The sequence below is a fragment of the Sinohyriopsis cumingii genome, chromosome 12, assembly GCF_028554795.1.
Source record: "Sinohyriopsis cumingii isolate HCF-2022 chromosome 12, ASM2855479v2, whole genome shotgun sequence".
NCBI classification, from domain to species: Eukaryota; Metazoa; Mollusca; class Bivalvia; order Unionida; family Unionidae; genus Sinohyriopsis; species Sinohyriopsis cumingii.
Window position 1 is genome coordinate 32,505,993 of NC_142972.1, and position 144,179 is coordinate 32,650,171.

At 39.2% G+C, this 144,179-nt stretch overlaps 3 protein-coding genes across 3 annotated transcripts; 1 reads left to right on the forward strand and 2 right to left on the reverse strand.

Annotated features, from left to right (window-relative positions):
* Positions 1-9,990: 9,990 nt before the first annotated feature.
* LOC149786208 (polyunsaturated fatty acid 5-lipoxygenase-like) lies at positions 9,991-47,866 on the reverse strand. Its single transcript, XM_089976578.1, has 11 exons — positions 47,757-47,866; positions 43,632-43,751; positions 42,712-42,865; positions 39,143-39,543; positions 38,154-38,339; positions 19,384-19,868; positions 18,743-19,003; positions 17,787-17,903; positions 17,131-17,501; positions 14,956-15,966; positions 9,991-14,282 (listed from the first exon to the last, which is right to left on the reverse strand). The coding sequence occupies exons 3-11, from the start codon at positions 42,796-42,798 to the stop codon at positions 14,103-14,105; spliced, it is 3,099 nt and encodes a 1,032-aa protein (XP_089832704.1). The 5' UTR covers positions 42,799-42,865; positions 43,632-43,751; positions 47,757-47,866; the 3' UTR covers positions 9,991-14,102.
* A 1,026-nt stretch (positions 47,867-48,892) lies between these two features.
* Positions 48,893-96,402, forward strand: LOC149786209 (uncharacterized). Its single transcript, XM_089976579.1, has 5 exons — positions 48,893-49,155; positions 49,669-50,358; positions 50,787-51,105; positions 70,965-71,036; positions 95,585-96,402. The coding sequence occupies exons 2-5, from the start codon at positions 49,687-49,689 to the stop codon at positions 96,178-96,180; spliced, it is 1,659 nt and encodes a 552-aa protein (XP_089832705.1). The 5' UTR covers positions 48,893-49,155; positions 49,669-49,686; the 3' UTR covers positions 96,181-96,402.
* Positions 96,403-110,802: 14,400 nt separating this feature from the next.
* On the reverse strand, positions 110,803-136,951 carry LOC149786210 (polyunsaturated fatty acid 5-lipoxygenase-like). The gene is made up of 10 exons (XM_089976580.1): positions 136,772-136,951; positions 123,707-123,824; positions 120,910-121,307; positions 120,057-120,242; positions 117,489-117,982; positions 116,461-116,721; positions 115,199-115,315; positions 114,262-114,632; positions 113,070-114,071; positions 110,803-112,764 (listed from the first exon to the last, which is right to left on the reverse strand). Exons 2-10 carry the CDS (start codon positions 123,791-123,793, stop codon positions 112,585-112,587), a joined length of 3,096 nt encoding a protein of 1,031 aa, XP_089832706.1. The 5' UTR covers positions 123,794-123,824; positions 136,772-136,951; the 3' UTR covers positions 110,803-112,584.
* Positions 136,952-144,179: the final 7,228 nt, after the last annotated feature.

The following is a 144,179-nucleotide window of genomic DNA, read 5'->3' on the forward strand; positions in this document are numbered from 1 at the left end:
TCGTGTTTATTTACCCTAACTGCCATATCAATACGCTATTCATCTCAACTCGTTTGTGTCGCCGACGATGAAAGTGTTGAAAATCAATATAAACAGGTACGCAACTACCGTTATTTTTCAGATCAGTCGAGTAGGTCACAGTGTGCCAACTTTGTGATTATAGGCACAGGAGATCAAAATGGCTTTCAAATAATAAGCCGAGAGTAAATTTCAGGAGTTTAATCCCATAAGACTTTACCTTATAAACTGATTCTTAGCCAGACTTAAGTAAAGTAAGAATAGTATCTGGATTATTAAAACATATTCTAGCTACCAGTCTAACTACTACCTTTTGCAGCGCTGATATCTACCAACCTAAACATTAATTTGGATATGTAATAATTGCAGTAATGTATTCTTGGTAAATGACCACCTGTATCACCTGTCTTACACAGCTAGTAAAAACCGAAAAATTAAAAGAAAAAAGACAACAAACACACACAAACCTCCATTAAGCAACCTCATGAGAGACACACCACATTAATACATTATTTCCTATGAACTGAGAGAGAGAGAGAGAGAGAGAGAGAGAGAGAGAGAGAGAGAGAGAGTTAATAAATATCCTGCAAAATCTGTAACCAATGTACGGTATGGACCTTTTATTTCGGGGGAGCGGGGTAGTGGTAGTCAAAGTCAGTCTTTTAGAAATTAATGATCCTATTAAATTATAAAAACTTCCCTAAAATCAATCATCGCACTATGCATGAAGATGTTTGGCTCATTGTGTACTTGAACCTCGGCTGATTTATGCAAAGATATGTACAATGCAAACATATTTGGTGCGGAGACAATACGGCTAACGCTTTGTGGGCCGGGAACAATTCAGATAGTTAAATAGCGTGTGAACAATAATTTAAATTTTTCAATCGCTTAATTTAGATTTTTTTAAAATTACACAATACGAAAACTCATTGTCCCACATAAGCTGCAACACTGAATATTAATACAATGAAGACCTATCTGAAGGAAAAAAATCAATTATGCAAACTATATGGAATAGGACTTTGCGCCAGTTCTTAGTTTAGATAGTGTAATAATTCTGGCGGACATTCAAATGCTTGGGGGACCCCGAGTGGCCGAGTGGTCTAAAGCGCTCTCCGTTACGGATCACTGCCATCTCACCTCTGTCTGCGCCGGTTCGAGGCTCGGATTCAGCCAATGTGTGGTATGTGAGAAAGCTTGCCAGTAGCTTCTCGTGGGTAGGTGGTTCTTTCCGGGGGTTTCCCTTGGTTCTCCCTCCACCATTGATACTGGCCGCCATGTATAGCCTATCGTGTGCTGAAAACTGGCGTTAAACTCACAACAACAACAACAAATGCTTGGAATTTTAAATGTGACATTAACTGGAGTACAGCGATTAACTAAAGTCTCCTGCCTTAAGAAGACGTCGAAGTGTCCGTGGAAATCGGGCCTTAAAAACAAGGGCAACATCTACATCTCTTTCGATTAATCGACTAATAGATAGATAGATAGATAGATAGATAGATAGATAGATAGATAGATGGATGGGATAGATAGATAGATAGATAGATAGATAGATAGATAGATAGAGATAGATAGATAGATAGATAGATAGACACAATTTCGAGATTTATTGTACAGAGACTTTTCTAGATGTCTTAGTGAATGAAAGAAAGTTATGTATGTAAGCTATACATTAATGTGAAGACTATACTGTATGACAATTATATCCATGCATGATATTACCAACAGAAATATTTAGTCGTATAAATAAATATTCCGTTAGTATTATCAAGCATTCTCTAGTAGAATCCAGGGATAACACTTTCCGTTCTGTTTGGAGTGTGTTTGTAATCCTCTGTAGTTATTTATATACGCTTTGATTTCTGTCTTAGGAATGTATGTGTACAGATGAGAATTAATTACTAGGTCGACATTTGGGTGTGTTTGCTACACATGGAAACCTATACCGCCGATTCGGTTAACATCGTTTTTGGTGATGTGGTGATGTGTGCATGGTCGTGATGATATAGGAGTCGGTACTTACAGGCAAGGCAATGGGTGCTGTTTACTCATTAGGATTTTAATTAAAGTATATATATATATATATATATATATATATATATATATATATATATATATATATATATATATATATATATATATATATATATATATATATTAAAATGATTTTCAATCTGAATTTTTGTTATACAACAGTTGGATTTAGCCCGGATATCTTACACAACATATCATCTGGCCACCGCACTGGCTGTTACACATGACAAGTGATAATAGGAACATAAATAATTTTTATATTTGCAATAGTCAACATTTATTTCTGACAAATAAAATAGTTTTGTAAATAAGGTTAATAATTTTTCATTATCTCATCATAACAAATGTATCTTCACTGTTAATTTCCTCACATTCCATACTAATCGAAATTAACGAAGTACGGGTACAGTGAAAACTACTGTGGTGCATACTACAGGAAAAATACCATGATAAACTGATAATACTGTGCGCTCTCTCTCTCTCTCTCTCAATTCTATTTTCGATTTTGGTCAATATACCAGGTACATTCTTTTCACAAAATACCCCTGATACAATTGCAACTGTAGTGGAATTTAACGGTCTTTCAGATAGGATAATTCCCATTTCAGATAAGAAAAAGAGCATTTAAAATTAATCTGAGAACGATTTTCATATGAATCGTATTCCTTTCTTTGACTACTCTATTGTAATAAAAAATAAATCAACAAAATGTTGTTCCAGATTGAACCAGATGTCATAAAGGACAAAAAAGATACATGGAGTGGATGCAAAATTATTTATTTACAGTTTTTCAAGCTAACCTCTACTTATATTAGTTACATTTGTTATAAATCTTCTCAGCGTGGCTGAATGATATACCCATTGAAGTATTTCAATACGACATAGCAAAAACCATGGGTATTCAGAACCCTTTTGTGGAAACTTTTACGTCCATTTCTGTTAAAATCTCATGAGAAAACGAAACGTTAAACAACCGTACATTTCCCACACCTCCTATACGTGATAGGTTCCCAAGCAATAAAAAAAACTTTGTGCTGATTATTTGAAATCCTAATGTCATTTCACTGGGCTTAAGAAAGCGGGTAAATAAAACACATTCACTGTTTATTCAATTCTCGTGTTGTTGACATTTCACCTAGTGAATGTAAATAGAGGCGATTAACGAACTCAAACATTCACCCAAGATATACTAAGTACACTATGCAGCCATATGTAAACTACATACGTTCCATAACACCATGCCATACCTTGAGATAAATAGTGATGTTTAAAATAATTGGATTTTTATCTGTTTAAGATAATTATATTACAAAAGAAAATTGGTTCATATAAATAGTTAATAGTCTTCGATTAAAACTTTTCATACATCTTTCGTACTGCGATGATGAATGTTGTTTATATAGACATAGGTAAATTTGGTATTCAAAGGGTTTGAACGAGTTCTAAAATTGAATCTGTATTTACAATTTCGTTCTCCATATTTACATTGTCAATATTTAACTGGTACTGAGTACCATAAATTATGCTAATGAAGTTGAAAACTTCCTTTCAGTTTGTACATTACTTATTGAACTCGTTAACCTTGAAAAGTTCACTTCGTGAGGTAAGTGCACATACATACATACATACATACATACATACATACATACATACATACATACATACATGCATGCATTCATACATACATTTAAACAATGGATCTAATTCATTGCAACGAATGTTGGCAATATATACATCACTAATTTATGATACTGCACTTATGACATTTTAATTTACATGTATAAACTTCTTGCTTCTTCCTTTCTTACCTACTCAGTTTGTAAAGTGAAAATCACCGTGCAACTGAAGCAGTCTTCAAAGAGATGTACATCAGGGGTTAGGCTCAGAGACGTCCTCTGAAACTCAAATCAACCGCCATAATTCAAATATAAATAAGAAATATGTATGTTCTTTAAGCTTCCTCTAAGATATACTCATTCTTATTTTCATAACAAAACTACACATAGAGAAAATCCTAGGGATAACTTTTCTTAACATTTTTAACCCTGTACAAATGAAATGTTTTTATTTGCTTCTGTCATCGACAGACCGCACATCACTCGAAGTTTGTAGTGGCGAAACTTAAAAGACATTTCTCCGTATGTCAATAATTACGACGTACTTTTTGTTATTGTTACGTATATCGGACTTAATTTATATTTAATTTAATTTTATTGTTTGTCAGCGTTAATTTTTTAATTCTATTACATGCTATTATAATATAATCTTGCTTATGTGATTTGGAAATTTGTTCAGAAAATCTGTTTGACCTGACTCTAATAGTAAACACCTAAGGCTGACCTAGTTCCTGACCTTAATTCGAAATTAGTAACAGCCACGTGAACAAGTTCTTTTTTATAATTTATTTTTATCGTGGGAATAATAAGAGTGAGATCGATGCTGTATTGGATACGTGAACCTAGACTTATAAATAGTTTTAATGAAGTAAACAACTTTTAAAAAATTATTCTAAGAGTAAAATGATTGGTTTTTGTCAGGGCCATGTTGAGAGTACGTGATGTAAACATGATCACGTGGCCTTCATACGGGTACCTATTCTGCGTCTCAAAATGACAGTATAACTTTTGTTTTAGAGAAATAGTCTCAGTCTGGGCTTAAAACACTTATGTCATGTCGTTTTCTTCCATTGTAGCCAGCTTTCGAGTTATATGTCAATTTTTCTTCAGATTATTTGGATTCTAAATGATTAATTCGTTTCTCTGGAAATATTTGAGTGCTCATACATAATTCTTGAACAATGACATTCCTTAACAATATTATTCGGATTTCCAACACTGGAGTGTTATTTATTGTGTTTCTTACAAGGAACTGAAAACAGCAACACTGTATAGGATACAGCATACGTTATCGCCTTCCATCTTGGATTTTTCGTCCGGACTAGAACTTGAATTCATTAGAACATTTCATTATTAGGACTTTTAAAATTTTATTCGTGGATTGTTCTTGGGATATGTTTGGATTTGATTCTTAAAATCGTAAGTTTTTATTTTTTCAATTTTACAGTGTTTTTTCCAGAGAAATAAATTTGTTGTTAAATTTTTTAACGGGAATAACCCACAGTCCACCTTGAAAACGCGAAACCACAAGAGCAACGGAAATATGAGCACTCAAATATTTCCAGGAAAAAGAATTAATCTTTTAGAATCCAAATAATTTGAATACAAATTAAAAGGTAACTCCAAACTGGTCACAACAAAAGGAACACTTTTACGTCCCGGTGTTTAGAAGCCCGACTGAGAAATATCTCTCTAAACATCACTATTAAATCTAATTACTGCGCAATTTAGGAAAACCTAGAATTGCGAAATAGAGGCTGTTTACATATAAAATCACGTATGACCTTGATAAAAACAAAAATCATTTTACTATTAGAATAAAATAAAAATAGAAGGTTGTTGACTTGTCTCAGTGATTTCTGAATCAAGGTCGGGAACTAATTTAAAAAAAAAAAACTGTTTCGATTATTAGGTGTTTATGAAAAGAGTTAGGTCAAACTTAATTTTCTGAAAAATATCGAATTCCTAGTAAACAAAATTACATTACTTTGACATATAATGAAATTAATTTTTTTAAAAACTTACAAACAATTAAATTAAATCAACTATAAATTAAATCAAATATACATAACATCAGCAATTCTGTCTCTCTGGATTTTTGTTCTGAGGTATGCTTTATCTGGATTACTTGGAAAACTATTGTTTCGGGTTTCGGATGACTCGACGGTAGATCAGAGTTGCTCAATGATTTTGCCTACTGGAGGCCAGTCTGGATGAAAATTCAGGACGAACGGACCTCTTAAATATTTTCCCTTACTTTTTACAATAAAATGTCGTCCCAATTTTCTATTTTAGTATTTCCTGTGGCATCGACCACAATAAGCTTGTCATCATGCTGCTAGGAAAGAAAATGAGACAATTCTTTAGATGGTTTTTAGAATGCTTCTTCCTCAGAGAAGACCCATTCCACTCTTCGTGTCTGATTAAAGGGGATATTTGGAATGCAATGCTTTGGGTACCAGCTGGATTGGAACATGTTTTGGTGTTTGTTGGTTTGGAGTATACTTTTGTGTGGAGTTTGTTTTAATTGAATGATTTGTATTATTGTGTCAAAAACACAAACCGCTCCGGTGGCCTAGCGGTTACAGCATCCGCCTTAGTTCGAACTCCGGTCGAGTCATACCAAAGACTTATACAAATTGTACTAGCTCATCGCTTCCGCCTTGGACCCGCATGCTGCTTTGGGTCCCGCACATCTTACGTCAGGGCCTGTGCCTAACATGCTCGCCAAGGCTCGCAAAAGCTGGACATTATTCAACTAGTTTCATAAATTTAATACTAAACCATCAACTATTTGATACATCACACACACACACACACACACACACACACACACACACACACATTTATTTTAAGACAGGCCGTTTGATATTTCACTGAAGGTAAATGGTATTATTTTTTACACTGGTCGTCAAATAGACAGGGAAAAAAATTATAATCAAGATATTTTAAGTTATTCTAAAATATACGTAGTCGAGTGATAATATGGCTGCCTCGAGTTAAAAACCATTTGAGTTCAAATCCAACAAGATGCAGTTCTATCATGACCTGTTAATCATACGGTTCCATCATTTAAATCCGGATTTAACCGCTCTGGTGGCCTAGTGGTTAGAGTGTCCGCTTTGGATACGGGAGGTCGTGGGATTTTGATCCCCGGCCGAGTCATACCAAAGACTTAAACAAATTGTACTAGCAGCTGCCTCGCTAGGCACTCAGCATTAAGAGGCTAGTGTTAGGATTGGTCGGCCTACTGTCAGAATAATGTGACTCGGTGGAAGAGAATGCTACATGTCTGCGGCATGATGCCCCACTGCTAAACATCACTATAGACTGCCACACTGCAGACATCGTAGCGATATGACTGACAATTTTTTTAAAGCTACGTTAAAAATCCAGAACACACACACACACACGCACGCACGCACACACGCGCGCGCGCGGATTGTTTATCTCTTAATATTACAGTGAACTTGATTGAATGATGGAAATCGTTGTGTTACTAATGAAGTCTCTATGCTTTTTCCGTGCTGCCATTTCATTTCAATGTCGTCAGTGAAAACATAGCCACTTGGGTGAAATGTTGGGCACTGAGATTAAAATATATCTTCTTGTTTGCCCGTGAAAAGATTTGCAGGGGTGGGGTGGTGGGCAGATGTATTTCCATACATGTGCCATTAATTGCATTCGACGGAATCTGAACTTCTATTATTTTAGTGTCAGTTCAATAGTTTTACCAGAGTGCAAGTTAGTTGTTTCTACTAGGGTCTTGTTTTACAGGCATTCTCGCACTGGTGCACATCCATTGAGTCACAGAGAGTACTAGATGGTAAATGTTAATTTTTGAACCAGGAAACCGGTGGTTAATTGAGTAAAAGATGGGAGTAGTGAGATATGGGGTTTCATTGGTCGGGATCACAACTGATTTTTGGAGTTTAATTTGAGTTTTGCGGCCCGTGGAGTTTTAAAAAAAAATATTAACCTGAGTTTTTGCCCGTTGTCGGCGAAACTTTTCTGTTGCGGCTTTTCCTTCTAACCTTCTAATACATTTATTTATATTCGATGTTGTTTGATAATAAGATCGTTATATATATATATATATATATATATATATATATATATATATATATATATATATATATATATATATATATATATATATATAGAGAGAGAGAGAGAGAGAGAGAGAGAGAGAGAGAGAGAGAGTCATGGTTAACTAGCTATAACTAGATGTTGATTGTTTAAATACAATATTGTTAACTGTTTAGTTCCTTGGACGTTGGGCAGTATGAGATCATGTGGTACCGGCGAGTTGGATGATCTCTCATTATGGACTTTTCACCTATTTTCGATAATGCACCTCTTCATAGCCATTTTCTCGAACTTGTATATGGTCCATGGAGTCAAATTATGCTTAAACTTGTATGTGGTCCATGGAGTCAAATTATATTCGAACTTGTATGTGGTCCATGGAGTTAAATTATACTCAAACTTGTATGTGGTCCATGGAGTTAAATTATACTCAAACTTGTATGTGGTCCATGGAGTTAAATTATACTCAAACTTGTATGTGGTCCATGGAGTTAAATTATACTCAAACTTGTATGTGGTCCATGGAGTTAAATTATACTCAAATTTGTATGTGGTCAATGGAGTAGAATTATACTAAACTACAAGTTCACTAATCACATGTGTATTAAATGTGTAAGAAAGTTTAGCTATTACCGTATAGATCATTATATCACACCCTGCTTGTTAGAGTTCGTTTTGTACATTCAATACAGGTTCTTGCGAAAATTAGGCCTATATGCCTGCATTACCTTATTTAATCCCAAATATATTTTCTATGGCTGCTTCATAGAAACATAGTGGCACATTAAATATGAAATATCAGTGTGCCGTGTTTTGCGATGAACAAACATTTATTCATTGCGTCAAGTTCTTAAGGACGCCATTTTTCTTTGTGATCTATGACCCATGCTGTCAGTGTTCAAATATAATGAGTGTGTAATTCATATACATTTGCACTCAGATTAAGTCATTGAACTCACTGCCATCAGCATTATGTGCAAAATGCTGACTCTTTACAAAAACGTTTTGATTCATTGAGTTATACAATTATAGGACGTCACTATTTTGTGCCTCGTTGCACCCCCACCCCCAAGCAACCCCATTTCGTGTATTACCGTTATACCCGTCATGCATCTGCCACAAATTATCCTGCTACTGAAAACTGTATAGTCATGTTAGGATACAAAAGTTTGTCTCACCATGAAAAATATATTTAACATCATATTCAGATTGTTAATAGAACTATCCATTGCGTTATTTTCTTTGTTTCATACCTTATACACCACCAAACTTTCAGATGACAAACAAGAAGAAAAAAACAACAACTCAAGTTATTTTCTTTTTAATGTTCAAAAGTATAATCAACATTGTAAATATCTGAACAGTGATGGACTTAACAAAAGTTGTCCGTTCCTTTTATTATCACGTCAGTTGAAATAACAAGGTGTGTTCCCCGCTGCGTTCATTATATTTATGTGTTACGTTTACTATGCCGCCGAGTGTTATTTTCAAATTGAATTTCATGCATTGAGATGATGTAGGTTCCAATAGTTTTTTCCAATAAGACTGCAGATGATTTGCAATAAAATGCACAAACAGGTCTTTAAGATGCTAGGTTCGCTGACGGTGGATCACATTCACGTCAAGTGTCGATTTTCAATCTGCGAGGAAACAATATCTGACTTTATAAACTGATGTTTTATACCAAACTTTCTGATTCTATTGTTTTTAATTTTTTAAAAAACTTTTAACCTTATTTTGTCTCAAGAGATTGTCTTCCTAAAGATCTTATGAATTTGCAGCTCGATAATTTTTTAATCATTTTGGACCGGCACTTTACAGCCAGGAATGCATTTTTTATATTTATACGCACTGAGATGTACTATTTTTGGCTGTATAGATGTCTCTCTCTCTCTCTCTCTCTCTCTCTCTCTCTCTCTCTCTCTCACACACACACACACACACACCTTTCACTTTGCTTCCTTTTGAAGTGCAAGTTGGTATCGAGTAAAGTGATTTATGTGATCTGATTTCGTAGGAATGTTCGTGTTTTCTGTTTCTTGGTATTTCCAGCCATTTTTAATATAAAAACTCCAGGAAGAAGAAGACGATGATTATGATGCTGCTGATGGTGTTGGTGGTGGTGGTGATTAAGATGTACTCATTCTTTTCTCCACCTCACCTTATGCTTGTTTGAATACGAGAAGCAAAAATAAGGGGTTAAACTGAATGTATTCTACGATCACAGTTTCAACTTCTAATACATTTTATTTCAAACAACGGCCACATGATTAAATTACAGATCTTTTAAGATTTTGTCAGTTTTGTACATGCTATATAAAAATACAAAAACAAAAAGGAAACAAAAATTAATGAAGAAAAAAATGATTTTATCCTCCTTCTCAGCATTCTTGTGATAATGGGTGTTGTATTACATTGCTCCAACTTTCTAACCCTGTTTATGTGGAACTGTGAAAGTACTACTTGCTAGAAGTAGTACACACAGAAGAAAGGTACTTAATACGGGAAATCATGTTATAAATTGGTCCTCATGCAGAGGGGTGTGTCAACAAGGCTACGTCACAGTAGTGAAAAAGTCACCAAAACTTGTTTTTAACAGCACGAAATCAGCCTTCAATTAGTTGTCATTCGTCGAGAACTAAAATTACGCGAAACAAAGTAGCTTTCATATTTTTAAAAGGACAACAAAAACAGAAATCAAGTAGTAGAGTGAAAACCACGTTATCTTAGGGAGAGCGATGTCATCAATATTTTAAAATGAGTCATCAATATTTTAAAGTGAGTCATCAATATAATAAAGACTTTAAAGTGAGTCATCAATATATAAAGAAATTAATGCTGTTGTTGTTTTTGTAAGGTTTAACGCCATTTTTCAGCACACGGCTATACATGGCGACCTGTATTAATGGTAGAGGAAGAACCCGGGAAAACCCCGGAAAGAACCACCGACCCACGAGAAGCTACTGGCAAGCTTTCTCACATACCCACATTAGCTGAATCCGAGACTCGAACCCACGCAGACAGAGGTGAGATGGCAGTGATCCGTAACGGAGAGCGCTTTAGACCACTCGGCCACTCTGGGTCCACGATATAAATGATGATGCATGCAGATGGGATTTCTCGATTAATCTGTTCCACATTAACTGGCGTGTAAGAAATTAAAGTGAGTCATCAATATAATAAAGACTCTAATGTGAGTCATCATTAAAATAAAAACTTTAAAGTGAATCATCACTATAATAAAGACTTTAAAGTGAGTCATCAATATAACAAAGACTTTAAAGTGAGTCATCAATAAATTTAAAGTGAGTCATCAATATAATAAGACTTTAAAGTAAGTCATCAATATAATAAAGACTTTAAAGTGAGTCATCAATAAATTTACAGTGAGTCATCAATATAATAAAGACTTTAAAGTAAGTCATCAATATAATAAAGACTTCAAAGTGAGTCATCAATAAATTTAAAGTGAGTCATCAATATAATAAAGACTTTAAAGTAAGTCATCAATATAACAAAGATTTTAAAGTGAGTCATCAATAAATTTAAAGTGAGTCATCAATATAATAAAGACTTTAAAGTAAGTCATCAATATAACAAAGACTTTAAAGTGAGTCATCAATAAATTTAAAGTGAGTCATCAATATAATAAAGACTTTAAAGTAAGTCATCAATATAATAAAGACTTTAAAGTGAGTCATCAATATGACACATTTTCTATGCAAGTATTTGAATTTTTGAAAACATTAGTCGAGCATAAAAAATGCCACGACCATTGTTGTTAAATTTCAAGCATGAAAATACATACAGCTACAGAAATATAGCAGGGACATAAGAAAAGACCGATGGAAATTAAAACTGAAGCTTATATCCAGAATAAGTGCAACTGTCAAATTTTTATTTATTTTTCGCAGATGTGTTATAATATTAAGTGAAAATTCTATATGGATAATGAATACTGATATGCAGGTTAGAGAACGTTTAATTTGTACTCCGCCGAGATTCAAAACTGGATCCCCGGTTTACAGTGCCCATGGACGTGAATGAGAATATTCTTTCTCCATATATAATTTTACTTTATATTATCACCCATCCTCCTGCAGGATCCTGGAATAACGCTTTCCACTCAATCTGCCATTTATGCAACTCTCTCTCTACATATATAATAACCTCAATGTTCCTTTAATTATTTCAGATGCATCCAGAATGACTATGCACTACTACGACGAATCTTTATTACTGGGTCACCATGCGAGTGTATCTGTAACGCACGAATGCGTGTTTCAGCGTTCCCTCTTTATAGGGGAAATGTTCGCTTAGTCGAGAGAGGAAGTGGTCCGATACGTTCAGACAAGGCGATGTGTGCCCTAACCCGTAGGCTCGAGACATAATTTCAGTAAATGACGTATTAAGAATTGTCTAACTTATGATAATATTTTTTCTTTAAATATAATTTCTCTTGATACTATCATGCATTCTTCTTTTTCTGGTGTATACATAAAAGCATGTTACTCGGGTCTCTCACCTTTATCTGCTTTATGAAAGATGTACTTTTTATATCTAGATAGATAGGGGCCCAGAGTGGCAGAGTGGTTTAAAGCGCTCACCGTTCCGGATCACTGCCATCTCACCTCTGTCTGCGTGGGTTCGAGTCCAAGGCTCGGCTAGCGTGGGTACGTGGGATAGCCTGCCAGTAGCTTCTCGTGGGTCGGTGGTTTTTCCCTGGGTTTTCCAGGGTTCTTCCTCCACCAGTTATACTGGCCGCCATGTATAGTCTATCTTGTGCTGAAAAATGGCGTTAAACCCTAAAACAACAACAACATATCTATCTAGATATGTTTGGCTCGCTTTCTACCTATATATTTATACATCCGTCGGTCCATTCAGCTATCAGCAATCGTGATTTGGTGGAGGCTATTCACTCTCTTAGATTTCCTTTTTTCCTTCAGTCACAACCGCTTTGAGTGTATCCCCTTTTGCACTTGTAAAACGTTCGAGTATTTAGTTTTTGAAATAATGTACCTCTTTGAATGTCTCAGGCTCAAGGCAATCCTATATCACTTAAAAATGTATATTTAGTACTGATTTTCTTGTGTACTCATTTCTTGAACATATATCCCGAGGGATCATTACATATCAAGGTATGGTCAAAATCTCCTGTAATTGTTACATCAAACATAACAGAATGAACGTTTAAAGCCAAATTTAAAAGAAAATGTGCAGATGGTGAAAATCGTAGACTCTCTTATTAAATTCATAAAGAAGAAACTATATTGGTGAGTCAATGTTTTCATGATGACATAAATTGTGATGAAACATTGGTTTTCCGCTACAGAAAGCCAGCGCTGACGATTTACTTTCAGATCGCAAATCGCTAGAGGTTGCCAGGATCCCCATAATCTTCAAAATTGTATGCTTTTTTTATCTTCATCATTTATGAAGAGAATAGCCGCATCACGTTACGACCAGACTGTCCCAGAATTCATTGCGCTATTTCAAGATATTCAAAAACACTTCTCACAGATCGTACTCTTTCAGAATATATCACTGGCATAAGACTTTTTGGACCTCTGTGTCATCTAAACTTTAATGCATAGTCTCGACAAATGAGTACAGAGATTGCAATCACATTACAAAACAAAGGTACAAGATTGCAATCACATCAAAACAGTAGGGTAAAAGAACCAAACTGTGTATTCGGACAACTTCATCAAATATGCTGGAACGCCTGCCACATATTACTTTGTAACACCATCAACAGTTTGATCCGATATTGCAGGTAAAAAATGTTTTAAAAAGATACTAACTTATTCACCCGACGTATTTGGCAATTGCATCACTGTACTGCAAATGGAATCAAAATAAAGTGTGACGCAGTTTAAAAAGTGTACGGTTAAATTTAAATGGTTGTGGCAGTGGTATTAACTCAACAAGGGAGGTAACTCACTGTAAGCTGTCTGTTGTATAAAAAGTGCATCGTATCGTCGATGAAATAATGTATTGATCACGCCATTTCGAAGTGCGCAGTAATTTAAATGCTAATCGCAAATTAACATCTTATATTTGGTCAAAATTATGTTATCTCATTGGTATTTGATAAGTTGAACACTATTTTCCCTCCACATGTTCAGGACCTACGAATTTAACATTCTTGTAAGGAAGAGTGTTATCCACGAAGTGGGTATTCTTATAGAAACAAGACGGAAATTTAAACATGTTTGACATCAGATTAGAGAATACATATTTCTCCCGAAGAATCACCCGGAAAGATAAAAGACTGATGCGGTATTTAACCTTGCTAAAGGAAGTAAACCTGTGAGTGAGAGCCATATTTCCTCTTTACACTGATACGGAGTTGGGAATGTTTTCCGGAAGCAGATATGTGTATGGAATCTCGAGATTCATGTTCCGACATTTGATCTCATCCGAAATTCTCTTCAAGTCTGTCTTGAACCATTTTTGTGCCTCTCTTACTTCCGGTTCCACAAAGTGCGCATCTGGGAAGTCACCGAGGAAAGTCTGAAGAAACAGAAGGTATATCCATTATGCATTTATAAATGTACATAATATGCGCGATTAGATTATTACATCATTGTATCATCATCACCTTAGCAACTCGGTGTCAACAAATGCAATCTGTGACCTTGTTTAAAGCTTGTAAGACTGTGTTTAGATAAATGACTGATGTGCTAATTTTCTAATGCTTAAATAACGTTATATACGGTTTGGATCTTGTCTAAGGCTAACTAAAAACGACGAATTCAAACGCTCAAGGGGTCATCAATGACAATGGACGAATAGGCACAGATAGATATAAAAAAAACCCAGCAAAATCAAGCATGAAGAATGAAATCTGAACATGCGAGTCAGACAAAAGGTATCTACTTGAAAAATCAACTTTTCCTGTAAAATATGGTGGGTGTAACAGGTCTTCAAAGTATCGTGGCTGATTTTAGGGCCAAGAGATCAGGAGATGGAAGGTAGATGCTCAAGGTGAATTACTCAGACTAAAGCATGATAATTATAAAACTTAGGTCACTTAATTTATAAAATATTTGATAGGTAATGATCATTTAATCGCATGATATGCTTACGACCTTCTGTTGACAAACTGTTCGAACCATTAAGAAACTACTTTATAACCATTTTTACCAAATGATCAGTGAGATTCTAAATGAATTTTGATTTTTACCTCCTCTTTGGAATAACTGCTGAGGTAATAGGCAAAAGCAATTGCTAGGGCTTGGTCAGCCTTTGTTGGCAGCGTCTTCATTATGGTTTCCATAGTTGTCACCCCCTTCGTGGTTGGAGGTGGTTGCCTCATGGAGCCGGGATAATTTGGTCCGAACGCATAATAATCTATCTGCCCAAAGTTAACAGCCGCATGGAAACATGAAGCATTGAATATAATCATTGTCAAAATTTCATTCAGTTGAGAGAGGTTTTCAATGTTGCCAGGTACGCCGTTGTCCTTTCCGTTCCACTGTGGCAGAGCTTTCTCACGATTCTCTTTCATCCAGTACTGAAGTTCTTCGTCCGCTCTCACATCGTCATCAGCTGAATAGTAGATATTCATCACTCTGGACACAAATTCCAAGATGCTCTTCCATAACATTAAGGAGTCGTCCCTGTACCAGTATCTTGGTAACAGATCTGGATCTTCAACGCCTCTTTTGGCAAGATCTTTTGGAATATTCATGTCATCCCAGTGAAAGCACCTGTAGGCGCTTCTTATGAAATCCAACTCGTTTCCGGACACTGCTAGGAGCTTTTGGAATATAGAATCCTCTCCTTGAAGCAAAACTTCGATTCCTGTTGTATTGACGGCTATGGTGTAATTCAGATGTGGTATTAAGAGTTTGAATACAGGATGAACAGGCGGAAGATTCCTCATAGTTGATATAGCTAGGGCTTCAGTAACAAAATGAGCCCGAAATAAATGTGAAGACAAACTATGCATGTGCGTATCCGCTGATTTGACCCACATTTTGGCAAATAGCCAGTCGATTTTACGGTCACTTGAAGTCCAGATTGGGTTGTCCTTCCCAGGGTTCTGTTCAAGTTGTATTGCAATGGGAACCAGTCGCCCGTTATTTTTTACATAGAGCATACAAAGTGGATTTGCAAGGTACCTTGGATTACTGTCGGAACGTCTTGGAACACCTTCCATGACGCTATAGTCAAGGATATACACATGACCGGCCTGTTGATGAAATAAAAAAGACCTAAGATAAATATATACTCAGGAGACGGGGAGGGGGTTTGTCTTTGAAAATTAGTTTTTATTGTCCTTTGGTTTTCTCGTCAAATTTGTTTTAAGATATTGACTTCCTCATCAGATTAAAGTTCGCAACCTTGATGCAAAAATAAAGAGTATATAATTAAATGATGAGTATAGTATAAAATGATGAGTATAGTATAAAATGATGAGCGTAGTATAAAATGAGTATAGTATAAAATTATGAGTATAGTATAAAATGATGAGTATAGTACAAAATGATCAGTATAGTACAAAATGATCAGTATAGAATAAAACAATGAGTCGGACTATAAATTGTTTCGAATTGTGTGACTGTCTTCACATGATTACACAAAATCACAATTTCGATGATCAAATACATATAATCATCTCTAGCTGACAATGTATAACCTCATTATTAAATAGAGGTTCATAATGTGTAACCTTATTATTAAACAGAGGTTGATAATGCATCACATTATTAAACAGGTTGATAATGCATAACATTATTAAACAGAGGTTGCTAATGCATAACCTTATTATTAAATAGAGGTTGACAATGCATAAAATTATTAAACAGAGGTTGGTAATGCATAACATTATTAAATAGAGGTTGATAATGCATAACCTTATTATTAAATAGAAGTTGATAATTCATAATCTTATTATTAAACAGAGATAAAATCAGGAAATTTACACAGCCACAGGCAAAGTAGATCTGCAGCCATAAGGTTTTAGTATGAGAATGATGTCATAGATAAACTGATAAGGAATAGTACCAGCACTACCCACAAAGACAACAAGTCATGTAGACGCGTACATCTAATGGAGTCAATATAAAGCCTATATGATTCAGATTTAATAGATTAATACCGTCTCGTTCGATAACCGTATGTACTCGCTTATATGTCGAGTCAACTGCAAACAACAGGATCTATGTTTTTGGTTCTATTGATTATTCCGAACAAACTGCACAGACCCAAATCTGCCGGCGTATTATGCGCCGGCAGATCTGGGTTTGTGCAGTTTGCAGTTGGAGTCGTCTTATAATTGAGTATATACGATACTTTTCACAGGACAATATTCAGAAGATCTTAAGTTCTTAGCGAAGCAAAGAATTTCTCTTACCTCCATTTCTTCCTGTAACGTCTTCCCTCTATCTAGAGAATCCTTCAGCATTTCATCAGTAACTGGGAACGCCTCTAGAGGATGTGAACATCTCCTGAGCAACAAAGGATGAAATCCTGCCAACATTTCTCTTCCAAACTCCTCATCCCTTTTCCAGTTCTTATGGTCCGTGATTGCTCGGGCAAGGTCTGAACTTTCCAGAACCTTTGTCATAGCGAGAAAATCCCTAAAACTGTCAAAAGGGTCAAACATTGTCATGAATCTGTGGAGTTTCAACTTCACAGCTGTCTCTACCAGTATTATCTTCTTCTCCCATTCTCTCTGTTTGGGGAATTGCAGGTCTCGTGGTAAGTCTTTGTACTTCAAATATCCTGTACAGCGGAAAAGACAAACTGATCATTAAAGGGAGTTTTCATCAATCAGAATTATTTGACAAGACGAATTTAAAGATTGAAAGTTTCCTAAAATTGTATTTAGTAAAACTGATGCACAGGATTCTGTATATCTGCCTGGTATTTAATAACAAAGCATTTTTTGTACACACCCATCATGTATACTCGTTTACTCATGATTAATTTATAATCGTTAAGTTAAGCAACACACATAGCCTGTAGTCATGCATCAAATAAAACGTAGATAAAAACTTTGAACTTTACCGACTCTGCTGGGTAGTCCATCTTGCAAGCACCATGGGACCATTTTTCTTTTCTCAGCAAGCAGTTTTCTTCTCGTAAGCAAAAGATCTGGGTCGGTCTCCTTGTGGGCCAAAGTGACTGACAAGCAACACAGAAATGGTGTAGATAAATATAAAATATATTTATTTATAACATATATATATTCCTTTTAATGACAGAAATAGTTATCATAAATATTGAACAGAAAATGAAGTCGTGCGGCAGACAACATTTATATGCATCTATTATTCTAAGCATGGAATTAAATACACTTAAGGACAAGTAAACTTACCATGCAAATTCCGACCAGCTTCTGAGAACTGTAAGACTAAGTTCTATAACTCGTGAAGTTCTCAACAAATCTATTCAATGTCGATTTCGTACTTGATTTAGATCCCTCATTTACAGTGTATTCATGTAATTTACTCACGTCTTGCATATACTAAGGTTGTTGTTGTTGTCGATGTAGGGTTTACCGCCATTGTTCAGCACACGATAGGCTATACATGGCGGCCAGTATTAATGGTGGAGGAAGAACCCGGGAAAACCCCGGAAAGAACCACCGACCCACGAGAAGCTACTGCCAAGCTTTCTCACATACCCACATTGGCTGAATCTGAGACTCGAACCCACGCAGACAGAGGTGAGATGGCAATGATCCGTAACGGAGAGCGCTTTAGACCACTCGGTCACTCGGGGACCCCATATAATAAGGTAAAGAAATAACAAAATAAAACTTTTCCAGTGGAATAATATGTATCGAACAAGTTCTTATTGTTGCTGGACAAAAGCGATTCCTGTTGTTTAGAAACCACGGTTCCTGCAACACTATTTGTACCTTGAAAACGGCGATATGGTATATTGTCATCCAGCGAAAAATGTATTTGTTTTGCTGTCAGCCGAAGCAGGCGCGAAATTAAACCTGAATTTGGCATTACCTTGTCCTTTAAGGAGCGTGATTTCCGTCGTTATCCAGCTAAAGCAAGGAAAGTCAAACACTTTTCGGCTCTCTAGGTCAAAAATAACCATACTCCTCATGTACCATTCAGTGAATATTGTTCCTCCGTGGAGATAAATCTTTACCAGTTTGATTTCACCAACTGCAGGAGCTTGAATGTAGAAAGACCCTTTGCTCGCTGTCTTGAAATCGGTGTGAATGTTTCTGTCCAGAATCAGCTTTGGTGTCCGCCCATCTGTCCCTTTAGTAGTAACAATTCAAATATAACATTTAGTGACTTCTGCAGATGACAGTAGAATTTGACTGACCGTACTAACATTTCTCTGAACTAAGATAAAGACATTACTGCCTGTCGTAATTTTGATACCGAACAGTTTGGGGTTTATTTTTAATCTAATAATAGAAAAGGTGGATGAAATGAATTAACTCTAGCTTCCTGGATATTAACAAAATTGACCTTAGAGAAGGCAAGAATATATGATATGTTTTAAGAGTACAGAGTCTATGAAATTTGCACAGGAAAGCATATTAATGTTCTCCAAGCAAAGCCGTACAGTAAGTACGGTACCTCGTTCAATTAATATTTCTAAAGAAGGGTACTTTCCGAAAACTTAATTATACCTATTAGGATGACCTCAACTGTTGCATTTGTCCCAGCGAACATTTGATAACCGGTTTCTACAAGAATTAGATATGTCGTCATTTCCGGTTCAGGATTAGTCAACAAAGGGTCATCGGGTAGTTTTGTTCGTGTCGAAGACGTAAGAATTTTCTCCAATGCTAAAACCAAATCGGCGTACGATTCCATTCCATCCATCGTTGCAATCGCAACTCCTTCAGGGAGTGTGGAGAAACTGTAATGAGCTCTCTCTGCGGCATCTTTTGGAATTCTTTGGGTAAGGACTATATTTGCCAGATCTGACCACGGACACTCTTCCTCATCCCATGCGATGCACGGATTTTTCCAGCTATCCTTTACCCCGTCCACGCCAACATTTCGCACTTGGACTTGAAGTTTCATGTAACAAGTAGAGCGGGATACTGACACGAGTTTGTCCGCCAGGTAGTTCCCGGATGGAAGCTCCACATCAGGCCTCCCCACATCCCTACAAAAAATATAGTTTTCTTTAGGATTTTAAAACAAAATTGCCGTTTTATGCACGAAGAAGACTGAAAAATCGTCATATGCGATGGTCAGTATTCAAACTTAAACGTATGTCATATTTTAATGTGAATGACGAACTGCTTAAAAGGGCCCGTAAGTAGTAAGGTGGGATACATTAGCGTCAATGGGAATTAGCATTACAGAGACCCCTGGGACAGATTAGCGTCAAGGGAAATTTAACACGGAGAAAAATCGTGGGTCAGATTAGCGACAAGGGAAATTAACATGGAGAAAAATCGCGGGACGGTTTAGCGTCAAAGGAATTTAAACAGGGTGGGACTTTATAGCGTCAAGGGGAATTGAATATGGGATTTTTTTTTTTAAATTTTTTTAAAAAGGGGTAGGCAATGGAAAGGCTATCTCTTTTCGAGAAATATGGCTGGCCCTGAAAAGGGCCTTTGGGTTTATGTTAATGTATTCATTAACATAAATGGTACCGCATTGGTCTTCTTCTTGTCCTTAGGCTACGTCTCACTGTTGGTCCGTAAATCAGCACTCTTTTCAGGCATCCTTGTCTTTCTACGTAGATCCTACGTATCCACAGGCTGGTGTTTGTCCTGTGGACAACGGTCCACTTGGATCGGACATACATGGGTATGTCCGTCCGGAACATCATGGAAGACACAAGCGTAGAAGACTGCACATCGGTCCACATCTTGACGCGACGAGAACAAGTGAATCAATGCACTGAACTGCGCTTATTTATAGGTAGAGGCAGGATTGAAACGGATTGAGTTCATTCACCAATCCAAACACGCGTTACAAAATTCAGTCAGCCCGCATCCAATCCAAAGAGAGTAGTCTGTGACGTCAGTTGGTCTATATAGATTCGCTAGCGCTTGTGTGCAGTCAATCTATGCGACAGTGATTCAACATGACGGAAACTCAGAAAACGATCCATTGGGGTGCACCAGCAGGGGAGACTGCCCAAGGGAACCCGGACTTACTTTCAGAAGAGGTACATTGGGATTTTGTGGATTTTCTTACCTCGCAAGAATTTGTTCCGGAACCTTCGTTACCTTCTTCATTACCGCAAGTGGAGAATTTTAGACAGAGACAGAAAGAAGAATTGGAGAAATTTATGCAACGACAAAAGGAAGCGGAACAAGCTTTTCTCCTACAGCAACAGCAACAGCAACAAGAAGAGGTAAGAAAAAAACAACAGCAACAACAACAAGAAGAAGTAGCAGCAAAGAAACAAGAGGGTGAAAATCAAATGGCTACGGTACTGTTGGACATTTTAGCGGAGTTAAGAAGTCTGAAACAATCAGACTTCTTTATCACGACCGAAGAGAATACGACCTTCCCGAGCTAAACACGCCAACCCTGTGACTAAGCCTGTCGTACCACCCTTAGTGATTTCAACCCAATCATCAGAAGTAGGCCTTGGCCGTGGCAAAGGCTTAAGGCAGTTAAAGTTGATTGGTTAAACTCACCCCTACACCAAAATAAAAAGGCCCTTTCCAGGGCCACCCACATTTCTCGAAAAGAAATACAATTTCAATTTGCCAATAACTCAAAAATAAACCCCACCCATTTTACCCTTATAGTACGTGTCTGTGTATGAGTGCGTGAGTGTAGCTTCTTATTTTAAAATCAAAACTCAAAGACACTTACCTTATATCATTCATGTATTCTTTTATCCATTTTTTACAATCCAATTCACAATTCACCACAGAACACTTTAATTAAAAGTTCATTGACTTCTTCTTTCTCCTTGTTTAGTCTCTCTGTTTTTTGAATTTCTTCACCGTTTTTTCCTCATTTTCTTCCCTTCTTCTTTTCTTCTCCTGTTTCTTTGCTTCTTTTAAATAGAATTGTCTTCTTTCTTCCTCTTCTTCCTCTGAAGAATCCCTCTCTTCTTTCGAAGAATCCCTCTCTTCTTCCGAAGAATCCCTCTCTTCTTCTGAAGAATCCTTCTTTTCTTCTCACTCCTCTTGTTTCTTTTTTGGGCAATCTGGAGACCAATGTCCTTTTTCTTTACAATAATAACAGGTATCTTGACTTTTGTCTTTTTTAGCCCCTGTTTTTTTTCTTTTTTGACGGTCTGGACACTCTGAAGACCAATGCCCTTTCTTCTGACAGATATAGCAAGTATCCTGACTCTTATCTCGAAAGGAAGGAGAGTAGTCAGTCGGCTGGTCTGAAGAGAATTTTCTAATGACCCCTCGCAAAGCTCTGACGAAACGTTCCATCTGGGTAGTCTCTTCCATCGTTCTCCTCGGTTTGAGAGTGAAATGAATAGTGAAAGGACAAGACACACCCTTTTTATATATGCTGGTTTGCCATGACTATAAATTAGTCTATGGTGTTTGAACTTGAGTCATTTGACGTTTTGCACTCAAGATGAAACGATCCCATTCATTCGAGAAGAAAGAAGAAGAAGAAGAAAGTAAGAGGCAGAAACGTGATCTATCGCCTCGTACCAGGGCTGAAATCTTGGCACAAATTCATGCCAGTGATTTTGAACAGGACATGAGTGAACCAGAATCCGAACCCTCTAAACCAAGTTCACCACCCTTAGTCAACCCTGAAAAGTACTATTCCATTCGAGAGACGGAAAAGCGCTCCTCTAGAAAATTTAGAACCACGGCTTACACCTACACGGTGAAGTTTAAAGATTTCAAGGCCGACGTACCCTTGGAGAAAGCAGAAGGGTTTATCACCGAGATGTGGGATTCTTTGCTCACCGCACTCAAGCGACAATGTCAAGCCAAAGAAGACGATCGCTTGACACTATCCATAGATCACGACGGTTTGAAATCCCCTGTTTGGATCGAGTTTAGCAGACCCGCAGAACTGACCCCTTCCAAAGTCATGGACAAGATACAACAGGTGCAACAATCTAATGACCAGTTTGACATCACCGATGGTAAAGCCACACTGAAAATGGCCCACGTCTCTCCTCCTCAAGGGACTGGACGCAAAAAGATGTTATTGGTGGACGACCTTCGCAACACCAAAAAGAGTCTCGTCCGAATTAACAACCCTCAAGACCAAATGTGTTTAGCCCGTGCCATCGTAGTGGGACGAACCTATGCCAACAAGAACGACACGGTAGAATGGAAAAGAACCTGGAAAACTATTCAACAATCCGACCGAGCCAAACAACGAAATGAAGCAGAACTCCTGTTACAACAAGCCGGACTGTCCAAAGACACACCCTGTGGCATTCCTGAGATGCAAAAATTGCAAGATGCCCTAGCTCCACGCTACACCTTGAAAGTGCACCCTCAAGAAATGCGTGGAACTCTGTTGTTTCGAGGCCAAGATTTTAAGGACGGAAAATACATTCATGTCTATCATCACGATGATCATTTCGATACCATTACCAGTATCACTGGATTCCTGGGATACGGTTATTATTGTGAGAAATGTGACTATGGTTATAACAATCGAGAGCAACACAAGCATTGTGGAATGAAATGCCCAGGATGTTTGGCCTCTCCACCCTGTCTGAGCGAAGGACCAGTGCCTTGTTCGACTTGTTTGCGCACGTTTGTCAGTCCTACCTGTTACCAACAACATTTGAAAACACAAGGTTCACAGAAGAAATGTGCTTGTCAACTCCTGAGATTGTGCCCTACCTGTGGACAAGGCATACTTACCAATAATGCCAAGGCACACGTATGTCGAGGAAAGAAAAAATGTCACATTTGTCACCACATCGTGGACTTGGAACACCAATGCTACGTGCAAAAATACCAACCCCCACCAGAGAAAGAGGACGGTCACAAGAAGAAAGGCAATTTCATCTTTTTCGATTTCGAATGCATGCAAGAGACCGGCATTCACATTCCTAATTTCTGCGTGGCTCATCGAGCGTGCGAGAAGTGCATTCAAGAACCTATCTTCAGTCATTGCCCTCACTGCAGAAAGATTCCTGGAGGACGTGAAAAAATCTTTCGGGGACCAAACACGTTAGCCGATTTTGCCCAATGGGTCTTAGACCCCATCGACAAGACGTGGAGCCAAGAGGACATCGAACGTTACGGAGATTGTCATCGTCATGCCACGGTGATGGCTCACAATTTCTCCGGATACGATGGACAGTCTCTTCTCAGATACTATACGGAACAAGGCACCGAACGTCCTAAAGTGACTTTGAACGGAGCCAAAATCATTTTCATGCAAGTGGGACAAGTACAGTTTAAAGATTCGATGAGTTACTTGGCCATGCCTTTGAGCCGAATGCCTAAAACGTTTGGAATGACAGAAATGGCTAAAGGGTACTTTCCACACTTTTTCAATACGGAAGCCAATCAACATGCCGTTCTACCCCATTTGCCTGAGGCTCACTATTACGACCCCGACAACATGCGTACCGAACAACGAGAAGATTTCTACGCTTGGTACCAGGCTCACGCCTCGGACCCCTTCGACTTTCAGGAAGAAATGTTAAAGTATTGTCGTTCCGACGTGGACATTTTACGACGTTGCTGTGGAAAATTTCAAGAACTGTTCATGGAACACGGAGGGGTCGATCCTTTGAAAGAAGCTTGCACCATTGCCAAAGCGTGTTCCTTAGTGTACCGCCAACGATTCATGCCTGAAAACACCGTGGCTGTCATCAGTCCTCAAACGACCCACTTTGTCAAACGTCAATACTCGGTCAAAGCCCTACGCTGGTTACATTACTTGTGCGACAAGGAAGACAAATGGATTCAGCATGCCCGCAACGGAGGAGGCGAAAAGACCATCGGAACGTATTCGGTCGATGGCTGGGACTTAGAAAACCCCAAGATCGTGTACGAGTTTAACGGTTGCTTATTTCACGGATGTCCCGTCTGCTACCCTGACCGTGACACTAAAAATCAGTTTTTACAACGGACCATGGAAGACCTGTACCAGGACACTTGTCAGCGACGCCTAAAGTTAGAACAGGAAGGATACCAAGTGGTGGAAATGTGGGAACACGAGTACGATCACCGTATGAAAACCGATCCCGAGTTTAAACGCCTCGTGGAAAGTTACCAGTTCATGGACCCGCTGAACCCGAGGGATAGTTTGTACGGAGGAAGGACCAATGCCACCTGTTTGCTGTACCAAGCCGACGAAGAGAAAGGAGAAGAAATCAAATACTTGGACGTGTGTTCGTTGTATCCCTACGTGTGCAAATATTGTCGCTTTCCTGTAGGGCACCCGCAATTGCTGACGGAACACATCGACCTGAAAAACATTCGACAATACGAAGGCTTGATCAAGTGTAAAGTTTTGCCTCCCTCGAACCTATACCATCCCGTCTTACCTCACCATTGTCAAGGCAAACTGATGTTTCCCTTGTGCCGTACTTGTGCCGAAACGTGCAACCAGGACCAACCTTGCCATCACAGCCAGGAAGAACGTGCCTTGACGGGAACCTGGGTCAGCGTGGAATTGTTCAAAGCTCTGGACATGGGATACCAACTGTTAGAAGTGTACGAAATTTGCCACTTTCCCAAGACACAACAGTACCAGAAGGGTGACCCTACTCAGAAAGGCATTTTCGCCGACTACGTGGATGCCTTTTTGAAACTGAAACAAGAAGCCAGCGGCTATCCTTCCTGGTGTCACACTCCCGAAGACCAAATACAATTCAAAGAGAAATACTACGAACAAGAAGGCATCTCTTTAGACCACATCGAAAAAAACGAAGGCAGGCGATCGTTTGCCAAAGTGATGTTAAATTGCTTGTGGGGTAAAATGGCACAACGACCGTGTTTACCCAAGACGGAATATTTGACAGAACCTTCCCGCTACTTCCAGATGATTCACGACAAAACCATATACATGAAACACGTGGACGTCGTTCGAGAGGATTTGATCTTGGTCAATTACGAAGAAGATCTGGACTTTGTACAAGACGACCCTTTTGGAAATGTCATCATTGCGGCTTACGTGACAGCTCATGCTCGCTTAAAATTGTACGAAGCTTTAGAACTGTTAGAAGAACGCGTCCTGTACTTTGACACGGACAGTTGCATTTACATCCATCACCCGATTCAACAACACCCTGACATCGAAGGAGACCGTTTAGGAGCCTGGACAGACGAGCATCCCGACGACAAGATTCTAAGTTTCGTCAGTGGTGGTCCCAAAAATTACGGCTACGAATACCGGGACAAACAAGGAGAAGTGCACACGACGTGCAAAGTGAAAGGACTGACTCTGAATCATCGTACCAGTCGAGTGGTCAACTTTGGGGTATTGAAAGAAGCCTTGCAATCGGGAGAGGATGGAAACTTTAAAGTGACCACTTATCAACCGAACAAGATTGTACGTTTACCCACTCACCACATCGTCAGTCGGCCCCTGGAAAAAATCTATCAAATCGTGTACCAGAAGCGAGTGAGACTTCCCAATCACTTTACGTTGCCGTACGGTCACATCGATATTGGTCAGCATATAAAAAGGGACAACGTCCAAGACCAATAGTTCATTGTTCATTGAAGTAACTTACCATGTCGTTGACGAAGAAGAAACCAGATTGGTTAGGAGTCAAATGTTGGACATCACCGAGACCAGGGTTTTGAGGCTTGGACACAAGAGGTGGCCCAGTATGCACGAGAGTTATTCAAGGAAAAATGTTACTTTTCAACCCGTGTTAGTGACGGTGCCAGAAGAACCCGTCACCCAGGACGGGACTGTCGTGGACAGGCCTGAAAGACCCTTTCGGGAGGACACTTGTGTGACCTTACCCCCTACTATAGAACTGGTTAGAACTTTACCCAAAACATGTGGTTGTTGTACAGACACTTGTTTTTTATTCCACGTTCATGTGCCTTTTATTCTTGTACTTAAGCCTTTGGCTTTTATGTATTTTTGTCTTTCGTATTCATGTTTGAAAAAAACATTCAATAAACGTGTTCTGAAAAAGTATATAAACTCTTGTCTTGTTTGTTTTTTCGTGTCACAAGTGACATTCCTCACACCATGGCTACCTCTACTGTCTCTGCTCCCTCTTCCTCTACTGTCAAAGTCATCGACGAACACTTAGATCGTGCCAGTTGGGAGGCTTTGTATCTTCGCCATCCCTTTAACATGCTCATTGCTGGACCTAGCGGTTCTGGCAAAACCGAATTCGTCAAACGTTTGATCGAACATAAACATCATTTGATCGATCGGCCCCCTCAACGGATCGTGTGGTGTTACAAAGAGTGGCAATCGGCGTACAGCCTCTTGCGAGACAGTCAAGGCGATTCCATCGTGTTTGTGGAAGGCATTCCTAAAGAAGATGACGGCATCGTCTCTGACTCCCGTCAAACCCATTTGGTCATTTTCGACGACATGTTAGGAGAAGACGAAGAAGAAATTAAACTGTGGTTCACGCGCAAAGGACATCACCGTAATGCCAGTGTCGTTTACATCACCCAAAATTTGTTTCAACAAAGTAAAGCCCATCGCACCATCAGTCTCAATGCGCATTACGTGGTCTTGTTTAAAAGCCCTCGAGATAAATCGCAAGTGCAAGTCTTAGCCAAACAGTTAGGAACGCCTTGGTTGACTCAGGCGTACGACGATGCCACTCAAACGCCACACGCCTATTTACTCGTCGATTTGAAACCTACGACTCCCGAGGATTTGCGATTTCGTACCCACTTGTTTCACCACTGGTGCCAAGACGGAGGGCCTGTCCTGTACACGTCTCCGTCCTCGACTTCATTTCACTCCCCATAAAAAAATCTATACAAACCTCAGACCCTTTTTCGTCTGTCTCACACAGTGCGAACATGACGTCCCTTCAGTCGCATCTTCCCGTCAAATTGATTCGTGCCTTGTATGGCATCAGTCGAGAAAAAAATCCACAAACACGAGCTCGTGTCTTAGAAGCTAGTCTCAAAGAAGTCTTACGATGGTTCACGGTGACGGCACGTCAATTACTCCAAGGAATCATTCAGATTCCTCATCAAACCAAACGCTTTTTTGATCGAAACAAAGTCGCTTTGGTCCAACTGGCCGATCCCCGCATCGACACTCAAACCAAAAAACAAATCATTTTGAAACCTGGAGGGAGCGGTACTCTAGGAGGGGTCATCATTCGCTCACTCTTAAAATGGGATCCTAATGCCCCAAAAGTTATACCCAAGACAAAAGTCCAACGAAGCCCCAAGAAGAAAAAGACCAGGTCCCCAAGGAGAACTTCTCCAGTGGCAGGACCCTCCTCTGACCAGACACCACCACCACCCCGGAAAAAGAAAAGTAGCCCCCAGAAAAAGAAAAGTCCACAGTAAACTAGTCGCAAGAGAGGCACTTCGGCCAGGACGCAACCTTACACTCGCAAACCACGACCTGCCACGGCGGTGACTGCGTCTCCGGCAGCTTCACGTTTGTCTACTTCTCCGTTAATGACACCCAGAACTGAAGAGTACTTGGAGACGTTGATCACACCAAGAACTTCTCCGTTGATGACCCCCAAAAGAACTTCCCCAGTGGCAGGACCTTCCAATTTAGTGGCAGTGGCTGCTGCTCACAAAGTACCTTCTCCCAAAATCAAAGTTCAAGAAAGATCGGGCATGTTACAAGGTTTACTGGATTTGTCCAAGCAAGAACTGGCTCGATTTAGTCCGTTACGTACCCCTGCAGGACGTGTCATGCCTGTCCTCAAACTAATACGACGTCAAGACAATCAGTGGCGACGCGTTCCAGTATAAAAAAGGCCTGTGACCAAGTCGGGTATCAGTGTTTTTTGGTGCTCCTGAAGACTCGAAGATGTCACCCTCCAGAAAACCCCAAGGAAAGAAAAGGAAAGGACTGCCACCACGTTTAGCCAAACATGGGGACATGTTATCTGTCCTGTCCAAAGCTTCTCCACCCCTACGAAAAAAACTCATTCAAACGGCCTCCAAAGAGGTCATCGATACCGTGTGCGAATGTTGTTTGAACGTTTTGAAAGGCACGATCCCTTTGTCCAAACACCAGAAACAATGCTTAGGCAAACATCGTCACGTTCTTCGCCAAATGGTTCAAAAGAAAATTACCATTCGTCAAAAAAAGATGTTAGTGCAACGTGGAGGTATTTTACCTCTCCTGTTAGGCCCCATACTGAAAGGAGTCTTGGGAACCATGTTGGGAGGACTGGTGGGAGCAAGATAAAAAGGCCTCGGAAGTTCCAAGATCTCAGAATCGACCCCTGACAACCCCATGGAAGGACGAAAACTAGCTTTAGTACCTTACAAACGATGGATGGAATACCATCGGTGGCAAGAACAACGCACCCCGCATTTACCTCCCAATCCCCATTTGAGCGAGATGTCCCAGTTACAACACGAATTGCAGTCCTTGATGGATCGCCAAGATTTGTCCGAAACAGAAAAATCGCAAAAGTACGGTCAACTCTTGCAACGACTGCAACTCTTTCACCAGAAAGCTTTAGACGAAACAGCTCTACCCACTCTGAAAGATTTTAAGACCTTGATGAAAAGTCCAGCACCATCACCAGTACCAGTACCAGTACCACCAGTACCAGTGACCAAGACAGAAAAAGGAAAAGAAGAAGAAGAAGAAGGGTTTCAAACTCCACCAGAAAAAGTACGCAAGTTAACAACACCACCTACCTCCAGAATTGGATGGATTAAAAAGATGATGGCCACCCCTTCTTCATCACAAGAGAAAAAGAAAGTGAAGACAGAAGTGAAGACAGAAGTGAAACAAGAACCGATATCCCCCGCTCAGACATCCTCCTCCTCTTCAACACCTATTGCCGGTCGCACACGCAAAGCATTGCAATCCAAGAAAATACCCCAAGAGAAAAAGAGTAGCCTCCTCCAAGAGTGGGTGCCTTATTAACACACCAACCAACACAAAAAAATGGAAAAAGTCTTAGCCAGCATTTACTACGATCCCTCCCATCCTGCAGGTTACGCAGGAGTTCAAAAATTGTATCGTGCTGCCAAAACGCAACTGAAAAGTCTCCGTTTACCTCAAGTGCAACGATGGTTACAAGAACAAGCTACCTACACTTTACACAAACCCATTCGACGCAAGTTTGCCAGAAGTCGCACCCGAGTGGAAGGCATCGATCATCAATGGCAGGCCGATTTAGCCGATGTCTCTCATTTGGCCAGCTACAATCGTGGCTACACATATTTGTTTTGTGTCATCGACGTCTTTTCCAAATTTGCTTGGGTCGTACCCTTGACTTCCAAATCGAGAAGCGAGTTAGTGCGAGCCCTGCAACGGGTGTTGAAACAAAGCGGTCGTCACCCTCTTCGATGGCAAACGGACATAGGTACCGAATTTCTGAACCAAGCTTTCCAAAAAGAATTAAAGAAACGTGACATTCATTTTTTTACCACCGAGAATCCCGAAACCAAAGCCAGCATCGTGGAACGTTTTCAACGCACTTTGAAAGAACGCATGTGGAAATATTTTACGCATCACCACACTCTGAAGTACATCGACATCTTACCGCACCTGGTGCAAGCGTACAACCAATCTTACCATCGAAGCATCGGACGTGCCCCGCAAGACGTGACTCCCGACAACGAAGTGTTGGTGTTTGAGCGTCTGTTTGGTACGTCCCCGACGAGGGCTGTCCCCAAGAAAAGTGGAGAGTTGACCGTAGGAGATTGGGTGCGCATTGACAAAACCAAACGCACTTTTGACAAAGGTTACTTACCTAACTGGACGACAGAACTGTTTCGCGTCACTGGACGAGTGCATGGCCGTCATCCTGCCGTCTATAAATTGGAAGACATGAACGGAGAAGTGCTCAAAGGAACGTTTTATTTGCCCGAGTTACAACGTGTCACCAAAAAAGAAGACGACGTGTACGACATCGAAAGCATTCTCGAACGCAGAACCCGTAAAGTGGGCAAACGACGTGTCAAAGAAGTCAAAGTACGTTGGAAAGGATATCCGCCCAGTTTTGATTCTTGGATCGACGCTTCGCAAGTCATCGACTAAAAAAAGAAGTGACCATCATGCCTTTTCACACAGACGCAGCTACGTCGACCACTCCTCCTTCACCCAGTTCTTCTGTACAAGATTTACAAAAACAACCCTTGTGGGTGTGGTGTGGAGAACGTGTGCCTAAAACGCAAATCGTCTTTTTCTGCCAAATCTTCGTGGTGTATTGTGTCATCGGGGCAGCCATCGCCAATTTGAGTTTGCAACAAGGAGACAAACAATTGTGGACCATTTTATTGAGCAGTTGCATCGGTTACCTGCTTCCTAATCCCTCCCTGAAATTCACCTCGAACGGGAACCACGGGAACCTTGTGTCCAGTGCCAGTGCCAGTCACCACTCCAACCACAACCAGAACCCCATTTTGGGCGGAGACACGCCTCTGACGTCCACTAACCCCTCGGACAGCCACAGAACTCTGGAATTATGAGTCACCAAAACCAATTTTACTTAACCTTACCCAGTGACAGTTCCATGGAGGTGTTTCCCAAGAACACGTTGTGCTGTTACACGGCCAAATTACCTCAAGCCATCCCCTTAGATCACGAAGCCCATTGGGAAGTGGCTTTAGTAGAAATGATTCACCCGACCCAAGTCCTCAATGTCCTTCCCAATCAAAATTTTTTTGATGTGGAAGTTCATGACGAACAATTGCAACAGTGGATGGATAGCAATGTCAAATATGACAAGAAAACCCGTACACAAAAGTACACCACCTATCACTTGTTCATTTCCCCAGGCTATTATTTTAGTGGTCAACATTTGGTCAGCACCATAGCCTCCAGGTTTAATGCCGTGTTTCTGAAAGCTTTGGAGCATGTTAACAAAAGTGTCACCATGGAGTACCACAAAACAGCTCGTCGCTTCTTGATGAAATTTGAACGGAGTAAAATCCTGTCCATTTTATTTTGTCCTGAATTGTATGACATGTTGGGCGGAGACATGAACCTGAGAATGAGCATGATGAAGAAAAGCGAATTACCCATCGTTTACGAGAACGAGTCTTTTAGCAAGTTATTTCGTGCCCCGGTAGAACTGAACCAAGGACTGAATTTGATGTTTGTGTACTCCGATGTGGTGGAGTATAACGTGGTGGGACACACCTCCGTACCGTTACTGCGTGTCATTCCTTTCAAAGTGGATTCTGCCACGAACACTGACGAGGAAGGTGGAAACACTTACCAAGTCCACCGCGAATTTGTACATCCTCACTATTTGCCTGTCAGTAAGTCGTATTTGGACACGGTCAACATTGCTATAAAAGGAGATCTGGGACAAAATATTCCATTCACCAAAGGAAAAGTCACGGTGAAACTCCATTTTCGAAAACGGTTTTCTCACGATTCGTAAGTCATGTATCCAGTGTACCGAAGGGTTGCTCGACAGCGAGGACACGGTTTAGGAGACATGTTAAAATCGGCCTTTCGTTCGGTGGCCCCGGTGTTGAAACCGATGGTGACACGCGGATTGCACACCTTGAAAGATGCGGCACTGACGCAAGGCAAAGAATTTCTCCAAAATGTCATCATCGACAAACAAAACCCTAAAGAAGCCTTCATGAGGGCAGGCAAAAATGTCTTGCTGCAAACGGGCAAAGACATTTTAGGCCAACGAGAAACACCTATAAATGCCCTGCACGCTACCGAGTCAGGCATTCAGCAAGGACAAGGCAGAAAGAGACGACGAAGAAAACACCCTTTCACCAGACTTCAAGCGAGAAAGGCCAAGAAAAGAAGAAACGTTCGAGACTTAGACGTTTTCGATTATTGAGAAAAAAGAGACAAAAAAATGATGCACCGAGAATCTTGTGCTTGTTCCAAGACGGAACTGGATCTGTTTGCCATGCCCCCCACGATGATGACGATGCAAGAATCCCAGTGGGTGGAATTTCACCCCGTCTCCTCACTGACCGATTCCGCTCCCATCGAGTTTGAAATCAAAGGACAGCCCGAAGATTACATCGATCTGAATAGCAGTTACTTGTACCTGAAAGTCAAAATTCTAGATAAGACTGGAGGTGCTATAGACGATGAAGCAGTAGCTCCCGTCAACAATTTCATGCATTCCTTGTTCAGTGGAGTGGACTTGTACTTGAATAACAAACTGGTCAGTAGCAGCATGGATACTTACCCTTATCGTGCCTACCTGGAAAATCTCTTGACGTACGGAATAGATGCCAAGAACACTCATCTCAATGCCTGTGTGGTATGGGAAGCTGACGAACCTACCAAGTTTGAAATATTGGAAACTGATGAAAAGAAAGACAACAATGATGGATTTGTAGAACGAAAAAAGATAATCACGGGAGCCGACACAAGTTTAGAACTGATGGATCGTTTGCATTTGGACATGTGGTTGCAAGAAAAGTATTTGCTGAACGGGGTGGATGTCCGCCTGAGACTGAATCGTAGCAGTGCCGTTTTCCATTTGATGGCTGATAGTGACGGTTACAAAACCAAAATCCTAGAAGCCAGACTCTACGTACGCCGTGTGGAAGTGTTACCTAAAGTGGGAAACGACATCAGTCAGACGTTGAGCAGAACGACTGCCAAGTATCCCATACGACGCGTGGAAGTGAAAACCTTCACCATTCCCAAGGGACAGCGATCCATGATCGAAGATCATCTGTTCCAAGGACAGTTACCCAAACGTTTGATCGTTGGTATCGTCGAGAATACAGCCTTCAACGGAGCTGCCGAAAAAAATCCTTTCTACTTTCAACACTTTGGCGTGTCCAAAATCGAAGTCAGTCGCGATGGCAAGACCTTGTGTACCCGACCTTTCGAACCTGACTTTACCAAGAAGAATTACTTGAGATCGTACTTGTCCCTGTACGAAGCCACCGGACAGTTAGGAACCAATACCAGTCACGGTATTACGTACGAGGATTATGCAGGAGGCTACGCTTTGTGGGCTTTCGATTTCACTCCAGACCAAGGCAGCGACGAGGGACATTTCCACCCTATAAAATCCGGCCAGATTCGTGTGGAAATTCAGTTTAAAGACTGAGACCCTGATGAAACGGTGAACGTCATCCTGTATGCAGAATTCGATAATACCATAGAAATCAACAGTTTGAGAGAAGTCATCCTAGATTACTAGAAACCATCGAAGACTGTTATCCCTCTTTACCTAGTGGAGAAACTTTTAGTGTTGCATTGTTGTTAAAAAATGTTAAAGTTGTTGTTTAGTGGTAAGTGATTTTTGAATAAAAAATGTTGTGTTTTGAAAAAAATGCCTTTGTCTTTTGTTTAGCTATAAGAATGTTAGATTGATGCTCTTTCATTTCTTACTATCCCTCTCATGACACTCACTAAACGTTGCGACTCAAAAACCGTGGGGGGGATGTTTTCCTTCACGTCCGCGCTTTGACTTTAAGAACCGTGTTGTTTCCAGTCTAACCATCCATTGTCGACTCATCCTCCTAAGAAGATGTGCTCCAAACTAGCTAAACTCAACGAAGCCTACGTGAATTTGCATAGGGTCAGACACAGTCTGATACCGAAGCCAGAAGAAATAGAGAATGTGAGAATGTTAAAAATCACTGAAGACCTGATAGAAGAGCTCTTCAGAGAAGAAATGAACAGGGAAAAAGAAGAATGGACAGAGAAGTACAGACTTCAGAGACAGCAGCAACAACAACAACAAGAGCAGCAGCAGCAACCTGAAGCTGACAGAGGCTTTGTCGATTGTCGTATCGACACCAAAGAGTTCTTCTTCTCTTTCCGAAGAAGCAGACCTATCGCCAGAAAGTCTATCCTCAGAGGACATCGCATTCTTAGAAACTAAAAAGAATGCCATAGCAAAACAAAAAAAACAGCCCTTTTCAGGGCTACCCAATACTCTAGAAAAGAAATAACAATCGATTTGCCAATGTGTGTAGGTAGAGTAGTGTGAAAATAAACACTAACTCTTTTTTTAAAAAAAATGTGAGGGTATGTGTTTGTGTGTTTGTGTTTGTAAGTGGTTAAGTAAGTTGGTATCGATAGTAGATTAAAATGATGTCTTTTTTTTTTTGGTGTTTGAGGTGTAAATTTGGGGTTAGATTGGATTGCTTTGCGTATGTGGATAGTCTATTGAAGTGATTTATAAAAAATTTTAAAATAGTGATGGGTAGCATAAAAAAGTGAGTGAGTGTTTCTTTTAGGTCCGCGCGTTGTTGTTTTTTTTTTTGGTTATGATCTAGGTAAGATCAATTTTATGTTTTTAGGGGGATGTTTTCCATCACGTCCGCGCTTTCACTATAAATTGAAACTCGTTCGGCAGTCCAGCTACCCTTGTTGATTGATCAACACCAAAAATGAACACGAGACTGGAGAAACTGTTGGAACTTCATGTGCATCTGGAATATGCCAGGCGCATATTAAATGAACTGTCCGCGGAAGCCATTGTGGAGGAGGGAAGGATAAGAGAGGAGGAGGAAAGAAGAAACAAAGAAGAGGAGGAGAGAATATATAAAGAAGAAGAGGAAAGAAGATACAAAGAGGAGGAGAGAAGATACAAAGAAGAGGAGGAGGAGGAAAAGGAGAGAAGAAGAAGAAATTTCAGAATCCCAGAGAGCGAAAATTGGGATTCTGAAGCGACATATCCTGCCTCTGCTCTCTCCCCCAAAAAGGTAAAAAGTAACTGGGGGACAAGATGTGTATGCGGCGCCAGGCCTGGAAGGTGCCACCATTAACCAGGCGTCCATGAAGTTCCAAACAAAAAAACAGCCCTTTTCAGGGCTACCCAATACGCTAGAAAAGAAATAACCATCAATTTGCCAATGTGTAGGTAGAGTAGTGTGAATATAAACACTAACTCTTTTTTAAGATAGTGTGAGGGTATGTGTTTGTGTGTTGGTGCTTGTAAGAGCTAAGGTATGTTTGTGGGAATAGTAGATTATGGGTTTCTTTATTGTTTCTTAGCGTAGGTGAAGAGTATAGTTAGGGTTCTGTAAGCGCTCACGTACGATTGTGTGGATAGTAGATTATGGATTTTGTTTATTGTTTCTTAGCGTATGTGGAGAGTATAGTTAGGGTTTTGTAAGCGCTCACGTACGATTGTGTGGATAGTAGATTATGGATTTGTTTATTGTTCTTAGCGTATGTGGAGAGTATAGTTTGGGTTTTGTAACCGCTCACGTACGATTGTGTGGATAGTAGATTATGGATTTTGTTTATTGTTTCTTAGCGTATGTGTTTGTGTGTTTGTGTTTGTGTGTTTGTGTTTGTACCTGCTCACGTACGATTGTGTGGATAGTAGATTATGGATTTGTTTATTGTTTCTTAGCGTATGTGGAGAGTATAGTTTGGGTTTTGTAAGCGCTCGCGTACGATTGTGAGGATAGTAGATTATGGATTTTGTTTATTGTTTCTTAGCGTATGTGTTTGTGTGTTTGTGTTTGTGTGTTTGTGTTTGTACCCGCTCACGTACGATTGTGTGGATAGTAGATTATGGATTTGTTTATTGTTTCTTAGCGTATGTGGAGAGTATAGTTTGGGTTTTATTATATGAAATGAAAAAGTAGGGGATGTTTTCCTTCACGTCCGCGCGTTGTTTGGTCATTTATCTAGGTAAGATCAATTTTACGTTTTAGGGGGATGTTTTCCTTCACTTACGCGCTTTAAGTATAAGAACCCACAGTATTCGTCGTTCAAACCATTCTGCAAAGAATAAAAAAAGAAGATGGCTTCTAACCAAATGGACAAAATACAAACATTACAAGACGTTTTAGACAACTTAGGAATGATGGAGCAGATGTTGATAAGACTGGTTGAAGACCATTATTCCTATAGTCCCCATCGTGTAAAGATGGAAATTAATAACTTAAAAAAGGTAAAGGACAAGATTAGTGGTGTCATGAAAGAGATAAAGGAGGAGAAGGAGGATGAAGAGGAAAGAATAAGAATAAGCAAATGGAACGAAAAGATTGAAAAAGAAGAAGAAAATGAGAAGAGGAAGAAAGAAGAGGAGGAAGAGAAGAAGAAAGAAGAGCAGGAGAAAAAGAAAGAGAAGAAGAGAAAGAGTGTTGGAGATAAAATAAGAACTTGGTGGAGAAAAAGAAGAAATTAGAAGCAGAAGAAGAAGAAGAAAACCCAAAGGCCCTTTTCAGGGCCAGCCATATTTCTCGAAAAGAGATAGCCTTTCCATTGCCTACCCCTTTTTAAAAAAATTTAAAAAAAAAAAAATCCCATATTCAATTCCCCTTGACGCTATAAAGTCCCACCCTGTTTAAATTCCTTTGACGCTAAACCGTCCCACGATTTTTCTCCATGTTAATTTCCCTTGTCGCTAATCTGACCCACGATTTTTCTCCGTGTTAAATTTCCCTTGACGCTAATCTGTCCCAGGGGTCTCTGTAATGCTAATTCCCATTGACGCTAATGTATCCCACCTTACTACTCCCGTATTACACACCCGCTTCTTGCATAAAATGAAACTGTATTTTGCCAACACTAGTATGAGGCATGGTGTAGTCCTGGCAAGTGCGTGTAGAAATTTCTTCAAAAATATGTAATGTTTGACGAGATTCGTTCTTGATTTAAACATTATAGGACAGGACTCACAGTAAATCACATTTTGTAAAGCGAGGCGAGAATTGTAAAACTTAAGATTACTGTGTTGCAAAAAACAAGAGTAGTGTGTGCTGTCAAACAAACACTTGAAGTCTTTTTTTTATATTCTTCTATTTCTATCAAGTAATTGTTTAAAAAATGGTTGCCTTTCTGGAGCGTCACGAAAGCATCTCTACAACGCATGAGAAACCCTCTTTGCTGACAATAAATTGCTATTGGTATTTGTAAATATACCAAGAAATATTGACCTTTTCCATGGAAACTGAAATTTAGTAAGCTAAAATCCTAGATGTTTCCTGTGCAGAAAACTGTTCTTGGAGGGCAGTGACAGAATGAGGGCCATGGAAGTATAATCAATTTTTCGAGTTTATTTATACTTTGTGCAACATATACATCAACATGAAATGTCTTCGTTTTCATTTTTAATTTTATTGCTGCAACTCTTTAATGGAAAAAAAATGAAGAAACAATTCAGTTGAATAACCTCGAACTATTGCTTATATTGCTACTGGCGATGACACGTCATAGAATCATTGTGATTTCATGAAGTATTATAGCATAATAACAATCACGGGCGTAATGACTTTTTTCTTTATTTTTTCGTATGCCAGTATTTATATGTAAAGTATTTTTCTGTCATGTGATGAAAAATGCTGATGACGTTCAGATAGGGATGACGCATTACGTCGACCCGATTTAACAACCACGCACCTGATACCAGGTTTAAAAAGTATGCCAAAAGTCCGCATCTCACCTAATTGTTAAACATACAAAGAGCACCTACCATGGCTTTGTTTGTTCTTCTAATGTTAGCTTTGCCCTGTCGTGATCTCCCTCCCCAATCAAACGGAAACGGAAAAGATGGCATTCATTTTTGTCGTCTGTAACTGTGTAGGTTATGTAACTATTATAGTCCAGACTGGTCCATGCATCGGGTAATTTCCTTAACCCATCAACAAGAGCGTAGTAACTAAAATAAATGGACGAGAAATCATTTGATACATCTAAGTGAAAACACCAGTTTTTCTCAGATATTAACTTAAAAATCTTGCAGACGAAATGGGAATGGATGTGTAGACTTAAGTTATGATGCGCATTTTTAATTTTAAATCGAACTAGGCAAAGCAGAAATTACAGTGGACGAACTGTTCATATTGGAAATATCGGCAATTATTAAACACCTTTTGTATGAACACTTGTTTTCACCATGTCCATGACGCATATAGTTCATTCATGCGCGCAATTTAGATTAAAATGATTAGTTCAATAAAGAGAAAGAGACCTTGACCTGTCTCGAGTAAATATGATATCACGAAACAGACAACTGAACTTCGTCTTACACAATGTTTTCAGGACATCGAAATTCGAATTAATGGTTGATGTCTTGAACTGTTAAACGCTGTAGGAAGTACGTATGGATAGATGGCTATTTTGATTTAGCGTTAACTTGCATTTTGCTTTTTCCATGTAAACAATCTTGCGAAAAACACAACATAATTAAATATTATCAATTAGAAATGAAATTATGTGGTATCTTTTAAACAATTTTGTATTGAGGCTTTCATGTTATTTAACTTCAACATATGAAGAAAATGGTATTGAGACAAACTGGAAGCGTATAACTTTTCTCTTGCCTTTTCTTTTACAAACTCTAATAAAATCGAAAACAAATACAAATAAATATCAAACATAATGAATTGCAATATCTGGAATGCCTTTAATTTTTTGCTAATAATCCGTACCTATGTGAACATTGGTAGCTTAAAAACTTACTTGAATGGTTCTTTCAGAGCCCATTGCTCCAGTCCTTGCTTTCCGTCCTCCAAGGCATCGGTAAATTCCTTCAGTGTACCGATGTCATGGAATGGGGATACTCTTCCAGTCATGAAACACAAGTCAAAGGGACCATTCGTCTGGACGTCACCAAATTTCAAGAAAGCGCATCGAAAATCTTTAACTCCAGCGTCACTTGACGTCAGGTTGAAGAACCGAACACGGATGTCAAGGATACCACCAGGTTTGAAGATGTTACAATCAGGAATACTTGGCCTATCGATGATGTCAGCATACCCAGAAACCTCCTCTCCCCACGAAATGTTTATGGTGACAGATAACTGCCATTTCACCTGAAACCACTTATTTGCCGCCTTTTCCATAACACCTTTTTCTGCATGCTGTTTATATATATATATATATATATATATATATATATATATATATATATATATATATATATATATATATATATATATATATATATATATATATGCCTTGATAATAAATCGTGGCTCTTTAGAAATATAAGTTATATATGACATTATCTGTTCGTAAATAATTAACTGATAAAACTTTGACCATATCAAGTCTGAGAAATAGAATGATAAACACTAATACAAAACGATCTAACACGTATAACAACAAATTTACTTATGCATACATTAGACGTGTCATTGGGATTGTTGTTTTTTTTTTTTGATATTATGAATTTAACGCCATCTTTCAGCGCAAGATAGGCCCTACATGGCAACCGGTATACCTCGTGGAGGAAGAACCCGAGAAAAATCCGGCAAGAACCACCAACCTTCGGAAAGCTACTGTCAAGCTTTCTCAACGGTGAGTGAGCAATGCTCCAACCCACCCCACTCCACCGAAAATGAACACTGAATATGTAAGCTTTGTTTTCCATTGGATGATTTTAAGACACTGTCAGCAGTACTCTGACTGGCTCATTATACATCATAGTTTAATATTCCACAGCGTAGAACTAGTAGAGTTTGGCTGAATTGGGAGATTACTGACCAATCGGTCTTAGTGACCTTGAACTTTGGTCAACCCATGCGGTCTTAAACTAAACTCAGCATGCAGTAACCAAGTGCAAACCATCAACAAGTTTGGTTCAGATACCTAGTGTAGAAATAATGCCATTGTGTGGACTACAATTTCATTCTTTCAGTCATGGTGACTATGAACTCTGACCTTACGATCCTGAAATTAATTGACTGTATCCGTACTCCCACTGCAAACTATCAGCAACGTTTGATAACTATAAACAGGGAACTCGAGTTACTGCAATGAAACTATTTTTTTTTTCAATCATATTGACCTTGACTTGTGACATTTTGATCCCAATAAGAAAAGCATCTTTCTTACTCCGAGTGCATGCGATCCACAAAGTTAAGCAACTGTAGGTGGTAAAAACCTCGAGTTATTGTATGGCAATGAAATTGGTAACATACAGAATAACGGACGGACATCATTATGAAACTATGCGCTCTGCCTAATGGCATGCGAATAAATTTTTTTTTTTTATAAATGTGTGCACCCGAATCAAGTTAAATAGGAATATATGCGAAATAATTTCCGCCTTTAGAAAGAGATATACAGAATGAATCATACGGTCGCATGGTTGCAATGCTATGAAGATGGATCCGCCAACATTCGCCCACGTGTCCTATTAATGAGCAGGATCTGACGTCAGTGTTTGCTTTATCGACAAAGTTTCATATGTCAGGTCATTGGCCCTATTATACTAAAGCGGCACAAGAAGACGCAGATCACTTTACTCGAGTGGTTTTTTTAAAACAGAAATTTATAAAGGAAACTGACTCACTTCTGATAAGAAACAGAAAGCCTAATTCAGTAAGTTTCGTTTATCAAACCAGATGTGGATGAGCCAGCATATCTTGATATAATTACAATAAAGACCTGCCGTGAGTTCCAAATGAGCAAATAATGTAATAATTAAAAAAGAGAACTGCAGTGAGTCCCAAATGAGTAAATAATCACATAAAATGTTCAAATTTTACTAAAGAAATTTACATTAATACTTCACTGATTCCCCTCCACAATTAGATTAAATTGTATCCTGAGGTACTGTTTTGATTCATTCTAAAAGAATAGGAGAGGGACAGTCATACCCTTCCCTCGCTTGATATTATTAATATTAAATATATGACAAGCTGTACAAATGAGCATGTAATTATTACAAAGTAACTTTATTTTTTCCTTACATAGTAGGCTCGCTTAATTTATAATCAGTAAATCAAATGGTCCCTCCCAAAGACACACACACGCACGCACACATAAACAACATATATACAATGCATTTTAAGTTAATAAGCAATCATTACTATGTGAAAGATATCCCATTCTTTCTTTTTGACGGGTATTTTGCTAAAATTAATAATAATAATAATAATAATAATAATAATAATAAGAAGAAGAAGAAGAAGAAGAAGAAGAAGAAGAAGAAATTGAACTTAGTACAACGCCTAATCTTTAGAAGCTCTAAACGCTTTACAATATCAGATTACACATAGAAACATATACAATGACAAAATTACAAACACAAACAACATGATATTAAAAAACAAAAACATGCTGGCAATAATTAAGGAGGTAAACATTACTAAGTCTAAGTCTATTCATTTAGGCAAAATATGTGAATTTTAAGAGCAGTCTTGAATGAAATCGCTTTGTCTTGTACCTAAAGTCAATGGACAATTCGTTCCACGTAGCTGGGCCCTGGTACGCAAAAGAACGTTGTTCGCATGACTTCGTTTTAACAGTGAAAACACGAGTGTCTGAAGATGAGCACAAGTTTCCAGATGGGGTGTACGCAAGGGTGTGGTCAGATATTAGATTGGGGCCATTCAACCAAATACAGCACAGTGAATATATTTCTGTTTCTTTCTGGATCAGTGAAGGTTAGAGAGCGGGTGGGTGGGTAGGTGTGCTATGTTCTTCGTGTTGTAAGGATAATCTTAGCAGTTGTGTTTCGATCATTTTCTCTTCTGTAGTAGACACTGAGACAATTCTAGATAGAATGAATTACAATAGTCCAGCCAGCATATATGGGTTTTAAATTACAGAAATCTTAAACGTATTATTAAACAGTCTAGACAAAATAGTGTATCGGGGCCCCGAGTGGCCGAGTGGTCTAAAGCGCTCTCCGTTACGGATCACTGCCATCTCACCTCTGTCTGCGTAGGTTCGAGTCTCGGATTCGGCCAATGTGGGTATGTGAGAAAGCTTGCCAGTAGCTTCTCGAGGGTCGGTGGTTCTTTCCGTGGTTTTCCCGGGTTCTTCCTCCACCATTAATACTGGCCGCCAGGTATAGCCTATCGTGTGCTGAAAAATGGCTTTAAACTCTACAACAACAACAACAAAAAAGTGTATCAAAATGTTTAGGGTACTGCGCATGCCCGTCGTTAATAATTTTAACGAATAGCAAAGGAAAAGGAATAAATAAGTGTTAATCATTTAGCACAACTATGCATTTATTTATTTAATAATTTATTTATTAATTAACTTATCTATTTACGTTAAATATCTGTGCATACCTCGACGGTTTCGGTTAAATCCACTTCTTTTCCTGTCTTCTTTTTGAAGAGTTCGTATGCGTGGTTTTTCCATCCTGAATTCGCCATCCTATATTTGATTCAATTCTTGAAGTTCATCGCTATTATATGCGTAAGTCACAACCTTGCCACTACCCTGTACAAATGGAAGACAAATTGCATAGATTTTGCATGCAGCGTGTCGAAGAAACACTCAAAGAATGCCGAAATCGACTTGCTTTCTGATTAAGAATGGGAATGGACGGGGTTGGGGTGTATATTAAATAGACGTTCAAAAGAGTGCATAACTTGTGTATATGTAGTTACTTTCAGGAACACAAGTACATGTATATCATATTTCCCGGACTAAGCTCAAGATTTACTTCCAGTATTTTAAGAAAAACTTCCATAGTCCAATACTGTACATGTATATATGAAATGCATGGTGACTTTCGAGATAATGATTTCCATATAAATAGATTTTTATTTCTGGTCACAGGCAGCATATTCACAGGTTTTCTTCCTTAGGCCGATTTAGGTGAAATTGGTTCACCACCTACCATTTCAGTTATTTTACAGATATTAAATGTAGTGGCAATTAATATATCCGACTAAAATGATATGTTATTCATTCTACTTTCTACTCCCATGCACATGAAAAAGCACTTGATGTTGGTCTAAAAGAAACAAACGTGCGAAATTCAAATCTGTCCACTATTACTGAAGCTACTGGGTATAAATGAAAAATGACGTCAAGACTGATTTAGTAACAGTTAACTAGACCTTTAACCTGCTGACTTATAAATGTGAAGGCTCCTTTCTCTTGCTAATGACGGTCCATATACCTTATGAAAATATGTCCACATAACTTAACCTAACTGCGGCAATACTTTGCATAGGTAACGTCTAATTTAGTGACTGACCTTGACCTTCAACCTTCCAAAACCTAAATCAATAGGCTTCTTGCATTGGTTGCGAGAAAATCGGTTGTGATACGACTTGGAAGTAAATATTCTCTGTTTTCCTCTCTGGTGACGTAGGTACTGAAATTACACAAATGCCAATTTTTGATATTCCCGCCGAGTTTAGACCATGGTGAACTCATAGTTGATACCAGTAATAATATTGTGACAACCTGGAAATATGAACAAACAGGAAGTGATTACCGATTACATAATTTCCCTATATTCAGCTTTCAATAACCTGTAGAAGACGTTGCAACATGAACTAGTACTGAGAAAATAAATTCAGTCTAAAATGATATCGATGTTTGACATGATGACCCCTGTAAGAGGCGACCGTATGAGTAACAGGTCATGACAGAACCCACGGGAAGTATCAAAACCGTCAAATACAGAACATTGGTTTATACGCAGACAGTATGTAATATAATGTATCAAAATAGTGGGAATTTAACTTAATTCAGTTTTGATCAGATTATTTGTTCATGAAATCTCCAGAAGCGATTACCATTTTTTCACGCCTCGAATCCAGATTTGTGTGTATGTGATTCGCATTTTTAACGTAGCTTTAACAATTTTTCAGTCATATCGCTACGATGTCTGCATTGTGGCAGTGTATAGTGATATCTAGCACTGGGGCATTATGCCGCAGATATGTAACATGATGTCCCACCCAGTCACATTATCCTGACACCAGGCCGAACAGTCCTAACACTAACCTCTTAATGCTGAGCGCCAAGCGAGGCAGCTGTTTGTACCATTTTTCGAAGTCTTTGGTATGACTCGGCAGGGGATCAAAATCCCACGACCTCCCGTATCCAAAGCGGACACTCTAACCACTAGGCCACCAGAGCGGTTAAATCCGGATTTAAATGATGGAACCGTATGATTAACAGGTCATGATAGAACTGCATCTTGTTGGATTTGAACTCAAATGCTTTTTAACGCGAGGCAGCCATATTATCACTCGACTACGTATATTTTAGAATAACTTAAAATATCTTGGTTATAATTTTTTTCCGTGTCTATTTGACGACCAGTGTAAAAAATAATACCATTTAACTTCAGTGAAATATCAAACGGCCTGTCTTAAAATAAATGTGTGTGTGTGTGTGTGATGTATCAAATAGTTGATGGTTTAATAAACTAGTTGAATAATGTCCAGCTTTTGCGAGCCTTGGCGAGCATGTTAGGCACAGGCCCTGACCTAAGATGTGCGGGGCCCAAAGCAGCATGCGGGTCCAAGGCGGAAGCGATGAGCGCGAGGCCCCAAGCAACAAAAAAATTGCATTGCGGAGTTGATTTCCTGAAAGCGCGGGGCCCAAAGTGGTTGCCTCGTTCGCCTTGCCCTAGACCGGGCCTGGTTAGGCTCGTGCAATGCAAGCAACTCATAAAATACACACTCACCATACGTACAGCAGAACAACATGCATTTGGACATTGGACATTACTGTACTGAATCTGAAGCAGTCAAATACTAAACGCACACAAATACTAACAAACAGTGGTTTACATATTTGTGTGACGTCACTACATTGCACTATAAATATGTAACGTCACTGTTGTTGTTGTTGATCTAGGGTTTAACGCCATTTTTCAGCACAAGATAGGCTATACATGGCGGCCAGTATAACTGGTGGAGGAAGAACCCTGGAAAACCCAGGGAAGAACCACCGACCCACGAGAAGCTACTGGCAGGCTTTCCCACCTACCCACGCTAGCCGAGCCTTGGACTCGAACCCTCGTTGGCAGAGGTGAGATGGCAGTGATCCGGAACGGTGAGCGCTTTAGTGTAACGTCACTGCATTGCATTATAAATATGTAACGCCATTGCATTGTACTATATATGTGTAACCCTATTGCACTGTAAATATACGTGTAACGTCACTAGAATAAACCGACCATCCATTGCTGCAGAACTGAATTGATGGAATGGTTAGAACTTGAGAAAATGAACTGAAGAAATTTCCTTTCCTATTTTATCCTGAACTTCTGGAGGCGTTGCGCCGAATTATGGATGAATTGTTTACACCAGGGTCGAACAAAAGTATCATTAATATGTTTTCAAGTCCTTCATATTTTCAGTTCTGTTACAAGATTATTATCGGTAATTCAGTTACCTCAAATAGTCCTTAACACTGAGCTGGATACCGGCACGACAGATTCATAAAAAACTTGAATGAATATAGGAATGACAGATTCATACAAAACTTGAATGAATATAGAAATGACAGATTCAGACAACAAATGAATGGATATTATCCTGACAGATTTAGACAACAAAAGAATCGATATAGGCATGACAGATCTAGACGTGAGAAAGCTTGCCAGTAGCTTCTGGTGGGTTGGTGGTTCTTACCAGGGTTTTCCCGGGTTCTTCCTCCACCATTAATACTGGCCGCCATGTATAGCCTATCGTGTGTTGAAAAATGGCGTTAAACCCTACAACAACAACAACAACAACAGACCTAGACAACAAACGAATGGATATTCATGTATGAATGGAAAAGGGCATGACAAATTCAAACAACAACTGACAGATGCAGAAAAAATGGAATGGATATAGTCATGACAGATTTAAACAATTGAAGCCTTCATGAAATTCAGAATTAGATGCCAACAATTCGCATTATTCAGCCTGTTAATTTATGTACTTCTGTTTTCTCTTTGTTTTAAGCCACCCACTGCTAATTAGCGTGTTGCTTGGCAATATTTGAAAGCTAAACTAATTTCCTTTTCTTTTATTCCTTTTTCTCATAAAATACTTCGGGTTGTTTTAATCGTTTGCAAATTTCCAGCACTATTTATTTCCGCATTGGATCTTTTACTCAAGATTGATAGTCCTTACACAGCAATGGAATTACCAATATGCTTGAAATATGACACTATAACTTGATTTTCTTAAATGGCAGTAATGTAGATGTCAGTTTTATACATATAAAATATATATGGACCAGTTGTAATGACTTTGGAACAGAATCATTTGAGTTGTAGGGGTAGGCAGTTTTCTGATTTCAATAATACTGTTGCTTTAAGCGTACCAGGCCATAGGTATCATCATATATTCATATGTGTTCAGAGATGATGGCATCTCCATCATATTCCTACTTGAAAATGACGTAAGTAGCCCTGACGGAGAATTACATCATACTGCATTCAAACGTCACAAGACCATTTCACATCTGTTACAGCGAATATATTGTCTATAAGATGACGTGATTACTTGCGTATGTCTTTTATGTGAATCAATTATTTATTAACTCTGAATATGAAAAATGTACGGCTTGGCAGGAATTCCAAAGTTCAATTCGGAAATTTTGTAGTCGGTCAAAAACCGTCGGACATGAGTACGAGTATAACTAATTCCGTTGACCTGCAATCAACGTTTCCACTTCGATTACATTAGATTTACAAAATGTCAGTTTGACTTGGAGAACAAATCACAAACCAAAATTATGATTGAGATGGTCCCCCATTTTACTGAACAGGTAACAGAATTTATGCCCTTTCCCTATCATCTTCAGCACTAGAGAAATGTTGAGTGTCAGTAAATACCAAATTAGGCGAAGAAAAGTGGATGGATTCATTATCTTTATGAACAGCGACGAATAATCGAATCTTATTCGATACAACGAACGTACAATTGAATAAGAACATTCTGTATTTGTTTGAACTCTAGAGGCAATGCCTGTCCCAAGTTTTGTTAGGTTACTACTTTGACACTAAATAATTTGAGAATCACGCAACATAATTGTATAGGAAAAACAAATATGGGGTACATGCGTTCTGAAGATTTAAACAACGATTGACCTATAACACAAACCTCTCTAATAATTGATCCTAGAAATATGTGCACCCCCACCCCTCGTCGTACTATTTGCAGTATTACAATATGCAGTAAGCACATCGTGCATATACTTAATGCAGCCTTGTCAACGCTTAAATCGACGATCTTAACATTACTCACAAGTATGTATTATATACGTTACTTACCTTCACAGTACAATTTTTAACCCTCAATACCCGAAATTTGCATACCTTCGTATATGTTTATGATATATAAAGTAATCATTTACTTTTACTTACTGCAAAGACTGCTATCTTTCACTGGTTTAGTTTGGAGCATTCTTCCGGGATCCAACAGTAGGATGTATATGTACTGCTCTAAACATGAAGTCAGATCCATCCCACGCTTTGACCCGATTTCACTTGACGAACCAAATATAGACACCTGGCTATTGAAAGCTGTGAAAATGTATATGGCTAGAGTGTTGTGGTAAACATGCGTAGGTAGAATAGGGTTGAATTTAGCAGGTATGAGCCTGTGACTATCTTATTTATAGAGGATCTCAAATGGGCAATGATTTAATATTGAATTTATGAAACGAGTTGAATAATGTCCAGCTTTTGCAAGCCTTGACGAGCTAAAGCTGGACATTATTTAAAAAGAGTTTCATCAATTTCATATTCAGTCATTACCTCTTTGAGATTATTTTTATCACATAGTTTTTATTTCAGTGGACATTATTTATGCACAAAGAAGAACGAATAATTTCGTTCATTCCGACATACGTTGCACATTTTAGTTGTTGTGCGTAAAAAATAGTCACAAACAAAGCTGAACTAGTATTAACGCTTAAAAGTAGATTATATATTTCTTACAGGAAATTTTAGAGTCATGTAATAACTGTGTTAGATATTCGTATTTAAATAATTAAAGTATGCTTGCTCAAGCGTTTCGCGACTTCAATCATGTTATCTGTTTTGGCCCCGAGCCAAAAAAAAAAAAGGTCTGACGTACATGGTTGAAACAAAAACACTCCTACATAAAACTTCAGTGTACAAATAATATAGAAACAGCTTTTATTGTTGATGCGAACAGATCGGATTAATTGTATAAATGCACACATTACTTCTTGACTGGGGAAGAAATTCAAAATCAGATAGGAATACATATGTATTTTGTTTATTATTTTGTATAAAGTGTGTAATTTGTACCATTCTATCTAATCTTAAGTATTAAATGAAAGAATGGAAAGTAAAACCATGACAAAAGGGATGGAACGGCATTATATCGTTCCTTTCCAACATTTTATTCGTTTCCTAATCAATAACACCATCTTAGTTTACCTGTGTTCCTACTTGAATACGTACATACCGCATATACTAGTTATTAAGTATAGTCAAACTGCAAAGAACGAAGGTCTGGATCTGCCGTAACATATTGTGTCTGCAGATCAGGGTCTATGTTGTTTTGCGACGGCAGATCTGGGTCTGAGCAGTTTGCAGTTGGTCTCATCCTACACGCGAGTATAGACGGTTCAAAACGGACGGATCCTACTGTACATATAATTAGACACGGGAGATAATGGTTTATCTTTCAGTTTATATGTCACTATATCTTATCTAATGTACAGTAGGTGGTACAGTAACGTAAGAGATTCGAGTTGAAATCTTCAAATTGTCTTGACGATTCTGCGGACTGGTAAGTTCACTTGGCAATCTGATTAAAATCAGATGTCATTGTCCTACGTATAGGACAATACAGATCTGATTTTAATCAGATTAGTTTAATTGGTTACCACTCCGGCATTAGAAGGGATGAAGACCCAGTTATTGTCTGAGCTGTAAATCCGGTTTCCAAATAAATATTAGATCACTACATGATATAATACATTTTTAGCATTAACCGCATTTTACGTTTTATGGTAGTTGATTAATTTCTTTGTTCACTATTTGACCCTTTTCTTTCTTTTTCATCTTAGATGCCGTGAATCTTTATTTGATATTTTATTTGTTTCCATTTTTTTCTGTAATTACGTAATAGACTCGTTATTAATATTCGTTGTTTCTATACATATTTTATCATCTCTGTATAGGTGTAGGTAAATACTCATTGCTATATATTCGTAATAACAAAACTATCTGATGGAAGTGAAAATTATTTGTTTAAAAGAGCTGTAATAGGAATACACGTTTTGTCGATTCTACATTTTAGGAAGCGGTCTGTTTACTCATGTTTCCGACCAAAATGGACTTTTATTTCAATACTGTCTTCATTTTGTGGATATGCTGTTCTTGGGTTAACTGCATCTTGTTTGGACCAGAAAATCCGATATTCCTCGCTGACGCCATTACCGAAACAGCATGTGGATTAGTGAAAGGTCTAAGGCAAGATGGCGCCTATTCCTATCGTGGAATACCGTACGCAGAGCCACCTGTTGGCCAGCTGAGATGGAGTCCTCCGCGACACCTGAGCAAAGACCTTGGCACTTGTTGGTCAGGCATATTGGACGCGCGAGAGTTTGGATCAGAGTGTTATCAAAGAAATGCTTCTGACCAAAGTGGATTCAGTGGGAACGAAGATTGTCTGTACCTCAACATTTGGACTCCTTCATTAAACAAGATGGCACGACTTCCGGTGATGGTTTGGGTTCATGGGGGTTCTCTTCAGAATGGAAATGCAAACGAACTGACGTATATGCCAACTGCAGAGCTCTCAAAGGAGACGAACTTTGTGTATGTGGGGATGAATTACCGTTTGCAGGCATTTGGTTTTATGGCACTTGGGATTCTTTCTACGAATTCCACAACAGGAACGTCAGGAAACTACGGTCTCATGGATATAATTGAGGCCCTTCGTTGGGTACAAAATAATATTCATAATTTTGGAGGGGATCCGATGAAGGTAAAAAAAAAATGTATTCGACAAGATTTTATTTTCATATACCTTAATACTCATTTAGGTATCTTTCAGGAGAAACAATAATAGTCTTTTTAGCATAAATGTTGCAGTCAAATAATAGGTAAAAAGTGATTGCGAAAAAAATTATTCTTTGACACTCGTGATTTGTTCTGATGTTAAATTGTTCGTGTTTTCCATTGTGGAATAGTTATCATGTCCTTCTCGGAAGTTAAGTAGCTGTTAATGACATAATCGACTTGCTTTAATTAGAAATTCTTACTTTAATAAGCACCAAGTATATCAGAGACGAAATATAGTATCTTCCATCTAGCAGCTATATATAAGTTGTTTTGTAGTCATAACGTGAACAAAGTCGCACGTGCTGAAAGTTATATCTTCTCTATTCTTCATTAACAAAATATCACTTTCAGGTTACTATATTTGGTCACAGTTCGGGGGGAACGGCCGTCTTTGCACTTCTTGCTTCTGCCCTGAGCAAGGACCTTTTCCACCAGGCCTGGCTCTCAAGTGCCTCTCCTGTTCTAAATAAAATGGCAAGGGATGCGTTCAAGGACAACTCAGTATTTCTGAACATTACCGGCTGCTCTGACATCGATTGTTTATACGGGTTATCTCCATCTCAGGTTACTGCAGCTGCACCATGGGATGTCTACCCCTATTGGTCAATGGAAGACATGTTGGATCTTCCCGTTAAGGGGCGCTTTGATGGTGCAATGGCTATCGTTGATGGTGCGTTTTCAGAGGTTTATTTTTTTTTATGTAGGTTAAATTCGTGTTATATATAAGCATAGTAGAACTTCTCTCTCCTTCTTGATTTCCTCTCTGAAGAGCTCTTTGATCAGGTCTTCAGTCACTTTCAACATTCTGACATTCTCTGTCTCTGCAGGCCTCGGTATCAGGCTTTGCCTGACACAATGTAAATTCAAGTAAGCTTCGTTCAGCTTGGCTAGTCTTGAACGGATCTTCACAGGAGGATGAATCAACAATGGATGGTTAGACTGTTGACTGTCCTGCTTTGTATGGTTCAAGCGCGACGCGATAGAAAACAGCCCTACTCTGTTTAGAGTCGGAACGCTAGAATAGTTTGATTTGAGGGATAGAGAGAAGTCAAAGAGCATATATCATGCTAAAAAGGCAAACAAACGACAGATTCATTTTTTCAAAACACAACATTTTTATTCAAATAACTAACATCGAACAATTAACAATCAACACATTTTTAAATTAACACTCCAATAAACTAACAAACATTTTTTTATTTAACCAACTCTTTTGGACAAGGTTGACAACGTTGTGAACTGAAGTTAGACTTACACTGTTGGAAGTCATTGGGCCATTGATGTACACTACATTTCCTAGCTAAAGACAAAAGATAACCATAATGTTCACAAAACCATCGAACTACTTTGGCATCGTTTCTAGATGAGTGACGATCAAAATAAGTCACTAAATGTTCTAAAGAATATCCAAGACTGTGTTGATGAAGAAAATACACACAATATTGTCCACACACCATGGAATATGTGCCTTGTAAATTCATCAGAATTGAATCGTGTTGTCTGAGCATTTCTTCTCATAAAGTCCATGATGTCTTCCAAAGGGGGCAAGCCGTACGAATCGAAATACTCCACAAAACCTTCTTTTCGAAAGTAGACGGTTACCCAGTGGGTTCCTGGGAAATGACTGTCGTCCGTGTTGATGACATAAGCTTGATGGTCTTGAGGTTTTCAATGAGGCAGTTCATCTTTAGCACACATGACAGGATTCCAAGAGGCAGTGTACGAACTGTGGCTCAAAAGATAATAAAGTTTCCAGGTATCCATTTTTGTTGTTGTTTTTTCTTGTTTTTCTTCACAGGTAATGATAAGTGATCAATTCAGTCCTGACTTTCTGTTTGAAAATGTCTGACAAGTAACCGTTTCTTCGTTTCGTCTCTGCAGACTGAGTCAAGAGAGCTTCGGTGTGACGGATCCCTAGTGCCATTAGTGGAGGAGAGGAATGATACCGCAGGTCTTTATACCACTGATGCAACACGGCTTCTTCCGAGATGAGACTCTACGCTTCGTCCAGATACTCGTCCAATTTTTCGTCTTGACTCAGCATCAAACATTAATCGTGTTGAATTTGACTGGGATGATTATTGTAACATCCATAGCAATCTTTCTTGATCAGTTCCGTAATTTTTAATGTCAGGTATTCGGCAAAACAGGAGACTAAATGTTGTTCTTGTTCTGGCCATTTGGACTTCGTGACTATGTTGATTTCGTCATTGTCTTGGGGTTCTGCTTCCATGGTCTCCTCCCATTCCAAAGATTCTCCACTATTCAAAGAGGGATGACAGTCTTCCATAGCTTCTAATAGTCTAGAATGACTTCTCTCAAACTGTTGATTAATATGGTATTGTCGAATTCGGCATACAGGATGACGTTCACCGTGTTGTTCACAGGTATTGACTTTGCAAACTGAAGTTCCACACGAATCTGGCCGGATTTTATAGGGTGGAAATGTCCCACGTCGCTGCCTTGGTCTTGGGTGAAATCCAAAGCCCACAAAGTGTACCCTTCTGCATAATCCTCGTACGTAATGCAGTGACTGGTGTTGGTTCCTGACTTTCCTGTAGCATCGTACAGGGACAAGTACGATCTCAAGTAATTCTTCTTCTCGTCACTAAAGTCAGGTTCGAAATGTCTGGTACACAAGATTTTGCCATCTCGACTGACTTCGATCCCCTGTCACCAAAACTTACATTACCCATATCATTACCCCAATAAACATGCATCACGTGGACTTAAAAGAAACACTCACTCACTTTTTACTTACAAACCCTAACTACTACCAAAAACACACTGACTATTTGACAAGCAATGGAAACGAGGTGCTTATGACACACTTCGAACAAAGTTAAAGAAACGAAGTACTTGTATACACACTTCTATTTTTTATAACTTACTAACATACCATTGGCGCTTGAATTAGTATCTCTCTTCTAGAGTATTGGGTAGCCTTGAAAAGGGCTGGGGGCTTTTTTTGGACGAGGTGGTATGGCAACCTTTTATTGTCTAAGATTGCGGTCCCGTCTGGCAGCAGGTTTTCCCACAGGATAGGGTCTGCTTCTTCGGAAAGAGAAGAACTCTTTGGTGCCTACACGGCAGTCGACAAAACCTCTGTCTGGTTCCTGCTGCTGCTGCTGCTGCTGTTGATGCTGATGCTGCTCTCTATCTCTCTCTATCTCTGCTGTTTCTGAAGTCTGTACTTCTCTGATCATGGATTGATGTTCAGCGGGAATGGTGAAAGTTTTCACTACCACGCGTCGTATCTGATACTTGGCGGTCATTCTGATCAAAGTGTGACTGCTGTCGTTTCCCACTTAATGTAACACTTCCACATGTCGCACGTAGAGTCTGGCTTCTTGGATGATGGTTTTGTAACAGACAGAAACACTTATCAAATGGAAAGCGGCACTGCTACGATTCAGTCTCAGGCGGACATCCACACCGTTCAGCAAATACTTTTCTTACAACCACTTGTCTAAATGCAAACGATCCATCAGTCCTAAAAAAATATTTGGGGCCTTTGATATCGTTTCGTCGGACATTGAATCCCACCTTGTGGTTGGGGTCTTTATCTGTACTCAAATCGGTATCGTCAAACTTGCCCGCTGTGTTAGGTTTCCATACCAAGCAAGCATCCAGATGGGTGTTCTTGGCTTCTTTTCCGTACGTCAAGAGATTTTCCAGGTACGCTCGGTAAGGGTAAATGTCCATTCTGCTACTGACCAGTTTGCTATTAAAATACAAATCCACTTCACTGAAATTGTTGACGGGGGCTACTTTATCTTCGTCCTTTATATCGGGACCGTCTGTCGACGTGTCGATCACTTTCACTTTCAAGTACAAGTAACTGCAATACATATTGATGTAATCTTCGGGCTGTCCTTTGATTTCAAACTCGATAGGAGCTGACCCTGAGTCCTTGACAGAGGAGATGGGATGAAATTCGACCCATTGGAATTCTTGCATCGTCATCATAGTAGGCGGCATGGCAAACAGATCCAGTTCCGGCTTCAAACAGGCACAAGACTCTCGAAACATCCTTTTTGTTTCTATGATTCAATAATCAAAAACGTCTAAGTCTCGAGCAGATCTTCTTTTCTTAGTCTTTCTAGCTTTATGAGTGTGAAGTCTTCTAAAGGGGTGTTTTCGTCGTCTCTTTCTGCCTTGTCCTTGCTGTGGCGTCACGGAAGCGGAAATGCCTGACTCAGTAGCGTTTGAAGCAAGACGTTTTTGCCTGCTCTCAAGAACGCTTCTTTAGGGTTTTGTTTGTCAGTGATGACATGTTGGCGAAATTATTTGCCGTGCGTCAATGCGGCATCTTTCAATGCATTCAAACCTCGTGTCACCATCGGTTTCAACACTGGAACCACCGAACGAAAGGCCGATTTCAACATATCTCCGAAACCATGTTTTTGTTGTCGAGCGACTCCTCGGTACAATGGATACATGACTTACAACTCGTTAGAGAATCGTTTTCGAAAATGGAGTTTCACCGTGACTTTACCTTTGGAGAATGGAATATTTTGTCCCAGATCTCCTTTTGTAGTAATGTTGTTAGTGTCGAAATACGCCTTGCTGACGGGTAAATAGTGAGTATGTACAAATTCGCAGTGAATGTGATAGGTATTTCCACCTTCCTGGTCATTGGCCGTGGTACTATCCACTTTGAAAGGAATGACCCGCAGTAACGGTACGAAGGTGTGTCCCACCACGTTGTACTCCACCACGTCGGAGTACACAAAGATCAAATTGAGTTCTTCGTTCAGTTCTACCGGGAATCCAAAAGCCCTGTAAAAGTCCATATTACTGTTGATCTTGGGGCCAAAACTGTGTGCTACCATATGTGGATGTCCGCCCAAAATTTCAAACAAACTACCATTAAACCTGAGGGACAATGTGTCGGTATCCTGACATTGTATCATTAGGCGACGAGCTGCTTTATGATACTAAATCTTACCACTTCTTTTGGCTCTGTTCAGGGCTTTGCCAAAGGCTACCTCGAACCTGTCCGTAATGATGTCCACCAAATGTTCACCACTAAAATAATAACCTGACGGAATTTTCAACGTGTAGATACTGAATGATGGATTGTTTGCTGACTTTGTGCCACCTGAAAACCCGATTTTAATAATTTTTTTTCTTGCAATTTGGCGTTCAGGATTTCGACCTGGAAAGTGTTTTGCTTTTCGGTGATGTTTTTGATTTGTGCAGGGTAAATCATTTCCGCCAAAGCCACTTCCCAATGGGCTTCGTGATCTGTTTGGATTGCCTGAGGTAATTTGGCCGTGTAACAACAAAAAGTGTTATTGGGAAACACTCCATCGAACTGTCACTGCGTAAGGTTAAGTAAAATTGGTTGTTGTTGTTCATATTTCCAGAGTTCTGTGGCTGTCCGAGGAGTAATTGGAAGTCAGAGGAGTGTCCCGCCCAAAATGTTGAGGGAGTGGTGACTGACGTTGGACGCAAGATTCCTGTTGTTCCCGTTTGAGGAGTATTTCAGGGAAGGATTGGGAAGAAGGTAACCGATGCAACTGCTCAATAAAATGGTCCACAATTGTTTGTCACCTTGTTGCAAACTCAAATTGGCAATGGTTGCACCGATGACACAATACACTACAAACATTTGGCAGAAAAAGATGATTTGCGTTTTAGGCACACGTTCTCCACACCACGCCCACTAGGATTGCTTTTGTAGATCTTGCAGAGAAGAAGTGGGTGAAGGAGTTGTCATTGCAGTGGAAGCGGAAACTGAGGCTGTGTGGAAGGTCATGATGGTTACTTCTTTTTATAGTCGATGACTTGCGAGGCGTCGATCCAAAAATCAAAACTGGGAGGATATCCTTTCCAACGTACTTTGACTTCTTTGACACATTTGCCCACTTTATGGGTTCTTTGTTCGAGAATGCTTTCGATGTCGTACACTTCGTCTTCTTTTTGGTCACGCGTTGTAACTCGGGCAAATAAGAAGTTCCTATTAACACTTCCTCATTCATGTCTTCTAATTTATAGACGACAGGATGACGACCATGCACTCGTCCAGTGACACGAAACAATTTCTGTGGTCCAGTTGGGTAAGTAACCTTTGTCGAAAGTGCGTTTGGATTTGCCAATGCGCACCGAATCTCCTACTGCCAACACTCCACTTTTCTTGGGGACAGCCTCTGTCGGGGACATACCAAACAGGCCTTCAGGACCGGTCATTTCGTTGTCGGGAGTCACTTCTTGAGGGGCACCTCCAATGCTTCGATGGTAGGCTTCGTTGTACGCTTGAACCAGGTGTGGTAAGATGTCGATGTTCTTGAGAGTGTGTTGATGTGTAAAATATTTCCACAAGCGGTCTTTCAAGGTACGTTGAAAACGTTCCAAGATGTTGGCTTTGGTTTCGGGATTCTCGGTGGTGAAAAAATGAATGTCACGTTTCTTTAGTTCTTTTTGGAAAGTTTGGTTCAGAAATTCGATTCCTTTGTTGGTTTGCCATCGAAGAGAGTGACAACCACTTTGTTTCAACACCAGTTGGAGGGCTCGTACTAATTCACTGCTCGATTTGAAAGTCAATGGCACGACCCATGCCAATTTGGAAACGACGTCGATGACACAAAACAAATTTTTGTAGCCACGATTGTAGGTGGCCAAATGAGAGACATCGGCTAAATCGTCTTGCCACTGATGATCGATACCCTCCACGATTTCTGAAAAATGTTCGTCGAATGGGTTTGTGTAAAGTGTACATGGCTTGTTTTTGCAACCATCGTTGCACTTTAGATAAACGGAGACTTTTCAGTCGTGTTTTGGCAGCACGATACAATTTCTGAACTCCTCCGTAACCTGCAGAATGGGATGGATCGTAGTAAATGCTGGCTAACACCTTCTCCATTTTTGTTAATAAGTCACCTACTCTTCGCTGTCGCTACTTTGGAAGGGGCGAGATGGTGGTTTGGAAACGGATTTACGTGTCCGATGTGCCACGAGAGTAGACGTCGAAGGTATTGATGGAGGTAGTAATGAAATGGCTTTGGTCTTCTTTTCTTTTTTCTCTTCTGGTGTTTAGACAAAGGTATGGTGCCTTTCAAGACGTTCAAACAACATTCGCACACGGTAACGATGACATCTTTGGAGGCTGTTTGAATGAGTTTGTTTCCGCATGGGTGGAGAAGCTTCGGACAGGACAGACAACATGTCCCCATGTTTGGCTAAACGAGGAGACAGTCCTTTCCTTTTCTTTCCTTTGGGTTAAGAAGAGGGATGACTTTTGGGGGGGGGGGGTGACATCTTTGGGTCTTTAGAAGCACAAAAACAATGATGCCCATTCTTTTCTTCAGGCCTTTTTTTTATACTGGAATGGGTGGCCACTAATTGTCTTTGCGACGTATCAACTTGATGACAGGCATCACGCGTCGTGGAGGAGTTCGCAACGGACTAAGTCGGGACAGGTATATCTTGGACAAATTCAGTGAACTCTGTAACATGCCCGATCGCTCTTGGAATTTGATTTTGGGAACAGGTACTTTGTGAGCAGCTGCCACTGCAGATAAAGATGAGGAGGGTGTTTTTGTACACGCGGGTTTCCATTGTTTCATCAAATGAGGAAGAACGGTTGTCAAATTGGGTTTGGCTGGCATCACCAGCAACGGAGAAGTGGAAGAACCTGAGGCTACTAGAGACGCAGTCACCGTCGCTGAAGGTCGTGGTTTGCAAATGTTTGCGTCCTGGCCGAAATGTCTCTCTTGCGAGTAGAAGCTGTTTTCTGAAAGCTTTTCTTTTTCTGGGGACTTTTCTTTTTCTTATTGTGTGGGCTTTTCTTTTTCTGGGGCTGTGACCTGGTCTTGACACAGTTGCTCTTTTTCTTCTTTGGGCTTCGTTTGGCTTTTTTGGGAGTGGCTTTTTTCCTGGGGAGAACTTTGGCGGCATTAGGATCCCATTTTAAGAGGGAGTGAATGATGACACCTCCTAGAGAACCACTCCATCCAGGTTTCAAAATGATTGCTTTTTGGTTTGAGTGTCGATGTGGGGATCGGCCTGTTGCTTCAAGGCTACTTTGTTTCTGTGAAAAAAGCGTTTGATTTTATTAGGAATGTGAATGATGCCTTGCAGTAATTGAAGTACTGTAAACGTAAACCATCGTAAGAACGATTCATTCTGACGGGAAGATGAGACTGAAGGCACGTCATGTTGACGCTGTGTGAGACAGACCCAAAGTTCTCGGGGACGTGTACAGGACAGATCCTCCGTCTTGACACCATTGGTGAAAGAAATGGGTACGAAATCACAAATAATGGTAGGTTTTAGATCCACGAGTAAATAGGCATCTGGGGTTTGAATGGCATCGTCGTACGCATGAGTCAGCCAAGGCGTTCCTAACTGTTTGGCTAAGGCTTGCACTTACGATTTATCTCTGGGGCTTTTAAACAAGACCACGTAATGAGCATTGAGACTGATGGTGCGATGGGCTTTACTTTGTTGAAACAAATTTTGAGTAATGTAAATGATACTAGCATTACGGTGATGCCCTTTGCGCGTAAACCACAGTTTAATTTCTTCTTCGTCTTTTCCTAACATGTCATCGAAAATGACCAGATGGGTTTGACGGGGGTCAGACACAATTCCGTCTTCATCGCTAGGAATACCTTCCACAAACACGATGGAATCGCCTTGACTTTCTCGCAAGAGGTTGTACACTGATTGCCACTCTTTGTAACACCACACGATTCGTTAAGGTGGACGATCGATCAAATGATGTTTATGTTCGATCAAACGTTTGACAAATTCAGTTTTGTCTGAACCAGTTAAGATGTTAAAGGGATGGCGGAGATACAAGGCCTTCCAACTGGCACGATCGTGTGTGTTCGTTTGAAAGTGGAGGAAGAGGGAGCAAAGACAGCAGAGGTAGCCGCAGTGCAAAGAATGTCACCTTTGACACAAAGATAGACAAGATAAGAGTTTTTATACCTTTTCAGGACACGTTTATTGTAGGTCAAAATGGAACAACACGAAATACAAAAATACATAAAGCCAAATGGTTACGTACAGCAATAAAAACACATCAAAACGATCAAAGTGGAATACAAACAAGTCACTGTACAACATGTTTTTGGTAACCAAGGTGTCCTAGGGACAGTGTGTAATGTGCTTACATTCTCTACATGGGGTAATGTCACACAGGTGTCCTCGCGGAATGGTCTTTCGGGAATGTCCATGACAGTCCTGTCCTGAAGGGAGTGGTTGTCCACGGTGACGGATTTTTCATGGTTCTGTCACTAACACAGGTTTAAAATTTACTTTTTTCTCTGAACGTTTGAATGGAGGATCACGGCTCTCTGGCATAATTGGCCACTTCTTTGGTCCAAGCCTCAAAGCCCTAATTTTTCCAATCACGAACATCTGTCCAATGAGGGTGTAAGTCACCAGCTACACACACATCGTCATGCACATCTTCGGTACCTAAACGTACACGAATCTTTTTTCTCCGTAGAGTTCGAGAAGTATCCAGATGGAAACGCAAGGCTTTGAACAAAATGAGTTTATCGTGGACATTTAAAGGGACCACTTTCATGTTTTGCTTGGTGGTAAGTAATGTTCGTAAAGAGTCCAAAAGGAATCGGCTGGTAAACGAAATCACAGAAAGCAAGTCACTAAGACACACAGCAGACGACGACCCCAATTCAATGGACACAGTTGTTGTAATAAATGTTGGTAATCTTCTACTGTTTTAATACTCTCATTGATTTCCTTCCACGGAATCTGTTGTATCACTTCTGATAAAGGTTGTGGCATGGTAGGTTGTTTTTATACGTCTTTTTGTCGGAGGCAATAAGTGTACTTTCTGCACAGAGATGATCGTACTCCAGAGGCAAATCTAATTGGTTTAATCACTACGTTGCACATCATAAGACACTGTTCACAAATTTCCTCTTCCACTAAGTTTACGTTGTGTAAAAGATTTTGGTAATCCTCTAACTCTTTTTCTGGAATTCGTTGCGGTATGTCTACCTTAAAGAAGTCCATACCTTCTCGTTCACGTACAGTTAAACAATGTCTGACCACTTAAACACTTTCTACTGAATCAGTCCTCTTATAGCATTCAGGTACCATTGGTTTAAACATCGGTGACGTAACGGATGAAATTGTTCTTTCCGTCGAACTTGTATTTTGACCAGCTCTCGGTAAATGCGTTCTCTCAACTCCACAGGCAAACCACTAATGTTCTCCTTTAAAGTATCAATGATCATGTCAGTATTATTTTATTTAAAGTCTTCTCCTAGAGAGAAAGTAATGAACATAGTGAATAATTTCTGACCACTGTCATTCAAGGTAACAGTCAAGAATGTCAATAAAATCTTCTGATGCAAACGGTCTAAAGCGGAATAATACAGTCACCCACTGAGATGTTGTTCTGGCAAGTCCCTGCCAAACTTTCTTGTAGATCTTCTCATGCAGTTCGTTTGGTAATCCTTGAATATTATGTTTTAAATGGGTCTAGGTGTTGTCCAACGTTTGACTCCTACCCAATCTGGTTTCTTAAACGACATGGTATGTCACTTCAGTAACTCGGTCCCACTAAAGGTAGGTAGTGACAATTCGGAGACCATCGAGCATGTTCCAGGTACACCGAATCTTGCTGTTTCCACTGGTGTAGTGACACACCACAACTGAAGCACTTGTCTTTATCCCATTCGCCCAAGTAGAAAAATCCGGCTCTGACTAATTCTTCGGGGGTAGGTCCTCCTAGATATTTAGGCCATCTTCCTTGGAAGGTTTGGTATCGACTTTCAAAGTTGCAGTAATCAGGCAAACGCACAGTGAGCGAGAATTTGTGTTTCACAGATTCATTTCGATGAGGGTAGGGTGAAATCCGTAGGAGTTTGCTCAGTTTTGGATGACATCCGTAGGGTGGTAGCTGAATGCTGTCACGTGAAGTTTGACATCCACAAAGAAAACCAGTAAAGAGTCCACGATAACGAGTGACATCGCTTTCGAATCAGTCAGGTTTGACACGCACAGCATCACTTTACATGGTAGGTGTAGTGGTAGTAGTAGTTATAACAAAGTTCCCATGATGCTTTACTACATCGCTGAGGTCACAGCGTATGGCATCGCTCTCATCGTAAGGCACAGCATCGCACTCCACTTGAGAATCACCGAACTTGAATAATGTCTATTTAAAAGGATTCATCTTTCTCGCTTGGTCTTGGTAGTGACCATGAACTATAGATTTCGGACGTTGTCCCTTTTCATATGCTGACCAATATCGACGTGACCTTTCAGTAAAGTGAAGGGGTTGGGAAGCTGTACTCGTTTCTGGTACACGATTTGATACAGTTTTTCCCAGGGTCGACTGACGATTTGGTGAGTGGGTAAACATACAATCTTGTGCGGTTCGTAGGTGATCACTTTAAAGTTTCTATCCTCTCCAGACTGCATGGCTTCGTTCAATACCCCTAAGTTCACCACCTGACTGTTGCGATAATTGAGAGTCAATCCTTTTACTTTACATTCCGTGTGCACTTTTCCTTGTTGGTCCCGGTATTCTTAGCCGTAATTTTTAGGACGGCCACTAGCAAAACTTAGAATCTTCTTGTCCGGGTGTTCGTCTGACCAGGCTCCTAAATGGTCTCCTTCGATGTCAGGGTGACGTTCACCTAGGCGATCGATGTAGATGCAACTGTCCGTGTCAAAGTACAGGACGAGATCACCTAACAATTCTAAAGCTTCGTACAATTTTAAGCGAGTATGAGCTGTCACGTAAGACGCAATGATCACATTTCCAAATTCGTCAGCTTGTACAAAGTCCAGTTCTTCTTCGTAATTGACTAAGATCAAATCCTGACGAACGACGTCCATGTGTTTCATGTATTTAGTTTTGTCGTGAATCACATGGAGTAGGGAAAGGTTCTGTCAAATACTCCGTCTTATGTAAACACAGTCGTTGTGCCATTTTACCCCATAAGCAATTTAACATCACTTTGGCAAACGATCACCTGCCTTCATTTTTCTCTACGTGGTCTAAAGTAATGCCTTCCTGCTCCAATTATTTCTCTTTGAATTTCTTTTGGTCTTCGGGAGTGTGGCAACAGGAAGGATCGCCGCTGGCTTCTTGTTTCGGTTTCAAAAAGGCATCCACGTAGTCTACGAAAATGACTTTCTGAGTCTGGTCGCCCTTGTGGTACTGTTCTGTCTTGGGAAAGTGGTAAATTTCGTACACTTATAACATTTGGTATCCCATGTCCAGAGCTTTGAACAATTCCACTGTGATCCACGTCCCCGTCAAGGCGTGTTCTTCCTGACTGTGCTGACAAGGCTGGTCTTGATTACACGTTTCGGCACAAGTACGGCACAAGGGAAACATCAGTTTTCCTTGACAATGGTGAGGTAATACCGGATGATACAAGTCGGTGGGAGGCATGACTTCGCACTTTTTCAGTCCTTCGTAATGTCGAATGTTGTCCAGGTCGATGTGTTCCATCAGCAAATGCGGGTGACCTGCGGAAAAACGACAATATTTGCGCTCGTTAGGATACAACGAACACACGTCCAAGTATTTAATTTTTTCTCCTTTCTCTTCGTCGGCTTGATACAGCAAACATGTGGCATTTGTTCTTCCTCCGTACAAACTATTCCGCGGGTTCAGTGGGTCCACCAACATGTAACTTTCACGATGCATTTAAATTCGGGATCGGTTTTCAAACGGTGATCGTACTCGTGTTCCCACATTTCCATTACTAATTGGTATCCTTGCTGTTCTAATTTCAACCGCAACTGACAAGTGTCCTGGTACAAGTCTTCCATAGTCCGTTGTAAAAACTGAGTTTTGGTGCCACGTTGAGGGTAGCAAAGAGGACATCCGTGAAATAAGCAACCGCTAAACTCGTACACGATCTGAGGGCAATGACTAAAGATAGGCTCTTGTATTCACTTCTCGCATGCTCGATAAGCCACGCAAAAATTAGGAATGTGAAAGCCAGTCTCTTGCATGCATTCGAAATTGAAATAGATGAAATCGCCTTTCTTCTTCTTCAAGTCATCGTCTTCCTCTTGATATTTGGAATGGTATTTTTGAATGTAGCATTGGTGTTCCAAGTCCACGATTTGGTGACAAATATGACATCGTTTCTTTCCTGAACATACGTGTGCCTTGGCATTATTGGTACGTGTACCTTATCCACAAGTAGGGCACAATCTCAGGAGTTGACAAGCACTTTTCTGCTGTGAACATTGCGTCTTCAGATGTTGTTGGTGACAAGCAGGGCTGACAAAAGTGCGCTGACAAGCAGGACAATGCACTTGTTCTTGTCCTTCGTCCAGACAGGGTTGAGAGGCCAAACTTCCTGAGCATTTTCATCCACAATAATAACTGTATCCTAGGAATGCAGTGATACTGGTGATGGTATCGAAGGGAAACATCAGTTTTCCTTGACAATGACAAAGTCGTGATAATAGACTTGAATGTATTTTCCGTCTTTGAAATCTTTTCCTCGAAACAACAAAGTTCCGCGCACTTCTTGAGGGTGTACTTTCAAGGTGTAGCGTGGAGCATCTTGCAAGTTTTGAATTTCAAGAATGCCACAGGATGTGTGTTTGGACAGGCCAACTTGCTATAACAGGAGTTCTGCTTCTCTTCGCTGTTTGGCACGATTCGAGTTTTGACTAGTTTGCCAAGCTCTTTTTTCATTTTACCATGGCGTTCTTGTCGGCATACCTTCGTCCCACCACGATGGCACGGGCTAAAGACATCTGGTCTTGAGGGTTGCCAATTTGGACGAGGCTACGCTTGATGCTACGAAGGTCGTCCACCAATAACACTTTTCTGCGTTGTCCGGTCCTTTGGGGAGAGACACGTGGGTCATGAACAGTGTCGCTTTTCCATCGGTGATGTGAAACTTGTCATTGGATTGTTGCATGTATTGAATCTTGTCGATGTTTTTGGAAGGTGTATATTCTGCTGGGCTGCTAAACTCGATCCAAACGGGGGACTTGAGACTGTCGTGATGAATGGAAAGTCTCAAACGATCGTCTGCTTTGGCTTGACACTGTGGTTTCACTGTGGTTAACAAAGAATCGCACACATCAGTGACGAAGCCATCTGCTTTCTCCAGGGGTACCGTGGACTTGAAATCTTTAAACTTCACTATGTACGTGTAAGCTGTCTTTCTACATTTTCTAGAGGAGCGCTTTACCGTCTCTCGAATGTGATAGTACTTTTCAGGGTTTACTAATGGTGGTGAACTTTGACTGGGTGTACACTCTCTGGGTCTGGATTCTGCCTCACTCACGTCACCTTCAAAATCACTGGCATGAATTTGTGCCAAGACTTCAGTTTGTGCCCCTTACTTTCTTCTCCTTTCTCCACGATATGATGCGATCGTTTCATCTTAACGGCGAAAGGTCAAATGACTACATTTTAAAAGCCATCGGTCACTTTATATCCATATCAGACCAGCGTATATATAAAGGGTGTGTGCCTTCCCTTCCAATATTCATTTCCCTCTCAAACCGAGCAGAACGATAGAAGAGCCCACACAGATCGAACTTCTGATCAGAGCTTTGCGAGGTGTCATAAGAACGTTTTCTTCAGACAAGCCGACGGACTACTCCCCCCTCCTTTCGAGATAAAAGTAAAGATACTTGATATATCTGTAAGAAGAGAGGACATTGGTTTTCAGAGTGCCCATACCGTAAAAAAAAGTAAGACAGGTACCAGAAGAGACAAAAGTCAAGATACCTGTTATCATTGTCAAGAAAAAGGACATTGGTTTTCAGAATGCCCTAAGAAACAACAGGAGCAAGAGGAAGAGAGTGGTTCGGAACAGGAAGTAGAGGTACCCTCCCCAAAGGAAGAACTCAGACACGTAAAGAAAGAGAACAAGGAGAAGAAAAAAAAACGAGGAGAAAGTGAGGAAGAAGAGGAGGAAAAGACTGTGATTGTGAAGAAATTAAAGAGCAGAAAGAGTGAACAAAGACACAGAAGAAGTCTATGAACTTTTTAAAGTGTTGTGCTGTGAATTGAATTGTAAAATTTTTACCAGAACAGACCAGGCAGAAAACGTAAGTGTCTCTTGGTTTTGATTTTTAGAATAAGGACCTACAATCACGCACGCACTCACTCACTCACACACGTACATCATGGGCAGAAAAAAACGGTTTTTGAGTTTTAAATGATTTTGGCAATTTAAATAGTATCTCTTTTCGATTGTAGTGCGTGGCCCTAAATAGGACCATTGGGTATTTGCTTAAAGAAACAAACTCAGGAAGACGTAATCATCTTTAATTGTCTTAAGCCTTTGCCATGGCCAAGGCCTACTTCTGGACTGGCTCCTGTCGATGATGATTTGGTAGAAATCACTAGGGGTGGTATCGTAGGCGTAGTAACAGGGTTGGGTTGTTTGGCTCGGGAAGGTCTTCTTCTTTTGGGTCGTAATAAAGACGTCTGATACATTTGTTTCAGACTCCTTAACTCTGCTAAAATGTTTATGAGTACCGTTACCATTTGGCTTTCACTATTCTCCTTCTCTCGTAGATCTTGTTTCTTCTCTGCTGCTTCTTCCTGTCGTTTCCTTCTTGCTTCTTCTTCTTCTCGCTGTTGCTGTTGACGGAGAAAAGCTTGTTCTGCTTCTTTCTGCTGTTGTAAAAAATTCGCCAATTCTTCCTTCTGTCTCTGTTTAAAATCCTCCACGTGTGGTAAAGAAGGAGAAGGTGGTGAAGGTACTGGTGCCGGAACCAATTCTTGCGAAGAAGAAAGAAAATCGACTAAATCCCAATTAAAGTCGATCTCTTCTGGAAGTAGACCTGTGTTGACATTGGTAGCCGCTGCTATACCATCGCTTCTCGTCTCCACGGCCGGTGCACCCCAATTCATTGTCTTCTTATTTTCCGTCATGTTTGAAAACTGTGTCGCATGGATTGACTGCACACAGACGCTACCGCATCTATATAGGGAATGTGAGGTCACAGTCCGCTCTCTTCGGATTGGAAGACTGAGTCCGTGTTGTGACTGAATTTTGTAACGCGTGTTTGGATTGGTGAATAAATTCAATCCGTTTCGATCCGCCCTTCCCCTATGAATAACCGCAGTTCACTGCATTCCTTCACCTGTTATCGTCTCAAAATGTGGACAAACATAGAATCATCTACTCCCAGGCATAGGGAAGGGAGTTACAACCGACCAAACTTTAATGGAATAATTTAAACTATATCATATGATGAACAAAACTTAGACTAACCCTGACAAAATTTTTATCTTTATTCTTCTTGGAGACAAACAAACTTATAACACCTTATGGGTGGACAGGGATACACAAAGCACAAAACATCATTAGAAAACCAAGGTGTCACTTCTAAGTCTTAACCAATTAAATGTGTTGGGACGAGACTAAGAGGTGTCAACATAGTAGAATCCTCTACTCTCGCATCGACAATGCTGTTCCGTACGGACTTACTCATGTATGTCAGATCATCATGGACAATTATCAGGATCACCGATACGAGCGTTTGGAAAAGAAGAATTTGTGTGGAGAGACAAGACTGTTTGAAGAGAGTTCTCATCTACGGTCCAGAAGTCAGAGGAAGTTTGAGGGTTTGAAGAAGACCTATGCGTTGCCCTCTATGTTAACGGAATGATGTTAACATAAACGTAAAGGTCTTTTTCAGGGCCACTCATATGCCGCGAAAAGATTTGCTTTCTTGCCTAAAAAAGTTTTATTAGTTGTTTGTGCTGTATATGTTGTCTATTGTCTGTGTTCTCTCTGTCTCTGTCAGTTCAGTTCCCGCCAAGCGTTCTGATGTTTTTCCCCCACTGTTTGTTCGATTGAGGTCAGCTCCTTGCAACATTGTTGCTAATCGTCAGTATTGTGACGTCACGTTCCCTGTTTCATTCCTATTGTCCATATATAACACCCTAACCTTTTGTCCGTAGACAGGCCCAAGACCTTTTTGACTGGGTTTTCCCTTGTCCGTATAAATCTTGTCCGCATACAGGCCCAGGTGTGGTCTGTAATGTATTTTCCCATTGGTCGTATATCGCCCCCCTTCACTACTTTAGGCATTTTGAATGTCTGAAAACGAAATCCAAACAATAAAACAGTATTCTTCAAGCATTGTTTGTTTATAATTAGCTTCCACTATTATTCGTGCAAAGTGTCAGTGACAACTTACTGAACTTAATTACCCATTAGATATTCTGTGTCACCCACACAGTATTGTGTACCTGTTACACTATACGACACACAGTACACGTGTTTAAGAAAGAGGCTTCATTCAGTATAGTTTTACAATTGTTTTCGGTAGCTATTTTAATTCTTATCACAGGCATAATAATGTCTGTAAACGATGGTGAAACCGGACACAGATGAGTGTTGATAACGAAACGAATTTCGTGTAGTGTATGTCACTAAAATAGACTGCAAACTTGCCAAAGCCACACACAAAATGTGCTAACGAATATAAAAAAATCTCTTCATTTTCATATGAAAACAGTCATAAACAGTCATAAATTTCACAAAATACACAATTTAAAACAGTCTATTTGCAACTAAATTTGTGTCGTAAAATGTTTGTTATAAAGTTTGGAATTTCTTTTTATCGATGTTGTAATGCAGCCTCTAATGGCATTGGCACAGAAAATAGTGAAAAATATATATACAAATCAGCTGTTTTTACCTGAAGCAATTTATAGTAAAAAGACAATTAATGGTTGCTTTAAAGCAGATATACATAAATATTTCACGAGTAAAGTAGAAGCATTTTTGTATTATCACGAGGGCTAGTTGCCCCCTTCCCTCTCCGCAGACGTCCAAGAGAGGCTATTCAATATATTTCACTTTTTGATTTCCTATCTTCCGGCTTTCTAATACTTACCCACTCGAGTTTCTAATACTTACTCACTCGGCTTCCTCCTCATTGTGTCATCTTGCTTCTATATTTCGCTTCCTCTTCTACAACCAGGATCTTAACCCTTTTACTGCCTCCGTTTCCATTTCTGGATCTGTTTCTTTCCCCATTTTATCTTTTCTTAGCTTCCCTTTAGCTTTCCATTCACATTCATTCCATCTGTTTTATCTTTAGTAGTGAACATTTCGCTTCTAGTTCTTCTGCTCACATTTAACTTCTCTTTTCTGAGCTTTGTGCGTTCTTCTTCCATTCATATCTAGCCATTCGCTTCCTCGTCTTTTTCTCCTCTATAAACTTGTCTTCCTTCTACGACAATATTTTCTCTTTCCGATTATGATTCTCAATCTATGTTCTCCATCCATTCGTCCGCTATCACTCTGTCATATATCGCGTCTTCTATACTATTTCTTTACATCTGCGCCTGCGAATGTCATTCCTATTTAAATCAAGTTTCACTACCAATTACCTTCTAAGACAATATATGTGATATTAATTTCCATACCAAACATACAAATCTCCAATAAATTCATTTGGGGTTCGATAGAGCACGTTAGCGCTTCAGATTATATCTTTGCTTTTCTAATATGTTTAGATATTCAGCTTGTATATATGCCACGTTTGCTAAGCCCCAGCTATAAACTCATGTATAAGCTATAATCTACCTTTCTTGGGAATATTACCGCGGCCTTGTGTTTGATCTCTAACGATTGCCGCGGATTTAGAGTTGAACTCTTATGCAAGGTTACAATGACCAGCCAGAGACCGGAAACTGAGTCGCCAAAGGCAACCGGTCGCGTCATTTAACAAAGGCTTGCTGTCATCACAGCAATATGTTAAGGGTTAGTTCAAGGATCAAAAGGAGTGTCCACGGGGTGAACATGGTGTGTTCTTATCCGTCCCCACGTTGACAGACAGCGAGAGGGACATTGTCTGTTAAGTTTGATTGGAGCGATCTACAGCGATATCCAATATTTAAAAAAATGAGATAGAGGGCGTGATTACAATTCAGACCCGAACGATACCTTCCGAATCGTAAGAGTAATTTATTATTCTCCTGAAAGGATTGCAGATCAATAGGGTTTACTCAGACGAAGAAGCCACACGTAATATGGCGGCGGAACTTAGAGGTAGATTCTAAGGAAAGACAATACTTCGAAAATGTCAGTAAGTTATTTGCTCGATTTTGCAGAATATTACGACATCATAATTGTAATTATTTGTAGTATGTACACCTAATTACTATGATCATTTAGTCTATACAATTTCCTTTGTAGTGTTTCATTTACATGCGTATTCGAGAAATGGGCTTGGGATTTACGTGGAGAATTATTAGATGCGAGGCGGAATTATATAGATTGTTAGTTTGTGGTCAGAATTAATTTTGTAATTCGCTGTTAGGTTACTTCGTAGTAAACCAGTGCATTTAATAATGCGTTATGTTAGAATTTACACATGCTTGAACTGTGAATTTGGAAACATGGTTGAAATGTAATATTAGTTAATATGGACGTATGCATATATCAGAGCATGTATATTAGAATATTTGCGTACTTTGTATGAGTTGTAAGGTAAAGAAATGCATCTGATTATTGCGATATTGTTTAGTATAACGGGATCAGAAATAGGTACTGATGTGACAGAACTTATTGATGTATGTATAAGAAGTAATTGATAGCGTGCTGTATTATGACGTTTGTTTTACCATACAAGAACGTATGGGTATCTCGATGTCAACGAATGCGCGACCGAAGAAATTTAATAGCCGTTATCTGATGTTGGGCTATGTATAGTGTGAGATGAGAGGGCTAAGGAAAAAGATTGTACGTTCTTCTGTTTTCACAGGAACCTTTTTAGGGGACAGAGAACTTCCGGTTCCATTGGGTCCCGAGTTTTCAAGAGTTGGAGACGGAATTGAGACTGTAGCCGAGACAGTCGAAGTCGACAGAAGTGTGGTCGTGGGAAAAAATGGAGGAGGAGGAGTCTGGAGAAAGTGGAGGAAGAGGAGAAGGAGTTTGGAGAAAGCGTAGGAGGATGAGAAGGAGTCTAGAGAAAGTCGAGGAGGAGGAGGAGAAGAGGGAAGTTGGGGAAAGGTCGGGGAGGAGGAGGAGAAGGAATTGGAAGAAATAAGAGAGAGAAAGGATACAACAGATGAATAGAAATACAAGGACAATGGAACTCATTTAATCACACTGCTAATCAAGTGATGCAATAGGCTTATTATAGGGTCGAGCGGAAGGAGTGTAATTGGAAATTTGAGTCATTTGGTTATTGAATTGTTATTAAACTGTTGTATATTGAATTTCAACCTTTTTTGTATCTTTAATCATCTAACCGTCAGCAATGCTGACTGGGGGCTCGGAGCTTCACATCTATCTTTCACTAAATTTAACTTCGATACAATATAAAACCTGGGTGGGGCTTCTATAATAGCTTAAATAAAATATTGGGAGCACCCCACCCCAACCATATGGTTGGTCACTATATATATATATGATCATACGAGGAACACTGTAATATCGCTGTCAGCACTTTTTGGGTTTCCCGTAAGCTAATGGTTCAATCGGCACCGTTGTTCTTGTTTTGTTTTTATTTCTAGCTGCCAATATGCTCACTTCATATGAAAAACTTAATCAAAATTATCATTTACACCGGTAGGGTACGTCTTGAAGGAAGCACCTCTAGAAGCTTGGGCCAACGGTCATGGTATCGATGTGCCAGTATTCATCGGTAAGTGTTAATGAGGAACATACATTCCCAACAAAAAGAGAATTATAACAAATCTAGACCGTGCGTAAAAAAATGGCTATGTGGAGCTTTTATGTCTGCTGTTCTAAATATGTCTATTGAAAAGGGGGAAATCCTACAAACGCATCTTAAATGATGGACGCTTCGTGCAAATGACAAATCAATCAGGCAAAGAATGTAAAGTGGATTTGTGCATTACGTCATGTCAGCAACAATTTAAATAATAATAGCAGCTATTAAACATTATTTCCATACAAATTTAAAGTACAAGTTGTTGTCTGACTGATTTTCAATATTTTGGTACACATCTTAAATTTTATCTTTAAGTAAGAAATGATTTTGACGGGCCTTTGATCAGGAAGGTGTGTGGTTTTTGTTCTTGTAAAGAAATTAAATATGTTTCTGTTGCTGTAATTGCTTTGGGGCTCTTAAGTGTTTTTAATTTTCCTTCTGGTAATTGTAATGATTTGATGTCTTAATGGCCGTAGGAAAAATTACGTTCGTGTTTTATACATTTTCTTATTACCAGACGCACAGATTTCGCTGTTGTCTTCAGATTTATTAAATATCTTGTTTCTATAAGACAGTCAGTGTTACTAAAATACTCTAGACATATTTTTTTTAAAACTTCTTTCAACGACATTTGGAGAAAATCGGGAAGGGGAAACAATGTAAGGGGCATATTTGGCTCCGGTCATAATCCATTTTAACCTATTTATAAGTATATCATATTATATCTTTTGACATCATTCTACAGCAAAAAGTTGAAATGTTACAATAATAATTTCTGAAATGAAAGATATCATTTACAGAGCTAAATATAGCATTTAGTATAACTCAGTGTCAGCAAAAACGTGTCTTTTCCTAAAATGTATAACATTTGGAATTTTCTTTATTTGGTATTTGAAAATCTGTCTAGAGTATTTTAGTAACACTTTGACTGTTTTATAGAAACTAGATATTTAATAAATCTGAAGACAACAGCGAAATCGAATTACCGTTCCATGACATTATCCATATCTCCTCTGTTTATTGTTATGTATATTTAATTGGAATATGTGTTGACTTGTATCCAAGAGTATATGTCATGAATATTTGATTTGTGCAGTGTTATTGACCGTTGTTCATAACTGAGGATAGGAGTTTGGGCCACATGACCAATATTATTTAGGGTAAACATGTTTACTTGGTTTTGAATTCCATACACAGCCTCGATTCGGACCTTGCAAAATTCTAGGGACGAGTTTTGGTTATACTTTAATGGAATTTCCATTAATATGACCCGATACTGGTTCTATTATTATTGTTTATGCTTTTATATTAGGATTGTTGATGTTAGAATCACTCATTCCGATCTCAATACCTGAAGTAGAATCAGTTTTCTTAAGTTGTGTTCAGTTTTAAGATCAGAGGATTTATTTATTTACATCATGCATTGGAATTACAAAGTGCTCTTTTACTTTTGGACTAAATCACTATTTTAGGACTATAGTGAATTCATTTAGTCGTTTAGATAAGTTTTGTATCACACCATTTTGATATATCAATACTGTTAGCACATCAATACTATTCCAGGCTATTGGTACATCTGCACATTCAACATTGAAATTTATCGGAACACCACTGGAAATCATATTTGTATGACCCATATTTATATAGGATGTGTTCTTGAACAATATTTATATTCTTAACCTCTTCTTCCTCCTGGACGAGTGTCGCCATAAGTTCAATAGTTAAGTTCAATTTACCTTTCACTTTACCAAATTGTTTAATTCTTCTACTAATGATCTAAATCAAAATATGGTTCAGTGATATTAAAATATTTCATACAAATGTTGCTTGTAACCATTGTAATATCTATACCTATTTAATTTTATTTTAGTGAATCTCTGAGTCCTATTCTATAATTTTCTTCAACATGTTGTTTATCCGTACGTCTTAATTCTTTTCTAATTTGAACACGTATTAAAGATGGATGCATTTTTTCTAAACTAATTTGTTAGCGGTTCATCAATTACTTGAGTCTTCATTTCGATTTACTTTTGAAACTTTACATATATTGTTTTGATAAATTTCAAAACTATTTGATCTAAGTACCAAATATTTAAATATAAATTTACTATTTTGATTTATTCAAGTAAGAAATATTTCATTATATATTTCACTATTTGATTTATTTTACAAACGACAAAAATCAATATAGCTTTAACTATTTTGATTTATTTAAGTAACAAATATTTCATAACACTATTTCGTTTATGTAATGAAAATTTAATCTTGGACATTTGCAATAAATTTTACTAAAAGCCCATCTCCACTCTCTGGTCTATTAACTCTCTTGCTGAAGCCATAAAACCACTCGTAAGGCCAGGACTCTTCACTAATTCTGATGGCGAATTGGATGGGTTGTTGCCGCAAGTTCCTTGCCGCAAATTAGCTCTGATATCGCTGAATGACATGCGAAACTGCATTTTAGATATCTCTAGTGCACAACATACATGTAATCTTAAGCACTGTCCACTCATGTCAGGTGGCTCCAGTTTGATGTAATATTCCCTACTACTAGGACCAATAGTAGTGAAGTGGGTCACCCTAGCCTCAATGGGAATTATCATTACAGAGACCCCTGGGTCACTCTAGCCTCAATGGAAAATTAACATGGAGAAAAATCGTGGGTCACTCTAGCCTCAAGGGGAATTTAACATGGGAAAAAGTCTTGGGTCACTCTAGCCTCAAGGGGAATTGAACATGGGGGAATAAAGTGTGGGTCTATTTAGGGACAAGGGGGGAATTGAACATGGGATTTGTTTTTTTTTTAAATTTAAAAAAAGGGGTAGGCAATGGAAAGTCATTCTCTTTTCGAGAAATATGGGTGGCCCTGAAAAGGGCCTTTGGGTTTTCTTCTTCTTCTTCTTCTTCTAACTCCTTAACTTCTTCCACCATCCTCTTATTTTTTCCATCATTCCTTTCTTCTTTTCTGTTTCCGGCATCCAGTCCGGGTGACCCATGGCTCGGAACTTCTCTTGGATTTTCATCCAGTTTGCGTTTAGTTTCTCTAGTTCTTCCTTTTTCTTTCTACTTTCTTCTTCTTTTCTTTCCTTTGACCACTTTTCTTTGATCTTCTTGACCTCTTCGGTCAGCACATTCCTCATTACTTCTTCCGCTTTCTTAAGCTTGTCTAAGCCCCACTTCATAAAAGACCAATCTGTCCATTCTACAATGTCTTCCAAAAAACACCTTACACTCGTCACATAAACTATCGCTTCTTTCAACTTACCCACTTTCACATACGGTGGGTTAATTAAACCTCTGATTCTCTTCTCCTCATCCTCTATCATTTCTTTTATAATATCGATGGCTAAGTGGAAGCTGGTTACTTGTCTTGAGACGAAGTCTTTTGTCACTGCATGCCTCCATTCCTGTTCAAGCCTTTCTGCTACATTCAATCCATCCACCATCCAATACCAACTTCCCATAAGGTTGTTGTACAAAGCTGAAGCTGCTGGCATCTTCTTGTTTGCTTATTCCGTAGAATGGGCTCCAATGGCAAACACTGTAAGTTTTATACTTAAAGCGCGGACGTGATTGAAAACATCCCCCCAAGACATAAAATTGATATTACCAAGATCATGACCAAACAACGCGCGACGTGAAGGAAAACATCCCCCACTTTTCTCATTTCGTATAATAAAACCCAAACTATACTCTCCACATACGCTAAGAAACAATAAAAAAACCATAATCTACTATTCACACAAACTTACGTGAACGGTTACAAACACAATCACTAACACACAAACACATACACTCGCATTATTAAGAAAAGAGTTAGTGTTTATATTCACACTACTCTACCTACACACACACACACACACACACACACACACACACATTGGCAAATGTATAGCTATTTCTTTTCTAGAGTATTGGGTAGCCCTGAAAAGGGCTGTTGGGTTTTTTTTGAACTCCAGATGCACCTATCTAATGATGGCACCTTCCTGGCCTGGCGCCACACACGCATCTTCTTCCCCAGTCTCCTTTCACCTTTCTTCTTGGGAGTGCAGAGGCGGGATGATTGGCTTCAGCATCCCAATCCTCTGTCTCTGGTATCTTATAAGCCATCCTCTCTCCTATTTTCTTTTCCTCCTCTTCCCTCTCTCTTCTCTCCTCCTCTTCCTTCTTTATTCTTGCCTTTTCTACTATGGCTTCCGCGGATAGTTCATTTACTATGCGCCTGGCATATTCCAGGTGCATCTGGAGTTCTAGCAGTTTCACAATTCTGGTGTTCATTCTTCTGGTCGTGTTGATCAATCAACAAGGGTAGCTAGACTGCCGAGCGAGTTTCAATTTATACTGAAAGCGCGGACGTGATGGAAAACATCCCCCTAAAAACATAAAATTCATCTTACCTAGATCATGACCAAAAAACAACGCGCGGACCTAAAAGAAACACTCACTCACTTTTTTATGCTACCCATTCCTATTCTAAAAATTTTTTGTTATTAACCACTTCAATAGACTGTGGATACGCAAAGCAATCCAATCTAACCCCAAATCTACACCTCAAACACCAAAAAAGACATCATTTTAATCTACTATCCTCACCAACCTACGTGAGCACTTACAAACACACAATCTTATACACAAACACATACCCTCACATTTTTTAAAAAAGAGTTAGTGTTTATATTCACACTACTCTACCTACACACATTGGCAAATTGATGGTTATTTCTTTTCTAGAGTATTGGGGTAGCCCTGAAAAGGGCTGTTTTTTTTTTTGTTGTTTTTGCTATGGCAATCTTTTCTAGTTTCTAAGAATGCGATGTCCTCTGAGGATAGACTTTTTGACGATAGGTCTGCTTCTTCGGAAAGAGAAGAAGAACTCTTTGGTGTCGATACGACAATCGACAAAGCCTCTGTCAGCTTCAGGTTGCTGCTGCTGCTGCTGTTGTTGTTGTTGTTGTTGCTGTTGCTGCTGTCTCTGAAGTCTGTACTTCTCTGTCCATTCTTCTTTCTCCCTGTTCACTTCTTCTCTGAAGAGCTCTTCTATCAGGTCTTCAGTGACTTTTAACATTCTCACATTCTCTATCTCTTCTGGCTTCGGTATCAGACTGTGTCTGACCCTATGCAAATTCACGTAGGCTTCGTTGAGCTTAGCTAGTTTGGAGCACATCTTCGTAGGAGGATGAGTCAACTATGGATGGTTAGACTGGAAACAACCCCGGTTCTTAAAGTCAAAGCGCGGACGTGAAGGAAAACATCCCCACACGGTTTTCGAGTCGCAACGTTCAATGAGTGTCATGAGAGGGATAGTAAGAAGTGAAAGAGCATCAATCAAACATTCTTATAGCTAAACAAAAGACAAAGGCATTTTTTTCAAAACACAACATTTTTTTATTCAAAAATCACTTAACACTAACCAACAACAACTCTAACATTTTTAACAATAATCCAACACTATAACATCAAACATTTTTTTCAAATCACAAACATTTTTTCTTCAATTCACACTCTACTTTAAACAGGGCTGACAACGTTGTGAATGAAATTGTGATTTCCATTGTTGGAAGTCATTAGGCCATTGATGGACACTACGTTTCCTAGCTTGAGACAAAAGATAAGCATAATGGTCACAAAACCATCGATCTACTTTCACATCATTTCTTGAAGAAGAACGAGGATCAAAATGAGTCACTAAATGTTCTAAGGAATAGCCCAGGCTGCGATGATGCAGAAAATACACACAGTACTGTCCACACACCAAGGAATCTGTGCCTTGTAATTTCACATTATTGAATCGGATTGTCTGAGCATTTCTTCTCATAAAGTCGATGATATCGTCTTCCAAAGGGGAAATCCGTACGAATCGAAATATTCCACACGTCCTTCTTGAGGAAAGTAGACGGCTACCCAGTGGGTTCCTGGGAGATGACTGTCGTCCGTGTTGATCACGTAAGCTTGATGGTCTTTAGGTTTGCGATGAGGGAGTTCATCTTTAGCACAGACGACAGGATTCCAAGAAGACGTATACGAACTGTGGTTCAAAAGGTAATAAAGTTCCCAGGTATCCATTTGTGTTGTTTTCTTCTTCACAGGTAATAATAAGTCGTCAATTCGATCCTGACTTTTTGCTTGAAAATGTTTGACAAATAACCGTTTCTTCGTTTCGTCTCCTCACTTTGATTCAGGAGAGCTTCAATGCGATCGATCTCTTGAGTGGTTAATGGTGGACAGGAATGTTCACGCAAGTCTTTATACCACTGGTGCAACACGTTTTCGTCCGAGATGAGACTCCAAGCCTCGTCCAGATACTCGTCCAATTTTTCTTCTTGACTCAACATCAGGCATTTATCGTGTTGAATTTGACTGGGATGGTCGTTTTGACATCCATAGCAATTTTTCTTGATCAATTCCGTCATTTTTTTGACCAAGTCTTGTTCTGGCCATCTTGACTTCATCATGATATCTTCTTCGTCTTTGTCTTGGGATTCTTCTTCCACAGTTTCCTCACATTTCATCTTCAAAGTTTCTCCACTAGGTAAAGAGGATTAACAGTCTTCCATGGTTTCTAGTAATCTAGGATGACTTCTCTCAAACTGTTGATTTCTATCGTATTATCGAATTCTGCATACAGGATGACGTTCACTGTGTTCTCTGCATCCAGTGGACTCGCAAACTGAATTTCCACACGAATCTGGCCAGATTTTATAGGGTGGAAATGTCCCTCGTCGCTGCCTTGGTCTGGAGTGAAATCGAAAGCCCAGAAAGCGTAGCCTCCTGCATAATCGTCGTACGTAATGCCGTGACTGGTGTTGGTTCCTAACTGTCCGGTAGCTTCGTACAGGGACAAGTAAGATCTCAAATAATTCTTCGCGGCACCAAAGTTAGGCTCAAAGGGTCGGGTACACAAGGTCTTGCCATCGCGACTGACTTCAATCTTGGACACATTGTAATGATTAAAGTAGAAAGGATTTTCGTTGTAGGCTCCATTGAAAGCTGAATTCTTGACGATACCAACAATCAAACGTTTGGGTAACTGTCCTTGGAACAGATGACCTTCGATCATGGATCGCTGTCCGGAAGGAATGGTGAAGGTTTTCACTTCCACGCGACGTATCGGATACTTGGCGGTCGTTCTGCTCAACGTCTGACTGATGTCGTTTCCCACTTTAGGCAACACTTCCACACGTCGCACGTATAGTCTGGCTTCATCGATTTTGGTTTTGTAAGTGGCATCAGCAGCAGCCATCAAATGGAAAGCAGCACTGCTGCGATTCAGTCTCAGGGGGATATCAACCCCGTTCAGCAAATACTTTTCTTGTAACCACATGTCCAAATGCAAGCAATCCATCAGTTCTAAACTACGACTTCCAGCAATTTTCTTTTGTCGTTCTACAAATCCCGTTGGATTTGAAGCATCCCCAGCAAGTGTAATGCCGTTGAACCTAGTCGCTTGGTCAGGTTTCCATACCACGCAATCATCCAGATGAGTGTTCTTGGCTTCTTTTCCGTACGTCAAGAGATTTTCCAGGTAGGCTCGATAAGGGTAAGTATCCATGCTGCTGCTGACCAGTTTGTTATTCAAGTACAAGTCCACTTCGCTGAACAAGGAATGCATGAAATTATTGATGGGAGCTACTGCTTCATCAGCGTCTATGTTAGCGTTGGGTGGTTCGATCACTTTCACTTTCAAGTATAGGTAACTGCTATTCAGATCGATGTAATCTTCGGGCTGTCCTTTGATTTCAAACTCGATGGGAGCGGAACCGGTCAATGAGGAGACGGGATGAAATTCCACCCACTGGGATTCTTGCATCGTCATCATGGTGGGGGGGCATGGCAAACATATCCAGTTCCGACTTGGAACAAGCACATGACTCTCGGTGCATCATTTTTTTCTGTGTCTCAATAATCGAAAACGTCTAAGTCTCGAACGGTTCTTCTTTTCTTGGCCTTTCTAGCTTGAAGTCTGGTGAAAGGGTGTTTTCTTCGTCGTCTCTTTCTACCTTGTCCTTGCTGAATGCCTGATTCGGTAGCGTGCAGGGCATTTATAGGTGTGTCTCGTCGGCCCAAAATGTCTTTACCCGTTTGCAGCAAGACATTTTTGCCAGCCCTCATGAAGGCTTCTTTAGGTTTTGTTTGTCGATGATGACATTTTGGAGAAATTCTTTCCCTTGCGTCACTGCCGCATCTTTCAAGGCGTGCAATCCGCGTGTCACCATCGGTTTCAACACCGGGGCCACCGAACGAAAGGCCGATTTTAACATATCTCCTAAACCGTGTCCTCGCTGTCGAGCAACCCCTTGGTACACTGGATACATGACTTAAGAGTCGTGAGAAAACCGTTTTCGAAAATGGAGTTTCACCGTGACTTTTCCTTTGGTGAATGGAATATTTTGTCCCAAATCTCCTTTCATAGTAATGTTGACCGTGTCCAAATACGACTTGCTGACGGGCAAATAGTGAGGATGGACAAATTAGCGGTGGACGTGGTAAGTGTTTCCACCTTCCTCGTCAGCGTTCGTGGCAGAATCCACTTTGAAAGGAATGACACGCAGTAACGGCACGGAGGTGTGTCCCACCACGTTGTACTCCACCACATCGGAATACACGAACATCAAATTCAGTCCTTGATTCAGTTCTACTGGGGTACGAAATAACTTGGTAAAAGACTCGTTGTCGTAAACGATGGGTAATTCGTTTTTCTTCATCATGGCCATTCTCATGTTTATGTCTCCGCCCAACATGTCAAACAATTCAGGACAAAATAAAATGGACATGATTTTACTCCGTTCAAATTTCATCGAGAAGCGATGAGCTGCTTTGTGGTACTCCATGGTGACACTTTTGTTGACATGCTCCAAAGCTCTAAGAAACACGCCATTAAACCTGGTGGCTATGGTGCTGACCAAATGTTGACCACTAAAATAATAGCCTGGGGGAATGAACAAGTGATAGGTGGTGTACTTTTGATTTTGTGTACGGGTTTTCTTGTCATATTTGACATGGGTATCCAAGTACTGTTGCATTTGCTCGTCATGAACTTCCACATCAAAAAAATTTTGATTGGGAAGGACATTGAGGACTTGAGTCGGGTGAATGATTTCTACCAAAGCCACTTCCCAATGGGCTTCGTGATCTAATGGGATGGCCTGAGGTAATTTGGCCGTGTAACAGCACAACGTGTTGTTGGGAAACACATCCATGGAACTGTCACTGGGTAAGGTTAAGTAAAATTGGTTTTGGTAACTCATAATTCCAGAGATCTGTGGGTGTCCGAGGGGTTACTGAACGTCAGAGGCGTGTCTCCGCCCAAAATGGGGTCGTTGTTGTTGTTATTGGAGTGGTGACTGACACTGGCACTGGATACAAGGTTCCCGTGGTTCCCGTTCGAAGTGAATTTCAGGGAGGGATTGGGAAGCAGGTAACCGATGCAACTGCTCAATAAAATGGTCCACAATTGTTTGTCTCCTTGTTGCAAACTCAAATTGGCAATGGCTGCCCCGATGACACAATACACCACGAAGATTTGGCAGAAAAAGACGATTTGCGTTTTAGGCACACGTTCTCCACACCACACCCACAAGGGTTGTTTTTGTAAATCTTGCACAGAATAACTGGGTGAAGGAGGAGTGGTCGACGTAGCTGCGTCTGATGTGTGAAAGGGCATGATGGTCACTTCTTTTTATAGTCGATGACTTGCGAAGCGTCGATCCAAGAATCAAAACTGGGTGGATATCCTTTCCAACGTACTTTGACTTCTTTGACACGTCGTTTGCCCACTTTACGGGTTCTGCGTTCGAGAATGCTTTCGATGTCGTACATGTCGTCTTCTTTTTTGGTGACACGTTGTAACTCGGGCAAATAAAACGTTCCTTTGAGCACTTCTCCGTTCATGTCTTCCAATTTATAGATGGCAGGATGACGACCATGCACTCGTCCAGTGACGCGAAACAATTCGGTCGTCCAGTTAGGTAAGTAACCTTTATCGAAAGTGCGTTTGGTTTTGCCAATGCGCACCCAATCTCCTACGGCCAACTCTCCACTTTTCTTGGGGACAGCCCTCGTCGGGGATGTACCAAACAGGCGCTCAAACACCAGCACTTCGTTCTCGGGAGTCACTTCTTGCGGGGCACGTCCGATGCTTCGATGGTAAGATTGGTTGTACGCTTGCACCAGGTGCGGTAAGATGTCGATGTACTTCAGAGTGTGGTGATGCGTAAAATATTTCCACATGCGTTCTTTCAAAGTGCGTTGAAAACGTTCCACGATGCTGGCTTTGGTTTCGGGATTCTCGGTGGTAAAAAAATGAATGTCACGTTTCTTTAATTCTTTTTGGAAAGCTTGGTTCAGAAATTCGGTGCCTTTGTCCGTTTGCCATCGAAGAGGGTGACGACCGCTTTGTTTCAACACCCGTTGCATGGCTCGCACTAACTCGCTGCTCGATTTGGAAGTCAAGGGCACGACCCAGGGAAATTTGGAAAAGACGTCGATGACACAAAACAAATATTTGTAGCCACGATTGTAGCTGGCCAAATGAGAGACATCGGCTATATCGGCTTGCCATTGATGATCGATGCCTTCCACTCGGGTGCGACTTCTGGCAAACTTGCATCGAATGGGTTTGTGTAAAGTGTAGGTAACTTGTTCTTGTAACCATCGTTGCACTTGAGGTAAACGGAGACTTTTCAGTCGAGTTTTGGCAGCACGATACAATTTTTGAACTCCTGCATAACCTGCAGGATGGGAGGGATCGTAGTAAATGCTAGCTAAGACTTTTTCCATTTTTGTGTTGGTTGGTGTGTTAATAAGGCACCCACTCTTGGAAGATGCTACTCTTTTTCTCTTGGGGTATTTTTTTGGATTGCAATGCTTTGCGTGTGCGACCGGCAATAGGTGTTGAAGAGGAGGATGTCTGAGCGGGGGATATCGGTTCTTGTTTCACTTCTGTCTTCACTTCTGTCTTCATTTTCTTTTTCTCTTGTGATGAAGAAGGGGTGGCCACCATCTTTTTAATCCATCCAATTCTGGAGGTAGGTGGTGTTGTTAACTTGCGTACTTTTTCTCGTGGAGTTTGAAACCCTTCTTCTTCTTCTCTTTTTTCTGTCTTGGTCACTGGTAGTGGTGGTACTGGTACTGATACTGGTACTGGTGATGGTGCTGGACTTTTCATCAAGGTCTTAAAATCTTTCAGAGTGGGTAGAGCTGTTTCGTCTAAAGCTTTCTGGTGAAAGAGTTGCAGTCGTTGCAAGAGTTGACCGTACTTTTGCGATTTTTCTGTTTCGGACAAATCTTGGCGATCCATCAAGGACTGCAATTCGTGTTGTAACTGGGACATCTCGCTCAAATTGGGATTGGGAGGTAAATGCGGGGTGCGTTGTTCTTGCCACCGATGGTATTCCATCCATCGTTTGTAAGGCACTAAAGCCAGTTTTCGTCCTTCCATGGGGTTGTCAGGGGTCGATTCTGAGATCTTGGGACTTCCGAGGGCCTTTTTATCTTGCTCCCACCAGTCCTCCCAACATGGTTCCCAAGACTCCTTTCAGTAAGGGGCCTACAAGAGAGGTAAAATGCCTCCACGTTGGACCAACATCTTCCTTTTTTTGACGAATGGGAATTTTCTTTTGAACCATTTGGCAAAGAACGTGACGATGTTTGCTTAAGCATTGTTTCTGGTGTTTGGACAAAGGGATCGTGCCTTTCAAGACGTTCAAACAACATTCGCACACGGTATCGATGGCCTCTTTGGAGGCCGATTGAATGAGTTGTTTTCGTAGAGGTGGAGAAGCTTTGGACAGGACAGATAACATGTCCCCATGTTTGACTAAACGAGGAGGCAGTCCTTTTCTTTTCTTTCCTTGGGGCTGTTTAGAAGAGGGATGTTTTCTGGAGGGTGACATCTTCAGAAGCACTAAAACACTGATACCCGGCTTGGTCACAGGCCTTTTTTATACTGGAACGCATCGCCACTGATTGTCTTTACGTCGTATCAACTTGAGGACAGGCATGACACGTCGTGCAGGGGTACGCAACGGGCTAAATCGAGCCAGTTCTTGCTTGGACAAATCCAGTAAACTTTGTAACATGCCCGATCTTTCTTGAACTTTGATTTTGGGAGAAGGTACTTTGTGAGCAGCAGCCACTGCCACTAAATTGGAGGGTCCTGCCACTGGGGAAGTTCTTTTTGGGGTCATCAACGGAGAAGTTCTTGGTGTGATCAACGTCTCCAAGTACTCTTCAGTTCTAGATGTCATCAACGGAGAAGTGGATGAACGTGAGGCTGCCGGAGACACAGTCACCGCCGTGGCAGGTCGTGGTTTGCGAGTGTAAAGTTGCGTCCTGGCCGAAGTGCCTCTCTTGCGACTAGTTTTCTTCTGTGGACTTTTCTTTTTCTGGGGACTTTTTCTCTGTTTCTTTTTCTGGGGGCTTCTTTACTTTTTCCGGGGTGGTGTCTGGTAAGAGGAGGGTCCCGCCACTGGATAAGTTCTTCTTCTTGGGGACCTGGTCTTTTTCTTCTTCTTGGGACTTTGTTGGACTTTTTTCTTGGGGAGAAGTTTGGCGGCATTAGGATCCCATCTTAAGAGAGAACGAATGATGACCCCTCCTAGAGTACCGCTCCCTCCAGATTTCAAAATGATTTGTTTTTTGGTTTGAGTGTCAATGCGGGGATCGGCCAGTTGGACCAAAGCGACTTTGTTTCGATAGAAAAAGCGTTTGGTTTGATGAGGAATCTGAATGATTCCTTGGAGTATTTGACGTGCCGTCACCGTGAACCATCGTAAGACTTCTTTGAGACGAGCTTCTAAGACACGAGCTCGTATTTGTGGATTTTTTTCTCGACTGATGCCATACAAGGCACGAATCAATTTGACGGGAAGATGCGACTGAAGGGACGTCATGTTGACGTTGTGTGAGACAGACGAAAAGGGTCTGAGGTTTTTATAGATTTTTTTATGTGGAGTGAAATTAAGTCGAGGACGGAGACGTGTACAGGACAGGCCCTCCGTCTTGGCACCAGTGGTGAAGCAAGTGGGTACGAAATCGCAAATCCTCGGGGGTCGTAGGTTTCAAATCGACGAGTAAATAGGCGTGTGGCGTTTGAGTGGCATCGTCGTACGCCTGAGTCAACCAAGGCGTTCCTAACTGTTTGGCTAAGACTTGCACTTGCGATTTATCTCGAGGGCTTTTAAACAAGACCACGTAATGCGCATTGAGACTGATGGTGCGATGGGCTTTACTTTGTTGAAACAAATTTTGGGTGATGTAAACGACACTGGCATTACGGTGATGCCCTTTGCGCGTGAACCACAGTTTAATTTCTTCTTCGTCTTCTCCTAACATGTCGTCGAAAATGACCAAATGGGTTTGACGGGAGTCAGAGACGATGCCGTCATCTTCTTTAGGAATGCCTTCCACAAACACGATGGAATCGCCTTGACTTTCTCGCAAGAGGCTGTACGCCGATTGCCACTCTTTGTAACACCACACGATCCGCTGAGGTGGCCGATCGATCAAATGATGTTCATGTTCGATCAAACGTTTGACGAATTCGGTTTTACCTGAACCGCTAGGTCCAGCAATGAGCATGTTAAAGGGATGGCGAAGATACAAAGCCTCCCAACTGGCACGATCTAAGTGTTCGTCGATGACTTTGACAGTGGAGGAAGAGGGCGCAGAAACAGCAGAGGTAGCCATAGTGTGAGAAATGTCACTTGTGACACGAAAACAAACAAGACGAGAGTTTATATACTTTTTTTCAGAACACGTTTATTGAATGTTTCATACATGAATACGAAAGACAAAAATACATAAAAGCCAAAGGCTTAAGTACAAGGATAAAAGGCACATGATAACCATTAACGTGGAATAAACACAAGTGTCTGTACAACAACATGTTTTGGGTAATGTTCTAACCAGTTCTATTGTAGGGGGTAAGGTCACACAAGTGTCCTCCCGAAAGGGTCTTTCAGGCCTGTCCACGACAGTCCCGTCCTGGTTGACGGGTTCTTCTGGCACCGTCACTAACACGGGTTGAAAAGTAACTTTTTTCCTTGAACAACTCTCGTGCATACTGGGCCACTTCTTGGGTCCAAGCCTCAAAATCCCATTCTTTCCAGGCACGGACATCTGTCCAATGGGGATGTAAGTCACAAGCTACACACACATCGTTATACACGTCTTGGGTAGCTAATAGTTGACGAATCTTTTTTTCCCGTAGAGGTCGAGAAGTATCCAGATGAAACCGCAAGGCTTTGAGCAAAAGGAGTTTTTCGTGACCATCTAAGGCCATTGAGGTGGTAAGTACTGATCGTAAAGAGTCCACAAAGAATCGGCTGGTAAACGAAATCCCAGAAAACAAGTCACTAAGACACACACCACTTGTCGACCCAAATTGAATGGATACAGTTCTTGTAATAATCGATGGTAATGATCCACGGTTTGAATATGGTCATTGAGTTCCTTCCACGGAATCTGTTCAATCACTTGTGACATAATCCGTGGCATGGCAACTTGATTTTATAGTGTCTTTGTTTCGGAAGCAATAAAGGTAATTTCTAACTAAACATGTTCGTTCTCCAGTAGGGAATTTAAATGTTACATACTGTAACTGAAACGTCAGAGTTTGTCTAGATGTTTCGTCTTTCTCTAAGCAGATTCCATGTAACAAATGTTGGTAATCCTTTAATTCGTCTTCCTCAATACGTTGCAGTAATTGAATCTCGAAGTAACCAAAATTACGAACGTCTAGTTCATCATCATTCACAAACTGAAAGTGTTCAACAAGGTCTGACCACTGAAACAATTTCTGACGAATCAGTCCTCTTATACCATTCAGGTACCAGTGGTTAAAGATCTGGTGACGTAACGGATGCAATTGTTCTTTACGTTTCACTTGTATTTTGACCAGTTCTCTGTAAATCCTTTCTCTCAACTCCTCAGGCAAGCCCAAAATGTTCTCTTGTAAAGTATCCATAAGTATATACACTGTTTTTGAAATCCTTGGGTGGTGGCCAATAGCCTCGTTTACCTTTGTGCCTGATGTAATATCCACTCATAATCAGTCTTCTTATACTTTGGAACAGAGCATAATTTAAAAACGGTTGAATAACTTTGCGTTTGCGTTTCACTTGTATTTTGATCAGTTCTCGGTAAATGCGTTCTCTCAACTCCACAGGCAAAGCACGAATGTTCTCTAACAAAGTATCCATGAATAGGTCATACTAAATCCTCTTTGGTCTGACACAAGAAATGTACTCTTTGCACAAACATGGTTTTACTTCAGTGTCGAATTTAAATCGTTTAGTCACTAATCTACACATTACAATTCGTTCAGAAGTTTCCTCTTTCACTAAGTTGACATTTTGTTCAAGATGTTGGTAATTCGTTAACTCTTCCTCTGGAATTCGATGCAGTACGTTTACAATGATGTAGTAGATAGAATCGTCCATAACAAACCAATCCTTTTTAAAACTAGGGGATCGTTGATCAATGTCTGTCCAATGGAACACTTTCAATTGAATCAATCCTTGTATAGCCTTCAGGTACCAGTGGATCAAACACCGGTGACGTAACGGATGCAATTGTTCTTTACGTTTCACTTGTATTTTGACCAGCTCTCGGTAAATGCGTTCTCTCAACTCCACAGGCAAAGCACGAATGTTCTCTAGCAAAGTATCCATGAACAGATTATGGTAAGTTACTTCAATGTCTCGGTCCCACTAAGGGTAAGTAATGACAATGCGGTGACCATCGAGCATGTTCTACGTAGGCCGAATCTTGCGGTTCCCAGTAATGAAGTGACACACCGCAACTGAAGCACTTGACTTTATCTCCTTCGCCCAAGTAGAAAAATCCGGCTCTGGCTAATTCTTCAGGGGTCGGTCCTCCCAGATACTTAGGCCATTTTCCTTTGAACGATTGAAGACGATTTTCAAAGTCATAGTATTCCGACAAACGTACAGGAAACGAATATTCGTCTTTCACAGGTTCGTTTCGATGAGGGTTGAGTGACATGGGCAGGAGTTTGCTCAGGGCTGGATGACATCCGTAGGGGGGTAGACGTGAAGGTGAACATTCCCCTTTAAAACGAAACCCAGTAAAATGTCCAAGAGGACGAGCGGCATCACTTTCGCATCCCTCAGGTTTGACACGCACAGCATCACTTTCCATGATAGGGGTAGTGAGAACAAAGTTCCCATGATGCTTTACGGCATCGCTAAGGTCACAACGTACAGCATCGTACCCATCGCAAGGCTCACAATCGCATTCCACTTCAGAAGCCTCACACTTGAATTGTGCCTTTCTAAACAACTTGTTTTGTGTTTCTCTGAAAGTATTCATCTTGTTCTCTCGGTCTTGGAAGTCACAATGAACTATCGATCTTGACCATAGCCCCTTTTTATACTAGTCGCAATGCAGTCTCCAGCTTGTACATCTTTCCTTTTTTATGTTTTTTATGTCTTGTTCTGGAAGGTACCGTCTCTAAGGTACCGTCAACATTGTACTTTAGTGTGATGGGTGGAAAGGCCATAGAAAGGTAAGGGCAGTGCGGAGACCATCGAGTATGTTCCAGAATAGCTGAATCTTTATAGATACATAGATCCATTCGTAACTTCAGTCCGCAAGCGAAACACTGTACCTCGTATCCCAATCCTGACTCAGGTCCCAAGTAGACAAATCCTGTTCTAGCTAAAACATGCGAAGAAGGTAATCCTTCCCTATGGGTAGGCCATTTCTGAAACGTGTCCAATCGACGGGCACAATCACAATAGTCAGGTAAGAAGACTGGAAAATGGTAGGGTTTGAACTTGGAGTTCTCATCGGGTTTCTCACTCGATTCTTGCTGTGTCGAAGTCATCCTTCTAGCGTGTGACTATCCTCTTACAACCAATGTTTTATACCAACGTGTCCATACGGTAAGGTGAAATGATTGGGAAGTCGAACTCGCTTCTGGTACACGATTTGATAGACTTTTTCCAAGGGCCGACTGACGATGTGGTGAGTGGGTAAACGTACAATCTTGTTCGGTTGATAGGTGGTCACTTTAAAGTTTCCATCCTCTACCGATTGCAAGGCTTCTTTCAATACCCCAATGTTGACCACTCGACTGGTACGATAATTCAGAGTCAGTCCTTTCACTTTGCACGTCGTGTGCACTTCTCCTTGTTTGTCCCGGTATTCGTAGCCGTAATTTGTGGGACCGCCACTGACGAAACTTAGAATCTTGTCGTCGGGATGCTCGTCTGTCCAGGCTCCTAAACGGTCTCCTTCGATGCTAGGGTGCTGTTGACTCGGATGATGGATGTAAATGCAACTGTCCATGTCAAAGTACAGGACGCGTTCCCCTAACAGTTCTAAAGCTTCGTACAATTTTAAGCGAGCATGAGCTGTCACGTAAGCCGCAATGATGACATTTCCAAAAGGGTCGTCTTGTACGAAGTCCAGATCTTCTTCGTAATTGACCAAGATCAAATCCTCTCGAACGACGTCCACGTGTTTCATGTATTTGGTTTTGTCGTGAATCATCTGGAAGTAGCGGGAAGGTTCTGTCAAATATTCCGTCTTGGGTAAACACGGTCGTTGTGCCATTTTACCCCACAAGCAATTTAACATCACTTTGGCAAACGATCGCCTGCCTTCGTTTTTCTCGATGTGGTCTAAAGAGATGCCTTCTTGTTCATAGTATTTCTCTTTGAATTGTATTTGGTCTTCGGGAGTGTGACACCAGGACGGATAGCCGCTGACTTCTTGTTTCAGTTTCAAAAAGGCATCCACGTAGTCGGCTAAAATGCCTTTTTGACTGGGATCACCCTTGTGGTATTGTTGTGTCTTGGGAAAGTGGCAAATTTCGTACACTTCTAACAGTTGGTATCCCATGTCCAGAGCTTTGAACAATTCTACGCTGACCCAGGTTCCCGTCAAGGCACGTTCTTCCTGGGTGTGATGGCAAGGCTGGTCTTGGTTGCACGTTTCGGCACAAGTACGGCACAAGGGAAACATCAGTTTGCCTTGACAATGGTGAGGTAAGACGGGATGGTACAAGTCTGTGGGAGGCAAAACTTTACACTTGATCAAGCCTTCGTATTGTCGAATGTTTTTCAGGTCGATGTGTTCCGTCAGCAATTGTGGGTGCCCTACAGGAAAGCGACAATATTTGCACACGTAGGGATACAGCGAACACACGTCCAAGTATTTGATTTCTTCTCCTTTCTCTTCGTCGGCTTGGTACAGCAAACAGGTGGCATTGGTCCTTCCTCCGTACAAACTATCCCTCGGGTTCAGCGGGTCCATGAACTGGTAACTTTCCACGAGGCGTTTAAACTCGGGATCGGTTTTCATGCGGTGATCGTACTCGTGTTCCCACATTTCCACCACTTGGTATCCTTCCTGTTCCAACTTTAGGCGCCGCTGACAAGTGTCCTGGTACAAGTCTTCCATGGTTCGTTGTAAAAACTAATTTTTAGTTCTACGGTCAGGGTAACAGACGGGACATCCGTGAAATAAGCAACCGTTAAACTCGTACACGATCTTGGTTTTTTCTAAGTCCCAGCCATCGACCGAATACGTTCCGATGGTCTTTTCACCCCCTCCGTTGCGGGCATGCTGAATCCACTTGTCTTCCTTGTCACACAAGTAATGTAACCAACGTAGGGCTTTGACCGAGTATTGACGTTTGACATAGTGGGTCGTTTGAGGGCTGATGACAGCCACGGTGTTTTCAGGCATGAATCGTTATCGATACACTAAGGAACACGCTTTAGCAATGGTGCAAGCTTCTTTCAAAGGATCGACCCCTCCGTGTTCCATGAACAGTTCTCGAAATTTTCCACAGCAACGTCGTAAAATGTCCACGTCGGAACGACAATAATTTAGCATTTCACCCTGAAAGTCGAAAGGGTCGGAGGCGTGAGCCTGGTACCAAGCGTAGAAAGCTTCTCGTTGTTCGGTACGCATGTTGTCGGGGTCGTAATAGTGAGCCTCAGGTAAATGGGGTAGAACGGCGTGTTGGTTGGCTTCCGTATTGAAAAAGTGTGGAAAGTACCCTTTAGCCATTTCTGTCATTCCAAACGTTTTAGGCATTCGACTCAAAGGCATGGCCAAATAGCTCATCGAATCTTTAAACTGCACTTGTCCCACTTGCATGAAAATGATTTTGGCTCCGTTCAAAGTCACTTTAGGACGCTCGGTGCTTTGTTCCGTATAGTACCTCAAAAGAAACTGTCCATCGTATCCGGAGAAATTGTGAGCCATCACCGTGGCATGACGATGACAATCTCCGTAACGTTCGATGTCCTCTTGGCTCCACGTCTTGTCGATGGGGTCTAAAACCCATTGTGCAAAATCGGCTAACGTGTTCGGTCCCCGAAAGATTTTTTCACGTCCTCCAGGAATCTTGCTGCAGTGAGGGCAATGACTGAAGATAGGTTCTTGAATTCACTTCTCGCACGCTCGATGAGCCACGCAGAAATTAGGAATGTGAATGCCGGTCTCTTGCATGCATTCGAAATCGAAAAAGATGAAATTGCCTTTCTTCTTGTGACCGTCCTCTTTCTCTGGTGGGGGTTGGTATTTTTGCACGTAGCACTAGTGTTCGAAGTCCACGATGTGGTGACAAATGTGACATTTTTTCTTTCCTCGACATACGTGTGCCTTGGCATTATTGGTAAGTATGCCTTGTCCACAGGTAGGGCACAATCTCAGCAGTTGACAAGCACATTTCTTCTGTGAACCTTGTGTTTTCAAATGTTGTTGGTAACAGGTAGGACTGACAAACGTGCGCAGACAAGTTGAACAAGGCACTGGTCCTTCGCTCAGACAGGGTGGAGAGGCCAAACATCCTGGGCATTTCATTCCACAATGTTTGTGTTGCTCTCGATTGCTATAACCATAATCACATTTCTCACAATAATAAACATATCCCAGGAATCCGGTGATGGTGGTAATGGTATCGAAATGGTCATCGTGATAATAAACATGAATGTATTTTCCGTCCTTAAAATCTTGGCCTCGAAACAACAGAGGCCCGTGCATTTCTTGAGGGTGCACTTTCAAGGTGTATCGTGGAGCTAGGGCATCTTGCAATTTTTGCATCTCAGGAATGCCACAGGGTGTGTCTTTGGACAGGCCAGCTTGTTGTAACAGGAGTTCTGCTTCGTTTCGTTGTTTGGCTCGGTCCGATTGTCGAATAGTTTTCCAGGCTCTTTTCCATTCTACCGTATCGTTCTTGTTGGCATAGGTTCGTCCCACCACGATGGCACGGGCTAAACACATCTGGTCTTGAGGGTTGTTAATTCGGACGAGACTTGTTTTGGTGTTGCGAAGGTCGTCCACCAATAAGATCTTTTTGCGTCCAGTCCCTTGAGGAGGAGAGACGTGGGTCATGTCCAGTGTGGCTTTTCCATCGGTGATGTCAAACTGGTCATTAGATTGTTGTACGTGTTGAATCTTGTCCATGACTTTGGAAGCGGTCAATTCTGCAGGGGTGCTAAACTCGATCCAAACAGGGGATTTCAAACCGTCGTGTTGTATAGAAAGTCTCAAGCGATCGTCTTCTTTGGGTTGACATTGTCGCTTGAGTGCGGTGAGCAAAGAATCCCACACCCCAGTGATGAACACTTCTGCTTTCTCTAACGGTACTTCAGCCTTGAAATCTTTAAACTTCACCGTGTATTTGTAAGCCGTGGTTCTAAATTTTCTAGAGGAGCGCTTTTCCGTCTCTCGAATGGAATAGTATTTTTCAGGGTTGACTAAGGATGGTGAACTTGGTTTAGAGGGTTCGGATTCTGGTTCACTCATGTCCTCTTCAAAATCACTGGCATGAATTTGTGCCAAGACTTCAGCTCTGGTACGAGGCGATAGATCACGTTTCTGCCTCTTACTTTCTTCTTCTTTCTTCTCGAATGAATAGGATCGTTTCATCTTGAGTGCAAAACGTCAAATGACTCAAGTGTAAACACCATAGACTAATTTATAGTCATGGCAAACCAGCGTATATAAAAGGGTGTGTGTCTTGTTCTTTCACTATTCATTTCACTCTCAAGCCGAGCACAACGATGGAAGAGACTACCCAAATCGAACGTTTCGTCAGAGCTTTGCGAGGGGTCATTAGAAAATTCTCTTCAGACCAGCCGACGGACTACTCTCCTTCCTTTCGAGATAAAAGTCAAGATACTTGCTATATCTGTCAGAAGAAAGGGCATTGGTCTTCAGAGTGTCCAGACCGTCAAAAAAGAACAAAAACAGGGGCTAAAAAAGACAAAAGTCAAGATACCTGTTATTATTGTCAAGAAAAAGGACATTGGTCTCCAGATTGCCCAAAAAAGAAACAAGAGGAGTCAAAAGAAAAGAGGAATTCTTCAGAAGAAGAGAGGGATTCTTCGGAAGAAGAGAGGGATTTTTCAGAGGAAGAAAGCAGACAGGTGAAGAAAAAGAAACAGGAGAAGAAAAGAAGAAGGGAAGAAAGTGAGGAGGAAGAAGAGGAAAAGAGTGTGACGGTGAAGAAATTAAAAACCAGAGAGACTAAACAAGGAGAAAGAAGAAGTCAATGAACTTTTTATTAAAGTGTTGTGTTGTGAATTGTGAATTGGATTGTAACAATGGATAAAAGAATAAATTAATGATATAAGGTAAGTGTCCTTGAGTTTTGATTTTAAAATAAGAAGCTATACTCACGCACTCATACAAAGACACGTACTATAGGGGTAAAATGTTTTTTTTGTTGATTTTTGAGTTATTGGCAAATTGAAAGCGCTATCTCTTTTCGAGAGATGTGGGTGGCCCTGAAAAGGGCCTTTTTTGGTGTAGGGGTGAGTTTAAGCAATCAACTTTAACTGCCTTAAGCCTTTGCCACGGCCAAGGCCTACTTCTGGACTGCGTAATGTTGATGATGATTGGGTTGAAATCACTAAGGGTGGTACGGTAGGCTTAGTCACAGGGTTGACGTGTTTAGCTCGGGAAGGTCGTATTCTCTTCGGTCGTAATAAAGAAGTCTGATACATTTGTTTCAGACTTCTTAACTCCGCTAAAATGTCCAACAGTACCGTGACCGTTTGATTTTCACCCTCTTGTTTCTTTGCTGCTACTTCTTCTTGCTGTTGTTGCTGTTGTTTTTTTTTACCTCTTCTTCTTGCTGCTGCTGTAGGAGAAAAGCTTGTTCCGTTTCCTTTTGTCGTTGTATAAATTTCTCCAATTCTTCTTTCTGTCTCTGTCTAAAATTCTCCACTTACGGTAATGAAGAAGGTAACGAAGGTTCCGGAACAAATTCTTGCGAGATAAGAAAATCCACAAAATCCCAATGTACCTCTTCTGAAAGTAAGTCCGGGTTCCCTTGGGCAGTCTCCCCTGCTGGTGCACCCCAATGGATCGTTTTCTGAGTTTCCGTCATGCTGAATCACTGTCGCATAGATTGACTGCACACAAGCGCTAGCGAATCTATATAGACCACGTCACGTCACAGACTGCTCTCTTCGGATTGGATGCGGGCTGACTGAATTTTGTAACGCGTGTTCGGATTGGTGAATGAACTCAATCCGTTTCAATCCTTCCTCTACCTATAAATAAGCGCAGTTCACTGCATTGATTCACCTGTTCTCGTCGCTTCAAGATGTGGACCACAGTCGAATCATCCACCCTTGTGTCTTCCATGATGTTTAGGAAGGACATGCTCATGTATGTCCGGTCCAAGTGGACCGTTGTCGACAAGTCAGACACCAGTCTGTGGATACGAAGAGTGTACGTAGAAAGACAAGGTTGCCTCAAGAGGACACTGATTTATGGCCCTCGAGTAAGACGCAGCTTGAGGACAAGAAGATGCCGCAGATGCCCTTTATGTTAATGGATACATTAACATAAACCCAAAGGCCCTTTTCAGGGCCACCCATATTTCTCGAAAAGAGAATGACTTTCCATTGCCTACCCCTTTTTTTAAATTTAAAAAAAAACAAACAAATCCCATGTTCAATTCCCCCCTTGTCCCTAAATAGACCCACACTTTATTCCCCCATGTTCAATTCCCCTTGAGGCTAGAGTGACCCAAGACTTTTTCCCATGTTAAATTCCCCTTGAGGCTAGAGTGACCCACGATTTTTCTCCATGTTAATTTTCCATTGAGGCTAGAGTGACCCAGGCATCTCTGTAATGATAATTCCCATTGAGGCTAGTGTGACCCACTTCACTACTACCAATCACTATCATATTTGAAGGAAGTAATTGATTAGAGGAAATATGGGTGTTCGGTTACCAAAGATGCTAATTGTCAGATATACTGTCCTTCTAATCGTTAATTTTTCAAATCGTATCTTGTTCATTTAAATATGTTCTTTATGTCGCGTATCACTAGAAACATGCCCTTCTTATAATTGTTCAAAACGATGCAGAAACAATTGAATGTCTTAATTTAATAATATATTTACGTATAAATATTTCAAATATGTTTATAAATTTGGTTTTGATATATGGGGAATATGTATGCTAAAGTTGTTATTTCAAACCAACTACATCAGCATAGTGCTTTTTTTCTTTCTCTGTAAATTTGTTTTGACATAGAAACATTAGTCACGTGATGCTTGCATGAATTGTACACTATAACTACATCTACGTTTGAATCTAAAACATACTAAAGTATATAGCCTTGCTGTCAATACCTCCTTATGACAGACTTAGGCAATGCTTGCGTCATTCATAAGTTGTATTCATAAAGTTCCTCTCCGACTGCCTGCCTAGACTGCCAGACAAAATCTGAAAGTATTGTGATATATGGCTACGTTCTAGAAAATGATACGGTGCATATTAATTCTAATGATTTTAAATGTTGACTTTCCATAATGCATGGTATTACAAAGAAAAATCGTACACCTTTCTGTATTTAAAAATGTAAAACCTGTGCAAGTGGTTCTGAAAGTCAATGTCAAATGCAGCACCAATTTATTATATGTTCCGGGGACCCTGTAATACTTATCTTTAGAAAAATAAAAGTATTTTGATGTCCAAAACATTGGGCATTCTTCATTTGATATGAATGATGATGCATGTCAGTGTCAAAGATTGTGCCAGTATATACTATGGTCCGGTACTTAGGGATATTCTTTTAAAATTAAAAAAAAATCGTACATTGTATTCTCAAAATACGATGTTTAAAATTGAAAAATAATTATTGACTTCCAATCAGTTTAAATTAATTTTGTGGTCTACAACTCTCCCGTCAATACTTATTACTGATGTAAAAAGCATTTCTTTGTACACGAATTTGAAAAATAATTACCTTACCTATTACCTGTGCAAAAAAATAACTTATGTAGCTCTTGTCTGATCATCCATATCCTTGCCCTGATGTATACTTATATACTTATATGTTTCAGTTTGTCACTTGGTATTCATTTCAACCATTCAAGAACCGTAACATATCGCAGTATTTAATAGTCTACCTTAAAAACATTGAGTAATCATTAATTGATCTTACTGTGCAAAGAAACAAATAAATTAGGAATATCATTGCAAATACAGCAGTATTAAAGTCTTCATTATTTCAGGTTCTACTGCCCAAGAGGTCGATATGGCTCCTTCGATAAACTTTAGTACTTTCACTTGGGAGGACTACAATCATACAGTTAGAAAATCACTCAGCACCTTTGGCAACGACATTGCAGCAATGGCTCTTAAGTTATACCCTCCAGGTCACGTGACACCCGAATATCAGTACACCACCATGACAAGCGATGTTAGAGTCGGATGTGCCACCGACTATTTAAGTCTTGTGGCCGCAAAGTCCTTTAAATCTCCTATATATCGTTATGTGGTTACAGCATGGCCATCAAAGCCGATGAAAGCATTTCAACTGTATGCCTCTCCTTATTCCATGCACACGATGGACATGTTTGGATTTTTCGGTAGCTTTGGTCAAATGTTAGAGAAATTATCTCTGTCAGATGTCGAGTTTCAAAACAATGTAAGATCAGAAGTGATGTCATTTGTTCTTCGTGGCCATCCAAATGCTTCCAGCTGGTTGCCTTATCCAGCAAGTGTGGCAGAATTTTCAAATTCAACTAAAGTAGTCGCAGCATACCATCCTGCAGAATGTCTCTTCTGGTTAACCAATGGATTCTCTTCTTATGCTTGGGTCAATTAATAGACGTCACGTGATGAGTCTGTTGAGCATGAGCTAAATGGTATACCCCGTTTGTAAAGAATAATTCTCCCTTCCTTGTACATTAATGGTTTCGTTACACATTATTTTGTAACATAAAAATGGCGAAACGTCTGACAGCAAATTTTTCCTTTGGTATTTGTTACAGTTTTATTCAACACTTGGAAAATAAATAAGGAAATAAAAGCGTACTGACGCATACAGGATATGTGTGGTGTTTCCAATGCGCCAACAAACCATATGCCAATCATAAGAAACAGCTGTGCTAAATTTCCTCTAGTTTATTGACAAATAGCTGCCACTTGCTTGCTTCCGTGGTCAATCTAACACGACTACTTATAGCGGGGTGAAGAAAAAAAACACATTTTGTGGGGGTTGCGTGCGGGTGGTGATGAGGGTGAGTGGAGGGAGAAAACGGAGGGTACTGAACAATTAGTCTTCAGTCATTCGCATTAAACTAGAGACGATCTTTAATTTTCATGATATATTGTAAGCACTATGTGTGTGTGTGTGTGTGTGTGTGTGTGTGTGACAGAGACAGAGAAGAAACAAAATTATAAACATGTAATGCTTAAAGGCCGTCCTAGAGCTGTATTTCAAGCAAGCTTAAAGTGCTGATTTGACAGTAATCATTTCACAGATATTCACCTCGAAATGTTATTGCGGTTCATATTTATTTCATCTCATCGGAAGTTATAGCAACGATAATAGCATACTATCTTTAACACGATCTTGTATCCAAAGTAAATTTTTTTTGTGAACATATTAACAGCATGGCCTGTGGTCATTGGATTGGTGAGTTTCAGACCTATTAGTAGAATAACCAACCGCCCATAGCTGCACAAAAAGCACGATTTTAATCATTTACGCGAAATTCTTGCAAGATACGAAAATTTCCAAATTATGTCAGCATTGACTGAAATTAAATACAATTTGCTGTTAACTGGATCCGAGCTGCATTTGCCGTTATATTTGCTCCAACAATGTCGTATTTCTACGTATTAGCAGGAGATAACAGAAAACAAAATGGCTTCACGGTGCCTTCAGAAGGATTCTCGCGAGATATTTTACCCGGAGCGAGAGACTCAATACCAACATAGTAATAGTATGATGTCACGACAATCGGAAATTTGCAGTTCAAGATCTGCCTGAACGGGGATTATAGTTTGCATCCAAAATTGTGAATTGTGGCTTTTATTCTATTCTTGGTACCGCGTATTACACTAGTAGCTCCAAATCTTTTCACGAGCTAAATAAAAGCCTAGAGTGAAGGAGAAGAGATAAAAGAGATCAGGGGCTTAAGGTGACATCATTAATTACTCTGTTCATATTCTTGGACATTCTAGTCGGCGTAATTCACATCTTACTGCCAATGGGAATTAAAAATCAATACCTCAGTCGGATGTCAAAACCTGACCGGAATATGATACGGGCCCAAAACCTCCGGTGGACATACCGCCACTATTTCTAAAGATCCTCAGGGAAATTATCTCATTGGAATTATTTCTTGGATGGACTCTTGCATAAGTGACCTGTTTCCTTTTCTTTCGTTTTAACGACTAAATTACCAATAGCGCGGTCACGGGAGAGCGAGAAAGATGTGTCACTTGATGGTACAAAAGAAATACCGTGTAAAAGGCTTATTAAGCGTAATGAGTGCGATACAGGCTGACAGATTTTGACAAATCCCACTTTCAGTAGGTCCGTAGCGATGTATAACAGCAAGACATGATGCGTCAAAAAAGTCCCGAGTGACATCTGGCAAGATTTAACCTATGAGAGCAGTGTTTACATCGCTTTATGAAGCAGCACAACTACGGATAGTCTGTTCCTTTATGATGATTTTATGTGGTTAGAGGTTAGAGGATTGAAGTCTACGCACGAGTACTAGTTTTGATGTCAGATCACGTCGGGTCGACAGCCATATTGTGTCTACAGAACCATCTTTCTCTCATTGCCAAAACATCAAACAAAAGCCTCAAGGCAAACAGCTCTTTATGCCCAATAGCCCAACCAAAGCTTTAAGGCAAACAGCTTTCTATTCCCAATAGCCCAACCAAAGCTTCAAGGCAAACAGAGCTCTATGCCCAATAACCCCAACAAAGCCTCAAGGCAAACAGCTCTCTGTTCCCAATAGCCCAACCAAAGCCTCAAGACAAACAGCTCTTTATGCCCAATAGCCCAACAAAAGCCTGTAGGCAAACAGCTTGCGATGCCCAATAGCCCAACCAAAGCCTCAAGACAAACAGCACTATATGCCCAATAGCCCAAGCAAAGCCTCAAGGCAAACAGCTCTCTATGCCCAATAGCCCAACCAAAGCTTCTAAGCCAGGGGTGGGCAAACTACGGCCCGCGGGCCGCATGGGGCCCTCCAAGGGTTTTCATGCGGCCTAGGAACAAGTCATCATTCGCACTGACTCTGTTTATGTTACTCTGTTTATCAAATAAAGGTGCTTCTTTTGAAGTTTAAGTTTTCAAATATTAACAACATATTAACAACTGAAAATTAATTAGATGTTATTTAGAAAAAAACTTTTGTTATTGCATTTCAAATATTAATATTTTACTTAATGAACTATGCGGCCCGCAACAAAGTGTAAATTTGTGTATGCGGCACTTGCACTGGAAAGTTTGCCCACCTCTGCTCTAGGCAAACAGATCGCTATGCCCAATAGCCCAACCAAAGCCTCTAGGGAAACATTTCTCTATGCCCAATAGCCCAACCAAAGCCTCAAGGCAAACAGCTCTCGATGCCTATCATGCCCATCCAAAACCTCTGGGCAAACAGTTCTCACTGCCCACCATATCCAACCAAATCCTACAGGCAAACAGTTCTCACTGCCCACCGTATCTAACCAAAACCTACAGGCAAACAGTTTGTAGGTGATATGGCTCAAATTCGCTAAAAATGTTATGCGTCAATTATGCATACCAATGGTTCACGCAAAACTTTAATCCTATTTTTCGAGTGGTCGTTACACTAGTATTTATTCTAATAAAAGATATAACCTTCAGTCACGGATTTTCTATACCACACGTTGGACATTATATATGCTCAGCAACATAAAAATTATAAAGACATTGACGTCTTAGAAATCAAAATAAAACACGTGAAAACTCAAAGCTTGAAAATAGCAAATGAATTTGCGCTGACTTTAAGGATTGTGTTTTGTTCTTAGCTTTAGTTGTGGAATTATTTATTTGGAATATGATATTATTTATATTTGGTTACATTTCACTTAAATCATCCATTTGCAAAGAGAATGTGCATGGTATTGCATTATTGGAATGATAGATAATATAGATTTTCTATTATTTATCCGTATGTAAACTAAATGCTGACCGAAGGCTCTCAAGGCCGTTGCAGTGACATACAAGGTCTGATTCTGTCAGACCATATAAATTTTACATTTGGGAAGGGACACTGCTATTCATCTGACGATTTTAATTTAAAAGAAAGTCTAAGAATAGGGGAAACTAATTTTTGAATATTACTGATACAACTAAGTCATCTAATTTACATCATCAATGGTAGAATGCATTTAAAACTAAAATGCAAATTAAAATGCAAATGAAATTGCAAATGTTGCAAATTATTGCATCATCTCAGGAGCACTTTTTCATTATTTTCAAAATTCGAAGTTCAAGATATATGTAAACCAATGCATTTTTCTACTAATATGTGAACTGGCCTTCAGTCATCGTGACGTAAATTGGCCTTCAGTCATCACGATGATTCGTTTTTTAATTATGTTGTTGATAGTAATGAAGAAGGTCACGAAATTTCACAAAACTACGATGGGTTGAAAATAAAAAGGATGCATTTAATGATCCTTTTCATAATGTTTTTCAGCGGCGTTGGAATCTGTTTCTTTCAATGTCGTAGCAGCATAATAAAGGCTTGTGATATGCTGGCTAATTCCATTTCCCAATCCCTAGACCAACTCATTCCATATTCCCTATAATTGTCCCCAATGAGGTGATATTTTTCGGACGCGAGCGTCTGTGCCTGTAGCCCACGTGAGCCCCCAAATGAAGTCTTTACGGGGAGGTTCTCTATTATGTTACCGTAGAAATTGGAGCTAGCTATATCAGTTATCACTAACACGCCCATCTGCATTACATCACAGGTATCCCTCAGTATTTTATCATTCTATACGACGGCCTAAACTGAGGAATGGACTGTTTTGCGACGCCTTCGGTTCTCAAGAAGAACCCCAAACTATCTTAACTTGAGATCTCTTGACTACCGTTTTTGTAACGAACGACTGAATTTATTGTTACTGGAAGTGATAATCAGTGAATCGTTTTAAAGACGTTAGTTTACTAAGACGTCAAACGTTAACGTTGTTAAAACGTGCAGGACCATATAACATCGATACAATGTTCGGGATTATGTATGTGATATGTAAACTGTCAAAACCAATAAGCCATGCTATGACAAAATTCAAAACTTGATTTGTTTTTAAAGTGATCATAAGGGGTAGGTGGTGTTAAGTTTGTTAGTTGTGTTAAGTGTATATATGAGTTTATTGTACTGGTAATAGTTATGGGAGGCATAATCGATTAGCGTGTCGTTCAAATCAAACTCGCGGAAAATAATATTTTTCTTTATTATTTGAGGAAGCTTAGGCTGGGTTGTACACAAGAATAAATGTAAAATCTAATGGCTGCTATCAGCATCAATTATAACTACAATGTTTAGTTCTTTGAGAAGTAGTTTGGGCTGTTGCACATTCACACAGCCATAATTTACACTGACCATGAAATTAGTGCGGTAGATGGCAGCTTGCTTCTAAGTCTCAAAGAAATACTTTTTACAAGCGCAACATATTGAAAGCTTCACCGACGATAAAAAGCATGCAAAGCTGTTCGAGGTTCATGATGCATGCTGTCCAGATGTTTGGATGTCCATCTTTATATTTCCCCGTACAAACCTTTTTCCGGGTCGAATTACATTCCAACGTCTTCGCACATCCGACACGAGGAGCAATACACGTTGTAAACAAAAGCTATCAATTTTTCAAATATGTAATTTATCGGCCTCCAAAATACCAGTAGTAAAAGGATGAAGTCAAGTGTGATAACATTTACAGATATCGGCGAGATTAAATGATTCAACCCTGATATCATCATTGATGTATTTATTTGGACACCGACTTAGGGTCAATGCAATCAGTCGCACATTCAAGCAGACGATTTAATATTGATTTGTTATTAATGCATGTCTCAGAAACGCGTTATCAGTATATGTGAATAAAAGAATTTCCCCGACGGAGAAAGTAAAATGTGAGGAAATATCCATGCAGACGTTGCATGCATGTATTTAGGACGCAATACCTGCTTGACGACCATGAATTTTACTGTGGAAGAGTCAGTGAGAAGTACGATCATGCCAAAGCCTAGTAAAACTGCTTTGAAATCTACCGCGATGCAACGGAATATGAAAGTAATATATACGATTTGCGCGGACTTTGAATGTTTGAACGTTTCCTAGAGAACCGATCCAAACGTTCAATCAAATCAATACAATTCAAGCTGTCGAACACGTCGCATGTGGGTTTTGCTACACTATTGTCCGATATTATTGAGCGACTGAGCCACCAATGTTGTACCATGGCCAGGACTCGGTTGAGGAGGAGTTTATTAAATCGCTCGAGATTAAAGCAAAATGGCATTTTCTTTTTGTCGAAACAAACTCTTCCTGCCCGCAGATATGATTATATATCCCCAACAACACGTGCATTCCCGTAGTGCTTCATAATCTGCGCAGGTATTTTGATCATATCATAATGCAAGAATGCGCAATGACACCAAACAACATAGAAAAATACATTCCTTTTCGGCTGGGTCATCTGCATTGTATTGACTTCATACAATTCCTTAATTCCAGACTCGGTTTAAGATTTCTCGCCAATTCGGTAAAACCGAACCCGAAAAGTTCTCTTTGCTCACCCGCTAAGAAGTGCACCTGTACGAGTATATGAGCGACTGTGACAAGTTTGCTGAGATTCAGTTGCCACCGATTGACCACTTCCATTCGTCGCAGTCTCGTGAGGGTATTTCCTCAATAAACTACGCGCACACGAGTAATGTCTAGTTCACGTTTGGTTATAAAAAGTTTTGGTGAAATATCACCATATGTTTCTGCTTGGGGTTGTCTTTGAAACGTTTCATGATAGATCCATGCTTGTATACATGGTTACCGTGCATTACTTCTTGTCATCGGGAATGGCATGTGACGCATTTCTCTCAAAAGCTACGGTCGATTTGTAACTGTTCACTGATATTGATGCACAGCTGTTTATTGAAGGTGGTATTCGTGGCGGCATATCGATGACGAGTTACCGATACGATCGCGTGAACAACCCAGTTGTAAATGGATGCCATCCCAAAGTTACATAATATAACCTTTCCCCAATAATGTTTATGAAATGGGCATCTCGAACGGATCTCTGCAGTGTTAAAAAAAAATCAATCCAAAGTTGAAACGTTCCCCAGACAGATTAGCAGGGACCATTGATGTTAACACCTATGCAGATACAACAGTTTAAAGCAACCAAACGTGAACACTTCAAGAAAACTCCAAAGTTTATAGCGGCCAAGATCGAGGCCGCATAAAAAGGTAAAGGTCTTCGACTATCCAGTCGTAGTCGAATATTTCAGAGCGATGAGTCCATTGACCATTATTGATAAACTCATGATGGCAGTTAGCCAAGCATTGCCGAGGTGTCTTTATGCTGGATGAGCTCGGAGCCAATGGCTCTCAGAATATAATCCCCTGTGCATGGGAAACCGAAGTCATTAACCCGGATTCTACGAAAGAATATTGAACTCGTTTGGTCGCACATGCGTTAAGGCCTCAACATCTTCTGTATTTTAACTCGGGTTTGTGCCAAGTGACGTCATTAATTGTGTACATAGACGATAGAGTATTCTACCGCTCTTTTATTCGGTGCTGCCTTACAAACTCGGATGGACGGTCCAATATATGGCCGTCTTCTTGTCAAAGTACTGAGTGCACTCTAGCGTTCACCGATATCACATGTACTTGTTGATAGTGTATTGTCACTTAGAAATAGTATACGAAATGCATTATAACATTCACGGACGCGGCTGCGCAACAACCCGACACGGCGTTGTCTTATGCTGTTGCCGACCCGGGAGAACTTAATTTGTCCAACGTGGGCACTAACAACGTTGTTCTGAAGACGTCTCAATATTCCTGGCGAAATCACTGAGAACCAGAGAATCAGAGACTTCTGCGTGCATGTTTCGATTGCTTTCTTCAAAGACTACGTGATAGCAAAGGCCACCCAGGTGCTATCAAAACTACCCTTTAACTACAAATGAACAAATAGACGTCTTTGCCTTAGCAAGTGACTTGTACGTTTTCAATTCCTTTGAAATTGGCTTCCATAGGACTAAACGCCGCATCTTTAAGGTGCTTGAGTCCAAATCGTACTTGTTTATCTTGACCGGAAGAAAATGTTTTTGGGAGATAATGGTAATGATTTTTGTCACCAGTATCACGAATCGACAAACCTGCCACTGTTATTTACGACTTTTTCACATATACAGTATCAAAATCATTAATGCTGGAGAAGAAATTCAGTTCGAATGTTTAACTGTCTGCCTGGACAGGTACTTAGCCGTATTTGGTGCTTGTGCTTACGATTTATCGTTACATCTACGTGAAGGATTCAGAACGTGATACTGATGCTGCGGCATTGAATGCTGGCAAGATAGTAATCGACCGTTGGGATCACATATATGGTGTGCAACTACACTTTCAAGGCCAGCTTGGAGTCATAGCACGCGTAAACGCCGGCAAAAAAGACGTCACTGTCAGGCGTAAAATCAGCCAAGACTCTCTCTACATCGATAAAGCTGAAGTCACAGCCGAATCCACACCGGTTACATTCCCCAGCGATTACGTTAAACCAAAGTGGCTCGGCTAAGCATAGAAAGATATCGACTGTTATTCAACAAAGACGCCCCTGTCCGCATAACAGTTCATGGACGAAAACGAAAACGATCATTAAAGGACCAAAGCAAAGGCGTACTAATTGTGATTTTATATGAATGCATTGCCAGGCCCCGTGAACGCACAATCGCCGGAGTCTTAAATATTACCCCCGAAGATAGTTTCTGTTATTGTATAGCATTTGTAGCAGTAAACAAAATTACAACTGTATAAGGGCAGCCTGTCAAGCAATTAATCTCCATAGTTAAAATACTGATTGAAAAACTGTAATGGACCCTTAAAATTATCAATGTGAGAAAATAATCGAAGTGGGACAACGACTACTAGATGAAATCGCCCAGAAATCCGATTCACTACCAAAATAGCAACGTGCTTGTGTGGTCAATGATGCTATATGCAGAATCACAGCCGCGATCACCATTAGTATTGGTGTTGTTGACATTATGACTACAGCAATCATCATAGGCATGGCAGTCGAATTTGCTTTCGAGTAATATGTATAGAAATAGTAACTGATGATGCGGGTGGTGCTGCCATTCTTCACGGCTCTATCCAGAACTTCTCTCTTAGTAAATAATAATCGGTGATCATTGAAGATAACTCAATTAGCATGGCATGTTGGTCGAAACGTAAAAACACCGACGTCTTCCAGCGCAGATGTGGAACCGGAACGCCGGTGAACCAAAACAGGTGACTTATTTACATTTAATAAAAGGCGAGTAAGTGTTTGCCTGTGTATGGACAAGATGGCCGCTATCGCTTAACTGGCTTGAAGCAGCTGTTCCGTTTTTTAGTGCCGTTTTCATTATATTTGTGCTTGTTGCCTGTTTTCATCTACGTTATTGTGTTCATTATGTATTGGCTGTTAAATTCGTATGTGTTTCTTCATCTCCTTGTTTTGGAAATGAGAACAATTAGACTTTTTCTCAGCTGTCATGCTCCACTGTTTTTGAACAAACCGCCATCACGTGATACTCGCCAGTCAACCCGTTTATGCTACGATGGACCCTCATTAATTGCTTTAAATGATCACTCCTTGGCTCTCCACGCTACATTCTGCTCTAGACTAAACCAACTAGGACTATATTCATCATTACCTAAATGTAAACAGAAACGGAAAAAGAAACGTTGTTTCAAAGCTGGCCGGCGTAGAACAGGAAGAAGATTTCCAGTTATCTCCCTTATTTCGGCTCAACAATTTAAAAAAGTTCGACCGTTAATTTAGATAACCTAATTCAAATCCCAATTAATTCGTCAACCCTTGTGTCAGCTATCCAAGAGATACGTCTGCGTATTGGATTATTCAATGCCCATTCGGTAGGACCACCGGAAAAGCGCACAGAAATAGTTAATTTTATCAACGACCAGAATACTGACATCTTTTTCCTGACAGAAACATGGCTAAAAACATCAGGCGATGAGCCCAAGTGTGTGGATCTAACGCCCACTGGTTACTCCATCAAGTCGTTCCCCTGTAATTCTCGCGGAGGTGGAATTGCTGTCATCACAAAGAACTCCATGATAAAACGTCTTAACCATACCACAACATTCAATTTCGACCACACATCGCTTGAACTAGTCCAAACCACACTCACACTGGAGCAAAGGTCACTCCATTTTTTCTGCCTATACCGCCCTCCTCTTAGTAGAAGAAAACGCTGGCTGACTCTCTCTTTTTGGAGCAGTTTCCGAATCTCCTGGACTATGGAAATTCGATAGGTGGCAACCTGATTATTCTTGGAGATTTCAACTTTCACTTTGACTGTCCCGGAAACCCAAATACATCAAAACTCATAGATTCCATTAATGTTTTCAACCTCAAACAATCAGTTAACCAACCCACTCATAAACATGGTCACATTTTAGACTGGATTCTTCATAGACCTGATGATAACATTCTACGGTCCTCCCTGATATCCCATGACCTTGCATCAGATCACCTCTCCATTATATGCCATCTAGATATATCAGTCCCTAACCCTCCACCTCTATCTGCTACTAAGAGAAATCTCCGTATGATAAATAGAACCAAACTAATGCACGACATCCAAACTAACCTAACAACTTGCTTACCTCCTACCGCAGAACAACTTGAGAACTGCTGCGTTCATTGCTTGACAAACATGCCCCAGCTACCAAATACAGAGTATCAATTCAAAAGTGTTCTCCATGGTATAGCAGTGTTAGGGACCAGCTTCGCACGGCTAAAAGAGACCGCCGTAAAGCTGAAAGGCTTTGGCTTTCCACCAGACTCACTATTCATAAGCAAATCTATGAAGCCGCTAAGAAGAATGTCACAAATATAGTCCACTATAATACTAAGATCATGTAAAGTTTCAGCTGCAAAGAGCTCTTCGAGATTACTAACAAGCTAATGTCAAGGAACAAATCTACACCTCTTCCAACTACCTTCTCTCCAGTCGACCTTCCGGACATGTTTGCAAATTTCTTCCGTGACAAAGTACAAACCATTAGATATAAGCTTGACACCACAATTTCAATTGATTCGTCGTCACCATACAGTTGGGATACAGAATTTGGGCGGCAACCATTAGCAGCAATTGAACCTGTCACTATGGATTTCGTACGTACAATCCTGATGAAGAGTGCACCAAAGTCATGTGAACTTGATCCAATTCCAACATCACTGCTGCTTGAGCGCTTAGATCCAGTATTGTCTTCACTAACTGATGTTGTCAATACCTCTCTCTCATCCGGGGAATTCCCATCATTTTTCAAAACTGCCATTGTAAAACATCTGCTGAAGAAACCAACACTAGACCATAACGATTTAAAGAACTACCGCCCAGTTTCTAATCTCCCATTCATATAAAAAATCTTAGAAAAGGATGTTCTATCCCAGCTTGTATCTCATCTAAATTCAAACAGTCTTTTTAGCAATGTACGTTCTGCACATTGTCCTTGCCACAGTACTGAAACTACTCTTCTAAAAGTAGTTAATGACATTCTCTCTGCGTTGGATGGGGAAAGATTACAGTCCTCACCCTCCTTGATTTGTCTGCAGCATTTGACACAATAGACAGTGATATATTACTTCACCATCTCCAGCATGTATTTGGCATTCATGATACAGCCTTATTGTGGTTCAAGTCCTACTTGGTCAACAGGACACAAATTGTATCTGCAAATGGAATACACTCCAGCCCAGTTAATCTATGTTGTGGTGTTCCACAGGGGTCTGTTCTTGGACCTGTTCTCTTTATTCTGTACACTCAGTCGTTCTCAAGTGTCATAGATCATCATTCAGTGTCTCACCAATTGTACGCTGATGACACCCAAATATACAAATCTAGCCACCCAACTGAAGTTGATGCTACCATCCAAGGTGTAGAGAGGTGCATTTCTGATGTGAAATCATGGATGACATGTAACAAGCTGCAGATGAATGATTATAAAACTGAGGACATTCTGATCACAACACAAAGACTTTCTCATTCACATCCTTTACCTCAAACAATAAATATCAGCAACACCAACATTAAATTCACACAATCAGTACGAAACCTAGGTGTTACTCTGGACAGTACTCCCACATTGCACCAACATGTCATGAACATATGCAAGGCTGCATATCTTGAGCTGAGACGCATCAGCTCAGTTCGAAAATATCTTTCAGTTGATGCCACGTAAACACTTGTGTGTTCAGTAGTACTTTCAAGACTGGACTATTGTAACTCAGTTATGTCTGGTTCATCTCAATATCTGCTCCAGAAACATCAAAAAGTTCAAAACACAGCTACTCGGATCATACTTAGAGTACCACGATCAGAGCACACCTCCCTGCTGTTCTGTACCCTAAACTGACTATCCATTCGATCCAGAATCAAACACAAAATCTGTTCTCTGTGCTACGTTTCACTGTCGGACTCTAGTCCAACATACCTATCCGACCTCACCCATGTGTACACACCAGCAAGATACTTACGCTCCTCTTCTGACAATCGTATACTCATTATTCCCACTATGAAAACAAAGTCATATGGACAGCGTTATTTTGCATACCAGGGCCCAGCAACGTGGAATGATTTGCCCACTGAACTTAGACACAAAGACACAGTGATCACATTCAAGAGGGCTCTCAAAACTCACTTATTTCGACTGCAAGAACAAACTTAAAGACCTAATAATGTTTCCTACCTTAAATATTCTCAGCATGTTTTTTTAATGTTTTCTAATTTCATGGTGTTTGTTTTTGTAATCATATCATTATATGTTTTTATCTTATAAGTGTTGTCTAATGTTGTAAAGCGCTTAGAGCTTCTAAAGATTAGGCGCTATGCAAAGTCCTCACTATTATTATTATTATTATTATTATCTAACTGTCAGCATACGACAATGTACTGATCTACGGTAGCATAATACAGAGGCTCCTGGTGGGAATTTCGCTTGAGGGCTCACGCGTAAAGCAATCACAGACGCACGTTTGTGTAAATATAATCAGTGGATAAAGGCAGTGGGGAATATAGAAGGGTTTTAGGGATAGGTAACTGTAATCAGTCAGTCAAACACAAACCACTATTATGCTACTACAAATACTGCTGAATCCATCAGCAAGGTTGTAATATGTTATCACTTATCAGCTCAAAACATGAAACGTTACAATAATTTTTTAATTGTGCTGATTCGATGACCAATGCAGCGAACTCAGACGAGCTAGATTGTGTTTTTTATTAACTGATCATGCATTGTTTAAAAAGGCACTGCAAATTATCCAAACATGTATCGAAGCGTTACATTCATTCATAAGCTTGTCAAACAGATTGATAGTATGATCAACTAAATGGGAGGTAACGATGAAGCTCGACAGGCTTTTTATTCTTTTATCTTTGGTGCAAAAATATTTGAAAATTGGTGGCAGAATATATTGTCTTTTTCGTCAACTTTTCCGAGGAGTTTGATTCGATAGATCGATCAAAGCGTATTAAATGTTTCAATTATTAGCGAAGAAGGATTCTTAATAGTCTTTGTACATGTATCCGAGTTGACTATCAGTATAAACACTTCTCTTCTTGTAGTATACTAATTAGGTTAAGTTAATTTTTCTAATTAATTTCTCTAATTTTTAATTTGTTTACAAAGGATTTGATTACCAAATAGGTTATAAATGTAGACATGGAATATGACGATTTGCCATATCATATGCTGATAATCTTCTAATCGTGCAGATAATGTGCTAAAAGAAATCTACGGCTTTAAATTAAAGCTGAAGCGGAAATTTGCGATAAAACGGAATGAAGATTAATCTTTATAAAAATAAAGTAATTGTTTCTAGAAACGGATGTTTTCTAGGAAATAATAAGCAGTAATACCTTCTACGTAAAAAATCTGAAACTGTATAAGCATTTTGTTACAAACCTATGATATGTACACCTTGTATGCATGTCTCCATAAATAACTTCATTTGACTTTTTGTGATTTTCTAGTTGACTGCGGAGATTCAGTGTAGGGAAGATATTTCTCGGACCGAATAATTAACCAATTACCGTAGAATATATTAGTTTGGTTAAAATAAGCCCCTCCCTAATTTCTCCATATAAGGAATTCTCGAGATATTCTCATCTATAAGTGTTTAGTCAATCGAGATAGGAAATTTTTTGTGCCTTAGGTGTTTTGATCAATTTCTTACTACATGGCATGAAATACCGATTTACTGCTACATGGCATGAAATACCGATTTACTGTTACATGGCATGAAATACCGATTTACTGCTACATGGCATGAAATACTGATTTACTGCTACATGGCATGAAATACTGATTTACTGTTACATGGCATGAAATACCGATTTACTGTTACATGGCATGAAATACCGATTTACTGTTACATGGCATGCAATACCGATTTACTGCTACATGGCATGAAATACTGATTTACTGTTACATGGCATGAAATACTGATTTACTGTTACATGGCATGAAATACCGATTTACTGTTACATGGCATGAAATACCGATTTACTGTTACATGCAATACCGATTTACTGCTAAGACGTTCATATTGATAAATCATAAGAATATTAAGCAAAAAATACCAAGCTAGTTTGAAATTTAAGTCTCGTGAATGGTCGCTAGTTTGAGTAGATGAAATGAATTTTGAGGTTCAACGCATTTACGAACCCTTCAATTGACAACGACTGTTGCATTGAGCTTCTTTGAAGCACGGGAGGCATGGAACTGAAGACAGTCTCACGCACGTGTTCAAGATTGTTTTTCTTGGTCGTGTGTTGCTGTTTCTGAATATTTTAATTCATTCGATAATATGGTCCCTGCTAATGTAGGTTACTACTCCTAATTGTTTGGATATGAATTTTCAAACCATATTCAAATGTCCACAGTAGATTTTTAACGAATTAAAGTTACCGCAGAAAGTGTTTTCATCATGTTTTAGAGGTGAATGTAAAAAAAAGCCTCCCTCTTTTAAAACAAATGTAGTAAGTACGCGATAAAACTGACCAAAATGAACAGTCATAGATACCCTAAAAAATGTTACAAAAATTAGTGAAGCTTGACGAAGCTGGAATAGTTATTGGGTTTCAAAAGTCAAAGATTTTTTTATTTAGATATGGCGTTTGGATATTCGTGAATCCCACAAGACATTATGATATGCATATTTTATTGTGTCCTTTAAGCAATGCGTACAAGATCACTTATTACAAGAATGGATGTCAGACATATCGAATTGCAAGACTGCACATCTATACACACATTTTAAACCTGAACTAAATATAGACAATAATTATAATATTAGCTGCATTTTGGTACATGAATAAGTGACAATATTATTTTTATCTTATCGGCGACTGCCACATGGAAACTTCAAAGTGCCCATTTTCTGTATGACGATGTCTATTAAACCGTTTTCTGTATGCAGGGCCGAATTATCCATAGGGCAAAGTAGGCAAAGTTCCCAGTGCCCCCGAGGCTCAAGGGCCCACTATATTATCGTCTGATTTCACAGGCAGGGTCCCCGAGGTTCAAAGGGCCCCGTATATTATCGTCAGATTTCACAGGCAATGTTGTTAATAGTACTGTAACCGTATCTATGGACTTGGCAGGAAAGCTATGGGCCCCTATGTTGGCTGTGCCCAGGGCCCCCAAAGGTTTAATCCGGCCCTATCTGTATGACGGTGTTTATAAAACCATTTTCTGTATAACTGTGTCTATAAACTATAAATGATTCTTTATCTCATATAATATGTTACACTAAAATATGTTTAACAAATCAAATGCAGAAGCATGCAAACATTTACTCATGTATTTTGGAGAGGGTGGGAAACTATAATGTGCAGTTAAAACAAACTAAAATTTTGACTATCAGCAGATAAAGCTTTCAAATGCGAACAAGATATATGTTACATCTATAATAATAATAATAATAATAATAATAATAATAATAAATATATAATAATAAGTATAATGAGAACAAGAAGAAGAAGAATAAATGCAATAACAACTCATCCTGGAATAGTAAAGACTTCAATTAAACATATTCAGGTCAAGCAGAATACAGAAATTCAAAGGAATACATTTTGTGATAGAATATATATATATATATATATATATATATATATATATATATATATATATATATATATATATATATATATATATATATATATATATATATATATCTCAGCCCCAAATACTAAGTCCTTGGACGAGTTTATTCAAAGAAATACGTTTTATGGCAAGAATATAATTCAGTAGCAAGATACATGTCTGTAACACCATCTACAATATATTCCCCATGCCTAATAATAATTTTCTTTTACACAAGATGACCACTTTGGGTATAGGAAATATGTACGGCTCATTTCCCAACTTCAATCTCAGCAGTTATTTTCACTGTTGTATCGTTGGAGCCTAAACTTATATACGCCAGAACATAGGCTACATTAAAACAATTGCAGTTATGTACGTTGCAACATTTTTGTCTTCATGAATCTGCTGATCTAGCATTATTTAAAAAGATCAGACCACAATGTATATATAGATGTTTCAGAGTACTGGAATTAAGCACATCTCAGGAACCATTGAGGAGTTCGATATCTTCAGGGAGGATACGACTATTCAATTACATCATTTTTTATATCCTATTGCGACAGGTATAATCCATGATTTTACGATGCGGGATACATACCTGTTTCCGACAGGTCAAAACATTTTGAGAATGCTATAATTATATAATAATAATTGAAATTAATAATAGCAAAGCTTGTGAATAAATGTTAAGATATTTTTTTCCACTGAAATAGAGTTCAAAGACCAACTTCGGTCCAAAACAAGTGTACCTGTTAGCATAGTGAAAAGGATAAATGCCGCGTAAACCACTTAAGTAAACTACTGACTAAATTAAGACCCACTGTATCATTCAAGATTCATACAGCTGTTGAGTTCGGCACGCGCTCGGGAATGAGGTAGGTGTACGGGATCTCAAGTGATTTATTCCTGATCTGTATCTCCTCTGAGATCTTCTTCAGGTTCTCCCGGAATTCTGCCTGTACCTCCAGGACGGAAGGCTCCGTGAAGTAGGGGTCATCATACTCCCCAAGGTAAACCTGGAAATTTTAGAATGTGAGCTGATTGTGCAACCTTGCAGATTCAAAGTATAAATGCAAACATAATTAGGTTGTAACTTTTCCTTTTTTTCTCTCTATTTTCTTTTCCAAAAGTAAGACTTATGATGTTTGACTTTTATAATATAAGTTCAACGAGCATTTTTTAAACAATATAGTAATCCAAAAATGGGATTCACTCACTGCGTGTATAGTAAATTTCTCATTACCTCCGTGCCCGAAGAGTTAAAATACCTTGCAACATTTATAATTCATATTCTTCAGATAGATTTGATTAGTGATCTTACCTCCTGGCTGGAGTATTTGCTAATAAATGCCGTGAAAGCTATCATCATTGATTGTTCTGACTTAGTTGGTAGTGCTGCCATGATGGAAGAAATAGTTGTCCCCTTCTTCTTCGTTGGTGGAGGAGCCCGCATTGTACCGGGGTAGTTTGGTCCGAACTGATAGTAATCGACTTGACCAAAGTTGACGGCTGCATGGAAACAAGACTCGTTGTAAATAATTATGGTCAGGATTTCGATCAAATGTAAGACTGATTCCACGCATCCAGGAACACCGTTGTCTTCTTCTTTCCAAGATACCAATCCATTTAGTTTGATGTCTTTCATCCAGTTTTGTAGCTCTACATCTTCCTCGATGTCGGAGTCGGATTTATAGTAGATGTGCACCACTTTGGACACGAAATCTGATATGCACTTCCACATTTTGATGGCGTCGTCTCTGTAGTGATAATTCGGCAGTAGCTGCGGATCATCAACACCTCTGATTGCTAACTCCATCGGTACTTTGAGATGATCCCATTTGAACTCGCTGTAAGCCCTGGCTATCAGGTCAAAGCTTTTTCCGCCAACGGACAAAAGTTTTGCAAGTACTGCATCGTCACCACCTATCATCTTGTTCTTTGTTGCTGTATTGACCGCAATAGTGTATTTCACGTGCGGCATCAATAGCTTATACACAGGGTGGGCAACTGGGAGATTCCTGTTTGTGGAGACAGCGAAGGTTTCCGACAAGCAATGAGCCCTGAAAAAGTGGGTGTAAATCGCGTGCACTTGAGCATCTGCTGATTTTACCCAAGTTTTGGCAAGCAGCCAATCCAATTCGGTATCGTTGGGAGTCCAAATAGGATTATCTAGTGATGGTTTTTGCTCCAATTGAATTGCAATTGGGATCAGCTCTTCATCAGCTCGAACGTACATCAGGCATAACGGATTTGGAAGATAGCTTCCCTCTTTCCTGGGAATTCCTTCCAATATTTTGTAGTCAAGGATGTAAATATGTCCCGCCTGAAAAAGATTATGAACATTACAATACAGAACACCATTAACAACATTTTGTGTTTGTGGTTAGGTACAAGAACAATTCACGCTTAAATATCAACTTCTTTCTTTGCTGAATGATCAAAGTGAACAGCGAAATATATAATAGTCAAACATCAGTAATAATAGAAACACGCCTTCAACGAATTGAAATTACCTCCATTTCTTCTTGAAGACTCAACTCTCTATCGAGACATCCTTTAAGCATCTCATCCGTAACTGGAAAGTTCTCTAGGGGTGCCTCGCATCTCCTTAGCATGACCGGGTTGATTCCGTCCAGTACCATTCTTCCAAACTCCTCGTCTCTCATCCAGTTGTCTTTGTTGAGAATTGCCTTGGCGATCTCGCTTTGATCCAGAACCTCTGCCATTGCTTTGAAGTCTTCAAAACTATCGAAGGCGTTGAATATTGATATGAAATGGTGTAGTTTCATTTTACTGGCAAAGCTTCCGAAAATTTTATCTCTTTCCCATTCCTGATCAATTGCGAATTTTAGATCTCGTGGGAGATCTTTGTATGATGCGAAATCTGAAATAGTCGGTAATGTACAAGCGATATATTTAACTGCAGTTTTATCCTACTAATATTAAGTAACATAAAAAAACTGAAATAGAATCTGTATTTAGTTGACTACATGTACAGTTTTATCATTATGTTTTAACTGTACATTAAAAAATAAATCACCTAGGCTAAAACATTGTTTATGTTGGGCTTTTCTTTCTAATTCTATAGATAGATTTCCAAATATATTTTTACTTCTCGGGTCTTATAATAACCCTCTCTCTCTCTCTCTCTCTCTCTCTCTCTCTCTCTCTCTCTCTTAAATAATGAAATAACTGTCATCTGGGATCTTGGGTTGTGTTCATACGTCAGTTTAGTTTTGTACGAATTTCTGAATGTTAAAAACTAATGAACTAATTGGATAAACACATCAGAAATATCCTCTTGACAGAAGATCAAAATTACTTGGAGTGTATTTGGATAGTTCACGCTGGATCAGACTATGTACTGTACAATGGGCAATACATGCTAGTACCTATTTTTTTTAAAAAATCTAATATTCAAGGTATACTCTTTCGCAAAAATCAAAGTACCAATTCTCCCAGTTAAACCTTTCTCGGTGTGCCAGCGGATAGTCTTCTGTTTATGTGCGATCTCCAGCTTTCTTAAGTGCCACAATGCAGGATCTTCTTCCCGTTGGATCAAAATCGCTATATAAAGCAGATGAGCATAATTTGCGTGAAAGTTTTGACTTTGGATTAATGTATGTATGAAAAGATGAATATATGACAAAATTAAATTGAAAATAACAATCACAGTTCATTAATTTCATCGTCACCATCATCATCATAATCATCCTCATCATCATTTTCTTCTTCTTCTTCTTCCCCTTCTTTAGTTTTATCTCAATCATAGAAAAGTACAATATAACGGGAATGGTGTGTCGCCGAAGAGACAGGATCATAACTGCTACCAATCTTAACCAAAACAAAAATGGCAACGCTCTCAGAGACATCGTTCTTTACTAAAGCATTACCTTAACATGGAGAAAGGCACGAGATTTTAAGTTAATAGCTCCATATCCTAACATAGACTGGGAAAAAGGTACGAGACTTTGAGTTACTAGCACCATACACTAACATGAAGAAAGGCACTCGATTTTTTGTTACCAGTTCAATATCGTAACATGGGCATGGATAAAAGCACGAGATTTTGGGCTTCAAAATCTCGATCTTCTTATCGGGGTTTCGTTTCCTTTTGTACTCGTTAAATGGATGTCATAGAAATGTTGTGACTAGTTGTATATATGTTCCAATACCAATCGACCAATGTTGCATTCATTATATACATATTAACGATGCAAATATGATTCTTCGTATTAAAAAAAGAACAACAAAACAAGATACATCAGAAGTCACTGCTTTTACAGCAATTTCGGTTTTTAAAGAGTCCTGATTTCTTTTCAGTAAGGTCATAGAGATACAACAACAAAAAAGCTCTTCGCACACCGAAATACATTTAATCTATATTTAAGACATCTGAAAATGCAGAATAAAATCGTTCCCTCCATGTAGAAATAGTTTTATACTAAAATCAGATCCTATACTTACTTATTTTGCGAAAAATAATTTAATCATTTATTTAACTGAAATTTTTGCTTGCTATGATAAACAACGTCTGTTATGGTAATCAGTTAGACTTGATCATCCGAGTAAGGAAACGAAATTTATATGTGGATAAATAGGTACTAAACTGTTTAATAATTTCGTTTGTTTATACCAGCTTTCCAAATTTTCTTATTTTCAAGTGCGACAACAATTAAACGTGATATAGAGGACAATAAACTTAAAATGACCTTGTCCTTTTGGTACGGTGATATTGGTTGTTATCCACTGGAAACATGGAAAGTCATACGCCTTTCTGCTATTCAGATCAAATATCACAATATTCCGTAGAAACCAATCCCTGCTGCGACCCCCGCCGACAAGAAAGATCTTCACGAACTTGATGTCGCCGACGACTGGGGCTTGTAGGTAATATGCATCCTTTCGACCTCGTTCAAAATCGTTATGGAAACTTTTATCCATCATCAGCTTTCTTGTTCGGCCCTTGGTACCTAAAATACAATGTAGGATTATTAAATGACGCTTGTTTTAAATCTAAATCCCACGAGCAGGTTCTGGTAATTGTTTATTTTAAGGGCTATTAGAGAAATAATTTTAATCAAACATTATTTCTCAGAATAAAGACTTGTTTTTGATGAAGCTTTCTAAGCTGCATATTTATTAAAAAGTTTGATCTCAGAATTCAACTAAAGATACATCGACTATAATTGGATCTCTATTTTTACTCGGACGATCCTTCATTTAATTGTATCCTTCTGCCGTTAAAGTTAACAAATGAAATCAAAAGTAGGTCTTAATCTAATTTAAACACGAGTTAGTAGAATGAGAACATTCAAGTTGAATTGTTCGATTGCCTGTTACATTGTAACTTGAGTCATGCGAGCAAAAACTAAAAATGCAAACGAATTAGCATCTTTCATTTTAACCAAAAAAATGTCCGGATGACACTGGTGCCCAACTAATGTGGAATGACCGAAGAAAACTTGATAAAGTTGCAAGGGAAAGCATTCGAATTTATTATATAAAAAAATTGCACTTCATTCAATTGTTGACAAGAAAGGTGAAAACTTAATGTAACCTAAGACTTCCTGACCCAGCCATATACAATATTTTGTCTCAAACGTCATGTAATAATTTATAAGGTATCGAAAGAAATGAAAATTTATGACGCACGAGATGGACAAGAATCGAATATGGTAGGAGGTAAAATAACCGGAAAAATTTGTATTATGTTTTGGTTAAAACTGATTAATCATACCATATATGGCAATGGATACTGCAGCATTTGTATCTGATTCAACCTGGTAGCCAGTCTCCACATGCACCAGATACGTCGTCATTTCCAGTTTATATTTTGCATCAGAGACAGAAGAATGGCTCAAAGGCCGACTTCGAGTAGAAGCGAACAATACTTTCTCACGAACATTCAGCAGGTATGTGTACGGACTTGAGTTTGCCAAAGTTTCAACCCCAATTCCATCTGGCACCTTCTCAACGTTATACTTTGCTCTTTCTGCCAAAACATTTGGAACTTTATATGTGAGAACCATGTCGGCGATGTCTTCCCAAGGATAGCTTTTCTCATCCCAGCTGATGCATGGATCCTTCAGTTCCTCTGGTACAATATCGGATGTAACGTCGCGATGCTGGATCTGAAGGCGCATGGTTGGGTTTGTTACTGCTACATTTTCAAGAGCTTCTCCAAGATAGTGGTCAGATTTCTTTACTTCTGCTTCAGGTCTTTTTAATGTCCTGTATTACAGAAGAAATCTAAACGTTATTTATCTTTTTCACACGTCCTGAATTTCATCAAATATATAATGGATTTATATATTGTTGTGTATCCTGAGCAAATAAAAGTATAGCTTTTATAGCTTCAATCACACAAAACAAACAAGTAAAATGATGGACACAAAATAACTCGTGTTGGTACATTTATTTTGTTTACTTGGAGCTGCCCAAAGTGTAAAAATAAGGTCAGCGAACCATGCTGCAGGGCACGGTACATTTTTGACATGCTGTCAAAGACCTACATATCAAGCCCATGATCAAAGCATTATTGCAAAACGCATGACCTTGAACCTAAGATCAAAAGGTTGAGTGAGCATGTTACAGAATACATTGTGTTAGCTTCATTATGGTTCCTTTGAAGTATTAAGATCTAAATATCTAGAGGTTTAGGCTATATAAGTAAATGAAAAAACTTTAACCAAAAACTCTAACACAAGTGTTCTTCTACTGTGACCTTGGTTCCAATTTCACAAGGAGGAGAACTCTTGTAACAAAATGAATTGACTTAGCTTAATTATTATTAAACACAAGTCTGAAGAAAATCCATCCAAGGGTTTATTATATTAAAATATTTGAATAAAAGCGTTGAACAAAATATTAAACCCGAGGTTTTATAACAGTGACCTTGACCCCAAAAGTCGAAAGGGCAGTAAAGCATGTAACATAATGAGTGTGTGTGTGTGTGTGTGTGTGTGTGTGTGTGTGTGTGTGTGTATGTTTGTGTGTGTGTGATTTGGATTTTAACGTAACTGTAGCAATTTTTCAGTCATATGTTACGATGTCTGCAGTGTGACAGTTTATAGTGATGTCTAGCAGTGGGGCAGCATGACGCAGACATGTAGCATCATGTCCCACCCAGTCGTATTATCCTTACACCAGGCCAACCAGTCCTAACACTAACCTCTTAATGCTTAGCGCCAAGCGATGCATCTGCTAATGTAACAGAATGAAATGGCTTAGCATCATAACGATTTGTTCCAAGTATGTGTAAAATCTGTCTAGTGATCCAGGGAATATAAGCAAAAGAAAAAAAAAATTTAACCGAAACCTTTTCTGTCTGCATGGACGAGCGAAAGTATTGGAGAATTAAGTGCCCTCGCATCCTTTTGAAAAATGCCAGGCATGACGAAAATCAATTAAGAGGTTTAGACAATATAGACAAATAACACTTTTTAAGCCAAATCCCTAAAGCGATTTTTCTATGCATGTGACCTAGAGTATGACATCGTAGGTGCTAACGAAGGTCTTGTGGAATGAATTTCGACTTGTTCATACTTATGAATACCAGGTATGATGAGAATCAAAACAGAGGTTACGGAAATTATTTTTTAAAAATTATAAACTTTAACATGAACCTTAACGCTAATTTTCTGTTATTTGTATCTTGATTAAATGTCAAAACGGCAAGCGGTAACGCTGTCAAATTGTTATAATGGTTCATCCCAAGTATCTATGAGAATATATCAAAGGGTTTAAGAAATATATGCAAACGAAAAGTTTCAGTAACCTAAATCAACTGTTGAGGCAACTGGCATAAATGTGACTGCCATGTTTCTCTTCCCACTAAAGTGACAAAATTAACACTTGGTACGAGAATGTCTTAGCGACGCTGTTTGACAATGGTCTTTTTAATCAGTTCTTATCTTTTACATGTCAGGCATCGAACGGAATTTTATCGTGTAAATTAAAAAGCGTTTGAAAATTAAACGACTACAGATACATACAAAAGCATGAAGCAAGAAGTAGAGCCAGTCCTCATTGGAAGTATTCATTAATAATAAAAGTAAAATTTAGTGAATATCCTTTATACAGTATTATATATAAATTTCTAAAGGGTGGTAAGACAGTAATGCTTGCAATAATTTAGTTGTTGGACATAAGTACTTGACCAATCATTGACGTAGAACCAATGTAAAACGTATATAATTCTCCAAATTGATCCCTTCCCACATTCTTTGCTACTGTCGATCATGGTTTCCCGTTAAATTGTAAAGTTCATATGTTGCTGAAATACAATTGTATTTTCAGAATTTACCATGGCTCTTTCTGTTCTTCGGGAGACAATTTGGATTCTTCAAGGATCCCAGTACCGACAAGTCTGAACCGGAAGAGACGCCTGGTATTTTCTCCCGTGATGCAAGAGTAAGTCACGTGATTGTAGTAATCCAGGTAAGTCCAAGATCTAGGAGGGCGGCGTAAACTCTCCACAAGAGCGTGATAACTTCATAAAGAGAACAGATTTGTACTTTAGAAACTCTGAACGTATTTTCAACAGTTAGCACAAACATTTAGAAAACTTTTCTAACGTATTCATTGAGCAATGTTTTTAAAATATCTGTGTTTATCGAGCGAAAAAATAATTCACGAAGTGATGTACCTACACTCGGTGCCTCGCTCTCTCCCCAAAAGGAGGCAAGATCTGCATTATTTTGTTGAAGTTTGAATGGGTACACACTAGAATGTTGCATTTATAATGCAGTGCAAGCTACATCTGCAGTCACACTATTGGGAAAAATAATACGTGACACATATTGAAGCACAAGCATGCAATTGAAATCCATTCATCAGGTATTCAATCAATGTTGGGCTTGTAACTACTTTGAATTTTAGCATTTGAATATCTGTTGAATGGATGTAAATTACCTGCATGCAATTCGATGTTGTGTCAATGTCTGACATTATTCGCAATATTTTAGACTTTGGCTGTACCAAAAACGAAATAGGTTTCTCTCCAAGTAACAACATATTGCTCAGTGCACATCTGTATTTCTTAATATTAAATCTCATACAATTTTAATTTCCTTTTAAAGTTGTTTTCTAAATCAATATCAACCCTTAATTCTTCCAATGATGATAATAACGACAAAACATTGATTCAGTATACATACTTCATCGGATTCATATATGCCCAAAGTTTCAGGGCCCAGGGTCCACCATCAAGAGCTGCAAGGAAGTCCTGGAGAGATTCAGCGTCATTGAATAGGGACACATTTCCCGTGGTAAAGGCCATGTCCATGGGACCATCGGACTCGTTGTCGCCGAACTTCAAGAAGGCACATCGCAGGTCCGTGGCTGCGTTGTCATGCACTGTGTGGTTGAAAAATCGAATTCTCATCTCCTTGGTGCTGTTGGGTTGAAAGATGTCGTATGCTGGGATAGGAACGTCATCGGCTATATCTGCATACCCCTGTACTTCGTCGCCCCATGCGTCGCCCTTTGCTGATGACAAACTCCACTTAACTTTAAATACTTGCAAAGATGCTCTTCTTCCCAAGGTTTGTTTTGGCTACAAGAACGTTGATGATGAAAACAAGGTGGAAAATATTCATTTTACTGACAGCATTTGAAAAACTATATGAAAAGACTCTAATGGAAAGCTACACGAATATACTCTAATGGAAAGCTACATGGAGAGACTCTAATAGAAAACATAATGAAAAGACACAAATGGAAAACTATATGAAGAGACTCTAATGGAAAGCTACATGAAGAGACTATAATAGAAAGCTACATGAAAAAACTATAAAGAAAACTACATGAAGAAACTCTAAGGAAAACTACATGACGAGACTCTAATAGAAAACTAGATGAAGAGACTCTTATGGAAATCTACACTAAGAGACTCTAATGAAAAATGTCTCTGAATATGATATAGCCTGTAACGTTAAAGTCGTGCTTACATCTTTGATGTTTATCGTTAATCAATATATAGTATATTATCGCTGTTCAAAGAAGTCTGGTGTTACGGCATTGTTACCAGGCATGAAATTTAGCAAACAAACATTAGTTTGTGTTTTGACTTCAGCCTAAACTACAAAAGTCTGATTTGAACAAAACTGATTGTGACCTTGGTTAGATACATTCTTTACATAAGACCTTGAACTAACTGTAATGTCAAGTTGCTGAAAAATTGTACACTTGGTTTGTACTTCTTTTGACCGACTGATAGTCGTTTGACCCTTTTGATTGTGTGTATGTGTGTGATTTGGATTTTGAACGTAGCTATAACAATTTTTTTAGTCATATCGCTATGATGTCTGCAGTGTGGCAGTTTATAGTGATGTCTAGCGGTGGGGCATCATGCCGCAGACATGTAGCATGATGTTCCACCCAGTCACATTATCCTGACAGCAGGCCGACCAGTCCTAACACTAACCTCTTAATGCTGAGCGCTAAGCGAAGTAGCTGTTAGTACCATTTTTGTAAGTCTTTGATATGACTCGGCCATGGATCGAACCCACGACCTTCCGCATCCGAGGCGGGCGCCTAACCACAAGGCCACCGGAGCGGTTTTGATTGTATCCAAATACTCGTATGTATGTATGTATGTATGTATGTATGTATGTATGTATGTATGTACGTTCATCTGACAGAGAAACACATTCACGCGGCTTTTTGTTTTTACGTGAAAGTCGTTTAAGCACCGTTGCAGTGGGCATAATGTTTACTTGGCAAATGTATGCATAACCAGCCATAAAACAGCCCCAACCTGTCAGAAATAGCATAAATGTGTACCCATGTGCCAAAGTTTCTTGATTCAATTAATATCAGTTACAGGAACAACCATTACCCCAATCTGCCGCAGACAAACTAAACTAATTATGCTCGGCTTTAATGAGAGTGATATCATGGATTATGTTTGATGGCGAAAGCTTTATTTCATCATTTTTTGTTGTCTGGGTGTATTAGCAATCTTGGTTCTGATGAAAAGAAACGGATCGATCTAATTAACCTAATTCAGTTGATCAAAATTCACAAGCCACCTGAATGGTGATTTAGGCCGAGCCATATTTCTGGTCAGACGTGACAAACAAGACTTCAATGTTTTAGATTTTATGGGACGCTTTTTGGGACCCGAAAACCCCATTAAATATAAATTCATTTTAATATCCTTACCTTTCTTAGTAATTGATGCCAATTTTTGAATTAATCTTTTTTTTATTAAACACCGCTGTATCCGCAGGTTCATAACACACATATTTCACATGATTTTGCACAAAAAATAATTTACTCACATGATATTTTAACTAGGTTAACAAAGTGATTTTCATTCAATTGTAGATACCACGTCAGTGTTTCCTAATAAATATTCCATGGACGATTTGAGTTGCATAACTCGTTGACTTCATATTTTTTTCTTCTTAATTTTTGCACATAATGTAGATATGAAACTTTAGTTAAGAGATTAAAACCCAGATAGGATAGCATGCTACTTCAAATCGTGCACAAAACTCTGTTGACAGAATAAATTAAAATATCCGGTGAATGGTTAAATAATGCTTTAATGTACAGTCAAACCTATGGTATACAAACACCTCTTAGAAGTGAGGAACGTCTAAATGGCCTTCGCGACATTGAGCTGCTTAATGGAAGTTTAGCTAATAACCTGAAATAAATATAAAATAAAATATTTAAAAAAACAAATAAATAAATAAAAGCACATAAGATGCCCGGTATCCAGATTGAAGGTTCAGTTACAGTGAAACTCGTGTAGTGTAAACCTATACAGTAAAAGAAAAGAAAAAAACCTTCATTTTATGAACTCCTTCTCTTATCATGCAAATTTCGTGTCAAACCTCTACTTAGAGGACACAGGCCCATAACACACGAAATAGTGTTGTCACTTGAATGTAATTTTTAAACGAAACATTTACTGTAAACTAGTTTTAAAAATCATGCTCTCACCTTTGGTTGCTTCAGAAATTCCTCCACTTTCTTCCCGCTATCCTTCTCAAATAATTCATACGCCTTGTTCTTCCAAGATCCATCCATCTTTTAAGAACTCCCAATGATAGCAATAATACTAACAATAAATAAAATAATAATAATAACGATGACTATAACTAATGTGAAAATTTTATTGTAAACGAGCCAAGTTTCTGATTATGTTTAAGTTTCTCACTTTCATACTGGTTTATTATTATTATTATTATTATTATTATTATTATTATTATTATTATTATTATTAAACAAAGGATACAAAATATGCTGCAGCTAGTTTCTGTAAAAGTAATTTGCCAAATGTTTAAAATAGTGTGCATAGAAATTTATAAAACAGTATGCATATATATGTTTAAAACAGTATGCATATAAATGTTTTAAATAGTATGCATATATATGTATAAAACAGTATGCATATATATGTTTAAAACAGTATGCATATAAATGTTTAAACAGTATGCACATATATGTATAAAACAGTATGCATATAAATGTTTTAAATAGTATGCATATATATGTTTTAAATAGTATGCATATAAATGCTTAAACTAGTATGCATACATATGTATAAAACAGTACGCATATAAATGTTTAAATAGTATGGATATAAATGCTTAAAATAGTATGCATATATATGTATAAAACAGTATGCATAAAAATGCTTAAAACATTATGCATATAAATGTTTAAAACGGTATGCATTTAAATGTAAAACATAGTATGCATATAAATGCTTAAAACAGTATGCATTTAAATGTAAAACATAGTATGCATATAAATGTTTAAAACAGTATGCATTTAAATGTAAAACATAGTATGCATATAAATACTTAAAACAGTATGCATTTAAATGTAAAACATAGTATGCATATAAATACTTAAAACAGTATGCATTTAAATGTAAAACATAGTATGCATATAAATGCTTAAAACAGTATGCATATATATGTGTATCAGCACACTATCTTTTATGTCGTTTCGTTTTACTGCTAGAATATCAACCCAGACGATATTCAATGCACGTGATCATCGACTGCATGAGTGCACTATACTGCAATCGTCTATTAACATCTAGACTATTAAATCGAAAAAACAATAATATGTCGTTTGTATTATTTGATTTACAAACACATTTCCAATTAAATTCAAGAAATGCAAGATGCTTTATGACGACAAATTACTACAATGCATGACCGCATTTAAACTGATACAATGAAAGTAGCAAATGCTTCAAAATCGGATGTTTTTGTTGGGAAGTTAAATAATACTGCTGTAACCGATTTTAAAGTATAGAAAATATGACCAGAAAGTATTTTTTAAAAGACTATCTGTTTAATATCGTATCAAATTATCGCAAATGAGGTGTCATTCATTAAAAACGAAAGACCGAGATTCTATGTAATATCCTCAGCATTCAATGCAGTCGTCTTAAATTATTGACATAATAACAAGTGCTAAGCTGTATCACTGAGCAATGGAATTCATATCTGGCCATAATGTATGTATGTATGTATGTATGTATGTATGTATGTATGTATGTATGTATGTATGCATGCATGCATGCATGTATGAATGTATGTATGTGCACTTATCTCACGAAGAGAACTTTTCAAGGTTAGCGAGTTCAGTAAGTAATGTAACAACTAAAAGATGGCTTATACCCCACAACAACAACAACAACAAACTGAAAGAAAGTTTTCAACTGCGTTAGCATAATTTATGGTACTCAGTACCAATTAAATATTCACGATGTAAATATGGAGAACGAAATTGTAAGTACAGTGTGTGTGTGCGTGTGTGTGTAATTTGTCTGGTAAATAACGTCTCAACGAATAAATAATTCACATTGTCACAGGAGCCGCACTGTGTTCATCATCATTTATTCTAGTTTTCTATAATACGTGACCCCAATGACCTTTATTTTAGTGCAGGCAGACACTCCATTAACACTTTCTCGTGCCCCATTGATTGTGCTACATATAATAAAACGATAGAATTATTTTTGGGGAGGCGTATTATTTGTGTCTTCTTTGATATTATCTATATATTACAAAGAGACACTGTAAAACTTATTAACTGCGAAGCACCTGCTTTGCATACCTGGATTTAAACATGCTGGCAAAGCATTTTCAATACAAACGAGCTCGCATGAAAATCACTGATAGTAAAATTTATCCAGCAAAACCTGTTTTGAATCTATGTATACTGCAAAACGATCGTTACATGTGTCTAATCAAGCCATGAAATGTATGACACGATTAGCATACTGACATAATAGTTGTGTAAAATGAGTGAAATTTAGTTTCATGATTTTAAACATTTCGATATTTAGTCATTTGCCTTCTATTCTTCCTTCTTCATCTATGATGTGACCTCTTGACTAAGAATGCAGTACCTATTGAACGATAGATCTGAAACAAAACATTGTATTCTAGCGCTTAATGTTTTTACATGCCATGTGCACCTATTTTGCACCACAACCGCGTTGTAATTTTATTTTATTACCGTAAGCTTAATAATAATGAACAGAACAGAAAAAAAGCCTTCACTTTAACCCGGTTACAGAGTGAAACATGAGTACATCCATCAGATTTATGTAGCGTTACGGTGTGACATACGAGCAAGACTTTCATATTTATGTGGCGTTACCTTGTAATATATGAGCACACCTTTCAGATTTATATGGCGTTACGATGTGACATATGAGCACATCTTTCAGATTTATATGGCGTTACGATGTGACATATGAGCACATCTTTCAGATTTATATGGCGTTACGATGTGACATATGAGCACATCTTTCAGATTTATATGGCGTTACAATGTGACATATGAGCACATCTTTCAGATTTATATGGCGTTACAATGTGACATATGAGCACATCTTTCAGATTTATATGTCGCAGTCGCGTCACTCTTATGAAAGCAGTATTGCCAAAATAAATTGATTGTGTATTAGGCGATAAAGCTTTAAAAGCAGTCAAACCGATTTATGTTAAGAATGCAAAAGGAAGAGACAACAAAAGTCAAAACCAGCTAAAAAAAAAAAAAGAAAGAAAAATAACAAAGTATGCAAAGAAAAGGAAACAAAAGATTTTTTTTTCAAAATGAGAGAGAAAACAAAACGCATATTAAAGAACGAGACATGAAGAAAAAATAAATCACAATCAGGCTACATCAAAGCTGAGAATGACGATATGATCGAACATCAAGTGCTTCTAGTACTACCAAAGATCAATTACAAACAATAATTCAAATCTATTCTATCAAGCTACTTCGTAAGATAACCCCTTGGTATAAGAGGCAGTTTTTGTTTTGCGGGGTGTTTTTTTTTTTTGTTAACAACATAAGCAAAGCGTCAAAATAAACATAAGCAGCCTTCTAATGGCTAATGTTGATTGCGTACTATTCTACCAATCTACTGACAATATGAATTGACCATTGCTTCTTGCTAATAACGAAGGTTGATAGTACACTATTCTACCAATCTACTAACAGTATGAATTGGCCATTACTTTAAATTAGCAAAAGTTTTGTTCTAACGTAATATTACGAAATTGTGTTGTGAATAATTAAAAATAAAAATTATACAGTTTACATTTAAATTTTTTTCTTGCAGAAAATGAATGTTTAGATCATTGGTTTAATAAAGAGAATTCACGGGGTAAATATTTGATTTGGTAACTTTGTTGGAAATGCACAGGTATTGGCCCGATTGGAATCTTCTTGGTTTAAGTCGCTATTTTTGAGTGTTAGCGGCCTGTGAATTGAATAAGATTTCTGTGATCTTCTGTTTTCTGTCCTCACTTTTGAGTAATTCCAGGCATAATTACGTCAATAAAAGTGTGGTCCGGGAAGAAAAATGTTCCCCATACTTATTTCCATTTTTCTAGTTCGCCAATGTGACGCATGGAGATTTATTCTAATATAAACTTTTTCTATTATTTTTTTTCTTGTATTCGCATTTTACAGAATTTTAACATCTGAACGTTTTCTGTTTTTTATCTTCTTGTAATTCATGTTTGCATTATTTTGGAATTTTCTTGTCTTCCTTTATTTATGTGCAATTCAATTTCAAATTATTTAACACTACATTAAGTTGACGTCATTTAGCAGCTACGATGCTACTGTTCCGAGGGAAAAAAAAACGCTGCATACATAGATACATACATACAGGCATACATACATACATACATACATACATACATACATACATACATACATACATACATACATGCATGCATGCATGCATCCATCCATCCATCCATCCATACATACATACATCAGCATATGGAATGCTGCATATGCTGCGTGTAATTAGGCATATCATATTTCATGTGTTGCCTGCAATAAGCTGTGACTGTGCTTGGAAATATATTTTGTTTCCTTCATATGTTGGTAAAACGATAACTGTCCAGACGCTTGTTATCCCCATATTTTTTTCGCTCCGACTACCTTCCGTGTACCCCGAAATTTATACTTCACACGATGTACATGTATCTATAAATCAAACCAGTCGCCGATCACGATACAAACATTAAACAAAGTAAAAGAATTCCCACAGGATAGGAACTTAGAATGTTTAATTTGTAGTTATTTGTATATTTTATATTTTTTTAAAAAGCAGAGAATACATGGAACATACCGTTGAAATTTTAAATATAAATCGAATAACAGTCAAGTAAAATACTAACTTCATATTGTGAAGGAAAAGAAGAGACCTAGTAAAATGAAAGCCCAATTAGTTTGAGAGTTTTTCTGAAAGGTGTAAGTTTCAAAATATACATTTAACAGTTTTTACGTATTTTCTTGCAGGTGTTCCGGTCTATCTGTTCGTTTGTACATTCCCGTGTAGCCTGAAAACAGCGGAATGTGGAAAGAAGAGGATGTAATAATAATCCATTGTTTATACTTGACCACTTTACCCTACTCGTTAATACATTTTTGTAAGTCTCGTGTCTCTTTTGCACAAGCCTACTGTATTATATAACCACACATATCATTAACAAGCGATGCAGTCAAATACTCCATTAATGTTTCATCTATAAAAACACAAAACAAGAACAAGTTATGTGACCCTTGCCTTATCTCCTCTTGTTCTCCTTTATGTTATCTCCTCTTGTTCTCCTTTATGGCACACAGATGTACAAGGGAACTTTTATATCTTACAAACCTGAGTTGGACGAAAGCTAATGGTTTCTATTCCACTAGCTCCTGAACAAATTGGAGCGTTAAATAACAAATTTGCACGTCTTTCAAACAAACAGGTTGCATTATATACCCAACAGGCAAATAATCTATATACAAGCAATACTGTCAAACACAAGGAGATAAAACAAATTTTGGAAGAGCTGGACGCTTGAGAAAAATGCCGAATGAAAATAAGTGGCCCGGGGTTAAAATACGTGTCAGCTGCAAACAATGTAATAATGCCAAGAGAGAGTTAGGAAACTTCAAGAGTAAGCTATTGGCAAACAAAGAAAGTATGTTTAATGATTTAGACGAAGCAGCAGAGTTAGATATAAGGTTTGGATTTCTTACGATAACGATTGTAATATTGGCAGAAACTCTAAAAAGCAGCTTAGAATAAATTTAATAGGGAAATAGCACGTGACAATATGAGTTACTAACTTATTAGACACTTATTTTAAACACATATACATGTCTTGACCAGGCTATGCAGCAAAGAAAAATTACCCGATTTTAAAGTCTCCGTTTTTAATGGAAACTTTACCTTCAATCATAACACATTTTAATTTACGTAAACACCGGGAATGGATGGCGTTCAGAAACATCATATAAAATACAGTGGCAGGAAATTGATAGAGACGATCATAAATTTATTCAATGCGATATTTAAAAAAAGCAGCTGGATATCTTGTGATGGAAAGTCGGCTTGATTAAACCAAACTACAAGGTCCGTATTTCTAATATATGCTTGGTACAAAGTATTTGAAAAATGTATATATAATAAATTAAATCATGGTACAAAACGACATTGGAAAATATTCCAAATACCCTACAGCAGAGCTTTCAGAAGGTATTTGAGATGCGTAAGAGCATCGTTCAACTTACATTACAACTTGGCTAACATGAAATTAGAATTAAAAGTCTATGTCGCATTATCGAATATAAGGAAGGAGTTTGACACCTTAGGATACTAATGACTTATAATAAAGCTTCTCCTATTGTCCTACTGGAAAACTCCTCAGTGTAATTAAGGAATCATACTAGAATATGTATAGCATTATAAATGGCACTAAATCTGAACTATACCAATCAGGCATGGTGTCTGCCAAGGTGGGTTGCTTTCTACCCTCCTCTATATTTTGTATATATCAACCATAGTAACAAAAGTTTCTAAAAGATTCCAAAATCAAATTAGTAATAACCGATGGATCAATTCCTTCTGGAAACACTGCTTTAGCTGATGATATCACTTTTGCAGCGACAACCCTTGCTCACTTACAAGCAATCGCTGATACCACTTAATTGTATTCTGTAAACCGAAGTTTAAACATCGAGGCAAATACGACGCAGAAGATAGCATTTTGAAGTGAAAACGGTCCAAATATTATTCCGATTTTACGAACTATAGATCAAGTATTGGTCCCTATCAACTCTGACTCGAGATGCGTAGCAAAAGTAGAAAAGCCGTGTTCAAAAGAAAGAAGATCTCTATATTCTTATCAGGATTGGGAAAACGGAATATTTATTAAACCCATTAATCACTACAGGTCTATAAACCAAACTGATATTCCAACAGTTCTTTGCGATTCCGAGTGTGGTCAAAGACTGGATTGAAAGATATAAAAATATTATGTGTTTCAGGATCAATATGTGAAACACATTAAATAATTCTCGCATAAGACCAGATCTACAACGATCTAAAGTATGCTTGAACTAAACAGAACTGTCACTGAAATTTATAAAAGAAAGCTCCAATTATTTGAAAATTATGTCATATACCTAATTCTACACGAACATGACTTGAAATAAACTTATATATTTGTGCAAGATAAGACTTTTTCGGCTAAGAGTGAATGGAAGCACTTTTTATGGAAAACCATAAATGAATATGAGAATAATCATTTCAATTGTTTCACTTTTCGTCCTTTTAAAGATTTAACATTATACATCAGGCATGTGCAACTTCCTCAAAGGCACGGGCCGTGTGTGAGTGTGTGATTTGGATTTTTAACGTAGCTTTCAACATTTTTTCAGTCATATCGCTACGATGTCTGCAGCGTGGCAGTTTAAGGTGATGGCTAGCACTGGTGCATCATGCCGCAGACATGTAGCATGATGTCCCACCCAGTCACATTATCCTGACACCAGGCCGACCAGTCCTAACACTAACCTCTTAATGCTGAGCGGCAAGCGAGGCAGCTGTTAGTACCATATTTATAAGTCGTTGGTATGACTCGGCCGGGGATCGAACCCACGACCTCCCGCATCCGAAGCGGACGCTCTAACCACTAGGCCACCGGAGCGGTTAAGGCACGGGCCGAAAAAAACGATTTTTAAAACCACATCCTATGGTGTAAATAAAAAGATACAACCAGGTCGCATGACATTGCTCATGACTGATATACACTATCGTATTAAACCTGTCATTGTTCGGTTGATACCAAGGGCAAACAAATACACCCCCTTAAACTGGTAACATTTTCACCGAGAAAAGTAGGCCAAAGTGATTTCAACGCAGCCTGAAGGCCGACATTTATATACATCACATGACAGGGTGCTCCAGAAATTTATATCGATTTCGACCAATAGTGGGACTAATTTCAAAAATAAGTTATGGACTTTTCAGCAAGAGGTGCAAATAAAGGTAAATGTAGAAAAATAATTTCAAACGATCTTCTTTACATTTCTGAGCTCAAATAATGAATTATTTTTTGAAGTTATATTACCATAAATTTAAGAGAGGGATGAAACGGGAAGGTATCATATAATTTTTTGATCCTTAAATTGTTGATACTCTTACTCGTTGCGATGGACATATTGCCTTTTCCCCTACAAAAGAAGACTGTAGCGGTCGCAAAATGGCTAGAACTATTCCTCATCGGCGGACGCAATATGGTACTAAAAGTAAATTCAACATAAAAGATTGTATTCTTCTTTATGTATGCATGCATTGTAATTTAGATGACAATACGTCATGCCCTTGTCATCCTAGTATCTGCACCATTTCTATGTACTGTTATTAAAGCCATAGAGAAGGAAATAAATGTGGATTGATTGAATGACTGGAAGGCTGCAGATTTGGAATAACCGAATGGTCTATTCATTCCAGAAACCATGATTTAATTGTTGATATTCCCTCCTGCAGCGACAAACCCTTCTCATTTAAAGGCAATGCTTGATATCGCTCACTTGTATTGGTAACCTGGAATTTTAAAATCAATGAAAAGAAAGAGTCGTAATATTGTTTACAGAGCGGAAAATAGAAGAAAAAACTGCAGTTTTTACGGAAAATTGGGCGAAGCACTATACCAATTGCCCTGTCAACCAAACAGATAGGCAAGCACTATACCAATTGCCCTGTCAACCAAACAGATAGGCAAGCACTATACCAATTACCCTGTCAAACAAACAGATAGGCAAGCACTATACCAATTACCCTGTCAAACAAATAGGCAAGCACTATACCAATTGCCCTGTCAACCAAATAGATAGGCCTCCCTTTTGCACTGACATGAGCAGCAAAAGTTTGAAAAGGCAAGTTTAAAAGGACGAAATTTATTACATCGGGATGAGAAATATGGGATGCAAATTAAACCCTTAGCTACTGCAACTCTGTATATAAGGGGGAAAAAAACGTTTTGCGAATAGCGCTTTATGGTTGCTAGGTGTAGTCAAACATCGGATCAAAAGACGCTGAAAAATTAGATCTATTTCAAATTCAATACGCGAATCACATTTAAGAATTTTCACGAAAGACCAATAATATGCTTGGAGTGAGCAGAATTGTCGCTGAAAGTTTTAAAATGAGGCCGCCGTACAACGGAAATATAGTATCGAAATTAATACTTTTAATGAGTTATACATTTCTTTGCAGAAATGGCTGTATGACATAAAATCTGTTTATTCCTACTATACATATAGAACCCTCTAGATCTATAACGTTTAAGACTCTATTGATATTTTGTACCAGTTACGTGTTTTTTTCCGGCTAAAAAGGAATATACGTGCATTATAGTGAAAGCTATCAATGAATATGAAAATAATCACATAAAACAATCGTTTTACTGATTAATCTTTTTAACGGTTTAAAAATGTACATCACAGTATTAAACCGCCTTTGTGTGGCAAATACCGCTGTCAATCAAAGAGACTAGAAGTGTAGCCAGGTATACGGTATCTAGCCAGGTAACTCCATACAGAATGATACTATCTAATTGTCATTAGTCAACATTGCAATGTTCCTTACACTGATGTTCTTGCACATATGCTAATCTCCTGCTCAAAAACACAAAGAATGATGGGTCGACTTTAGTCTCATATTACCAAAAACTTCTTTATTCTCCGTTAACTTGATATTAGGTATTGTTCAGCACTGCTATGGAATTTCAAACATGGATTGCACGACTCAAAATTCTGTCGCAATATTTTCTGCAACAACTTTGCATTAATTTTGTAATTAATGTCAATACAACAACTAACCACGAAACGGATGGCTAAATCGCGTTTCTCCATTCTAGGGGAGAATATAGCGATCGCAGCGACATACAGGGCCGGATTAGGGGGTGGGTTTCTGGGGTTTCCCAGGCTAAAAAAATATTGAACGTACACGCACACACACACGCACACACACACACACACACACACACAAACGTAGTCACTTGAAATTTGACCATTGTTTTATTCTTACGCATGTTTATTATGTATTATGCACACTTTGAGCAAAGAGACACACAGACTATTGTTTTTGTGCCCTTTCGAGGAAAGTCAGGGCCCTTTTTAAATTTTTGGCACGCCCACCCCAACACTTGACCTGATCCGGCGCTGACACAGGCTCATGCCAGTCAAATATAAAAAGATATAACATTTGTAATGTGCAAATACAGTAATCTACAAGAGGCAAGAAGGACAAGTGATATTGAAAGGGAAGGCATTTATCTAAAGCAACAAAACAACACGAAAACTCCTGATGAGCATTGCTTTACGACACCAAAACTCTAGATGAGCATTGCTTTACGACACGAGAACTCTAGATGAGCATTGCTTTACGACACGTTTTCTTATTGAAGAAAAATATTAAAGCAGCAGCGGCAGCAACGCCTTTATAGACGAGTATCACGCAGACTGGTTTTATATTTCAGTATACATTTAAACCTTCACCTTTACAGGGTTCTCAAAGGCAGACATATATTTTGCTGCTCCAGTAATCATGTTTTTCAAAAGGTTAGGTGTGGAGAGCAAAACTACCTAATGAATCACTGGAGGTGAAACTATCTGAGCGTGTATGCACAACATCAAAGCGTCATTGTATATTTGACAGATAAACACTAAAAGGTATTAACAACAAACCATTTGCTCCGCATTGGTGGATTTAAGACTTGGTGGCAACACATTTTCAATACAAATGAGCTTGCTTGAAAATCATTAATATTAAATCTTATCCTGCAGAAAAATGTTTTCAATTTAAATATTTTACAAAACGATCCTCGTATGTGTCTGATAAAGTCATTAAACATATTACCCGGTTAACACAATGGCATGACAGTTGTGAAAATATCAGTTAAATTTAGCTTCTTGGCTTGAGATGTTTAGATATCTATGCATTTCCCGTATCTCCTTCTTTCTCCTTCTCCTCCTTTATCTTCTTTCATTGTGCGACATCACATGTCCAAGGATGTGAAGTTTGAAAACATAGGTAAAGAACGAAACAGTGTTTACTTGAACTATTTTTTTAACGACTTTACATGCAAAATGCACATGCCTTGCACTACAACTGGAATGTAAATTTATCTTACATAGGTCGTCTTGTTACAAGAATAAATCACACAGAATAGAACATAATACAATCTTTATTTTCAATTCAGATCAGAGAGTGAATCTTGAACACAGGTAACAGACATGAACGGTAATTTGGCATGGCGCTGTCGGAAGTCGTTTTGAAGGCGTTATTGTCAGAATAAACTGAGCATCGGTAAGGTCAAGCAAGTTAAAAAGCAATCAAACAGTTACGCTTATAATAAACATGCAAGGAAACAAAACAAAAATAAACCAAAATTTAACTTCGGGAATGGGGAAAGGAAACAAAACATAACGAACTTAGAGACTTGTGGAAAGCATATTTAATCGTCAGACTGGGTTCAGAAGACAAAGGATGAAATGATTTAATTTTGAAAAAAATAATATAATTAACATAGAGAAATGTTGTCTCAATAAATAAAGTTTATCTTGTTTCCGACATTTTGCTTCTTTATTGAAAACCAATTACAACGTGTCACTAAATTCAACCTTACGTGTATTTGCATGAATCATGATATTTTCACAGGATAATCCCTGAAAAAACAATGCCGTTTATTGTTTTAGTTTAATATAAACAATATCATCAATATTATGCTAATAACGAATGTTGAAAGTGTACTATTATTCATATGTATTGATAATTCACTACCGATACGAACCAACAAATCTCTTGTACATCAAGATGTCAAAGTTTCAAAGCGGACAATTGCTTGATACGTTGTGCATATGCGTTTAATTTTCTCTTCGATATTCTTTGAATGCTCGCGAGAAAACATGAAATGAATGTCATTATATAAGACGTGCTGCATGCATGCTAAATATTTTGTTATACTTTGTTTGAATATCTCAAAACAAATAAGAGCTACTTACATAAATATCAGACAACTTCCACCCCCACCCACCCCCACCATTTATACCCAATCCGTTTTACATGATATTGCCACTTTTCAGATGTGTAAAGTCCGCGTCATCATATCGTGGAGATGAAAAAAATATCTTCCTAAAGTTAAGTCAGAAATAAACTTTATCCAGATAACAGTGTTGTTCGTTCTGGAGTATGTTTGCCGATGGCTAAATATTGAAAAAATATGTATATTTCACAATAGTTAGATACTTACCTGGGGTAAATTCTTACTGGCGCGTGCACATGGATACATATTCTCAGATCGGGTTCAGAATCAGACCATGAAAGCTGACATACATGTGTTTATACACCCATAAATCATTGAAAATAAGTTTATAAGGAATCATAATATTTTTTACATCTTTGACATCACGGCTCAGTTTTGAATTAGGGGCTTGATCTTGTTAATTAAGCCAATCATTAGTGATCAATCAGCTATATTGACCAGTTACCTGGCTCCGCGACATGGGCGGGAGTGAGAATCCATAAAGTTCTCACAGGCAAATGTTTTAATACGGGCGGCGACTTGTAAATTGTGCGCATAAATGCCATTGTAGGGTTACCATTTTGTTAAAATATAAGAATTTTTAGTGTAAACGTTTCGATAAAAGGTATTCAGTTATGAGGTACTATCACTCAGTTCTTGTTGTTTGACACGTGGAAACAGTGGACCTGTACTGCTATTGTTATGTAGCTTCCAGCAAAGTTCTGGATACGAGTTCGCATCCGCGCCTCAGTTCCTGACGCTCATGTTTTTGTTCGTTTGTTTGTTTCTTTATGGGTTTTTTGTTTTTGTTTTTGTTCTTTTCTTTGTTTTTAATTTATTATTTCAATTGCGAAAGAGACTTTAATAGTTTTAGAGATGTGAACGTGTTTTGGTTCTGTATGATATAAAGTAAGTTAGAATCTTAAAATGTAAAAAAAAAAAAATGTATACATTTGAAAAGTCAATTATCACTTTATCAAATTAATATATACCGCTTAAAAGTCTTATTTATCCTCCATAATATTTCGTGACAAAAAGTAACTACCAATAAAACAAATATGCTCACCTCTAATTGCAAAAAAGTTATTTTGCAGTTTATTTATAAGGCCTGATTTTTAAATTTAAAAAAAAAAACACAACATTTTTATATATTTACCTGCAGGTAATCCTGATTTGCACGTTCACAAGTACACACCTTCAGAGAACACTGCCATGTTCATTGGGAGACGAGCATTCCAGCCACTTGTCTGTGCATTCCACGCGTGGCCTTGAAACAGTACTGTATCAGAAGGAGACGACGCTGTATAAATCTGCCGTTTACACTTGATAGATCTGCTCTTTCGTGCATTACGTCTTGTGACTTTAGAAAAACAAAATTCAAGCATACGTTGTCATCTTTATCGTCAACAAGCTATGTGGTCAAACATTCCACTGATATTTTACAGGTTGTTTACTAAATTTGTATGATGAGATGTGATCATCTTCCAAAATTGACAGTAACCAAGTCAATACAAATTGATAATGTGTCAGTCAGTGTCCCATTCTAAGCTAAAGGACAAATGTGAATTATCTTTGGGACACATTTATTTTCAATTATTTTCAATCACAGGTTCACTACGCAGAACATTGATGAATATAAAGACGCTCTCTCTCTCTCTCTCTCTCCGGGCACAAATGGGGAAAGCCTTCGTGGCGAAATATGTAGGTAGGTAGGTAGGTAGGTAGGTGGGTATGTATGTATGTATGTATGTATGTACGTATGTATGTAACGAGGCAGAGGGTTTGTACAGACTCACAGACTACTGTCTCTAAGCTCATTTACTAAGGCAAATGAAAGCATGGAAGAATTTGGAACCGTACAAAATATTGCAAGTTGACCTTGACCCCAGACTTATTTATTAATATCCGAACATAAATGATCAAATAATATCCACCACTCCGACAGAATCGTCAACAAACTGAGGCACATGGAGTAGTATGATAATAGAAGTATTGGAAAATTATTACTGATCTAGGTTAAAGCCTTCTAACCCTCGAAATGACTTTGTCCTCATATCAAGCGCACATGTCAACTTGTGTACATTTCGACAGGTGCCCCTGCAAGAGTAAAGTCATGATGTGGAAACATGACATCAAACTAGATTAGGAATCAACAAACCTTCTATTATCATACTACTCCATCATTCGATTGTGAAATCATGTGATTGATAATTATGGAAACTACCATAAGTGCAATGGTAAACATGCAAACATTTACTCTATTTTTACTGCATGTAAGTTCACTATCCGCTCCTTTCCGTATTTGTGCTCGAAGTTGTTGGAGATTTTCCATTTCCGCCAACACGGTGTCAAACTCAGCCATGCTTATTATTTAATTTTCAATAGCCATCGAGTAGAGTTTATTAATTGTATTGAGACAGATTCGTGCCGCCACGAGAAGTTCTGAAAAGACACGTATTCGCGACGTCCAGAAGTGAAGAGATTATCTCACTTGTATCGCCAGTAACATCTGTTACTATTTATATGATTCCTATTGGTGTGCCTACATTGCTTGCCACATCGGAGATTCCCGCTATACCCAGATCAACGGTGGCTGCCGCGGCGACTTCACAAATAGTATCTACGACCACACGCATGAACTTGAATTTCAGAGCAGCGCGGTTCCCTTGAAAATTCCATCTCGCAGCTGTTTTTCCTCTTCGATTATTTTATCAAATAACACATAGGGTCTATACTAGTTTTTCTATCAGTAATATGATCGCGTAGTATAATTACCCGACAAGTAGACCCTGTCCAGACTCATCGCGTCGAGGGGCAAAAACACACATGTACTACTCACCAATTAGTCATTTTACTGGTTGGTACAATTGTCATACAATTATAGAAAATCTCAGCCTGAGGAATATTTAAGTCTCCGGCGATTGTGCATTCTAGGGGTCTAATATAACGTTCATATAGACACAAACCACATAGGCTATCGAATGCTGTCTAAAGAGATCGTTCACGTCTTTTCCAAAAAACGTTTACAAGTGCATTATTGGTGAATAAAAGTGAGATTTTTCTCATCTTCGTTGATCCCAAACTGTTTGAACATGATCAATGCAACCCGGATGGACTGGTCGATTAACTGTACTCCATCATTATAGAACGAATACCTGATTTTATTTATATGCCTGACTGTATTCTGCGACCGAGTGTTTTCACGTGTCGATGGTATGTCTCCAAGCTGGTTTGGTAGTGGTAAACTAGATTTCACCTCAGCCTCAGTTATATCAATGTAATTTTTGTTAAACGCAATCGACACAACAAAGTCTCTGATTTCCCCAATTTCTTTAATTTCTACCAGGTTCTTTCTGAGTGCGTCCAGCAGCTTTGTAACATCTTGAATGTCCATGTTGGATGTTCGCAGTTTTTCAGTTCGATTTTCAAAAATGACAAGGTCACCCACGTCAACGTTGCCAACAACCAGGATGGTAAACTCGGTTAAATCCGCTTTGGTGGAAAACAAGGTTAGATCCACACGAGGGCTGTTTCGTCGACGTTGGTGAACGCTTTAACTTCAAAATGTACGCATGTTGGACGATCTAGACCGGTTTGCAAAGGTAGAGTTAAATAAAACAGCAGTAGAAAACGATGTCGTCCAGGGCCACCGCTTCAGGTTAATGATGAACAACCTCGAGTGGAGGTGCAATCCCTATCTGAGTCAAACTATTAAACCTGTTTCGGTGTCACCATGTATTCTACCTAATGCCTTCAAGTTCCTGTTGTTGAATCCAAGTTATGATGCCAATTGCATTTGTGGGTTGAATCATCGCTGCAAGATCCTCCACTCGCCTTTTTTCAGGTCCATCCTGGATTCAGTTCCGACTGCCCCCAACGCATCTGCCATTGCAACTGTTTTAGTCGCAGCTGCTATCAACACCAGAACGGGTAGGTGACCTTTTCCGCAATGACTAACTGGAACAGCAGTTCCACGGTTCCAATAACCGCCAGGAATGTAGTACATCGCAGCTAGTTTCATTACATCATTGTGTTTTACCTCCAATGAGTGAGATTTTGTCAACCGAATGTAAGCCTAGCTTTCCAATGTGTGATCCATGAAACACTTCTTTCTCCAAGGAAAGGACGAGATTGTGTTAGTATCATAGAGCATTGGCACGATTTGATTGGTTGGTAGAATCAAGTTGTATATCCAGCCGTGTAACAGACCCACATTAATCTTATCTAAGTCCAGGAGGAAGAAAGAAGATCTTACACTTGTGACTGCATTAGCCTCGCTGCGTGTTTATCGCAGTTGGCCTAATATTCGAGCTTAATTGGCCAAACAGGAACTGTGGCAAATGTACCTACCCGTACAAATGAAGATCTCCTGTCGATGGCTTGATGTGAGAACATCGACCGAAGTTCATGAGGTTTATCTTTTATTTATTCATTATGATCGCGTCCTTGGACGTACAAAGAAGAATGCGTTAACTATTGTTAATACTGCCAGTTGATATAAAGAAAATGAACCTTTCACATTCAAATATTCAGCTAGTGTCGCAGTTGCGCCTAAACGTATTTATAGATGATCACCGTTAACATGATCACGTCTGTTGAAATCGGACCGAGGAAAATTATTTATCTGAGCCGTTCCTGCTTTGTTAGCAAAACATAGGATGTGGATTCGTGTTGGACACGTTAATATTCATCACGACCAGTCTATTATGAACGATTTGACCGCCCGCAGGCGAAACGGTTATTCCGGTATCAGTATGCGCAGGAATTATTAATTAGGCATCAGATCCGATCACGGGAGTTAGTAACACGACTTATATCAGTCATACGGACACTTAATACTGAAACTACACGTACAGTCAAGGCTAAATCCTGCTGAGACAATTCGATACGAGGCAGTCACCTTTACCTAAAAAATGATTTCACAACCACCGCTGTTAGACCCACACGGAAACAATTTTCTTTGGTATCCGGAGATGTTAGAAGGAGGAAAATTTCGTGCTAATAAACCTGTATTTACAATCCTGGAGAGGACTGAGACTCCGAGGCAGCCAACACGTTATCATTTGGCGCCTGAGGTCCAGCCATGGGAGGCTTGTCCACGGGAGTCAACGCTTTCAAGTTCAGCATTTGTGCAAGAGAAATTGCAAGTCGTCTCAGCGGATAAATAACAAATGCCAAAGTTTATTTTGGGATCTACAAGTGCCAGTACACGTACGTAGAGATTCCACCAGGGAATATACATCATTTGTTGTCTGGCGGAAACTATCTTTAATGCAACTGTACACATCCATCCCATGTTTCGTTGACTGTATCAGATGTACCATTTTTACGAATACGCGTAACTCGCAAATACATGCAATATGCATACAGTGCCGAAGATCCTTTAGCACAATTACAAAGTTTTCCTTTTTGATGTGTTTCTAGTCACCAACAAAGATCGAGTACATTTTGGGGCGTAATCCCATATATTCTTCGATTGGATTGCCCTAGCACTAATCTTTGCACTTAGCAACAACTTTCTATCTTCGTTACTAAACAGCGGATGCTGTTTCGGATACTCGCTGGTGTGATACTCATTTACGAGAGATGTATCATGTCCGCGACCATAATATTGGTGATTATATGCATAAATAGGTGAGTCGGTGTCCGTGTACAGCATGTTGATGTTGTTATGGTACCGCGGTTAGATCTTCTCATAATAAAACTCGTTTATGAGTAGTTTGGATAAATAGTCTATGTCAGCTGTAGCTTCGACTTTTTTATACTGTTTACGGGACTGAGTCCACCATCAAAGATCTTTCAAAACTCGAATGCCTGGTTAGCATTATTCTTGTTTTGTTCGCTATCACGGAAAAGGTCGAAGCGAATACGTTTTCGAAGATTCTCCATAGTCTTGCTGAACAAATCATTTTTCACGTGCGAATAAATCTTTTTTCAAACTCGTTCATCCACGGGCTATGACTAAACTTAAGCACCCAAGAAATCTCTGGCACACGCGTGTCCAATCGCATATATAAATGCAAATTACGAAAATGAACTACATACATGTTTTTAGTTCTCAAGTTTGATATTAACGTAGTGGATTCTGTTTACTTGCTTCCATAATCTCACACTGATCCCTGGACAGCTACAACTCTTTATGTGCAATTGGATAATCGTTGTGGCTGTCGTTCGGAAACTCCAGGTTGACTTCATTAAAATCTCATATAACTGTTACTCGTGCTTTTGAATTTTCGCACACTCGTAAAATGACCCACCGAAACCCGCCAGCAGGATTGGGCTGCATCATTACCAATGCAGAAATATGTTTGAGACAGCAGGGTCATATGGTTTCACATTTGGATGCTGGTGTGCGCGTAGCTGCAACTCGACTTGAACGAATACCAGGATCAATAAACAGATGCTGATTTATAACGGTAATTCCAATTCAGCCTTGCTTTTTGACAGCAGCGTATCCCAAGTCAAGTTTCACTAAACCTGACCCATCTGTTCAGGTACTGGTAGATATTCCTTGTCTAGTTTTTAACATCAAATTGCCAGGGTTAGCGGTACCATATTAAATAGTAATTGTAAAATCATCGTTACCGTTCGCCACAATTTTATTGACTATCTTGTCCAGGCTGGATTTTTAAAACAAAACTGTAATGAGTCAATGCACTGCAGTAAGCCCAACCTAGATGTCATGTATTTTTCATGTTGTTGGGATTGTGCTTATTGATGCTGCCGCGACTCCTTGCATAATCAGTTTGTCAACGCAGGCAATGAAGGAACAGGGAAATTTTATTTTTTGAGAGGTAAATTCGTAACTGTATATTGCATGCATTGTCTGCGGCTCCTCTGTACCGGAATTGAAAAGCACAACAAATTTTAAACAATATACCTTCCAGAACCTTCTAAACTCGTAAATAATTTTAGGCCTAGAACTCAACATTTAGTACATATCATGACAAAAATCAGGTATGCACAATTCCTCAATAACGGTGCATGTAGCATACTTTAGGAAGAACTAACATGAATTATCTAATAACTAAAATCTCAAGTTTATAACTTAGATAAGGAATGGAGTGAGACTATTTGCATCTGGAGTGCGATGATAATTAGACCAAGCACTGAATTATCTTCTACCAAGTCATTGGATTCTTTAATCTCAGATACCAGACAAAGTAGCATGCATTGGTGCTAAAATACATAAACTATGCCATTATGCCCTCTATAATGTGCAGAAGATAATCTGGCCAAGTTAAGTCACAATTGCAGATCGGCATCAAAGATTTTCCGAAAAAGGTTTTTTTTTATCCGAACTTTGAAAAAGAGGACACGTAAATGCAGCAAGCGTGTTTATATAGTATTTGAGAGCAAAGTGTTTTGTGTCTGAAAGCCACTGTGATAATGAGTTGTTTACCTGAAGTGTTTTAAATGCCAATTGTAATGGAGAGGGATTTTGACAGGTAAAATGGACTGTCTCGTACGGTTATGACGTCTGATGCTTCTTCGGTTGAGGACAAAAGTTCACATATGCGGAAGAAGCAAGTGAATGCAGTATGGAAGACTAATTTGGGTAGTTGCCCTGTAATAGAGAGAGATTGCATGGATTAATTTTGTGAGATTGGATGGTAAAATAACCAAAATCGTGGTCAGCAGTGGAATTCTTTATGCGTGCATCTTCCATTCATTGCCTAAAAGAAAGGAGATTAAAGGATCCGATTTGAATGGCAGAAATGTAAATATGAAGCTATCATATTTATCCACTTAAAATTCCATGCTTGATGATTTGCCATTACCCACTGTAAATCCCATACTTGGTGATTTGCCCATTGTTAATCCCATACTTGATGATTTGCCCATTGTAAACCCCATACTTGATGATTTGCCCATTGTAAACCCCATACTTGATGATTTGCCCATTGTAAACCCCATACTTGATGATTTGCCCATTGTAAATACCATACTTGATGATTTGCCTTTGCCCGTTGTAAATCCCATGCTTGATGATTTACCCTTACGCATTGACAATTCCATGCTTGATGATTTGCCATTACCCACTGTAAATCCCATACTTGGTGATTTGCCCATTGTAAATCCCATACTTGATGATTTGCCCATTGTAAACCCCATACTTGATGATTTGCCCATTGTAAATCCCATACTTGATGATTTGCCTTTACCCGTTGTAAATCTCATGCTTGATGATTTACCCTTACGCATTGACAATTCCATGCTTGATGATTTGCCCATTGTAAATCCCATACTTGATGATTTGCCCATTGTAAACCCCATACTTGATGATTTGCCCATTGTAAACCCCATACTTGATGATTTGCCCATTGTAAATCCCATACTTGATGATTTGCCCATTGTAAATCCCATACTTGATGATTTGCCCATTGTTAATCCCATACTTGATGATTTGCCCATTGTAAACCCCATACTTGATGATTTGCCCATTGTAAATCCCATACTTGATGATTTGCCCATTGTAAACCCCATACTTGATGATTTGCCCATTGTAAACCCCATACTTGATGATTTGCCCATTGTAAACCCCATACTTGATGATTTGCCCA

Bases quoted from the DNA above. Each gene is read 5' to 3' on its own strand.
- LOC149786210 (XM_089976580.1), bottom strand. From the start codon at position 123,793: ATGGATGGATCTTGGAAGAACAAGGCGTATGAATTATTTGAGAAGGAT. The intron at 114,633-115,198 runs GTACTTTGATTT...CGACTATTTCAG, and splicing joins AGGTTTAACTGGGAGAATTG to ATTTCGCATCATACAAAGAT. The intron at 114,072-114,261 runs GTAATTTCAATT...AATCTTTTTCAG, and splicing joins GTCTTCAAGAAGAAATGGAG to GCGGGACATATTTACATCCT.
- LOC149786208 (XM_089976578.1), bottom strand. From the start codon at position 42,798: ATGGCGAATTCAGGATGGAAAAACCACGCATACGAACTCTTCAAAAAG. The intron at 39,544-42,711 runs GTATGCACAGAT...ATATATAAACAG, and splicing joins ATTTAACCGAAACCGTCGAG to CATGCAGAAAAAGGTGTTAT. The intron at 17,502-17,786 runs GTAAAGTTCAAA...TCCGCTGTACAG, and splicing joins TGGACTACCCAGCAGAGTCG to GATATTTGAAGTACAAAGAC.
- LOC149786209 (XM_089976579.1), top strand. From the start codon at position 49,687: ATGTTTCCGACCAAAATGGACTTTTATTTCAATACTGTCTTCATTTTG. The intron at 50,359-50,786 runs GTAAAAAAAAAA...TATCACTTTCAG, and splicing joins TTGGAGGGGATCCGATGAAG to GTTACTATATTTGGTCACAG. The intron at 51,106-70,964 runs GTGCGTTTTCAG...TTACACCGGTAG, and splicing joins TGCAATGGCTATCGTTGATG to GGTACGTCTTGAAGGAAGCA.